The sequence below is a fragment of the Carassius gibelio genome, chromosome A21, assembly GCF_023724105.1.
Source record: "Carassius gibelio isolate Cgi1373 ecotype wild population from Czech Republic chromosome A21, carGib1.2-hapl.c, whole genome shotgun sequence".
NCBI lineage: Eukaryota > Metazoa > Chordata > Actinopteri > Cypriniformes > Cyprinidae > Carassius > Carassius gibelio.
This window is the reverse complement of record NC_068391.1, coordinates 18,160,094-18,304,272: the sequence shown is the minus strand read 5'-3', so window position 1 is coordinate 18,304,272 and position 144,179 is coordinate 18,160,094. Positions and strand designations below refer to the sequence as shown.

The 144,179-nt window shown below is 38.4% G+C and overlaps 2 protein-coding genes and 2 long non-coding RNA genes across 9 annotated transcripts; all 4 read right to left on the bottom strand.

The window, feature by feature from the left end:
• Nucleotides 1-2,377: 2,377 nt before the first annotated feature.
• LOC127942372 (uncharacterized) lies at nt 2,378-5,951 on the bottom strand. Its single transcript, XR_008149299.1, has 7 exons — nt 5,840-5,951; nt 4,982-5,081; nt 4,656-4,816; nt 3,867-3,982; nt 3,639-3,723; nt 3,012-3,139; nt 2,378-2,891 (listed from the first exon to the last, which is right to left on the bottom strand). It is a non-coding gene; the product is annotated as an uncharacterized LOC127942372 (long non-coding RNA).
• A 3,993-nt stretch (nt 5,952-9,944) lies between these two features.
• Nucleotides 9,945-23,088, bottom strand: LOC127942373 (uncharacterized). The gene is made up of 2 exons (XR_008149300.1): nt 22,996-23,088; nt 9,945-10,191 (listed from the first exon to the last, which is right to left on the bottom strand). It is a non-coding gene; the product is annotated as an uncharacterized LOC127942373 (long non-coding RNA).
• Nucleotides 23,089-61,969: 38,881 nt separating this feature from the next.
• LOC127942033 (neuronal vesicle trafficking-associated protein 2-like) lies at nt 61,970-98,312 on the bottom strand. The gene is made up of 5 exons (XM_052537560.1): nt 98,013-98,312; nt 97,420-97,578; nt 94,257-94,376; nt 65,962-66,072; nt 61,970-63,118 (listed from the first exon to the last, which is right to left on the bottom strand). Exons 2-5 carry the CDS (start codon nt 97,546-97,548, stop codon nt 62,927-62,929), a joined length of 552 nt encoding a protein of 183 aa, XP_052393520.1. The 5' UTR covers nt 97,549-97,578; nt 98,013-98,312; the 3' UTR covers nt 61,970-62,926.
• A 4,986-nt stretch (nt 98,313-103,298) lies between these two features.
• On the bottom strand, nt 103,299-130,200 carry LOC127942031 (cytoplasmic polyadenylation element-binding protein 4-like). 6 transcript variants are annotated; one of them, XR_008149248.1, is made up of 12 exons: nt 129,775-130,200; nt 127,951-129,117; nt 119,052-119,142; nt 114,140-114,190; nt 113,228-113,251; nt 110,911-111,081; nt 110,694-110,783; nt 109,887-110,005; nt 109,585-109,699; nt 109,144-109,325; nt 104,775-107,255; nt 103,299-104,693 (listed from the first exon to the last, which is right to left on the bottom strand). XR_008149248.1 is itself a non-coding variant. In XM_052537556.1 (12 exons), the coding sequence occupies exons 2-11, from the start codon at nt 129,061-129,063 to the stop codon at nt 107,028-107,030; spliced, it is 2,184 nt and encodes a 727-aa protein (XP_052393516.1). In that variant the 5' UTR covers nt 129,064-129,117; nt 129,775-130,200; the 3' UTR covers nt 103,299-104,928; nt 107,023-107,027. The 6 variants fall into 6 exon arrangements, 4 of the variants coding, with proteins under 4 accessions (XP_052393516.1, XP_052393515.1, XP_052393517.1 ...); XR_008149247.1 differs by having other exon boundaries at nt 103,299-104,928; nt 105,051-107,255; XM_052537556.1 differs by having other exon boundaries at nt 103,299-104,928; nt 107,023-107,255.
• Nucleotides 130,201-144,179: the final 13,979 nt, after the last annotated feature.

The following is a 144,179-nucleotide window of genomic DNA, read 5'->3' as shown; positions in this document are numbered from 1 at the left end:
GCTCCTCCTTCCATCTCCTTTTCTCTCGCCTCGTCTGTCCTACCCCCAGGTTCCCGCAGGTCCCCGTGAGCGGTCTCCCCCGGAAGGAGGGGGGGGGGGGGGGAGTAGAGCGCAGTCTCGGGAGTACCCCCCGGCCTGCGAGGGGCGATGGGGGTATGTGGCGAGTGGGACGGGGCCGAGAGGCGTGGGAACGAGGAGTGAGGCCAGGTGTAGTGATTGGAGATGAGCTACACCTGAGCCCCACCGCTAGTATCGAGTCCCACGTAGGAGATGGAAGGATATAAAACTGGAGTGACGACCGTGAAGGACGAGAGAGGACCAGGCCTGGGACATTATTTTATATTTTGGCTTTTATTTGTGCGCGTCAGTCGCCGTGAGGGGCTGACGCGCCGTTTGTGTTTATTTCTGATTATTAAAATTATGTTTTGATTGTGCGCTGGTTCCCGCCTCCTTCTTCCCGATGTATATGGAGTTTTAAATATCGTTACAGGCATGTTGTCTTTAAATGAGTTTGACATATAAATAAATAATGGAAGATCCTTACAAAAATATGCATGTTTATTATGCTTTATGTATTTATTTGTTCATTCATTCATTCATTTATAATTTCAGTTTTTATTCCTAGAGTTCAAATGGTAGAGAATGGTAAATCACAGAAACACAAATGTGAACAATTTTAACTTTAAAACACAATGTAATATACAATGTAAAGTTTAGAAGCACGTCATTTGATTAGTAAATATATTTGTCTTTGGTCAAAAAAAAAAAAAAATATATAAATCTTAAAAATGTGTCTTATATTTATTATAGAGGAATCTGTCTGTTGGATACAACTGCGACTGCTGGGCATGTGCACATCAATATTGCCCAATGTTTGTCAAGCTGAACAACGGAGGAAGGTGTAGACGTTAATAAAACCGAATCTAATAAGTAGCAAGCTTAATCTATTGTTAACCGAATCTATCCCTTCAGCCGAAAAACGAAAGACATCTGTCATACATGGATAAGGAAGTGTGTCGCTGCTGCTCAGCTTTGATGTCATTGGCTATGAATTTTCAGGACAGTCTGTGGTTGGACTATCTTTTAACCCATATTAAACAGCGCATCATGTAAAAATGTATGTTTTGCTGCTATCATCACATTAGTAATATATTAAGTCAACAATGAAGTGTTGCTATCTTGAGAAAAATGACATCTTTAGCGAGATCCTAATCCTAACCCTAAGCATAACTTCAATGAACTACAAAAAACAGCCCCCTAGTGTTGCCTTTGCATAGATAGAACGACGGAGGCTTGTGGGTAATGTAGTTTAAAACTTTTTATTAACGAAACGAAATAAATTATTTATTTTAAGGAAAACTGGATATCTAAATATGTTTATTGTGCAAACCTCTATGATATATTTGAGAGGCAGGCTGAAATGTGGTATTTTACAGTGAGCAATATTTAAAATGCCTTTATGTCAGCTTTCCATTTATTTCTGAAAACTGAGCTCAACATTATTTTATCAGCATAGCATAAGTAATAATCCTGCCCATTTTCTCTTTGATATGTTAATTGGACTCTGATTTACAGCCATTTGAAATGTACAGTTTTGGGCTCTTCCGGGGGGTGCTACAGGGCCCCTGGGGGTAGAAGGGCAGTAAAACCTACATATATGTATTCTACTCATCATGGACAACAAACTGAGCTGAGTCACATTTATATCTGACAGTTTTCACAGTCCTCTGTTTTCTAATTCTTACATCATTGCTATTATACCTTTTGACAGGACATTGTGAGGCCATCTGATGAAACATTGAAAAATTAGAAAGAAATGATTTAATAATGAAAATAATAGATTATTTATTTGATTTTTGAAGTATATGGCAAGAAATATAATGGATGAACCTGCAACAACTTGCCTTTATCTATTCCCCACCTGTAAAGCAGTAATCAAGGACAATGTATACACATTGTGATACTTCACTATTACACAAGGACAAATTCATGCAGTGCTAAGAATATTAATTTATATATATATATATATATATATATATATATATATATATATATATATATATATATATATATATAACTATTTAGCAAAAATCAGTGTAAAAATGTCCTCCTCACCCCCGTATCTTGCTCCTCAGGTGCTGGACATCATGTGTGTGCTCTTGGTTTTAATGCAGTACAAGATCCACGTTGATCATTCCTGCTACATTCTCAGTTATCCGTCAAGTGTTTGTAACAATAAAGCCCATGGCACCATCTTGTAATGCAGAATAGTTAATCTCGTAACTCCCTTTATTTCACTAAAAAATTTGCATATTTGTTACTAAAATATAAAAAAATTACTTTCTGGTGTACTGATGTCCCAGATGTTATTAATCCGATCAAAAATGTTTATGTCTTAAATAAAAAAATAATCCCAATAATTAATATGTAGTTTTTCCAAGTCTAAAATAAACACATATCAGCCTACCTAGTAAAATTATGTATTTAACAAGAATCTTCAGAACACAATATTCACCATTTTCATTTTATTGAAGCATAGACTATAAAGTTGATAAAGTAGCATCGAGACGAATAAGATTCAATGAAAATAATTATCATCAAAAATACATTAACCTCATATATAAATCAGTTCACACAGATGAGTGATGAAATGTCCTTAAAAGTCACACAGTCCCATCCAGTCAACTGTGATACAGATCATGTGATACATATAAGACATGAGATACTGTTCCAGAAAATAATGATTCCTTATCATCACATCTAAACTGGTTTCATCTCCCCATCGTGTTCTTCTTCTCTCGTGTCTGGAAACAGTTTGTGGTTGATATCCAGCACTGATGTGGTGTAGCTTGTCCTCAGCCAGAGGATCTCTCAGTCCTAAGATCCCAGACCTGGTCAAAATGAAACAAACAATCCAGATGAAGTTGTTTAATGGACAGAGAGCTCAGCTTATGTTCTGTGTGATTTTAGCAGTGTGAGCAACTATGACCCTTGTAGTACTGTACACTTACCATTCTTCAAGCTGTTTTGAGACCTTTTGAGAAGCTTTTTCTCTGAAGAGAATTTAGCACATCCTCTTCTTTCACTCCTTTCAAGAGCATCACTTGGTCAAAACCCCTCATTTGGCTGATGAGATCATCTGTACAAATTAAAATACTGCAATAAAAATTAAAGAATTAAGAAAAAGTTACAGAGGCAAAGGTCTTGCTCATGAGACATTAGCATGTGTAGTTCTCAGAGACTCTAGAATTCATCTATTGTTGCAGTAAATGTGTTTTCTTCCTCTAGAATCTTTCTCCAAAGTTCCTGACTTCTCTCACAAATGTGTTTTAGTCTGTGCAGTGTAAGGCCTGGCTTCAAACCAATCCACTATCAATTCACAATTTATAACATAACATTTACAAAACAATGAAATAATGTACATTGGTGTTTATATCAACTAAACCAATTTCATGATACTTGTCTACTTTTAAAACAGGTGGTGTGTTTTTAAAAACATATTAAAAATGTCCAGTCACACTTTGCTAACATGCTGTAATTGTAATAGTAAAAAAAGAAATCAAGGCTGACATGACCAGTTCTGTGAGAGATCATCATAAAATGTTGTATAACACAGCATTGCTTCAACACACACATACCAGAGGACTTCTGTTTGTTTGAGCTCAAGATGGCCGTCTTCATTTCTCATCCTGAGCAAATCATTTCCTTGGTCTTCCTTCTCTTCTGTGAAACAAGATAATCTCTACTTACTCTGTGAGCAATTAATATTGCTCATTAAACATAATTAAGTTAATTTAAAGTAAGATTCAGACCAGAGCATTTGAGGAGTAAATGTTGATAAAAAAAAATATTCTAAACAAATGTACCTGGGAAGAGCTGATCATGGCAAGATTCGCTGAGACTCAGTAATAGCTCTTTTAGTTTTTAGGAAGGTTTGTGAGGGTTGGCTCTTGAGTGAGCTGTTGAGCTTGATATTTTAGACCTGAAAAAGAAGAACAGCATTAGGATTATCTGCAAAAAATCCTGTAAGACAGAAAGAAGGAAATATTATTAATTACGTGCAACTTGTACATTACACCTCTGTAAAGATGCTGTATAATTAAAAGTTAAATGCATCCATTATTGAAAGCAAGTAATTAATAGCAAGCTATAGTCATATGAATTCTTTTGATAGTGTCAGATGAGGCTGTCCTGGGGCTTGTACAATATCATACAAGTTTTAAACTGGATTATTAAGACTGTGATGTGTTTAGGGATCATTTTTAAGACTTTGACCCTGTCCAGATACCCACACTTGCAGTCTTGGCCACTTGAGAGTGTGTGTACGTGACAGTGTGTGAACGAGACTGTCTTAATAATGCCAAAGCACAGCGTCCTTAACACACACTAAACCTCTCCAATACTGCTCCGGAGCGCTATACAAAGCTTAGTGTATCCCATCATGCATCATGTTTTGGAATAAATCGTCAGACTTTTTGCCGAGATCTCACAAGAGGTCATGGGAAGCTGTCCAATGTACAGTATGTGAAATATTGATAATTAGTTATTAAAAATCTCTGTAAACACATAAGTGTCCCATAAGGCAGTGGCTCCCAATCCTGGTCCTGGAGAACCCCAACACTGCACATTTGAGATGTCTCCCTGATCAAACACACCTGATTCAACTCATCAGCTCATCAGTGAAGACTCCAAGGCAGATAAGAGAGACACCAAAACCGTGCAGTGCTGGGGTTCTCCAGGATCAGGATTGGGAAACACAGTCATCAGGTCATGAAAAGTTCGACACACACTTGTGGTCATCATGCTCACTCGAACACTAGGCCAAATACAGGAAAGACTTCAAATAAGTAATCAAGTGGTCAAGTGCAAAGATGGCAAGTGTGGGTATTTGGACAGTGCAACAGTTTAAGAAACAACAAATGCTGTACAAATTTTAACAGCAGGAATGTTTGATAAAAGAGACAAACTATCACAGACTTACTGCTGCATATATCTGCCTCCGCAGCTTTCTGTCTTCTCCATTTCTGAAGGAATCCCTCTCCAGAAACACCACTGGGCTGACTGCCTTTATGTCTTTTCAGCTAAAAATGAAAATAAAAATAATAAAAAGGGGAGAGTAAATAAAATTGAATTATATACAGAATGTTAATAATGATCTGTGAGCAAAATATTTAGATATAATATATATATATATATATATATATATATATATATATATATATATATATATATATATATATATATATATATAAACTGATATGAAAGAACTGCAAGATGGAAAAATGCATGTTTTATTATTTATTTTTAATTGCATTTTTTTTTTTTTTTGGATTTACATTAAAAGGTATTAAAAGCATGGTACAGAACATATGATTACTGTGATATCTGTCATATAAAAGCACATAAAAACACTAACATTACAGTGATACAAACATAGCTGGTTTGCTGATTATTGTATTGATTATTAATATACCATAGTAAAACTACAGTTACAGTTACTAATGTCCTGTTTACTGTGTTTTAACTTCACATTTCATTTATTACTATTGTAAGTGTCGTGATTACCATGATTTTACTACAAATACAACTTACATCATTGATCCTGAAATTAATAATAATATAAAACGGATCGAAGGTCTATGGCACGTCACGTGACAGATAGAGTTTAATCAGACTAATTAGCAGCTGTGTTCATTTATTTAAACGCAATGAAACTCAAAGACAGCCGCGGATGACCGATATAATACAGCGATTAAACATATGGCACTAATTTGATTAATAAATAAGACAGAATACATTTTATAAAAGGCATTAAAAGAGCGTATATACGACTACTCACCCAAACTGTGGAACTGATAGCAAGTATCGCGATGTGTGCTGAATGAGACTTCTTGAACGTGATTTCATAGCGATAAACATCTCATGTCCTCGTGTCGAATTCTGACGCCAAAAGTTTCCCATTGAAAGCAATGAAAGTCGTAGTGCTTCGATATTCGACGCCGAGAGGCACATTTGGCGTCATAAAAGTGACGCTAGGGGCGCTTGACCATGCTTCGGTTTTTGACGCCTTTGGCGTGAGAATGGGTTGTAGTGCCACCCTGGCAACAACCAACATTGCCCTAGCATTGAAACGGCTTGTTTTAGCTTGTTGTAAAAATATAGTTTAATCAAAATAAGCACAGTAGACTGTTAGAAAAAGGTCTAGTGAATGAAATCCAAACAGAACTGAGCGGCCTTTCACCGCTGTAGTAAAGTTTAGCATCCCATCGAGCCAAACATACATTATTAATCGCAGCAAATATCTCTCAAGAAGCTAAGCGAGATGTTTCTGACAGACTCCTGAGAGTCCTCAGTCTGCTGTTTCCAGCCCCTTCTTCTCATCTCGCTTTAATGTTGAGAACCTCATAGTCTCTCCTCAACTCGAGGCTCTGTCACAAGTTCACACTAACCTTCCATTAAACTGACCTTAATTACAAGAATTCATTACACAGTAGCTTAACAAAATCTATATGAAGTCATGTGAGCATGCATTTTCATTTCCAAATATTTGTTTTTTATGTTTGTTTTTTCTTGCCTAAAGATTAAGAGTTTGCCAAAGACAGATGATTCATAATTTAGATAGTTGGGAGAGACAGCTTTTTTATGAGTAAGCTCACTCAATCATAAAAAAACTGATTACGTTTTCTCAGTAAACACGTCTCTCTAGAACAGTTTACTGGGAAAGCAAAATTATTAGTTTTGTGAGAGAGACGTCTTCAGATATAAATCTGCTGTAATCATCCACCGTGTTTTTGAGTTTTTGTGGGTTTCTTGTTGCAGTCTCAGGGTATTGTGGTAAAAAAACAAATGCATCACCTGACCTTTTAAACTAATTATTGACATGACATTATAAATGTGAAATATCATGAGGTCAATGAAAATATTTTTACAATTTCTGTTGACGTTTAAGATACTCTATTTTTGCATTTCTTAAAGGTAAAATGCATATATATAAATATATATATCTTTTTTTACGTGGTAAGACAACTATGTTAAAATGATAGTTCACCAAAAATGAATGTTCTGTCATCATTTACTTATGTTATTCTAACCATGTATGCTTTTTCATATTTATTTAATTTTTTTACAGACTGCATTAATACTGACTTTCTGGCTGTTTTTTACATTATAACCACCCTCTTTTCCTTGTTCTAAAATGCAGACTTAATAGACTTAATATTTATATACTTCAGGTCCTAATTAGATGGCAATCACACAACGCTTTGTGCTATGATGCTTATGTTATTCAACCGGTAAAAACACCTATTCCCATGCCCAAAACAAGACATTTTCAGATGAGAGTCCATAGCACTTCACAGATGATGAGTGGATAGATAGTTTTAGACTAACACAATGGTCATTATTATTATTACTACCTTATTGTTAGTCTCTGCTGTTCTACCAACTTCATTGATAATACACATTTGTACTGTAGTTCAGTTGATAGAGATGTATGTTCCCCAAATAATGAGGTCATATAATAAATCCACTATAGGATCGAGAAAAATCTGATTGGGAAATGAATAGCAGTATGGGCACAGTCTTCTCTAGTTCATTAAGAAAGGTTATAGAGAAAACTACTGCACCATGGTACAACACTAATATTCAGGCTCTCAAGAGACATACTCATAACCTGGAGCGCAATTGATAATACAGTATACTCATTTAGGTCTTTAGCATTGCATGGAAAGAAAGCATTTCCCCCTACAAAAAAGGTTCTTAAAGCAGCCAGGGCCGTGCATAGAAAATAACCAAAGCAATCCAAGGTATTTATTAATACTGTCACTAGACTAACCAATAAACAGACATCACCTGAACTGAATCACAGTTTAGTAGTAATGACTTTCTGAATTTATTCACAGAGAAAAATATCACATCAGAAATACAATTGTTATTGTACAACCTTTTGACTCCATTATTATCCAGCCTCTGTTACTGCCCCTAAAGAACAATTACAGGGCTTTACAACTATAGAACAAGAACTAAATAAACTAATCATTACATCTAAGTTAACAATATGTTTATTAGATCAAATTCCCACTAAATAATTGAAAGAGTTGTTATCTGTAGCATAAAAGTAGATCCAAATGAATAGGCAAAATACAGACCCATTTCAAATCGTATGTTTATTTCTAAAATATTAGAAAAGTTGTGTCCACTCAACAGTACTTGCTCTTGCTAAAAAATAAACAAATAAACAAATAAATAAAACACATCTATGGAAAATTTCAATCAGGATTAAGGCCTCATCATAGCATAGAAACTGTGCTCGTTAAAATTACAAATTACTTACTTCGAGCTTCTGACCAAGGATGTGTCTCAATGCTAGTTTTAATTTATCTTAGTGCTGGTTTCTAACCTTAGACCATGACATACTTTTAGTCCAGTCTGTGATAAAAGCACTTACTGACAGCATGTCAATCCAGTGCATCACACGCTGCAGAGTTGATCAAAAATTTGTATTCTCTGCCCGCCGGCTATGAGAGGAATTTTGTCAGCATTTATGAAAATAGATGAGCAGGTTGACCTTGATCTATGTTCTGCTCAGGGCTTTAATAACTATCCACCTATTCAGATGAGAGAAGTGACTGACATCTTTGCCAAGATCAGCATAGATTCCTCTTTTTACACTGTCTGGCTGTGCTCAAATAGGAGTGTGTGAATTTGCTGCATGCAAGAGAAGATAAGGACAGCAGCTTTCCATTTTTTAATGAAGAGATGCTTGCTGGATGTTACAGGTACACCAAATATTTACTCATTGCCATCACATTCTTTTAAAATGTTAAAGTAGTCTATGGTGGAATACAGCAGAATTTGACTGAAGATGTTCCTTAACCATTCAAATGTGCTAATTTATTGTATATGTTAAGTATGCTAAAAAAAAAAAAAACATGTAATTGTTACAATCTGCAAAAATGGTCACAATGCATTGAACAAATATAAAATGCATTACCATTTCTTTATTTGTGCTGGGTCTGAGTAAGAACTGAACACAAACCGGTTAGATGTTGTCATGGCAACCTGTGCCAAATGCAGAAGGATCAAAATGTTGGGGTGAGAACTCTGGACACTATAGCACAAAACGAATTTGTTATCAAGGGGAGCATACACTGAATTCAATGTTAGTGGAATGCATTTTTTTTTTTTTTATTAAATATTTTTTTTACGTTTAACAAAATGCAAACAATGATACAGAAACTATAAACAGTGCAACTGTAAACAGTAGACAGTGCAAATGTAAACAGATATATATATATATATATATATCTATATATCAAATGTGCAAAGTGGGAATAGTGCAAATGTAGCAGATGTGCAGTAGTGAGTGAAATATTAATAAATGCAAGAGAATTAAGGAATAAATATATGAGAACTGTGTATTGCACAGATACATCAGTAGCTGTGTGGGAAGTAAGTGTATAGTCCTTAGTATTCCACATCCTTTGAAGCTTATGATATAGTGCTATGTCTTCTATTAATTGGAGTTCAGTTGTAAGATGGCACATGGATAAAAACTGTTTCGGAGTCTGAAGAGTGCGTGTCTTGAGGGATCTGTAGCGTCTTCCAGAGGGCAACAGAGTGAAGAGGTGGTTGACAGGGTGGGAAGAGTCCTTACTTCTGGCCCATCGTATGCATCTGGTGCTGTAGATGTCAGCAAGTGAAGGCAGCTGTGCACCAGTGATTTTCTGTCCGGAGTTGATGACTCTCTGCAAAGCTTTTTTTTCTAAGCCATAGTGCAGCCAGCATACCACACCAGAATGTCATGGGAAAGTATGCTTCCTACTGAGCAGTGGTAAAAGGACACAAGCAGCTGTTGAGACAGGTTCATTTTCCTTAGCATCCTCGGACAGTACAGCCATTACTGTGCCTTCTTAACCAGGGACGTTGTGTTAACACTCCATGTAAGGTCTTGGGGGATGTGTGTGCCAAGAAATTTAAAACTGGTCACCCCAAACCATTTTTCCTCCAGTGTATATAGGGGATGTTTCTTCTTTCGGTTTCTGAAAAATTGATGTTAAGCTCCTTTGTTTTGGAGGTATTGAGTGCCATGTTGTTATTGATGCACCATTCTGAGAGTTCAGCCACCTTCTCCCTGCAGGCTCCCTGCAGACTCATCACCATTTGATATTAACCCGACCACAGTGGTGTCATCTGCAAATTTAATAATACCATCCATTAGGCAAAATATGCTAAACAGCTAATGGATAGATTTGCAAAATTAAGATAAACAAGCTTGTTGTTTATCTGTGAGAGGTTAGAGAGTCTGCAATTACTGAAAAAAAAGACTGCAGCACCATGGTTCAGTGATCAGATGCTAATAGCATGATTTTTCTGATTTGTACAATAGCATTGTTTATTTGCCAGTTTCATATGCAACATCGGACATCAAGTGGCAACCCAACACAGTACTAAACTTGTTTGACTTACAAAAAATTATTTTTTTTCCCATAAGAGCATATAGTAGGTCTGACAATATTCATTCAGCATAGGGTGAATAGGGAACTTGACACTTCTGCAAATGCCAATGCATGAACAACATGGAATAAACACTGGACTAAATACTGTATCATATTAGTATTAGCAATATTACGAAGTAACAGATTAACTGGCTCTAAAATAATAGTTGATGCATGGCCTTCAAAGGGGTCATGAACTGAGAAATCAAAATTCCATTTGACGTATAAGATGTCATTGTACTATAAAAACATCCTGTAAGTTTCAGAACTTAAAACTTTATGACGTAATAGTGTGGCTAAACTCCGCCTCCACAGAAGATCATCAACACCTGCTTCTACATCACTGCCTGTTTAACTCCGCCCAAAGATTCAAGCATGTAGTGCAAATAGTGATGGAGGCAAACGCAGGTCTATACAGAAACCAAACGATAAAGATGCAGTACAGTGCCAAGTTGTGGAAAAACACAGTCATTCCATCACCTTCCTAATGATCCCAACATTAGGAAAGAGTGGATGAACTTTATTTTTAATGAAGATTCATATTGCGTAGGTAAGAATTTTGTCCTTTGTTCACTCCATTTCACCATGGATTTCTTTACTAACAAGGTACAATTTGAGGATTTTCAGTTTTTTTAAAGAAAGATTGAAACTAAAAGACGATGTTGTGCCGAATATATTGAATCTGACAGTAATATTGCACCACACACATGTGAGTAACTTCCTTTATTATGTGGTCATTGTTGCCTTGTCTGTTATTACAGATTGTTTGAGATGTATTGAGTATTTATGCATTAACCCAAATCACAACAGTGTCAATCTATGAAGGATGTAGCTGTCAAACACAATTGTTAGCCGATAATGATAATAATTCCTTACATTTATATAGCACTTTTCTAAGCACTCAAAGCATTTTACATTGTCAGGGGGTATCTCCTCATCCACCACCGGTGTGCAGCATCCACCATAGTGTGCCAGAACGCTCACCACACACCAGCTTACTGATGGAAGACCACAGGGACCACAGGGTGAGCACCCCCTGCTGGCCTCACTAGCACATCTTTCAGCATCAATCTAGTTTTCCCAGGAGGTCTCCCATCCAGGTACTGAACAGGCTCAGCCCTGCTTAGCTTTAGTGGGTAACCAGTCTTGGGTTACAGGGTTACATGACTGCTGCTGCCACTATAGCAGAGTCTACTGTCCGCCATGATTTTTCAAACAAAGCTTTCCAATGAGGGTGAACAAAACAGAACAAAATGTTTATTTATTTTTTCTAAACAGTATGAGTGGACCTCAGAGAACAGTAAAAAAAAAAATGTATTTTTTTTTTAAGTCAATTAACTTTTTCTCTCCTCTAAATTATTTAGAAGGATTTTTTTCTTTCTTTTTTATTGCATTAGCATTGTTTTTATTTGTATGCTTTCTATGAATCTATCAGATCAAATCTGCAATGCATTTTTGGATTTCTAATTTAACCTTTGTGCTAGTAGTAATCATATTAATAATAAGCTAACTAATAAGCAACTAGTTAATAGAATTGGTTCATAAAATGATTGACCACTAAAGTGTTAACTTGCTGCAATATAATTTTGTATATATCAAAGCTGTACATGCTTTTGGATATCAGAATTACAATGTGATTGTATACAATTTATTTTTATTGGATGATCTTGTATGCTTATGTGTCTCTTCAACATGTCAGATATATTTTGGGATGTGAACAGGTTTTTTTAAGGAGAACTTAAGCGCATCTATACTGTCATGCTAGCTGGCAAGTGTTTGTTTAAAAAAAAACAGAGTGTAACTGTTCACAAGTCAGGAGTCGAGAGGTGTATGTGTGTGCCTTTCTGTATATGTGTGCATGTGCGAATGGCTTCTTTGTGGCATTGTGAATTTTACTCACCCGTGTTTACCACCTAGGGAGAAAGTGTCATTAGATGTAAAACTGTATAAGAAATGAACTAGTGCAGCAGCAAGGTAAAAGATGACACAGCATTAGTTAAATGTCAGACATCATAAGTCACCTATCTGCACACCCACCGCAAATTACTTTGGGGAATACATCGAACTTGAATCTCTTAAGCATGACAAGTGTAAATTAGGGGAATTGTAGTTGGTTGGCCTCCACTCTCAGTTGCCTAGCAGCGTACCCTGATGTAAATTCAAAGTCACTTTGTTTCCTATTGTTGAGAGGCACAGGGAGAAAAAAAAATCCCTTCTGCATCAAAGCTTTCCATGAATAGAAATGGAGGAGAGCAATACTCTGTCCTCATACACAAATTGGGCTTTTACATTTACATCACATTGTATTGTAATCACAAATGTTTTGTTGAAATGGAGCATACTATAAGTGGCATACCACACACACAGTTTATGTAATCACATTATGTCAGGCTTTTGCAGACTCCACATCTTAGAAACAGGTGCTTACTTATTTTGTATCTGTTAGAGTGCATTGTTTTGTCGTTTAGGCATCAAAAGGCATTAGTGAACATTATGACATGATTTCTCCCCTAATGTCTGTCCAACCGCCAGTGTTTCAATTCAAAGCATTTGCTTTAACATGCATTTTGTTTAAAAAAAAAAAAAAACTAAAATAAAAAAATGCATAAATGTCAATTTCACTGGTGCACTTTTATTATTAAAAGTGCAATAGGTGATTGTCTTCATAATCAGTTATGCTGGTTGAAAATCTCTTCACATCCTGATAGCAATCATTAAGTTGAGTGAACAAAATGTATTTATCTGTATTTACATATTCTGTGAAAAGCATAGGACCAAAAATGTTTGTCCAATCAAAACGCTCGGTCCGACCATTGTAATTGGCTTCCCTTTCTGCTTGGTAATTTAAAAAATGACTGCATTTTCAAATTTGAGTGAAATCCTTTTTTCTTTTTTTTTTTAAACATTGCATTTACAGGAACCTTCTGGACTTCTCTGTCTGTTTTGTGTCATCGGCACTTAAATAAAGGCTGAAATATTACAAAAGGTAAACAAGTATGATACTCTAAGCAAGAATATAAGCATTAACTTTCCACAAGCCATAAGGGAAGTCTGCATTTTGCTATGATGTTCTTTGGCAATCTCTCACTAAAGCTCAACAGCATTCTGTCTCCTCATTCCCACAAGCTCCATCTGTCCCAGCAGGGGCCTCAGATCTGTCAAAGTGATTGGAATCAGTGACAGCACTTATTCATGGTGGATTATGCCATGCTAATAATGATAGTCTCTGTTCTATCTCATTTCAAATCTGTAGTGCAATACATAATTGTCTTCCTCAGGATTGACAGGCTAATTACTTGAATAAGAAAGAGAAGGGTCAGCACAGAGCACATTACATTAATGTGAATTATGAGTTTGCTGAAGTGAAAGTATTTTCTGGTAAAGAAAGAAAATTACTTTGACAACTCTAAATGCATTATTTTTGAAGAGAAAGAACATTTAATATCACGTGTTGTTATTTTCTTCTATGTTCACTTTCTCCTCTGCTAAGATGCAAAAGTCTTGGTTTAATAATGTGGTATTAAATGGATCCAGAAGGATTCTTCTTACTTTGTATGTCTAGTTCCATTTTTCTTTTGCTTGGAAAATGGGGGATTTTGTAGGGGGCACAGAAATCTGAAACTAGATATAAACTTTGAAATTTAGACATGAATCAAGTGGAAGGGTGAGTATTATACTGTTTAAAATTGGTTTGAAAATATAATTCTCATACACAGCTAGTAGAAACCAAAACGTTATCATGTTAAATTAGCATACCGTTACCAATTAACTAGTTGTGTTAGCATACCACTAGCTGATTAGCCTCATATCATAATCCATATTCAAGCTACTACACTACAGTGTAAATATGTCAGTGTTAAATTTGGTTGTACCATAATAAACTAAATAATAATTAAAAAGTAACATTAGTTTAGAGACCAATTATCACTATTAATTAGCTGCTTATTAGTATGCATATTGACTGTTTATTAGTACTACTAAAGTGAATGTTAATTCCTTATTATGAAGAATCATATTCTTAACCCACCCCTTAAAACTTAACTTAACAAACTTGCTAACTATTAATAAAGTATCAAATTGTGAGTTTATTGAGGCAAACATTGTATTGTGTATATTGTATGTATATTGTATTTGTGTTCCTGTAGCTCAACTGGTAGAGCATTGAGTTAGCAAGCAAGCTTGGGGGTTCGATTCCCCGGGAACACATGATAGATAAAAATTGATAGCCTGAATGCACTGTAAGTCGCTTTGGATAAAAGTGTCTGCAAAATGCATAAATTTAATTTAATTTTTAATTTAATTTTAAATGTAATTTAATGAGGTCATTAGATGCTACATACACTTTTACAAGTTGTTTTGAACTGAAATGTGTGTTGGCAGTGTGTGTACACAACCACCCACAAATCTACTAAAATCTTTACCCCTTTCTCAAATCAAGCTGATCTCAGATGCCTGTCTTTGTGATGTCACACAGACAGGGCCCTCCCACTAAAGTTTGATTGACAGTAGCGTTTCAGCACAGACTGGACTTGTGTCTTACCTTAGACCCGCCCTGAGTGAGCTGTAATCAGTCCACCATTGTTTCACTGACAGTGCAGATGTAGACAAGAATGTCTCCTAAGCAATCGAGATGTTTTGTTGTTTGATGTAATAATGAACATAGCATTAATTTACTCCTGAAATCTGATGTGTTGAAGATGCAGTAGATTACATTTGTTTTTAAAGGGAATGCCCTCGATCTACAGATCTCAGTAAGTTAGAATGCTGTGGAAAAGTTCAGTTATTTTAGTAATTCAAGTACTAGTGTATTAAATAAATTCAATGCACAAAACTGAAGTATTTCAAGTCTTTGGTTCTTTTAATTGTGGTGATTTTGGCTCACATTTAACAAAAACCCACAAATTCATTATCTAAAAAAAATAGAATATGGTGACATGCCAATCATCTCATCAACTCAAAACACCTGCAAAGCTTTCATGAGCCTTCAAAATGGTCTCTCAGTTTGGTTCACTAGGCTACACAATCATGGGGAAGACTGCTGATCTGACAGTTGTCCAGAATACATAATTGACACCCTTTGCAGGGAATGTAAGCCACAAACATTCTTTGCCAAAGAAACTGGCTGTTCACAGAGTGCTGTATCCAAGCATGTTAACAGAAAGTTGATTGTAAAGAAAAAGTGTGGAAGAAAAAGATGCACAACCAACCAAAAGAACCACAGCCTTATGAGGATTGTCAAGCAAAATCAATTCAAGAATTTAGTGAACTTCACAAGGAATGAACTGAGGCTGGGGTCAAGGCATGCAGACACGTCAAGGAATTTGGCTACAGTTGTCGTATTCCTCTTGTTAAGCCACTCCTGAACCACAAATAATGTCAGAGGCATCTTACCTGGCCTAAGGAGAAGAAGAGCTGGACTGTTGCCCAGTGGTCCAAAGTCCTCTTTTCACATGAGAGCAAGTTTTGTATTTCATTTGGAAACCAAGATCCTAGAGTCTGGAGGAAGGGTGGAGAAGCTCATAGCCCAAGTTGCTTGAAGCAGTGTTAAGTTTCCACAGTCTGTGATGATTTGGGTTGCAATGTCATCTGCTGGAGTTGGTACATTGTGTTTTATGAAAACCAAAGTCACTGCACCCATTTACCAAGAAATTTTGGAATGTGTAAAAGGCAACATCAAAACAAAGTGAAACCCACGATTCATATCAGGTAAATTGAACAGGTAAAAAAAAAAAAAGAAAAAGAAAGGAAAATCAGTCTATTATATAAAAAAGTTAGTTTATATTATTTAGCTAGAACAAGCTATTTTTGTTGATGTAATACATTTTTGAATGTTGTAACCCCGGTTAAATTAAGTGTAATTGAAGGGAATTATTTAATTTATTCACAGTTTAGTAATAGCATATTTCTCTAATAAAAGTTGAAAAGAGGTGTAGAAGTTATTGAAGAACATTTAAAAAGTCAAATTATCCTATTTAAAAGATTAAGATTTTACTCGTTCACGACACCATTGTTGGTCACACAGCTGTGATAGAGAAGTGCCTGTGTAAGTGAAAAAAAAAAAAAAAACTATTGATACAGAGGCCAGTTTTTTTTTCTTTTTTTTCTTTATTATTTCTTCTTGATAGGATTCATGATCCTCCTGTAATTTTCTGTGACATCCTGTAAAACTTCACATTTGATGGCGAGCCACCCAAATCTGCTACAGATGAAAAAGGTTGACACATCATAAAGAAGAGGACAATATCCTTTCTTTCAATTATCAGCCTTGATTTATGTAAGCAAGACAATTCAAATCTAAATAATTAAATTGCGTCCCTTGAGGGAATTGACCAAAAAGAAAACTGATCAGTACTTTACAGAACATTGAACTATTGATTGTATATGGTTACCCATAAACCAATTGATTGACACTGAAGTCCTTATCAGGACAGCTGTGATATTTTGAGAAAAAAGTTATTCCTTGTAATCGTTTTTTTTTTTTTTTTTTTTTTTTTGATATTTGACCGGTCTGTGTATATTTTGGGGGTCAAAGAAGAGTGCTCTCAAGTGAAATTTCCATAGTTGATCTTTATTGTATATTGTTTGTATAACACTGTAATTCTACAATCTACTTTGTGACTGTCTGTTTTTTCTCTCCACAACCCGCGACCTCCTTTACGATCTCTAAATCTTCTGATCAGTTCAATTCTAACTGCACTAACAGCAATTAATTAATTAAATGATTGCCAATTCCTTAAACATGTGTTTAATATGCATTACAAACAGCTAGTAGCTCAGTTATATGAAATAATATTAACAGACACCATTTGATTTTAATAATGTATTAGGAATTGTTGGAACTAACATGAACTAATATTAATAAATGTTTATATATGTTTATATAAACGTATTTTACAAAGTTTCATTGTAAGTCCCTGTTAACTAAACTTAATAATGTTAACAAATGGAACCTTTTTTTTTTTTTTTAAGTGTCAGGGCATGTATAAACACTGTAAATTGCATATAGCTTAAATTTATGAATAGTATAAGTGCAGTGTTCAGTCAGTGGAACTGAAACTGTTGGGTGGGTGGTAGTTTCATGAATCACTGATAGAATTATGACAAAAAGAGTTGAAGGGGCCAACAGAAGTGTAATGAGTCTGGAAGATAAACTGACACCTGGAAAGTAGAGGTCAGTTTGTCTTTCTGCAGTGAAATGCTGGATGTCTTCTTATATCAAGCAGTCACCTAATATGTTGAAGATGAATGTTATATCCTTTCAGAGATCGGATAGATTTAATTTGACTCAAAATAAGGAAATCAGTGTCTATAGAAGTAGCATAATATAACAAATTCACTAAGTATGTGTATAATTTGATGTAGGCCTGCTAAACTATCATAAGAAATGGGAAATCATGAGAAAAACATTTTAATGGTAGTTGATAGAGCTGCCAGGGGTGAGTCTAGTGTTTTGGGGGTCCTCCGCAAGTGGTCCCTGGGGGGCCCCTCTAAGTAGAAATCATGATTGATTCCCCTCAGTAGAAATTGTGTGGGTTGCATGGTGCCTAAACATGCTACTGAGAGCTGCTAGACTGACTGTTAAAAAAAGTGGAAAGACTTGCATTGCACTTGTGTTAAAAGAACAGTTCACCCAAAATTTTAAATCTGCCATTACTCACTCACTCTTGTTCCAATCCTGCACCCCTGTTATCTCTCTTCAGTGGAACACTTGATAGATGTTTGGTCATGCATAGAGAAAGTGTCCCAGATTTTTGTTCAATGGGAATAAAAATAAAAAGCTTTAGTTCTGGGAAGACTCTAGCAAATAATTACAGAATTTAAAATTTTCAGATCTTCTTTTACATAAAGTGACAATCATTGTCTGGGATATGATTTTAATGCTTTGTCATCTCTAAACTAGTATTTTGATTTCTGAAGCTATTTGTTATATTTCCGTTATTTTCTTTGTCAGATACATTGGAATGTGTTGCTATAGCTTTTTTGATAAAAAAAAAATAAAAAAAAATAAAAACTGTTATGAAATATCAATGAAAAAATATAGCTTGCATGCTTTTCTATCTCCAGTGATCTGACAGTTATGGCTTTCCGATTCTAGGCTGCTGCGAAGTTGACAAATCATTCCTTCACAAATCTTTGTCTCAGAGGCTTATAAAGACTAAAACTAATACTGGGTTCAGCCAAAAAAAATAAAAAAAAATAAATGTATTCTGTCAGATTTGCTCAGCACCTTTCTATGTTTGTTGACGTTGCTAATTGGATTACAGAGTGAAAGAGCAGGCTCGACTATCAGCTCTGATGGCCAACTTCGAAGGCACAGTTCACAGTCATTGGAAATACCAAGCAAGACACTGTTTCAGCTGGTAACTTTTTTTTATTTTTTAATAAATCTTGTAGTTGATTTAATGATTTAAGTTTGCAAGCAACCACTTAGCAATGCCTTGGCAATTAGTTAAAGCATCCTAACAACACCCCAGTAATTTCCTGGAAATACCCTGGTAACCAGCCATGCAAATGTTTTATTTAGGTATTAAATAGTATATTTCATCTTGCAAGAAGACACAGAACAAGCTTGAAGCTTTAAAATTCCTTGCTACAGAACTAAAAGGAGAATTTTTCATTTGATTCTAATTTTCTCCCCATTCTCAGATGCCTGTCTGAGTTCCCTTATTAGATTCCATGGTTTTTGATTTATTGGTATCCATCCACACCTGTTCTTTTTCTCCCTGATTACGATCCCCATGTATTTAAGCCTTCAGTTTTCCTCAGCTCGATGTCTGCTGTTGTTTGAATGTATATATTTGTTGGAGTTTTTTTTTCCTTGTGGATTTATTTAACAGGACCTCTTAGATTCTATTCCTTTGTATTCTTTAATATAAAACTACCCATTACAGTCATGCCATTAAATCATTCTCAGGGTATCATTTTCCTTAACATTTTTATTCTTAACATCCCCCTTTTTAATAATCATTAGAAAATGGGAGTACCATAGACATTGAGAGACCAACATAGGAGCAGGAATATTAAAATTAATTGTGTATTCCTAAACCAATTGACTTACTAACATAGCCCTGAAGTGCTCTAATATGAAACTGAATCTGGATTATTGAAAAAGAAAAAAATGCAGAGTGTGAACTTGATTAAATTTTTTTATGGTTGGATGGAAACAGATTTGAAAGTAAGACTGCAATTGGCCTGTGGTTTAAGTAGACTAAATTACAAGTCTGGCAAACATTACCAGAGAGAATAATGAAATGCGTGGATTAATTTTTCCACAGTAAGAAGAATAACATGCATTAAAAAAATAGACTGGGTGAAAAGTATTGACTAAAATTATTTCTGTATGTCTCTGTCATCAATATGAGAAACAGAAAGAGGACACATTTATTTCCCAGGGGTTAATTTATTTGTTGATTCCACAGAAAAAAAAGATGCTGCCCTTAGTTTTTTTTAAAATGGGAATGAGGGACAGATAAAAGAGCCATGTCAGAAGATCTTAAAAGTCTGATAGATGACAGAGGTAAGCAGATCTTTGAGATAAGATGGAGCTTGATCGTTAAGAGCTTTAGAAACAAAATCTTAAAACTGAATTCTAAAATGGACCGGGAGCCAATGAAGCAAAATCAAAACTGTGGTGACTTGATCATATTTATTTGCCTTGGTCACCATGTGACCCCAGTTTTCGCCACATGAACATGAAAACGTTGGCCATGCCTTCATCATTTAATCTTGTTACAGTACTTTTCAAATAACTGTTATGTATAGGTTTCATTTACCTTTAAACTGTAAACTATAAAAATTCATCATAATAAGGTTTGAGTTTAATAATCCTTGCACTAATAAATAGTTGTTAACCACGGCTGCTGCAAAATTTCTCCTGACCATTTCAGGCTAAAATAGGTTAAATATTTTGACAGTTCAAATCAAGATATAGTTTTATTATCGCATTACAGTATTCATGTTTGCAGTTATCTGTTAGTTGAATATTAGTGTTTTAATAACATCAGCTCCAGAGCTTCACAGATTAAACATTTTTCATTGTGTTTAATTGGAAATGGCATCAAATGTCCTGGGCCAGATCTTTAGCTAACAAAACTGCTGCTAAAAGAACACCAAATTGGTTGGTGGTTTCCAGAGCCGAAATACACTTTTACATGGAGAGAGGATTACAGCTGAATTAGTGCAAACTAAATATATGTGCATTTTTCATTCTGGTGACATTTCTTCAACATCAGTCATATGCACTTAATTTCATTAGAGAGTGTGCTGGACAATACGTTTTCCTTCAAAGTGAGCATGGAACGTTTAAATTATCTCTTGGCCTGTTAATGAGTGAACCAATACCTATAATGCAATATTAACATACATCTAAATTATACTTTGAGAGGTCAGTGTATTCCAGAGGCAATCGATGAAAAAGTCAATAGGCTGCATTTCTAATAAGATAGATGTCAGTTGTTCTTTTCAATAATTTGTTGCTTTAAAAGCGTTTTTTTTTTTTTTTTTTTTTTTTTTTCGTCTGCTGAATGAAGGATGAAGACAGAAGATTTATGTGAGACAATCTATGTTGCTTGGGTCCACACATTTTATTTTATTCTATTTTGACCTAAAATAAGTAGATTTGTTTTGGATTTATGTCAGCTGGTTTTATGCATTATTTCCCATTATGAACAAATAATTGATGTATTAACTCATGAGCTTAGAAATCTGCAGAATTGTCCTAATGTGATCATTAAAATAGATAATAATGTTGTATTACAGTAATACTTTGCTGTATTATTAAAGCAATATGAATTAATATCTCTTTTCATGATGGATAATTAAATGAACAAAAATATTTTAATATTCAGTAAATTCTGGTTATACACAATATTTACAAATTTTTGTTTGAAACAAAGCCACCACTTAAGTGAGCTTTTGGGAGTCTCAAATCAGATCATGTTTCTTAGTGAATCAGTTGAATAAATGATTCAAAATGTTGCAACCTACAAGCATAACTATTTAATCAGTCAAAAAAAAAATCCCCACCTCCAACATTTCTGAAATACTGCTCCGTTTGAACGCAACTAACTGTTCAGTAAATAACATCATAAGTAATGAGAGATTGTGCCAAGCCAGGAAAAGTGCACTAGAGGCTCATAAGACACATTACTGGTATAGGTCAACAGATTGACCATGCAAGAAACCCCCTTCACTTATAACTGAAGCCCAATTAGCTACAGTATATTCAGCAAAAGGTTACATTCACAAATCTACAGAGTTTGAGAACATGAGGAATAAGGAGAGCTGTTCTATTAGTTCCACAGAGAGGCTTAATGCAAGCTTTATTAATCTAACCTATTATGAGAGACTTGCTGAGGCTCTGAGGTAATTATGGCCACCTCTCCTTCTTATTTTCACTTTGTCTTTCTCTCTGTCAGTAAATGGTATTGCAAGCACGTTTGCGCGTGTGCATGTCATTTACAGCTTTAAAAGCAGCTTCCTGCTGAAATCTCTTGCTGACCAGTCTTCCCGAGACAAACACACACACATAGATTCAATGCAGAGCATTATAATTCACATGCATCCTCTGCTAAACAATATTGCAGACACGATTTCCATTCAACATATCTCATAATCCATCCATCCAAATGTATGCCTGCATACTCTTTATTAAGAGAATCCAGAAGTAGGGAACGGTGACAGTCACATTGGTGACTGGTCTCTCGAAGAGAGTTCCCAATACGTCAATCTACTTTAACTGTAAACTAAACGAGCCAATGCACATTGACATGCAATTATTGCATCCAACTGTAGCTGATCACAACGTGAGCATAAAAAGGCAGCAGGTGCAATGCCTACCAGGTTTTCGCTGAGGCGCCGAGTCGGTGACCAGCCGCTCAGTGGTGGTACAGCAGCCGTGGCGACAAGACGTGACCGACGAATTGGGATCCTCTACCAAAGCGCCATGGATACTGCCCCTTCCAGTGCCCTGTTAGCAACCAGTGCCCCTTTTCGGTGCAGGTCACTCACCATTGTTGTAGCACTACCCACTCAGTGATAATGCATAACAGCCATTACACTTGGAACAGAGAAGCCCCATCCTTCCCGAAGGAGGTCTCGGGGGGGGGATGGGGGAGTCATGGATTAACCCTCTAGAGTCGATTAACACGTATATGCATTATGAGGCATTTTCTCTTGATAACCGAGAAAAGAACTTAAATTACACTTTCAGTTTTGATCGTACAGATAAGAGTAGCTTCCTGGCTCAAAAATGTTGAACTCTTTCACTGATGATTCATAATGAGCTTTATTAAAGATCCGTCACCATAGATTTGCAGTAATCACCGTTAAATGCCATAAGACATCACAAAATCACCGTAAGAGCTTTACATGAAAACAAACAAAACATTATATAAATAAACCATGAAACAAACATACATCAAATCACATACAAACTAATACCCATTATTACATTACATAAAACAAGAAATCCAAAACAATACAGATAAGTCAGTTTTACCTTATTCTCCACTTAAACCAGGAGCTAAATCCTTGAAGTTCTCTTTAACCGTATGCCTTTTGATGAATCCACCATGTGCGCCGTAGCTGTGCTCCTTACTACAATGCTTGTAGCACGCCACAATATATACGCTTAAGTGGATGAATTTCAAAATAAAAGACCTCATTATCACAAATATACAAACTAATAATAATAATAAAAAATCCAACGATTAAACAATACACATTCAAAATAGACAACATTATAAATCATTTAATTATGAAAAATTGAAAGTAAACTGTATAAAAGGATATAACCAAATCCTTAACAAAGAGCAATACATCAATCAAATCTGTTGGGGTCTACTTTTTTTAAACATAATAACAACAAAACTTGCATTTATAAAATAAAGATAACAAACAAGGTGTGCTATCTGCAGCCTTTGTCTACGGTGTTTTTAGACACTCGTCATTAAAATGAACTGTAACTCAGTGAATACTCAACAAAGAGACATGGAAGATATATCTATAGAAAGCTTGACATGTCTACTTTTAAACTAAATAAGTGCTGCCAAAAAAATATTCTGTGATAAAGTAATCAATATGACAACAACACAATGTCCGTTTTTCATGTCTTCCTTCATTATCTCTAATGTGACCATGCCAGGCACTGAACGCCTTTATTCAGATTCGAATGTTTCACTGAAGCCACCTTTTTGAATAAGCCCATACAACAGAAGACAACGCAGCGAGACTGTTCAAGTTTTTTTTATTTTATTTTACTATTTGCTTCGCAATGAGAAGAATAAGACATAATTCACCCCAAAAAGATGTGATGTGAGATTTGGATTTCCTCAGAACAAAAAAAAAAAGAATGAAGCACTTTACTCAGCAGAGATCATAAACATGAGTAAGTCTCTTTATATATATATATATATATATATATATATATATATATATATATATATATATTTTTTTTTTTTTTTTTTTTTTTTTTACTAGTTAGGCTTTTTCCAAACTATAATTCCTGACTAAATGTAGTGAAACATTATGAAGTTTCAATAACAAAATACACTACTATACCATTCAAAACCTTGACGTAAATATTATAACTGTAACTGTATAAAAAATGTAACAAACAATGCTGTTCTGTCAATTTACCCCCCCCCCCAAACTAAAAACAAAAACTGAAAAAAATATTCTCAGCTCTTTTCAACATTGATAATAATAATAACACTAATTTTATTCTAGAAAATCAGATTGTTAAAAGGATTTCTGAAGGATTATGTGTCTGGAGTAATGATACAAAAGTTCAGTGTGCAATATAACATGTGTTCATGTTTTCGCGTGTAAAAACACACAGTATTTTTAACACAATTCACCTATCTGTCTACCGCTGTTTTCACTGTCACAAAAACGGGCTGATGACTCTCTTGTTCTATAAAGTCCCTCCTTCAGAAACACATTACGAGTTCCGATTGGGCCAGCGGTTCCTGTGTTGTGATTCGACAGCAGCTTAGAGCAGGCTGACCTCCTGGTAACGCGATTGGACTAGTTTTGAGAAGCAAGTGTGCAGGAGCATGTGCTGGAGATGTACTTATAATCACAGGAGCATTTTTACTGACGAAATGCGCATGAAAATTGCATGCGTTTTTTGCACAGCCCTAACATCAAGTTAACAAAGTCAAACAGCGTTGCCCTTTGTGTAATAAGTTACAGAAACGGTTAAACGCACCAACTTAAAATAATAAAATACACTTACCGGTTGTGGTCCATAAACAACGCCTTCTCCAGACAAAGAGGGAACTGCTCCATCTTTCAAGAATAATCTTTTTGCGAATCCGGCATTAAACTGATTGAGATTGAGGAAGTTGTGCTCAGCAAGCTGTCCTCAGCAAAATGTGCTTTACATAGTTTTACATGCGGAATATAATTTTCGGGAGCCGAGTTAAACATAAATTATAACTAGGGGTGTAGTGGTAAAAAAAGAGGTGGGTAAACTATAAATTCTGGGTGACCACATCGTGGTTACGGTAAGGTGGACCACTGCCTACCGGTGTATGTGTATCCTGATGACATCGCTATAGGCTATCATTTGATATTACTATCAAGGGTATCACTGGTTGTTCCCTCATATAGGTCACACAATCACTATTCAATTCATAAATTAATCTAAGTTCTTGTTAAAGAGACTCAAGAAGGAATAATAAGGTTGAAATCTATAAAGTTTACTAAATGACAAAACAGAGAGAACATTTTTTTTTTTTAAAGAGGAATAGAGAGGGAGGCTGCAATGCACTTGTACATAATGATTAGGGATTTGGGATTATTTTCATAGTCGATTAATCTGTTGAATATTTTCTCAATTAATCGGTTAGTTGTCTGGTCTATAATATTTCAGAAAAATGTGGATCAGTGTTTCCCCAAAAGCCCAGGAATGGTCCTCAAATGTCTCGTTTTGTCCACAACTCAAAGATATTCAGTTTACTTTCACAGAGGAGAGAAGACACTAGAACATATTCACATTTAACAAGCTGGAATCAAATATTTTTTTACTTTTGTCTTTCATATATTTTATCAATGACACAGACTGCAATGACACAGACAGCTTCATTGCAGAATGACATCCTTTTGGTCACGTGGTTCACATGAGATGATTGACAGCTTTACAAACTAATGATATTACACTGATGTCATAGCTGACACAAATCAATAAGAGGAGAGTAATCGCTAGTTAGCTGTTTTAGTTCTTCAGATCGCATAAATCAGTGTAAAATGAATAGAAATGTTATTCTGTATGACGAAATATTTTACAAACCTGTCATAAGATTATTATCTCTTCAAATGTGCGTACCATTGGACTATAGCCCTGGCGGATTGTGGATATTGTATGTATATGAACACAAATAAACCGGAGATGATATGAATGGCTGCTGTATGAGTGATGATTTCTATTCAAAATAGCGAACGTTATTATTATTATTATTATTATTATTATTATTATTAATTGCCTGATATCCATTTTTTAATTTTGATGCAGTCTGTTTCGTGTTGTTCATTTTGAACGAATCGTTAATATGATTTAAGACTACCGAGTTGTCTCAGAGAGTGATTCGTTCATTTTGTGTTGACTGCACATGTGGATTACACAACACATGGGTTCTGAATCGACAGGTGAGGTCCAAGTCTTTTATTGTTCCTGTCAGTCCCATAGAGACGGGAAGATAAAAGATTAGTTCATTTTGCTGAACGAGACTCAAAGATCCGAGTCAGTAAAATGATCCGAACTTCCCACTACTACTGGCAACACCGCAAGCAACTGGTCAACACTGACAAGTTGCAGCGCAATATGAAAGACTTCATCTGTAACAACAAACAACCTATGAAGTCAAAAAAAAGGTTAGTCAAAAAACTGTTTTAGTGACGTCATTACTGCAGGAACTAGAGGGCTGTAGTCCAAAAGGAACGGTTTTTGTATGCGAATTCTGTTAAATGTAATATCTCGCTTGGCATTGAACTTTGAGCTTTAGAATTTTACAGATGTTATTTATACTCTAACAACAACATTACACACTAACTAAAGTTTAAAACATGGGTCACGTAGAAGGGGACCTTTAAATAATGTAGTGGGATAATGAAATGTATTCTAAATAAACTACAAACATACAATTATATACATTTATTTTGTCCTCACGTTCTTTCTTGTTACTCTTCCCCTCTCAGTCACAAACCTGACTGAAAGGCTCACTATGCAGCTCATTATGCGGGTCTTTGTCTTCTCAGGTGTAAATCACAATGATATCCATGATAGTTGATGCCTACTCGCATAGGACTTTTACCAACAAAAAGTTTCTTAGAAAATTTTAATCAACATATTGTTTTCTTTGAGTGAAACAAGATGATTTCCAAATAATTTAGAAAGAAAAATTCTAGGCTACAAGCTCCAGTTCTCAAAAGTCCCAGGAACCAATGTTCTTTATGTGTTTTATGGCCTTATTCAAGTGATTTAACATGACTTTAGCCATTTAGATATTTATAACAAACTCAAAAAAGCACAAATGTTAGGGAATGAAAAACTTCTCCAGGACCCAAAAAGTGCCCTTAGACCATTTGCTTAGTTTACAAGACATGTCAAGCTTTCTACAGATATCTCCCACGTCTCTTTGTTGAGTATTCACTGAGTTACAGTTCATTTTAATGACGCGTTTATAAATGAAGATCACCGCAGACCAAGGCTGCAGACAGCATACCTTGTTTGTTATCTTTATTTTATAAATGCACAAAGTTTTGTTGTTATTATGTATGCAAAAAAAGTAGACCCTTTAAAGATTTGATTGATGTGTTGCTCTTATTTGTACAATCAAAACTGAAAGTGTAATTTAAGTTCTTTTCGGGGTTATCAAAAGAAAATGGCTCATAACGCATATACAAGTTAATTAACTCCAAAGGGTTAAATGCAGGGCACAGATTCTGAATATGGGTCACCATATTTGGCTGTATGACAGGCCACTTTCATATGAACAATTGTAGTTGAAATCTTTCCTCTTGGAAATGGCAGAAATCTGGGCTCTCAGGCTACACCATGGACTTTACACATATGGGATCCACTTAGGTCTCACAACTAGAACCCAGCCTTCTGCCAGTTCTTAAGGATTCGAGTGAAGGCCTGGTGTAGCACTCACTCTCTGGTTAATAACTAGATTATTAAGTAATTTAAATGCCAATCTACTGTATGGACCAGCGTCTCAGTAGAAATAGATTTGCTGCTGAGAAACATTGAACAGACTCGAATGTTTGGTTGAAACACACATTGTGTATTAGTTTACATACTTCAATGGGTGCGATTTAAGTGTTGGGAAGGTAGGCCCTACCAGCTGCAGGTACTGGACTAAGTGGTTAAGGGCGCCCAGTCGGTAGGGCTCGAGCCAATGCTCAACGGGGCTCACAGCGTTGGAACGGTGAGTCCTACCGGCCGATGAGGAGGAGCAGCGTGGTTGTATAACCCGACCGGGAGGGCCCGAGTTGACTCGACTGGAATAGGTCACGGTGTTGGCGTACGGGCCCTACTAGCTGATAAGCCCCTGCTATTCAGAGGCCGAAGGGCAAATGGCTGACCGAGAGGGCCCATAAAGCCTCCGACTGGAGATTAAGACTCAGGACAATGGACGTCTGGGTCCTATCGGTTTGGCAGATAAAAAGGTTTTTGCGGGAGCAGACACTCCTGCCGCAGTGGAGAAATGTGGATAGAGGCTCCCGCAGGAGCAGACACTGCTGCGGCAGTGGAGAAATGTGGATAGAGGTTCCCGCGGGAGCAGACACTGCTGTGCCACAAGTCCCAAGCAAGGGCCCTGGAATAACATTCTGTGCCACAAGTCCCAAGCAAGATAATCAAGCAACAAACTCTTTTACAGAACAGCTTTCAACATTAACACCACTACAACAATTATTGACAATCTCAATTCGGAGAAGAGTCAAATTTGGGGCAAGTAATTGAGATGCAACACCGGACATCACATGCAAACCCATGAGAGTTATACACAAGATTCTTGGATTGACTTCACCCACCTAGCACAGCCAGACTGAAATTCCTAAGGGGGCCTTTGAACCTCTGGTCTCCACAGAAATCTTTGTCAAAGAATGACACAGAAACTGTCTTTTATAGATATAAATGAACCAAAATGACTTCTAAATGAATATCAGTCCATCGCTTAACTCCATATTCATTTATATGTAACCCACACATTTTACTATCATGTTTCTAATCACTTATTGTGTATGTCTTTTAATAACTATAGGATAGCTTAAGGATTCATAATCATGTTTGGTATGTTTGTGATTTAATCTGCTTGGTTGAAACAGTCCTGACCATCAGTTATTTGTCAAATGTATCATATTTTTGTTATAGGAATCATGTCCAAAATTACAGCCAATCAGCGACATTGGGAAACCTGCTTTCAACGTCAACTTTACACAGGAGACTCAAGTACTACCTCCAGACATTTGTACTGGTGCATCTAATATAATTTTAACCTCATTGAGGAACTCAATGCGAGGGTTAATTAAGTGATTGATGGCTGTTCATGTCTATGCAATTTCATGTATTGCTGTAAACTTGGGATTCCACATTTCCATTCTCTTAAACTCATATTTCCCTAACTTTCGATCTTCCTGCAACTTGTGTGAATGTGTGAGTGCATGCGTTTATGTGTTAGATTAGTTTATATGTCTTAAATTTATCTAATAAAGCCTTCTTCATATTGAAAGGAGAAGAATCTTGTGTTTTGTGCTTACAAGTTAATGTCTTAAAATGCCGATCTTGTTACAGTGCTAATTTATAGTGTTTTCACTATACTTTGGATATTAATATCCAGCGCAGATTTGATGTTAAACGGCTCGTTCAGTGAATCGCAGGGCGTTTCAGTGATTCTCAGCCGTGAAATCAGAATCAGAATCACTCAGACTGTTATGATAATAGAGATATATAAGCTCAAACATAAAAACAAAAATAAAAATATTAAAAACATATGTTTTAAATGTATTTAAAAAAAAATTGATGTAGGAAATGAGTTTGAAAACACAGTGTAGCTAAGGCCACAAGTCTTCCAAAACTTCATAAAAAATTGCATAATCGAATCTGTAAAACTGTGAATTTTATGAAATATTTTCTAAGGCCATGTCATGTGTGTTTTTAGAGAAGGCTAATCAGATTGATTTATGGCCCTTGTCATCCCTGTAAGATCTCACATGTAAACTCTCCTGTGTATTTTGTATGTGTTGGCTTTGCAAAACTGCCCGATTCATTGTTGTATTGTTCTCACCAAACGAGTCTTTCACACCTCCGCCGGGTACGACACATTATCCGCATTATTCTTTTATCATTATTCTTTTATCATATATATTTTTATTCCACCTTTATTAGCCTTGATTGTGGTTTTACAAAGCAACAAAGCAGCAATCTCACTTTAGTTTCTGTTTGCATTTAGCCCTTATTTATCAAAAGTCTTACTATAAAAATACAACAAAACATTTTCTTACGACCTTACGTGAATTATTGAGACAAAAATGCATTATGAAGAAGAAAAGCACCTGCTATTAGTAGCATTGGGGCTAACGTTAGCATCAAGCTACATCAGACAATTTATTAAATTATTAGTACACTTTTACTCAAAACTCACTTTAAACCCCGATCGAGTGTTTATAATAACGTCCTTTAGCGATCAGGGGTGGAATTTGGTCGTTTACTGTTGTAAAAATATGTTATTTGTAGCCTTTTTCATCGCTGCACAAGTTAGCATTTCCCATGTAGATTTTCAATTTTTTTTTTATAAAAACGCCCCAGATCTCAAGAAATTCTCATACCAAGCTTTACTATCATAATCGCGGGTTTATTATTCGGATATTTTGTGTGTACAGAGGTGTTTCAGTGTTGTTTTGGCCAGATAACTACTAGGAAGTGTGCAGGAAGCATGTGACAAGATGTGGCGGTGTCCAGATATGACACTCTAAGATTGACATTGGGAAGGCCCAATCGGAGTCTGAGTGACACACAGCACAAGCTGACAGCACCGTAAACACACACAAAGATCGCTGGGAGAGGCTGTTTATCATCAGATCGCGTAAATCCGTGGAAATGAATAGAAATGAGGATTCTGTCTGAAGAAATATGAAGTAAACATCAGTAAATATATATATATATATATATATATATATATATATATATATATATATATATATATTTCTGCAGATATGCATCTTTGGTCTATAAATCCTTATTGACGCTGTTCCGTGAGTCTATGTGAACACAAATAAACCGCTGCTGACGTGACTGAATATGAGTGAGTGGTGAATTTCTATTCAAAATGTGGCATAATACGGATTTATTATTTTGCACTCCTGACATAAATCACTAAATATCTGTCACTGCAACAATGTTTTATCAAAATATTGGTCAAATATCGAAGCTAAAGTCTTAAAATTTTCAATTGATTCACAGTTTGTCCAGATGAAGTAAGACAGTGATGTTTAATGTGCTGTGTAAGTGAAACAATAATAAACTGGGGCCGTCGGCGATGTTTGCACATAAAGGGGTTAAGGTGAGAAGACAGGAGGTCACCAGCTCCACACGAAGCCTATAGAGCTTAGCAAACATGTTGGGGTTCGCCCAGCCTGCAGCTGGACAAATATCTGTCAGCAAGTCGCTACAAGCCAGCACCCAGGATCATGCAACACTCCTAATAGTGAGCTCAAAAAATGCAGAGCACAACCTGTACCTGATGAGCCAGGACGATGGCATCCACAATCCAGTGGGCCATCCTCTGCTTAGAGATGGCCTTCCCCTTCCCAATCTCAGTTTTCTTGGGTACAATAAAGTAAGGGCTGTTAAACCCTATCCTCATCTCAGCTGGAGGGACCGGCTCTATCGCATCCTTCACCAGTAGGACTGCAATTTCTGCACACAAGACAGGAGCATCGGCTGCCTTCACTGTAGTGAAGCGGATGCCCATGAACTTGGGGGGACACTGGGTGAACTGAATCACATAGCCGAGGCAGATGGACCACAGAAGTCAGCGAGGTGGACTGGGTAGCGCTAGCCAGGCACCCAGAAACCATGCAAGCAGGACCAATGGAACCACTGCCGTACCCACAGTAGGGCAGCTAGGTGGAGTGCAGGGATCCAACACTGAATGGACCGGAGAGGGGTCTGAGTGTGCCATGCAATGCTTACCTGGTTCCACGGGTTGGAAGAGGGTGCGTGAGTAGATATGATTGAGACCAGGATGGGTGGGGTGGCCTAAGCTACGCTAAGCTTGCTGGAGGCTGCTGTGGATGCAGCGGGATTGGGTGACAAACAGGCTTGGGCGCTGTGGCCAACATAGGAGTGAAGGCAGCAGCATTGGGGTGGTTAGGGAGGAGGAACCATCAGGCTGGTTTCTGGCAGAAATTGTGCTGTCCACGACCTGAGCTCCTCATGCACTTCTGGGAAGAAAGTCAGACCGAGAAACCAATCATCCAAGGTCGAAGGTGGTGCAGCAGACATAATAATATTGAAAATAGTCCCCAGCTAACTTCCTACGGTAGCCTATTTTTAGGCACTGCGTAAGTATCATTGCACCTGCAGCACCCATAGTACGGCAGCAAAGTTCCTTGATTATTACACCGGAATGAGAGTATAGTTCCTAGCCATATCAGCCTAGAAAATTACAACTTTTAATTTTCCGCTGATCTTAGTACACAATGTAACTACAGAAGTGTCGAGTTTTAAATAGGAAAAATATTGAAACTCTTGGTCATTTATGATCTGGAGATCGTCTGAATGGATTTGAAAAAGGTAAAACACAATGGTTTAACTCTAGGGGAGTTGAAATATTAGCCTATTTTCAAAAATGGTGGAGTGTTCCTTTAAGTATAGTGTGGCGGGGGGGCGTGGTTTAGCGAAGTTTGCAGCGGGAGAGAGGATCAGGAGACGAGCGGTAAGTGAGTGGTTTGGGCAGAAATTATTATCACCTGTTTCTTGTTCTAGTAATTGGCGTGGAGCGGGTATAAAACGCCAGGAGAGACGGAAGCAAGTGAGAGAGAGCAGGACTGCAGACGGGAGTCGAAACCGGAAACCGGAAGCCGGAAAGCGAAAGCACCGAGTGAACGCAGCAAAATAGAAGTCACCATAGGGTGTTTGAAAACGTTTGTTTAATTTCAGTTGATAAATATACGTCAGCAGTCCAGCCGACCCCTTGCCCTCTTCCTTACCCATACGAACTCACAACATATAGTTACTAATTACATGGACTAAAATACTTTATACCACTTCCAGACTCACTGGAAAAACTTGCCTGTGGCAGCCTTTCTTTTCAAAATGTAAAATTACATTGCTTCTTGCAATTTTCACAAGGGAAATGTCCAGTGAGTGGTGTCAAAAGTGCATTTAGTTTTATCATTAAGGTTTTGAAGCAGTTCGAAAATTAAATGGCCAGTGAGTGGTGCTAAAAGTTTAATGCTGTATTGTGTTTGAAAATAGCAAACATACATTAATTGATCATATTTCACCCAGAAACCAGCACAAATGGTCATTGCGGGGACAAACCTGACATGTGTCTTCCCTTCCACACATGGATGGAGTTGAGGAGGAGAGCCCTGCCGGTTGGACTGGACCCACGCTTGAATGGACATGACTTCGGCTCAATGGTTTGCCTGTGATATGGACTAATTGGTAGGTGTTTTCAGTGTTGGAGGTTGGTAGGTGGAGGTAGCGGTAGAGGTTCCCCAAGATGAAGTTCCCGACTGAGTCGAGGAGGGCGGTAACTGGCGGTAAATGTGGGCAGCATAGTTGCCAAGTCCGCTTATAATATGTGACTTTGGGCTGACATTCGTCAAAACATTCCACTGAATCCGCCCCCTTATCCCCCTCATTGGAGTAAAATCACATTCAACGTGCAGGCGGCGCGCTCTATGATCTACAGAAATACACGTAATTTCAATTTCTACAAACAATGCGTCCAACGAAGTGGAGAATTTTATTTTATTAAGCTAAATATGTGTTACAGCTACCCTTAATGCTCTTGTCTTTCCCTTCTTGTCTTTTTGTCGTTTACCTTCTCTCCAATCCGATTCAGCTTCACAGGTGATCGGAGATGAGGAAAGTGCGTTCTCTCCGCTTTGTTGCAGTTCCCTGATTTTTATTTATTTTTATCCTTTTTTTCCTAATCAGTTTATCCTTTTCTAATAAAGCAGTGGTTTCAGTTTAATATGTTGCAGGCTCATTTATTGTTAATAAATGATAATGCGGAAAATAAGTTATCAAATAATATTGGGCTTGTTTTGGGCTTGTTTTGGGCTTGTTTTGAAGCTCCAGTTGCTTATTTGTCTCGCGAGAGTTGGCAACTGTGGTGGGCAGCAGTAAATTGGGCAGTAGTGGTAAGTGGATTCATCTTAATAGGGGTTGGTCTTAGGAAACTCACCACTGGTCAAGGAGGAGAAAATGGACAGGCTAGGATGTGATGCCACAGTAGAGGCATAAGACTTGGGTCATTCTCCTTCGACGTTCATTGGGTGTCAGATGGTTGGAATCGGTTTGCATGGGCTCTGGGTCAGTGTCATGAGGAATCTGGATATCGGCTCAGTTGTAGCGTGGTGTTAGGCTGGCTGGTGAGCATTCCTGGAAGCAAGATTGTAGGCGGTTTGAACACCTGGTGGCGTGCTGGATAAAATGTTCTAGGACTTGACATTCAACAAACGATGCCAGCTGGAGGTGGAATCTGGGTTCTAGACCTTGGCGGTGATCAGTGATGCCTCATTCCATCCGCTGGGTGCCGCAAGGGTTCTGAACTGCAGGGTATACTCATGCATAGTCATTTTGCCTTGTTTAAGAGGCGGTTAAGTTGCAGTAAAGACGACCGCACTTGAATATGCGACACGAGGTGGGGAACCGAAAGTGTAGTGTTGTGATCAAAGCCGCATTAACAATAGGGCTAGGCCGAGCAAGGAGGGGGCCCTTGATTGGCTGTGGATCAGATTGACTACTAGCCATCTGATTGCCTAAGCCGCAAATTAGCCGTTATTTAGTGTATATTCCATGCATTATCATGGAATCATTATCATTAATACTGCAAAGACCCGCCATGTTTAGTTACTGTGCACATGCACATCATGTTCTCACTCAGCAGTGAAAAATACATCGCGGGGCAAAGACTAATGTTACACTGAGTGATTACTCGCCGACATACAAGAGAGAGCTCAGAGGAGCTTACTGGGTTGCCAACCATTCCGAATAATACGGAATCGTCCCGTATTTGACACATAAAAGTCTTGTTCCTATTTTTTGAGAATCAATTCAGTGCAAATCCAAATCCAAAAATGACAGACACACACATAGCTTCTAATATATGTCAGACTATGAATGAAGACATTTGTAGGCTATGATAAGAAAAAAATCTTGTGGTAGATAGGCCTACTAATTTCTCCCCGTTTGTGTATGATCAGCGTAGTGTTTTTAACCTCCTGGAACATCAGAGAATGCCCTTTTAATTGGTCGTTTCAATCATTGTCAGTCACATATCGTAGCAATGATGACGACAAGTGACAACAGCAGAAAATGTAAAAATGACTACCTCCGAGTGGCCGGTCAAAAAAGAAAAGGGCACAAAAATATAGAATTGAATGGGAAAATGACTACTCTTGGCTGGAATGCGTGAGGGAAAATGAATACAAGACCAATTGTACCATATGCCGTCGTGTTCTTTCTGTTTGTCTGTTTGTTTTTTCTGTTATAGCATCCCGAAGAAAGCTCATTATGAGGGGGTGCCTCCCCACTGAATGGCCGTCTAGCAAGTCATGAAAAACGGCGATAGCGGCCACATAGACTGTAGATGGGGAACTGCCACCATCCAGATGTTCCTGTAGGAAGGTCAGAATAATGGAGATATCGCAACTCCTGGGGTCCTTATTTTTGTCAACACACCAGTTAGCAAATACTTTCCACTGCAGAGTGTATAAGCGCCTCGTCGAAGGTCTCTAGCCTCTGCTATTGTCTGCAGCACTCGCTGATATACTCCACGGATATATACTACCACGATCAACTCACGTCTCTCCTCCGTGATCTTTTGCAGCACCAGCGGCATTAACTTGACTGGGTGAAAACCATACTTCCGTCCCTTGGGCCAGCGGCTCGACAGCGCGTCTCCCCCCAGGAGGGATGCTGTCAGTGAGAAGTACAGAGGGCAGTGGGTGTTCTCTTGCGACACAAAGAGGTCGATCTCCGCTTTGCCAAACAGATTCCAAATCATATTTACCGTTTGAGGATGAAGACTCCATTCTCCATTTACAATGCCGTCCCTGGACAGCATGTCCACGCTGCAATTCAAACTCCCCGGTACGTGCACTGCTTGAATCAACAGAAATACCCTGTCCGTCCATAACAGCAGCTGTCTCGCTAATCACTGCAGGGATCACAAACACAAACCTCCCTGGCGATTGATGTATGCCACCACCGCCGTGTTGTCCGTTCTGATGAGAACATGATGGGGTTTCACAAATGGAAGGAAACTCTGCAGCGCCAGATGAACCGCTTCCAACTCCAAGCAGTTTATATGCCAGCACGTCTGGTCCCCTGTCCACATACCAAATGCTGGTCTGCCATCGCATAGGGCTCCCCAGCCTGATAGTGATGCATCCGTAGTGACCACTACACATCTGACCACTCTGCCCATAGCAGCACCCTGCTCAAATATGGTCGTGCCAAACCAAGGCGCCAGAGTCTCAAAACATGAACGCGTTATGATAAGGCGTTCCGTTCCCGCTCTCCACTGAAACCTCTGAAACGTTCTTAAGGGGATAGCTCTGCCTTGAACGAAGAGGGCTAGTGTATTGTGAATCGACAGGATTCTTGGCTCAACCAGTCGTTGAGATAGTTCAGTATGCACATTCCGCTGAGCTTCAGAGGAGCGAGCACTGTATTCATGCACATTGTAAATACACTGGGAGCCAAAGCGAGCCCAAACGGCGACACTTTGAACTGGTAAGCCACACCCTCGAATGCAAAACGCAGGAAGCGCCTGTGATGAGGAGCTATCTGGATGTGGAAGTATGCATCCTTTAGATCCACTGCAATGAAGTAATCGTCGGGCTTAATGTGTGCGAGGACCTGCTTCATAGTTATCATCTTGAACGTGCGTTTCGCGAGCACTTTGTTCAGTAATGTCAGGTCTAAGATGGGGTGCATACCTCCGTCCTTTTTTGGAACTAGAAAATAACGGCTGTAGAACCCGGAATTTCTCCATTCCCTGGGCACCATCTCTACTGCTTGTTTGTCCAGGAGAGAGGAGATTTCTGCCCATAGCAGCAGGGCGGTCTGTTCTGATACTTCTGTCATAATCACACCGCCGAAGCGGGGTGGTCAACGATCAAACTGGAGCGTATAGCCGTGTTTTATTGTGTTGAGCACCCAATAAGATGCCGCCGGGAGCATTGCCCACGCGCTTAGATGACTCAATATGATGACTCCTCGGGTTTCCCCGAGCTTCCACTTTGCAAAAGGAGAGGCTTCGATTATGTAGTGGGTAATAGTGGAGGGAGGAAGAAAGCTCTTTTGCTGAGGCAGGTAATGCATGTTTATTGAAACAGTACACAGCAGTTTCATTCTCACAACATTTACATTGTTGACGAACTCTGGGCGGGAACACGCCCTCTTCACCGCGGGTCCGACGAACATGTCCCGCGCTCTCTTCCCCCTGGCACGAGCATCAGGAACGCTGCTCCTTCTTGCCCACCGGGCGCCCTTGGCTGCAAGAGGCTGGTTTAGTACCAAAACGGGGCTTCCTGGGCTGCCTCAGGCAGAATGGTGGCTCTGGCTCACGACGCTCTACCACGCTCGGGAACGCACGCCTGGTATATCCCGCGAGCACTGCGCTTATGAAGATCTGGACCTCGTTGCGGGGGGCTTGAGACCGTTTCGGCAGGAGATGAGGCATGATCTTAGACTGCTTGATATGTACGCCTTCTCGGCGATGTGAGCAGTAGCTCGACATGACCTAGAAGGCAAAGAGGTGGTTTTCCAGCCGGGAGAAGACGCCAGGTGGGCCGTGATAGCATCCTCGACGGGAGGCGGTTGTGCGTATCCTAATTTCTCCGCCCCTTCCACTGTCGTCAACAGCTGGGTCCCCTTTGCATGGGCTGAGTAAGGGAAGCGCCATGACCGGGTGAGTTCCTCGTGGACCTCAGAGAAAAAGGGCGCGGGTCTCGCGCCAAGGAAGGAACAATCCATCCATCTCTTAGACAGCAGCTCCTTGGGGGCTGTCCACTCCAATTCCATATCTGCCACTGCCTCCATGAGGATCACCATAAGCTTCGGGCGGGGCCTCGGACCACGCTCCCGGGTCTGAGGCATTAGTAGACATGGCGTCGTCCTCGTCATATCCAAACGAGACCATTTCCCGTGCTTCTAATGGAGGGTGGTAACTGGCCTCAGAGTATGAGAGGGGATCTTCCACGTGAGGATGGCGTGGGCATTGGGCCGAAAGAATCTGTCGACGGAGCTCTCTGCAGTCTCCTGGTTCGCGGCTCGACAGCGGTGGACGGGGGAGAGGCAGGAGATACAGGGCCAGCCTTGCACGAAGGATCTTGATGAGAAGCTCCTCACAGGCATGACATCCCAATCCTTAGAATGCCGCCTCTGCGTGAGCCCGACCCAGGCACAGCACACACTGCTCGTGTGCGTCCGGGAAATCAATGGGCGGCAAAAGTGACATTTTAAGGGTAAAAATCACCAGAATGCTAGAGGGGATAATTTTCCACTCTGTATGCGTCAATCCACAGCGAAACCAGACTCAAGTGAAGAAAAAAGATTATGAGGTTGTTGGCACCCGCCGTTACCTATATTGATGGCTGTCAGCCAATCAGGTGAGGACGGGGGCGCCATTGGCTATTTGCAAGCAAAAGAGTTATTCAATCAGGCTTCATAATTTCAAGGAAATAGATTTCCCCATAAGTAATGTCGAGAGACCGTCTCGATAAGGTAACTGAAAAGTACAGATCACTTGATGGAGAGAGATCTCTGAAGTGCTCAGTCAGTGTTCAACCAGTGAAAATATGTCTTATAATAGCCTCAAACAAACACACTGGTGAGTAAAATCTAAGAATTTATTAGCCAATGGCTAACAATAGACATAATTTAGTTGCCCCGAGTAAAATTTAGTCGCATATGTGAGTGATTTAATTGCAATGTAGAGAGTTGTTTTGATGGGTCGCCGGGGTTACGGTTTAACTGGTTACCGTGTTATCTGGTGACCAACTTCCTGGTTTAGGTCTCCGCTGCAGATGTGATTGAATGACTGCAGCAGATTCGCCGATTCTGAAAGCACAAACTGACGTGATATTAAGTGTCTAATAAACGCAGACTTGTTCATTGCATGATTTTGATATTCTTGCAGAGATAACAAGTTATAGGTATGATCGCCCGTAGCGGCTGAAGTAAATAGGATAAACAAAAAAAATAAAAATAAAGTAAGTCTGTGTTGGCATGGGTTTCGAAAAGACGGCACACCATGAGACGACACTCACGAACCACCAAGCTATCAATCTACACCGAATAAGCTCCAGATCTCTGGATTCAACGTGGACTCTCTGCGTCACATTGTGCAACTGGCTGAATCAAGGAAATGTGACCGTGTTAACTTGTGACCTGTGTTTACCTATTATGAAAATAAACCATTGCAGAACACTGACTACATTTTATGGTTTATGATGTTAAAGAAAATTTCATGATGTCTCAGACAACTGTACATTTGTGACTTCTGTGGTTTAATTATAAACGCTATCTTTAACTCATATTTACCATAGTAAAAACATGGAAATGAAAACAATAAAATGCTTGTGAAGTGACTCAGAACAGTTCTGGTGATGTTGTTTATGTATTTATGTCCTCATTGAGTCACGCGCTTCAGTCTACATAGTAAACAAACCCGCACGTCTCTGCCATTCATTCATTCACACAGAGACACGCAGAACATGCAGGATTCATATTTCAACCAACTTTTGCGGCTTAACATTTACAGATACTGGTCCATATCGAGATTTGATTTGATTAATTTATGCTTAGATAAAATCTGTGGCTGTCCATATTAAAATGTAAGTTTCATTTTCATGACTAGATTTTGAGATTCCGTCTGCGTTTTCTGCTTCGCGGAAATCATAGTCCTGTATGCATCAAGAACCGGGTTGACCGGGTACTCGGTACCATCGGTACTTAAAGAAACCTGGTACCGTGACATTTTCATTTTTTTAGAACCGACTTGGTACCGAAGTACCGGGTCTTTTGACAACACTATTCTACTACAGACTAATTTGCTAAATTGCACAAGTAAAATTGACTGCGCTGAACGGGCCTGTTTGATGGATTGCAAAGGTGATATGACATGAAAAGTGCTAGTGCTCTGACTGCATCAACAATAGCCGTAATCCCCCACCATTTGCCATATCTGGAGGATTTGTTGAGCCTGACCTCAATATTGCAGCATAATACAGGGTGCAACTAAAGATTCATTGTAACTTCCAGGATTTATCTCTGTATTGTCATGTAGTTGAATCAGGTCAAATTTTGTGCAACTTGATTGATATTATATCCACTGCTTTTCGACCCACAACTATAAGGAAAATACTTAAATTGAATACATCTGTGTCCTTGACATTTCTACTTGTTCCAAGGCCTGGTTTTACTATTAGCACATTTAACTTGTCAGTCACCCCTCAAAATTGAACAGCTATCATTTCTAACATCCATTCATTCCCTAGTTGGCGAGTGAGCAAATGAGAGATCTCTCATGAACTCCTTGATTGTTCAGGTCAAGGATCTTCTGGCCTGCGGTAGTTACACAAGGCTGACATTTTGCCAAGGTCTTACTGCTGACCTTTTCATGGGGCGTGAGCTCTTACCATTTAATGTCCTCTATTTGATCTTGCTTGCATTGCAAAGAAAAAGAAAGAATTCTATCCACTTAACATAGATCAAACACTACCTGCCATAAATATAGAAAAGAGCAGCACCTTATTTAATATAACATATTAAGGGAATATAGGGTAAATAACTTAAATAATATAGGTTAAGGTCAGGCATTTACTACCAGTCTCATGAAAATGCATATTATCAGCACCATTTGCTGTTTCTATCTGGTATCAATACGCAGAAAATGACTTGCATATGATATGCATGTGTTTGGCATGCATATAATATGCAGTTTTTGCACCCCAAAGTCAATTTATGCTTGTAAATAGTATGCTAAATAGAAATAGAATCATGTGGTATTGATACACATTCATGAGATTGGGTTAGCATATAATATGCAGTTTTTGCACCCCAAAGTCAATTTATGCTTGTAAATAGTATGCTAAATAGAAATAGAATCATGTGGTATTGATACACATTCATGAGATTGGGTTAGCATGACATATTATAGCCCTGTGTGACACTGTTTAATTTTTTTTTTAATCCGCATTCGCCCACCTGCCCTTTCCTGCTGAATTTCTGACCAGAACGGCCTATTCCCGCAACATGTGTGTTCCACTCCTGCCCTCTCCTGCAGACTTTCTCTCAGAGCTTGCGACAAATGTACGCAAATGCTCAGAATAAATATTTGTTCAGGTTAACATCCAGAATAACAGACACTAAACATGATTGCGTTTAAATAAGATAAAGTAACGAATCACCACATGTGACAAAAACATTGGGTATTTTTTACTAGCTAAAAATAATAATAATAATTAACCATTAAAACAAAACCACAACAAGTGGCACTTAAATTTTTAAATATATACATGATGTGCACACACCAAACAATAAATTGTTAACAAAAACTTTAAGTAAAAAAACAAGGAACAATATGAAATAACTTTTAAGTTGTTAAATAAATAGACACATGTGCGTTGTCTGTCTGAACTAGCACATGATGGCCTCTCAGATCTGGGAGAAAATATTTCAGTGCTCAAAACACGGCCAGCATCTCCAGGCAATTTATGTGCCACACGAGATGGGGAACTTCCCACAGACCCTGGGTGGAGCAGCCATCCAGGAACCTTCCACATGTCTAAGGACCACAAACCTAGCCGCATGATCTTGATCATGCGAAACGAGTTGGCACTTGGGGAAAACCCTTTGGACCTGAGCCACCACTGTAAAGGTCTCATGTACAGCAGGCAAAAAGGTTCATCACAATGGATACAACTGTCATCAGATCCAACAGTTTCTGAAACTGTATGATAGTGAGTGACTGGCCTTCTCTCACTCTCTTGACTGCCGTAAGAATCAAATTGATCTGAGCAGGAGACAGACATGCCTGTCAAATCCCACACCACGCCTAAGTGGTCCTCTAAACTGGAGAAAGCACACTATTATTTGTGTTTAGTCTTAGTCAAGTCAAGTCACCTTTATTTATATAGCGCTTTAAACAAAACACATTGCGTCAAAGCAATTGAACAACATTCATTAGGAAAACAGTGTGTCAATAATCCAAAATAGGAAAAGGATCTGCCGGCCGCAGTTGATTTTGATATTCTAGGTATTATCAAATTGCCTGAGTTTTGAGAACGTAGCGGACGTAGAGGATTATAATGTAAAAGGAGCTCATTCAAATACTGAGGTGCTAAACCATTCAGGGCTTTATAAGTAATAAGCAATATTTTAAAATCTATACTGTGTTTGATAGGGAGCCAGTGCAGTGTTGACTGGACCGGGCTAATATGGTAATACTTCCTGGTTCTAGTAAGAACTCTTGCTGCTGCATTTTAAACTATTTAAACCATGCTAATGCACTTCCATTAATCCCAACAAATTGTTCAAGTCTATGCAAAAGAATGTTGTGGTCAATTGTGTCAAACACAGCACTAACATCCAATACAACTAATAGAGAGATACAACCACGATCAGATGATAAGAGCAGGTCATTTGTAACTCTAAGGAGAGTAGTCTCAGTACTATGATACGGTCTAAATTCTGACTGGAAATCCTCACATATACCATTTTTCTCTAAGAAGGAATATAATTGGATTTTTGGAGTTGTGGATTTTTGATGAGAGGCTTAATAACAACCAGTTTGAAGGTTTTGGGGAGATATCCTAATGACAATGAGGAATTAATAATAGTCCCAAACATTTCACCGAAAGCAAACCTCAGGAACTTCCTGTGTTGAGGAAAGATGGAAACATGAAAGTATGTGTCTTTCAGGTCTATCGTGACAAACTACACCTGGGACCTGATTTTAGACACAACCTGTTTGAGCGTGAGCATTTTGAACTTGAGTCGCATGACTGAGCGGTACAACAGATGCAGATTTAGAACCGGACGCAACCCTCCGTCCTTTTCATTGAATAAATGATTCAGTGACTAATTTACCTCAAAAGCTTCATTCCTGAATAAATCAGCCATTTGAATGAATCAGTTGACTGCCATCTGGCCGTTTTAATTTCACAATTTGTTAATATTTTAAATAATTTCAGATACCAGTATTAAACGTTTTATGTTTAAAACAAATCATTATTTATGCATTTGCAGTGTTGAGAAGGTTACTTTGGAAATGCTATAGGTTACAGATTACAAGTTACCCTATTTAAAATGTAATAAGTGGTTAAGTAGTATAATAATTTCTTTTACTATATTAAAGTAATGTAACTTATTACATTGAATTACTTTTTGATTACTTGTCTTAATTTCTAACGAATATTTTCAAATGTTAATCATTTTGGAACATTTAAAACAGGAGGTATTAACCTTACAGTGGTACTCAACACTCATTACTGTCAGACTTTTAGAATCCTTTATCACTTGAATTAAGATAAATTATAATTTAATTACAATACAGTTGCATTTATTTTGTAATTAAATTATGTAACTCCCTTACATGTTACTAGTTACTCCCAAACATTGTGCATTTGTAACTGCAGGCTTAATATATTCATGTCCCCTCTGAGCAACATTAAACTGTGTAAATACATCTAAATGCCACTTCAGAGGCAGATTCCAGAAATGTTTTCTCATGTTGGAATGAAAGAGACTAAGTACCGGATGAAGTGCCTATGCTATGCTAAGCCTAAGCTGTGTTAATGCTTACACAAATATACTAAATGAGAGAAAGAGTTGAAGCTCTTAAAGCTCAAAATATATAAACACACACCAATGTGTATGTATATATATATAAACAGTATCTTACTTGTAGTTTAAATTTCAATACTTCAGGATGTTTAATATATTAAAAAAAATACTTTTCATACCTAAAGACAATAAATATCATATACTTTAGAAATTTAACTCAAGTAATATATATTACAAAATTACTTTAACTTCTACAAAAGTCATTTTCTGGTAAGATATATTTACTTTTATTGAAGTGTGGCTTTCAGATACTTTATCCACCACTGCTACAAACTAAGACTCAGGGAATATATGACAGTGAACAATTACAGTATTTTCAATATTAACATATATATTTGGGATTAGTCAAGCATGGCCATTAAAAATAAACAACAGAACACATGGATAAAAATTAATCCTAACATCATTTGCACCAAACAGATGGCAAGGATTTAGAGGACATATTTTCCAGAGTTGTCTGACTTCTGTTCACCAGCAGCTGTGGGATATAAACATTTTTGCAGTGTGAGTGTGTGAAGTAGACATGGAGGTGAGATGCACTGCTGAGGACTGTTAGGTGTCGAGCAGAAGGTGACAACTTGTGATCAGGTTTTTCCACGAATAGCTGCAGATTTCACAGTATGCGCAAGTTTACATTTACATGTGGTTTTATTGTATTCTGCTTATTTAAGGTGGTAGAAGAATGCACACATCTGAACTAGATGAATCTGAGACTTTCAACAAACAGATCTGCAAAACCAATTAGATAGATTTTCCTTTAGAAAGCTTTCATATACTGAGTGCATCCTTTGAATGAACATGAGACTGTTGGAGATGAATTGGATGTAAATAGATATCTTTAAATCCAACTATGGCTGGATTTAACAGACTGGCAAAAATTTGATGCTTGCAGTCAGGCAAAATGAAAACAATAGACAAGAAGTTGGACACTTTGTGTTTCCCATAGCTTTCAATGTATTTATGTACTTTATCACAGTTGAAGTAGATCATATGTATAAACTGGAGGATTTAGATTACAGATTAAGAAATTTGTTGAAAAAAATAAAACAAAACAAACTGTTCACAAGTGAACATTCTGAATAAAATGACATACATAAATGTTATTTCTGTTCAGCTATTCAGCATAGTAAAGGCATAATGTATTTTGCACAACTAACTTTTTTCCACTGTTGTTTTAGCTCACTGAAAATAATGGATTTTTAAAGAAAGAAAGAAAGAAAGAAAGAAAGAAAGAAAGAAAGAAAGAAAGAATGAAAGAAAGAAAAGTTACAAACTCAACATAACAAGGGCTTGGGCAAGTAAAAGGCTGTTCATTTTAAATATTTTGAAGTGCCGGAGTTGTTACCATCTTTGAAAAGTCCATCCAATCGATCCCATTGATATGGGTTGAATTATGGACTTTGCAACTTTCCTTTATGCTTGTGTCAATAATGTTGTTTAGTTATGATTACAAGCTGTCAGAGGTATTCACACATCACAAATGCATTGCTATAGCTGGATCTTTTTCTGTTTATTTAGAGATATGATGTAATCTCACAGAAACAAATTTCGACCTGACACTTCAAATCAAATCTTTATTATTATCTAACTATTAATTGGGTAAGCCAAGGAGAAAATTTTGAACACTGATATATATTTGTGCATGCGTGTACAAATGCCCTTGCTCAATAATTGATGTCTAATAACAAATCATCCACAGAGCACCTTTAATCAGTACATATTTAATATAAAAAAATGTGTGAATTTAGTGAGTTTTGGCATTTTCCAGGCCTGGGACAATTTTGCACACTTACTTCATGTCGCGTACTTTAAGTGTCCAAGGCTTCAAGTGTGGCTATTAGGACAAGCCCTGTTTCTTAACACACTTAAGTAAACTTTTTTTTTTTTTTTAATCACATTGTAAAAATAACAAATTAAACATTTTACATGTATATATATTATTATTATTATAATTAAGTCCTACTTAAGTTCAATTAATTGCATTCGGTATAAAGGATAATACACTTTTATTTAATTAATGATAATTACATACTTTTTATAGATACTTTCTTATAGCTCCTCAAAGTGCTTTACAAAGGCATAACACAGCAAAAAGAACTGAGGCAGCACATAAATAAACAAATCAACCAGTACTCTAGTAAAAGCTATCCTGAAATAAAATGTAAAAGGTGCCATAGAATGCAAAAATTACTTTTATAAGATGTCTGAACACAGTTGTGGGACCACAGTGTGTGAAAACAACCACCCTATAATGGTAAAAAATCCACCCACTCATTGTTTAATAATCCTAATAAATCATAACCAGTCTCTCCACACTAGCAGTTCCAGAAGTCTCACTACTATGACATCATAAGGGCCTTTTGCACTGCAGGAACCTTTTCATAGTAGCAGACCTAATTGTGGAACTACCCACTTTAGGGCGTTTTCGCACAGTAGGAACTAGGTTTTAGTACCGGACTGCCTTTTTCAAGAACCAAATTAGCTCCTACTCTGGAGGAGGGTCTAACCAGCACAACTGGTACTAACTGGTGATGTATTAAAAATACAGTAAGTAGACATTGATTGGCCAGATGTGTTCGAAAACGCCCTCACCCACCATGATTTGTACCACTGCCAGTTGTTGTTGAAGATTTCTAATCCTTCTTTCCATTCTTTCAAACGTTTTTCGTATACGTCAACATTTCATCTCCATTATTGTGAAACCCACGAGACACAACAATAACACAGCGTCCTCCATCCTCCTTTTGTTAATGTTATTCTTCTTTGTTAATGTTGTTGAATGCAGAGCACAAATGACATTCCTGTCGACCGGCTTATGTTCTAGTACACATGGTTGATGCGAGTGCAACACATTAAATTGTTCTGGAAAAAAGTTTGCGCAAAATCATACCAGTACTTTAGTACTGTACATATATTTCTGGAACTAAAGCGGTGCGAAAGGCCCTAGCATATACAGTACACATCCCTGAGTGAGAAACAGCGGTCCGCCATTACTGTTTTCTTGCTGTAGCTTCTTAAGATTCAACGTCAGCACCAAGGAGCCATTAAAAGTGTTGTGTGTTGGGATGCACGGATGAACATGAGTCTCCAAAGACTACTGAAGACACAGTGGACAAATTTCATTTTTGAAGGAAATGTCTCAAAAAAAACTTTGAAAAGTCCTATACTTTTGTGCTAACATTTTATGCCAGACTGCCTCACAATGAAACGAGGGGTCAGTTCAGTGCTGGAGTTGTGCAAAGATTCCTTCTGAAAGAGGGTTTGATACCTACGCTTCGTGCACAAACATACCATAGACAGTAAAAGAAATGGACACAGCGACCCCATTGGATTCAAAGGAGACAAGTTAAGTCAGTTAGAAGAGCGCACTTCCTTGGGGTCGAGCATACTGCGCAGACTCAAACTGAGCTTGATGATGTAAATGTTACGTGAGCAACCTGTAAGTCTTCTAATCACTGTGCCAAGAGAAATCTCAATCTCCCACCGAATCTTGCAGACGTTGTTGAATAATTTTGTCCCGTTGTTTTTATGGACTTTCTATGGGCTTCTCCCTTGACTTTATGCCTCCACATGCCTCTTAGACAGCTTCTCCTCCTGCCCATACGGTAATTTCTCTACTGTGCGACAGAGAGTCGCAGGTTATGACGCAATCATTTGTTTATTTTTACAATAACTGCTTCTGTGGGGCCACATCGTAAGGTACAAGGTAATGGGGCCTTTTATACATTTTCGTGTTTCTTTAGAAATAATGAATGGACAAATTGAGTCTTTAAACGCCTAAGATGTAAAGTTATTCGCTGTCAAAGTGATGCCAAAATGAATGGGAGTCAATGGAATGCTAACAGCAGGTGGGGGTCCAGTAGCCAATGGCGGCGCCCGGGATGCTTAAAAAAAATATGAAACCCTGCCCCCCTGAAACATAGACTCCAGACTAGGGCTTTCAAAATGGCTGAAAAACTAAATCTGAATTTCCAATTAAATATTATCAAAATTTGAATTATATTTTAATTTAAAATGCATAATTTCAGTTAGGGTGAAGAAAAACTTTTGAGTCCACAAGAGGGTGCATTGGACAAAATATAAATAATACACGTTTACTCAAAGCATAAGAAAATATGACTGTGAAAAAAGTGCACAATATTTAAAATAATTTTAATAAACTAGTTAAAATTAAGTAGCTTAGAGAACTATAAACAAAACAGCATCATGTGTACATGCATAGTTTAATACAAAGGGGTGAAAGCCAATCACGCAGAGTACATTTTTTCATTTAAACATGAGATGCAGTGGGATGGGGAAAACCCACCATAAACTGAATCCATCTTAATTTTACATGGCTTCCTAAACATGCAGCTCTATTGTGTGAAACGCGAGTCCAAGGGTAATAGAAGATGTCCCTCTCTAGAAAATGGGTGAAATATGTGTTCTGTGTGAATAGCTTGGTTTCATTTTTTTACATAAACAAGATCTTCTCCACATTCTCTTTTTCCACAATATTTTAATTGAACATTGCAGCAGCGCTGCATCTATTAGCTTCAACTGTATATATGAACAAAAACATTCTAATGCAATGACACTTTAATATTGTCATCGCATCTCGTGCGCCATATAGTATAATTTGACCATTCGCATCGGCGCACCATCCGCATGATGTAATTTTCGTCATCAAGAGGGCTCGCGGACAGCCGCGCATCCGTCCACGCGGTCTCAAAAAGTGCCTGCATGTGGACGGGGTGCACGGCAGTCCACAGCGCATGCACGAGGTGAATGAAGACAGAAGTGGTACTGCTTGTCGAGCTCGTCCGCCTTTTGAAAGCTGTGATGACGAGGCTGCATGTGAGACGGAACAAAACGCGAAATTTGAAGTATACCCAGGGTGGGCCTTAAAGCAGCCGTCTATTATTATGAAAGTTGGATCTGAACTCTAGTCAACTTGGATAATAATTTTGACTGTTTGCCCATGGATTATAATAACGACTTCTCGTCCAGTGCCATGTCTGCTGACGTTAGCTTTACATATTTTCTATCATCTCAGTGCTCTCTGAGCTGAGACTGAGCAAAACGTTTAGATATAACAAAAATATGTTTTTTTAATAATATTATTATAAAAATTGGAGAAACTGCAAAGCACGGTATGGCAGAATAAGTCCCGCATTCTAAATATATTTTTTAAAGTCATTGCATTGTTTTTTTGTTGTTGTTTTCTACCTTATTTCAAATGACTGACTCACACTTTTCTCATCCTAACTTTACAAGTTGAAAGTTATTAAACAACACAGTGCTGGTTGATTCAAATAACTGCCGGGTGTTCTCTAAGTCCGATCGACTCTGGTATTACACACATTGTTAAACAGACCTGGGACCTGAAGTAATAGATTGGGACCCAACCCGGACCCAGCTGAACATTTAAAATATAGCCCTGAACCCGTGACAGTGACCGGCAAATTTGGATTTTGCTATGAGAGACCGATCTACTTCGAGTGTAAACTAAATGAGCCAATGCATATTGGCATGTGATTATTGCATCCAGCTGCAGCTGATCACAGCATAAGCATAAAAAGGTAGCAGGAGCAATGCATACCAGCTTTTCACTTTGGAGCTGAGCGATCACATTCTTCTCTTGACTTCTCTACTGAGAGAAGAAGTCTGAATGAATTTCTTTGAGAGCTCTTTGTGTTGGTGGTACGATGCTTCTGAGGTGATGGTTTCCCGTGTAGAGTGGGTCAGGCTACACTATCCCCTGTTTGTGTTGCAGGTGGCCATCTCCACGGTGCACTTCAGCATTTCAGCTTTTGCTCTAAAAGACTAAAAGAGCCTTTAAAGGTGCATCTCTTTAAAGACATCTTTATGGATGAATCATGTTCTCATTGTGGGAAGATGATCATCTTGTAGTCATGAGCCAAGCTCTGTTTACTCAAAGGGGCAGAGCTTCGTTGCCTCTGCCTCGATCTAGTTCTCGTCATGGTGACAGTTAGGTGGGGGCTACTTCAGGCAGTAGCATGGCTCGACAGATGTCTGCCAGAGAGGCGCCGTGCGTCAGCGCATAGGAGGAGTCCACACTCCGTGTGGAGTGGGCCCTCACCCCCGGGGGGCACGGCTCACCTTGGGAATGGTTCGCCAAGGCAATGGCATCCACTATCCAGTTGGCCAACCCCTGCTTGGAGACAACCTTCCCCTTCTGCTGACCTCCAAAGCAGACCAGGAGCTGCTCAGATCTTCTGAAGCTCTGGGTGCGGTACACGTATATGCAATGCGCTCTTACAGGACACAGCAACGCCAAGGCTGGATCTGCCTCCTCCAGGGGCAGCGCTTGCAGGTTCACCACCTGGTCTCGGAATGGAGTGGTGGGAACCTTGGGCATGTATCCCGGCCGGGGTCTCAGGACAACGTGAGAGTAGGCCGGCCCGAACACAAGGCACTCTTCACTTACCGAAAATGCTAGGAGGTCCCCGACCCTTTTGATGGAAGTGAGCACGACCATGAGCGCTGTCTTGAGACACAGGAACTTAAGCTCTACTGAATCCAGTGGCTGAAAGGGACCACTATGAAGTCGCGCCAGGACAATAGAGAGGTCCCAGGAGGGAATCAGGGGTGTCCTAGGAGGATGTAACCTTCTGGCACCCCTCAGGAACCTAACGATCAGGTCATGCCTCCCCAGTTACCGGCTGTCCACTGCATTGTGATGGGCTGCAATGGCAGCCACATACACTTTCAGGGTGGAGGGTGACAGCCCACGCTCCAACCTTTCTTGCAGGAAAGAAAGCATGACTCTGACAGGGCATCTCTGGGGGTCTTCTCAGTGAGAAGAACACAAATTCGTGAACAGACTCCACTTCAGAGCATAGGCCTGCGTCATAGAGGGGGCTCTAGCTCAAGTAATAGTGTCTACCACCACTGGGGACAGATCACCTAGGTCTGCCGTGTCCCGTCTAGAAGCCACACATGGAGGTTCCATAGATCTGGACGTGGGTGCCAAATGGTGCCAAGCCCCTGAGAGAGGAGGTCCCTCCTCAGGGGGATGCGACAGGGAGGGGCTGACACGAGAAGCTTGCACAGCATCTTTGCGAGCAGGCTCACTGGGGGAAATGCATACTTGTGTAGAGCCCGAGGCCAGCTGTGTGACAGTGCATCCATCCCCAGGGGGGCCAGGGACAGGGAATAGTACAACTGGCAGTGGGAGAACTCGTGGGAAGCAAACAGGTCTACCTGGGCTTCCCCGAATTGACTCCAGATCAGCTGGACCATATGGGGATGGAGTCGCCATTCCCCGTGAAAGGTGAGCTGTCATGAGAGCACGTCGGCTGCACGATTGCATGGGATGTGGATAGCGCGCAGCGACTTGAGCTGCGTCTGTCTCCAGAGGAGGAGATGGCAGGCGAGTTGAGACATGCGACGTGATCATAGACTGCCCTGTCAGTTGATGTTGACCAACACGTGCCTGTCTAGCAACAGCGGCGGAAACCAGTAACCATACCAGCAACTCCAGACAGTTGATGTGTTAAAGCAGTCGAGGTCCTGTCCAGGACCCTGAAGCTGCCTTCCTGTTGCATGTCGCGCCCCAGCCCATTATTGAGGCACCTAATGTGACAACAACATGCCGGGACACTTGTTCTAAGGGCACGCCGGCCCGTAGAAAGGCAAGGTCCGACCAGGGGCTGAATTGGCGGCGACACATCGGTGTGACTGCGGCTGCGGATGCCATATGCCCCAGAAGCCTCTGAAAGTGTTTCAGTGGTACCACTGTCCTGCCTCTGAAAGAGTTCAGGCAGTTCAGCACTGACTGGGCACGCTCGCTGGTGAGCAGTGTCGTCATACTCACTGAGTCTAACTCCATACCGAGATAAGAGATTCTCTACACAGGGGAGAGCTTGCTCTTTTCTCGGTTGACCTGAAACCCCATCTGACTGAGGTACCAGAGCACCAAGTCCCTGTGATCGCACAACTGCTCTCAGGACCGGGCCATAATGAGCCAGTCGTCGAGATAGTTGAGGATCCTGATGCCCACTTCCCAGAGTGGGGCAAGGGCGCCCTCCGTGACCTTTGTGGAGACATGGGGGGACAGGGAGAGCCCGAAAGGGGAGAACCTTGTACTGCCATGCCTGACCCTCAAATGCAAACCTCAGAAATGGTCTGTGGTGAGAGAGGAGCAACTACTCGGCTCTGAAGCAAAAATCTAATGAGTGGATGCACCTGCCGCCCTATTAATACCAATTGGCAAGGGGAGTGGCTCAGGTATGTTAAATCCACTAGCCAATTTTCATTGGCGTTTTCTCTTAAAATTAGAGATGATTGGCCTCCCAAGTGAGACCCCATATGTCGTTCGACATAACTCGTGGTGACCAACAGATAGGGAACCATGGTTCCCTGAGAATAGGAAATGAGACACTGCGTCCTCTAGAGGGTTCTAGGGGAACACCTCTAGCGTGTTTGCTGTCTGAAGCATGAATTAAAAAACGACAATGAACTTGATATTGTCAGGTGTAGCCCATGATGTAATCAATAACACGACTGTGTTATGCATAACCTGAGACATTCCCTTTTGAAAGGGAACTGCACGTTCCATTCTCTAGAGGTGCTAGGGCACCATGCTTAGGGATGAGTGCCCAAACATCTGGATTCACTCAAGACTTAAGTCAAGACTTAAAGGAACATCATCACTGTCCCAACAAATTCACTGTGGCCAGAGCACGAGGCGGAACCTCCTACAGGCAAGTTAAAAACTTGCAGACGTCATAGCCTAGGTCACCCACCAAAGTCTGGAGCTCTAGAGTGAAGGTCTAGCAAACGATTCTCAGAATAAGAGGAGACTTGGCTATACTCAACACTAAACAGTTAGTGAGGCTCAAAAGAAAAAAAAAATGACACCTTAATTCTGCCTACGCAGAGCTCTGGAGAGTGAAGGCTTCAGCAGAATAACCCTCTTGAATGAGAGGAAGCCTAACAACGCTCAGTCCTTGTAGCTGTTTATCAAGGTGGCCTTGAAAACACTTGAATACACTGTCTAACTAGAGCTCTGATGAGCAGAGGCCTCAGCAGAATTACTTTCTTAAGTGAGAGGAGGCCAAACCTACTTAACATAAAGACTGTCTATCAAGGCTAGACCTACTCAACATAAAGACTGTCTATCAAGGTCGCCCTCTAACATAACCTAACAATTCACTTAACCAATGTTAAGTATGTGGGGCAGGCAGGCTGAGAGGGTTCCAATGCTTAATTTTCTTCCTCATTCTTCATCAACCACATCCTGCTATTCTAGGCTTGCATTTACCAGAGCACTTTCTGCTGGATCAGATGATCCTAAAGAATATCCACATCCAGCAGATCATCCTCATCGTTGGCAGAAAAATGAGAAAGAGAAATACTTCATTCAAAATCCTCCGCCAGCTCAACCTGTAAGTCCCATGATCTCAGTCTCTGATGTGCCTCGGCTGGAGCACGTCCTGAACCACGGGGCGCTGACACCTGTCCTAATTCCCTCAAGAAAAGGGACAAGCATGAATAGAGCTTTGCAAGCTGCGCATTTTGCTCCCTCAAGAACAGAATGTGCATGATCCTCTCCAAGACAAAAAAATTTACATATCGTGTGAATCATCAGGTGTCACAAAACGTGGACATGGGGAACACACTTTCTAATGTTCCATATCACCTTTTACTCATGCTTCAAACAAACAGATCTCCTAAAGGCAAAGAAAAGGATGTTGTATTCCATAGGTGCCCTTTTATACCCACAGTCGCGTTATTGATTACATCATGGGCTACACCTGCCAATGTCTAGTTCATTGTCGTTTTTTAATTCACACTTCAGACAATGGACACGCTGGAGGCATTCCACTAGTGCCCTCTAGAGAATGCAACGTGGAGTTCCCTTTCGAAAGGGAAATGTTTATAAAAAATACCCATGTACGTGTGGACATGGCCAAAGTGTTCTTTAGTCTTTTGGTTTTTATTCATAGTATTCAGCTAACAAGGAAATATTTCGCAATAAAAGTTAGAATAAATGTGAATTATATCTAAGATTATTTTTATTACTATTATTATTATTATTATTATTATTATTACATAATTGGAATCAAAAATAGGAATTGACAAGAATTGGAATCGTAAAAATTCAAACGATACCAACCGTACCCATACACCACGTTCTTTTTCAATGGCACATTTCCATTCACACCATTTTAAACCCTTTCTGTTTTTTTTTTACTCTCACTTATACCCTTCTTTGGTCTTGCCCTTCTTAAAAACAACCAAATTATATTATATGTGTACTTTAAAAATTACAAATTATTACTAATCAAAATTAGTAATAAAACAGTTGCTTCTGGTAGTATGTTTGCTTAACATAGCATCAAACTTTACAATTTATGAGACTGATATCATGTTTTGCTCCAAATCACTTAATAACATCAGTCGTGTTTAAAACAGTTACTTTCTGTGGTTCCATGTTGCTTCTTATCACAGAGGGACAGAAAATATTATTTATAATAATCTTTACTGTGATACAAGTTATGTCAATTATCATGCATTTGTCCATAAGGGATTTCCTGGGTCTCACCTGTGAAACAGACATTAAAGTACATGGGTTTTAGGATTAGGGTTAACCCCTGCTCCATAATGCTTACATCGTCTAATTTTGGGTAGAAATAGAAAAATAATGCTAAATTACTTTGTAATGCAGTAACTTGAGTAGTTACTGCATTACAGTAGAAGCGTCACATCGCTTCGCTGATCTCCGCTGAACTGCTCGCCGTTGACACGCCTCGCACTGGAACGCGACTGCCGGTCCCCACCGCAGATTCATCGCTTCCCTGCGGCCATCCGGTGAGATATATTGAAAAGAGCAAATTTCTCTAAAAGAGCCTTTTTCTACGGCGTTGTTGCAAATGCCGTCTCGTCATTGCAGCTCGTGCAGAGCCCCTCTGCACGCTGATGACGGGCACAGCGAGTGTGTCGCGTGCTTGGGGAAACCCCACGCTGACACAGCACTCGCGGGGAATTCATGTTCTCATTGCGAGAACATGAATATCGCCTCTCTGCGCTCGCGAATCGCTTTCTTTTCTCTTTGTACAGCCAGACCAGTGTCCCTCTGCTGCCGCGAGTGATCTGGTTTTGTTTGGAGGGACTGAGGAGGAACTGCTAGAGGACAGCATGTCTCTAGCCGCTTCAGATGCTGAGGAGCTGTCGGGCTCGCCGGACCCCGCCCCCTCGATGTCATCTGAACCAAACCGCTCGAAACTCGGGATGGACGCCGAGCTTATCCGCGTTCTCTCCAGGGCAGTGGATGAGCTGGGTCTGGATTGGTCTCCTCCAGAGGAACCAGCCCGTAGCCGTCTGGATGAATGGTTTCTGCCGGGGCGCCAGCAAGCCCCTCGTCAGCGAACTGCTCCGTTCTTCCCGGAGGTCCACGACGAGCTCACTAAATCGTGGCGCGCCCCCTACTCAGCGCGCCTGCGTACTTCATCTTCATCCGCCCTCACCTCAATTGACGGTGCTGAGGATACGAACGGCTGCCGCCGCTGGACGAGTCTGTGGCCGTGCATCTCTGCCCGCCAGCAGCTATTGGATGGAAAGCCAAGGCCAACCATCCATCCAAACCCTGCCGTACGACGTCGGCGCTCGCCGGGCGTGCCTACTCATCGACAGGGCAAGCAGCCGCGGCGCTCCACTCTATGGCGGTGCTTCAAGTCTTCCAGGCCAAACTTCTCGCCGCCACTGACGAGTCTGGCCCAGATGTCGCCACGCTCAGGGAGCTGAGAAGTGCAACAGACTTGGCGCTGCGTGCTACCAAGAGCACCGCCCAGGCCATTGGGCGCTCGATGGCTAACCTGGTCGTCTTGGAGCGCCACTTATGGCTCAACCTTACGGAGATCAAGGATGCTGACAGAGCCCAGTTCCTAGACGCACCGATCTCCCCCAGCGGCCTCTTTGGCCCGGCGATAGAGGGATTCGCCGAGCGTTTCACAGAGGCGCAGAAGTCGTCCCAGGCAATGCGACACTTCCTGCCGAAGCGCGCTTCATCTGCTGCCAGTCGCCCCAAACAGGTGCCGATTCGTCAGCCTCCTAAGCAAGCGCCAGCTGCTACCACCGCAGCCCAGCCGGTGAAACCCGAGCCTCGACACCGTTCTCGCTCGGCCACCAGACGGTATCAGTATCCCAAGCGCATGGGACCCCGGCCCAAGATAGTGCTGGACCCTGCGCCGCCGCCGTCATCCTGATCAACAGGAAAGAAAGAGGAGGGGGCTAAGTCTCGCCACAGCCGGACCACCCCCCAAACTGCCCCGTGTGTTCTGCCGTCCATCTACAGATGTCGACGAAGTTGTTCCTGCTGCAAACAATGGGCCCTTGTTAGCGCCCAGACAGCAAAGCGCTGTTATAGTGCAAAAAATAAAAAACACACTCCTTCACAAAAAGAGCAGTTTTCCTCACACAACACTCACGAGTGCTATGTCCCCCCACGGCGGTCAATCACTCGAGTTAATACAACCTCTGTCCATCCGGGCCTCACAATGGCAAGCCATTCCCGGGGTATCAGATTGGGTCATGGGAGTAATAAAACACGGCTATTCCCTTCAGTTCGCACGACGGCCACCACGCTTTCACGGGGTGGTCACCACTTCAGTGCACAACGAGAACGCTCACGTTCTTCGTGCCGAAGTGAAAAATCTGCTGGTGAAGGGAGCTATAGAAATCGTTCCCCCAGCACACCGCGACTCAGGGTTTTACAGCCGTTACTTCCTGGTTCCCATGAAGGATGGTGGGCTGCGCCCCATCCTCGATTTAAGACATCTGAACCGTGCCCTCATGAGACGGCGCTTCAGAATGATCACATTGAAACAAATCCTCTCGCAAATACGCTCAGGGGATTGGTTCTTTTCGCTGGATCTGAAAGACGCTTACTTTCACATCCAGATAGCCCCCCGTCACAGGCCGTTTTTGAGATTTGCCTTCGAGGGCGTGGCTTACCAATACAAGGTCCTCCCCTTTGGGCTGTCTCTGGCGCCTCGCACGTTCACAAAGTGCATGGATGCGGCTCTCTCCCCTCTCAGGCAGAAGGGCATCCGCATTCTCAATTACCTCGACGACTGGCTAGTTCTAGCTCAGTCAGAGGGGGAGGCATTGGGTTACAGAACTGTGCTCCTCAGCCATCTGGAATGCCTGGGGCTCAGGGTGAACTTTGTCAAGAGCTCACTGTCCCCCAGCCGACAGATATCGTTTCTGGGAACAGTGTTAGACTCAGTGACGATGAGGGCAACAATGGTGAAGGAGCGCGCTGCGGCTCTACAGCGACTTGCGGCCTCTTTCAAAATAGGTGCTTCTCGACCCCTAAAGACATTCCAGAAGCTGCTGGGTCTTATGGCGGCGGCATCGCCGGTGCTGGAGCTCGGGCTGCTTCGTATGCGCCCCCTCCAATATTGGCTGAAACCACGTGTTCCACCTCATGCATGGCGTCACGGACGCTTGAATATCAAGGTGAGTCAGGACTGTATTTCGGCCCTGACCCCTTGGAGGGACATGCAATGGATGGAACGGGGTGCTCCACTTGGTATGGTTTGCAGAAGGAAAGTGATCTCCACAGACGCGTCCAACAAGGGTTGGGGCGCGCTGTGCGAAGGGAAACCCGCTTTCGGCCAATGGTCGAAAGAGGAGAGCAGGCTTCACATCAACTGCCTCGAGATGATTGCAGTTCAACGAGCCTGCCAGAGCTTCCTGTCAGACCTAAAGAGTCACCACGTGCTGGTCAGATCGGACAGCATGACGGTGGTCTCTTATATAAATCACCAAGGTGGGCTGTCATCGACGCGTCTCTTCAGACTGACGTCGCGACTGCTGGAATGGGCCCAAAGCAATTTGGGGTCCCTGAGAGCAGTGCATCTTCCGGGCAAGCTGAACAAGGGCGCGGATATGCTGTCAAGAAGCGGAGTCTCCTCAGAAGAGTGGAGACTCCACCCGCAGACGGTTCAGAAGATATGGGAGGTCTTTGGCAGAGCGGAAATAGACCATTAGAACAATTGTAAATTGTGTGGACAATTTATAAATCGAAGGAACGAAATAGTAAATTGTGTACACGATTTAGCTTACTTTTTTCCTACATGCCTCCGTACATTTGAAATAATGAAGCTGCAATTTAGTTATAGTATATCAACTTCAAATATAATCAAATAACACACTAGTTCATATTATTATCAACTGCTTTATATGTGCTATGATATGTTAGCCAAAACATCAAAATAAGTGTACTTCTTTAAAGAATAACAAAAAGATTATATAAAAAAAAAAGTTATGATTGAAAACTTAATGTGTCATTACTTTTTTTTCTTCTTTTTTTTTAAATATACACAAGGGAAGTGTCACTGTAAATATGTTATTTTATGTAGACTTTAGTATGTACGTGAAATGGCAGTAGCATTTGTCAAGTTCTGACTATGTAAAATGAAACAGCTTGTGCTACGTTTGAGCACCAAACTACGCTCTCGCCTAAAATGAGGTGACAGATGTCACAATCAGAAATCTGTTGGGACCCTGTTAGAGGGCGTCAGCATCAGCACAGCGAGAGAGCTTCCTGTTGAGATGAGTCATAAAACAAAACGAGGTGTTGTGGACCTTCACTTCCATTAAATTTGTGGTGTTCTGTGATTTTGTTTTAACCTTGCTTGCTTTACTTAGTCATGGCGGGTGGCCTGCCACCCCCTCCTTGTGGCCAGGCAACAGCTTTTGGGTGACAAGAGCACAGCAGGACACACACACTAACACACACACACACACACACACACACAGATAGAAATTTTCTGTAACCTCTTGAGGGAGCAAATCCATTCTTAAGCCATAGGCTCTGCAGTCCTATGTCAGATTCATCTTCTTAAACTGATGAAAGAGACTTTTATCATGACAAGCTTGTTTGCAAGGCTCAATCTGACTAAAAAAAGATTTAATAAGTCCAACTGGATCTGTCGTAGTACTTATGTATTCATGAAAACCAAAGGGGCAGCAATGGTCTTTCTTTTTGTAAATTACAAGCACCAATGAGAAATGATATTTACGCACGCATCTTGGGCTTTTTGTGGAAGCCAGAGAATCTCTGATAAAGACATATCTCAGTTCTATAATGCTATTACTGTGATGCCATTAGACTGATTACACTGATGTACTTAAATATATTTTGCTTCATCACTCAGTGTTCAAATAAATACTTATAAACACGGATGTGCTGTTTTCCACTGTGCTTTTCAGCACATACGTCACGAGTGCATTGCCACAGGTTGTGGTGAGACACAAAAGCTTGATGCTTTAGCTGCCTCCATAGTGACAGTGAAACATCACAGTTTGCTAAACCTTAATTTAACTGGTCTTGTTTCTCCCAGGCACTTCCATGCTCTCGTGTTTTCCGTGAATGTGATTATTTTGTTTAAGTGTCTGGAAATGCAGTAGTGTGCATATTTTTATAAGTTTGTTATATTTTCATTAGTTATCTGCTAAAACATAATTATTTAGGTTGTCCTTTGTGAAAAAGAAGTGCACTCAATTGTACTGAATGTGCACTTGTATTGTACTCAAATCTTAAAAGTTTATTTAAAAGGACTGTAATTGCAGATCATATAATATTAATGAAGTAAAACTTTTTAAGAATACTTTTAAAAAGTGCACTTTGATACCATAAGTTTGTATGTTTTCTTAAGAAGTACTTATGACTTCATGTACTAAAGCATGTAAAGTAAGTAACTTTAAATTTTAATTTACATGTATTATTCAATATTACATTTAAAATAAATATATTTAGATTTCATCACATGCACAACTTCATTACAAATCTGTAATTATAAATATATTTAAATAAATGACATACAAGTTTCAATAACATCAATGTATATTTAGTTTACCAAAAATGCTGGTCAATAGAATTGGCAATGTGATTAGTGCAAATTGTCACATGACCAGAGCAGTTTACTTCCTGTTTGCACCTAGAGAAGATGATGGCTGCATCTAGTAAAGTGTCTTAACATAAATATGTGACAAAGATGTTTCGTACACGTGATCTTTAGGGTGTCTAGTATAAATATATGCATTCACATATATTTAGTTTTGTTGAGTGTGGACATAGAATGAGTAAACATGCTGATGGTCCACAATAGTGACCAGTGGGATAACAGTGAACTTAGATATACAATATAAATCTAATTGCAGTCACTAGTGAAAATGACAATAAAATGTTTCAGTGACAAAATATTGCACTAAATAAAAAATCCAAATGTTATAAAAAATTTACAATAATGATGTTGTAATACTCTAAGCATTAATATAAAAATATATATATTTTACAAAAAAAGTAAACATTTTAATTTAATTTTATTTATTTTTTTTCATATCAGTGTTTCTATCAATGTTGCATAAGCTTTTTATGCATAATAGTTACCCTAGAATGTGATCAAACAGTTTAAAATAGCTGGGTTAAGATATCTAACCATTTTTATGACTGCAGAAATGTGTTATTTCAGTACACACATTATTCCACCGGTCAAAATTGTGACCGAACTTAAAACACATTTTTTCACACACTTTTCCAAAATAATTAAAAAATAATAATTATTGATTATTTCAAATGGTTACTAATGTCACATGTCAGTTTCATGTCTGGGAAAAATTTGGGATTAAATGGGTTAACTGTCTTTTTCCACCAGCCCAGATATGGTTTAATCTAATTTATACTCTGAGAAAATTCTCTTAAATCTAAAACCTCAGAAGGATTTGAAAATGTCCTTAAGTGTCGGATTCAATCAATGATAAAACAATTTCAAAGGATCTTTAACAACATTCTCACAGATCTTGTTCTTGTCAAATACTGGTTCACTGTAGGCTTTTGAATTAATACTCCGTAAGGTTGATCCCAGAAAATGTTATTGCTCATATGTTGCTCTTTCATTGCTCAGATGTAGAGCTCTCACATACAGTATGTTTGAACTTCTATCTAATTTGATTCTCTCTCTATCTCTCTCTGAAAACACCTTTAGGGGAACTGATGTAAAGATTCAAGGTCTCTTTTTTTCTTTCTGTTTTCTTTTTTTATTAATTTTTTATTGGATCAACAGCCACCCTGCATTCTTATTAATCTATTTTTTTTATTTTTTTTTATTGAATATCATGTTTGACCCAGAACTGCATTTCACAAAGGAATTTAATTTATTTCATGTTTAATTTATGCAGAAGTATTCAATTGCTCGTTTTAATATCGTTGCTGTCTAGGAGGTACAAAAAAAAAAAAAATCTAATTTTATACTCATTTAGTATCTATAGTCAATTAATAACAGATTGGGTGCATCTTTGGCATCTGTTTTTCGATCTTTATCTTGACATTCAGGATGTGGCTCAGTCTTCTCAGCACGACAGAATGTGAGGTGAAGGAGAGCTATGAACAGACAAGATGAACAGGGCTGCTAATTAGCCAAGCAGAAATAAACCAGCTGTCAGTCTAATGTGCGACTGCTGTGCTTCCCTCATATGAGACTCCAACCCACCCAGGAGAGAAATTGTTAGGATCTTGAGTCAGTGGAATAACTTCTGATAGATTTGTCAAGTCACATTGTTTTCAGCAGTTAAATGTCGTATTCTGATACGTAGTTTACAGGGCTATTGCTGTATTGCTATTATGATTAATGAATTACTAAGGTATCAGTTAGAGAAAAATTATATTGCTCTTTTAAAGCTCAGACGAGTTAAAGACGTTGTTTTGAAACCTTACAATTTATTTATTTATTTATATTTTTTGTCTGTGCGACACAAAAGGAGATAATTAGCTAAATATCCATGTTGTTCCTTTATATACAGTAAAACTGAACAGAATATAGGACTATCTCAGAAAAAACAAATAGCATAACAGTAGTGCACTTTTGGAGCGCTGTAGTATGTGATGTGTGAAATCAAACAGACCATACCAAATAAAGTCATTATGACAGCAAACTATAGTCTTTTATTATTTGTTATAAGATGTCTGTGTTTTTCTTTAAATTTATTTGATGACTTGTCCTAGTGAAAAAAGTACTCTATACTAACTGATTTTGGACACAAAATGTTAATTAAATGCAACTAAATAAAATGTTTTACAGTTTAATGTATTTTAAATAAAGTTTGCTTAATGTTTGTGTGTTTTTTAACCTACTTAATTTATTTAAATGGTATTGTTTTATGATGTAGGATTATAGAAATAGAATGGTTGTTAATGTCGTGTGTGTATGTTGCAGCAGTTCTCTTATACAAAACTAATTTCTCCTAAGGAAGACAATAAATACTACATTGAACCTTGATTTTATTATATACACACACAGTGCTAATCTACTATTCAAAAAGAACCAAAAGATGCAATAAGAGCCAAACGATTCAACAATTGGACACCGTGAATATCTTTATTAGTTTGAACCTAAAGGATACACAATCAAAAATACTCAAGGCTTTGCTACATCTCAACTAACAACAGCACAAGATTTCAAAAATCTTTTTTTTTTTTTTTTTTCTGACAACAAATATAAAAATGGAAAAAGAGCACACTTGTGGCCAAACATAGCAGAAAATCAAGCTTTGGCAGAAATTCAGATGAGACATTTCACCAATCATCTCAGGCGTCCAAGGTTTCGCCTCTGGTTAAATGCAAGCATAGACACCATCTAAAGCAAGTCGCAAAGCTCTAAACACCTCCATCCATTGAGAAACCGTGAGATTATTACAATGTGTCTGACGAACATACACATCATGGGTAATTGCTCTCAGGAGTTATTTACATCGAGGTTCAAAGTAGGAACCATAACATTCTGTACAGTACAATTTGTTCTTTTGCCATTTTATTGATGGCCTATATCAATATTTCATTAACATGTTGTAATAGGTTGTACATAAAAATGAGTCTAACAAGTAGGGTGTCTGTTTTCATAATCTAATGTGAGCATGTATGTATATTTTCTGCCATTTCAGAAATAAAAGCACAAAACTCCCTGTTTTATCATGCCTTTCAAAATTGCTGTTACCTAACTACATAAGGGGCTTATGGGTATTCTGTTTTCAAAATGGATCATTGACACTTACAGACATTGTGGTAAAACTGCTCGACAACATTCCAGAGTCATGCCTTTGTACAAACAATAGTTAAGTATTAAAAACAAAAAAATTTACAACAAAATTAAATAATAATAAATACAAATTAATGAATATAAGACTGAAACTATGCAGTTAAAAATTAAACACAGGTCATAAAAGAAACAAATGAGCTGGTGGAAATATTGGGTAATTAGGGAATTGCATGATGCAGGTGAACATAATAACAACTCTTTAAAAAGCAGTGTGGGGAATCTCATTGGCTGTCTGTGTTGGGAGGCTTGACATCATGCTGGGAACTTCCAGCGGGAAGCCATGGAGAAACGGAGCGGGAGGTGGTCTGCTTGGCCATGCTGTAGTGGCTGATGATGGTGTAAAAGCGGCCACGGCTGTTGGTGTCCTGGGCAGTGTAGTAGGCCTCCAGTGAGGCAGGGATGCAGCGCTTGTGCTGTAGGAAAAGTCGGGAATATGTAATATTAGAGCTATGAATGTTACTCAAAATTTGATGTCAGCATATGAACAGTATTATTAATTCAGTTGCATTATTTCAATGCTTCAACGTGGCAAATGTGCATCACACACATCTCTATTATTCTTTATACATTAATGTAGTAATTATTTAAGCAGATATACAAAATATCTTTATATGTAATCTCATAATTACTTCAGATGTGTTTGAAATATGGTTAAAATGCACTATATTTATGGTAAACTAAAATATACGTAAGAGTTTTTTCTACTGAAACTGTACTGTAATTATACATCTGTAATGAGGAAGTTACAATTTAGTACATTTGAAAATATTAACTATAAAAGCAACATCAAGTAACGTACTACATTTAAAACTATGTTCAAGAATGATGATTAATGAAAAATTATTTTAAATTGACTTAAAAGTAAAAATTTTAATTTGACAATGCACACTTTTAAAAAGTGTACTATAGTCAAGTCAAGTCACCTTTATTTATATAGCGCATTAAACAAAATACATTGCGTCAAAGCAACTGAACAACATTCATTAGGAAAACAGTGTGTCAATAATGCTAAATGACAGTTGAATGACACTCTGTGTACCTGTAGTCATGAAAGTGTACATTGTGGCCTTAAATTTGGACTTTTTGGCCTTTAATTTAGTCTGAAAACAAAGTAAGCATTTGTACTACAGTTTTTGTAACAATTATATGAATTTATCATCAGTGTATGTATGCAGTATTTATCTATAAATAAATAAATATTCAAATATTTGTTTATTAAAATTAAGTTTAATGAGACAGACGTTATTTTTCAGAAACATTTATTGTTTCCGTCATTTTGAACAAGCTTACACACAATAAGCTTGGACATTACACATTGTGTTTTGTAGCTAAAAACCTTTAACAATGCGTGCAAACAAACAAAATTACAGATTAAAAAAAAAATAATAATAATAAAAAAAAAAAAAAATATATATATATATATATTATATATATATATATATATATATATATATATATATAAAATGAACAAAGAAAAAACATAAAGCAGCCTGCAGCAATTAGGCTATTGTAGAATGTAGCCTACACTTAACTTTTAAACTTTTAAACTGTGATCAAATCTTTTTTTTTATTGTTTTACATGTTCTTGTTAAGAAATATGTGCATGTAAACATGATCGGGAAAGTCGGCTCCTTAGTCTGTTAATAATAATAATAATAATAATAATAAGGTCACGGAGAAAACGCGATCTGAAGGCACAGACGTTGGCGGGACTCACAAATAACGGTGTGCTAAGCGAATAAGTTTTGTGAATCGCTTCGTGTTTTCGTTTCACCACTGGATGGGATCCTCATCTGGTGGAATACATGGCTCCAGCAAGAACTGTTCCCACGCTCTGTAATCATCGCTGAAGAACTGGCTCAGCCTTTTCCGACGAGTGGGCATTGTATCCTCTTCATCGTGCATCCGCACCACTAGCATCAAGGAAAATGTTCTGATAATGTTCAAAAAAGTTTTTTTTTTCTTACTTCTCTCATGTTTTTAATCAAGAAACCTGAGATGCTTGTACCAAGGGTCTAGGGCAGACGCGAGAAGAGGAGTTTTCACTGCATTCTCCAAGTTAGCGGTGTTTATTCGTTGCTTGAGAGATGCCGCAACAATGTTCTTGAATTCGGTCACTTTCTGTGATTCTCCACGGCATATTTGAAGTACTGTAGAAGACTGCAGTTCTTAGGGGCCGTTCACATATTGCATCTTTTGCGTGCTCAAGTTCGTTATTTCCAATGTAAGTGCGCGGTATGCGCGTCCATAATGGAAGCGACGCGGTGCGACCACTGATCTATATATCAGTGGGTACGACATGCCCGTTTTTTCCAGGCACGTCCGCACCGCATCGAGTTAAAAACATTTCAACTTTTCAGAATTCCGCAAGCGCACCGCAGGTCATGTCACAAGAACTAAACATTCAGCTTCATCCTTTCCCGTTACAACGTTGAAAGCTCAGCCAAGATGAAGGAACAGCTGATCATAGCTGTATATGGATTGCCATTTTGAAATAAATTTAGTAGCAGAGCTACTGCAAGCGATTTTTAGTGCTGCAAATCCATTTATCCTTTGCTGAAATTTCGGCGTCTTCATGGAGAGAGCACGTCATTATTGCTTAGCAACGGCAGACGCCTCAAGAGCACATCTGCCCCAGCGCTTTGGAAAGAATGAGAAAGCGGCGCGCCTAGCGTTTTCCGCGCGTTTTTAGGAACGATATGTGAACGGCCCCATATTCATTCATTAGTTATATTTTCCTTGCATACAACTTCAAATATGCCGTGGAGAATTACAGAAAGTGACCAAATTAGGTTTTATTGTGAACTTGCACTGCACACCCCTATTACAATTAAATCCTTATCTTATCATGACAAAGTATATATCGTTGGAAAGGTCTACGAATCTTTTTTTTCTGTTACAAATTATGCAGGGAAAGTAATAGATTAATTTATGTCAAGAGTGCACCTCAAAAACCTACATCATAACAGGAGTTCTGACCTATGTCAAAAAAAAGTCTTTGTTGCCTTTTTCTCTATCACACTTTAGAAATCAGAAATTATATATCACTTGAAAACTTAAAATCTCAAAATTCATCCTTTGAAACCCATTTTAAAATCAAACACTGCATTAACATGTAAATGGTACATCAAAGTCATGTTACAATATGTTTTAAGTCATGAATTATAAAGAAATAGGTTTGGATCATGGACTTTTAAACATCTGAGTGACAGTTAACAGGTTAATAAATGAAGAAACGTTGTGTTCATCTACTCACCTTATACACAAAGCCATCAGGGCAGGTGTGGTCATAGGTAAAGGCTTTGTACACTACCAGAAACACTATACAGGCCAGGAAGGCCAGGGCCAGTATGATGAGGATGCTCACCTGTATATGTATAAAAAAAAGACAAAGTTCATTACTGTGCCCTTCTAGCAAATAGTCAAGATTATATATATATATATATATATATATATATATATATATATATATATATATATATATATATATATATATATATATATATATAATTCCATTAGCTTTCCATTCGTTCCTTGACCAGGACCAGGACCACACCCCTAAATGCACTGAAGCAACTGCAGTGTGATTAGTTGATTAGATAATTGCATTAATGAGAAATTGAACAGGCGTTCCTAATAATCCTTTAGGTGAGTGTATATGTGTTATATATTTGTTTTGTCACATTATTAGATTTTCATGTTGTTAGCTTATCATCATGCTAATGTCAAACCCTATGGAAATCAACTGTACATGCACTTCACAGGGTGGCTATAAGAGCATTTCAGATCTGTTACTTGTGAGGATCTATTTTCTATCTCTTTTTAGGATATGGAAGCACACAGTTAAGCAGATCACTAGTTAAGAACAACATTACTAGAGATGACTGATGGAAACGAAAAGTGAGGTAAAATGCAAAATATCACAATATCAACTAGATTAATTTTAGAATCATACAACTGTTATCTGTTTTTCTCTCTCTCCATTTATTAATTCTCTTATCACAGATTAAACAAGTGTACAGTCTGATGTCCTTGGCCAAAATTGGCCCCATTTGTAGCATGTTGCTAAGCGGTGGGACAAGAGCCAAAATGGCTGGGTGCCTTTCACGCTCTGAGTAGCATCTAGATTTGAACCACTTTAGTGTTTTAAGCCATGCCCCAATGGGACATTTTCAAGGTTTTTTATTTATTTTATTTTTCATGAAATTTGGCTATGGTTTCATGTGAAAAGTATTTAAATATAACTCATTTTATTTCATTTCACTCTGAGCACCTGCTGTTGTTTGCAGGACAAATAAAATAATAATTATTCATTAATAATTTTTAATACTGTCATTAATTTTATTATTAATCTGTCTCCATTAAAATAGTCTGTAATAAATAAATAAAAATAAAAAAAAATTCATCCCAATCCACAATAAAAGAAAGCCCAGAGGACAAAATTGAAATAAAATTAGGTTCTTTTCATACTCCAATGTCAATGTTTTTGTGTCACACAAGACATACCACCAGCTGTTTTCCTGTTTGTCACCTCCACAAAGTTTTTCTAGGTCCCCAGTGTTGCTTTTTTTGTGGTCAGATTAATCTATGTTCAGAAAACCATAATCCCCAGGGTGGATTTATTCAATAGGCTCATCTTCTTTGGAGTGCTTGGAGTATTAATGCTGTATGCTGATTCTGCATGTATAGAGACTATAGACGTTTATTATAAATAAAATCATAGCATCCAAAGATGTAGAGATGGATGTACAGATGGAAAAAAAATATTACACCAATAGATTCAGAACTGTATCAGGTTAATATTATATAATGGATGAAATAATTCCAGGTTTCACCAGAGTTTACCTGGTCAAATTAATTAAAATACATTCTATGCTTTGTGTAAAGCACTTAAAATACCAAGTTAGACATTCACAAGCAAAAGTCTATATTCCACTTTGTTTTCTATAAAAATTAAGACTGAGTAAAAGTCTGTATTTATTACTGCTGCATGGACAAAAATTCTGATAACATTGTCTAGACTTATCTTTCATTATTCTTCAGTGTTTTCTGTACAATCATTCACAAGAACAAATGTGATATTATGTAAATACATTTCATCAGAAAAAAAAGCCATTAGTTAAATAAAATAATGTAATAATTAATAAAATAGTGTAATGAAATAATACAAATTATGTAAAAATGGGTCTTGACCTGAATAAGCTAAATGTTAGTCAAATGTATCTTAATATCTAGAAATATCTATAAGAAACAACAACAAGATGACACAATGACATTGGTATTTAACCAGTTATTTGAGTTTGACAATTAATAGCAGACAGAGAGTTTTAGGGAGACAATTTCCAAGAAGAAGCATGCTTAAAAGCAATAGCGGGTGACCAGGCATGATGCCGACCGACGTGAATATCAAATGCGGAAATCCATGGCCAAGCGGGCCGCTTACTATGTGCAGTTATACAAAACGTTGGACACCTCTGGAGGCACCAACAATATCTATCGTCTGCATACACACACCACCGAGCCACCCAAGATATCGGCCAGGTCATCCAAATCAGGGATGCCAACCATCAGGTCCTCTGCGATCCACTCGCCATGCTCTATCACTGGAGCGCGTACTTTAGCGATATCAGCAATGTCGAATTTCCGCACCCACCCATACCAAGCGTGGAACCATTGCACAGCCCCATTGCCGATGGTGAGAGCGATTGAGAAAATGAAGAACAGAAATGCATCAGGCCCCGATGATATTCCAGTTGAGGCGTGGAACTGCTTGCTGACTTGTTCAAAAGTGGCATCGTGACGGTGCCATTCCCAAAGGCTGGAGGACAAGCACCACAGTGCCCATCTGGAAAGGCAAGGGCGACGTCGCTGAGTGCACCAACTAACAGCCAATTTGCCTCCTCGGCAACGCAATGAAGATGAGCGTGTCATCGATCAGCGCCTGCGAGACATTATCACAATCTGCGATGGACACCATCTATGCACCGCATCTTCTCATGAAGCAACATTGTGAAAAGAACAAGACTGTCCACCTTGCCTTCCTTGATCTGGAGAAGGCATTCGATCGTATCCCACACGACCTGATCTGCCACTCACTGTCTCATGGTTTCCCCAAGGCCTACATCGACTGGGTGATTCGATATCTCCGTCGGCATCCACCAGGGATCTGCCCTCTCACCCCTGCTATTCATCATGTATGGACACAGTGACTGCAGGCCTGATCCAACAACCACACCCTTGGACATAGTTGTTCGCTAACTTCACAGATTGCGACTCACTGCCTGATGCACGAGCACGGGTGAATGCTGTGTGGCTCAAACGGCGGCGAGTGATGGGTTTGCTTTGAGAAAGGAAGATGCCGATCCACCTGAAGTCGAAGATATACAAAATGGTCATGTGCCCCATTGCATGCTGGCCTGCTACAGCAAAGCACGAAAACACTATGCACGCCATGGCGATGGGCGTTCGGCTTGACCCTGCTCGACCATGTGCAGAACGAGGAATTCAGACAGGCCATTGGCATCGCCCCAATTACAGAGCACCTGTGATGGTACAGCCATGTCATGTGGATGACTCGGTGGCCAAGACTGCTTCCTGCCTCAGCCCGCCAGGCAAGCGACCGCAAGGAAGGCCCAAAAAGAAATGGATGAAGCACATTCGGAATGACATGCAAACATGCGGACCTGCGGCATTGTCCCCGACGATGCCTCAGACTAAACCAAGTGGCGAATATTGTGCCAATTGCCAGAACCTGCACTGCGGGACTAACGCCCGGAAAAAGAGAGAGTTTCAGGGAGGAAAAAATTGCTTACTTAATTTACCTTAGTTCATACTATAATGACACAGAAACCACACACTTTAAAAATACCATGTTGGTTGATGTTCCTATGGTATACACTATAATCCAATTAACTTTGAAGCATGCTGCGATAGCACCATGTTACATGCCCCAAAAACCTGATATCATGCACCATGTCAAAAAAAAAAAAAAAAACAGAAAAAAAGAGATTTCTTTCTTCTCTCCAGACATCAATAACACTACACAGATGTGCTGCTGCATTTTAATTTTTTTTTTTTTTTTTCAGTTGAGTCTGTCCACTTTCATACTCCTGTTTCTCCACTCTATTGTTTTCTCATCATGCTTATATAACATTCCCCATGCCTCTCCACTGATTTTTTATAAATACTGCATGGCTTTCTCCCACCTGAATGTTCTGCAGTTCAGGTCACCATGTGCCATCTTCTTTGACTCCATGTTTGAAAGTGTCTCTCCTAGTTAGAACCTTGGTAACGCTTTTGATTGTTCCCCAAAGATGCATTTATAATAACCATAATTTAATTTAATTTACTTCTTGTCTATCAGGCACTGTATTCCGATACGCAGGACCAGGACAGATTTTTTTCTTTTTTTCAGATTATAATATGTCTGGTACTGGTTTCCCAGCTTTGCTAACTAAATAAAGCATGGCTGTATATAAAGAGATTAAATAAATAATGTCATAAAAGACATGTTTATTGCAGAGCTGAAAGAGTTCAGATGAACTCAAGTGAACTCCTACTATATATATGTGTGTGTGTGTGTGTGTGTGTGTGTGTGTGTGTGTGTATACCCCCAGTATACCCAGGCTTTTAAACTCCTGCTCAACTTTCCTAGTTAAAAATTCATTTTATTTTATTTATATGGAAGAGACAGATCTGGAACATGTTTTTTAATGCAACCACATTATGCTGAATGAACAAATTGGTCTCCTCTTGGATACCACAAATTTTACTTTTTTCTCAAGTGAACCTTACTACCAGGTACTTCCGGTCATTGAGGTCCACCATATCAAGGTCCACCACACTGGGTGAACTATCCCTTCAAGTAACCTATTTATTTAATGAATATTATATCATTTCCAAGTACAGTTATGTTTCGAGGGAGTTGTGATACTGTGTATGGATGATGCACACGATCTGTGACAAGTTTGCAGTGAAGAATCTCCATTCCCACTTGGCCCTCTTCTTGAGAGACAGTGGTCAAACATCTGCACCCCACATATTCAGACTGTGTGTCCACAGAGGCAACATGGCTGCTTCGATCATGGGAATTACATGGTGATGGCTGCGTCTAGCTCTGAAGAGCTGTGTTGTGCTCTGAAGATCTATATCTATTGGGAGGGTGTGACATGAAAATATGAAAATATCAATTTGCTTCCTTGGTCAGCCATGCATACGAGGAGGTTATGAATTGTGCCAAATCCACACTGAGTTTAGCTTGGTCATGTGAGAAACCGCAAGTTCGCTTAGGGAACACTCAATGGACGAATCATCATGGGTCATAACACCCCTCCAGTGAGTCATTCCGCTCTTCCCAAATCTTTACATCAAGGTGTCAAGGTAATAGAGGAACCTGTATTCAGCTCACATAATGACTCCATAACGTTCAAATTATTTAAAACACGGGCTGACAGCGCTTGTCATGCGGAGCCATGATGACTCGGTAGCCAAGACTGCCTCCCGCCTCAGCCCACCTGGCAAGCGACCGCAAGAAAGGCTCAAAAATAAATGGATTGAGCGCAATGTACATTCAAATACATGTCCTGGAGAGCCACAGTCCTGTAGCTTTCTAGGAATCCTTAGACCTTGATTAGCTTGTTCATGTGCATTTTATTGAGTTGGAGCTGAACTCTGTGGCTTTCCAGGACCTATGTTGGCCTCCCGTGACTCATTCCCATCTCAAGGAACCGGATTATTTACATAACCCTAAGACTTTTTTTAAAAATATACTTTTAAAACATTTTGCGTACACTACACTTATTAAATACAATTAAGGACACCTATTTTAGGGGATATAACCTATGAATCCTTTAAATTAAATTCACCTTTTCTAACCATATAGTGACAATAAATCTCAGTTCTTTGGAAATATGTGCCTGGGGCTATGTTTCTGCAACACTAATATTGCCTAATATCTTACTGCGCAAATCACGGCAGTTTCAAACTAAAATGTCCAGTGAGTGGCGTTAAAAGGCACTTTCAATATGTGACCAAGGTCAAAATCTAAAGACTATAAGACTTGAGCTGGACAATGCCACTTTTTCCCCAATGTCGATGCAGTTTAGTATAAATAAAATTCTCAATTGTCTTTTTTTTTTGCATAAAAACAAAACAACATAAAAGGAATCTATCTTAGCATCCCTGTGCTTTCATTATGAGTATTCTGTAATACTGTGGTCCAATGAGACTGCTGTGTTCCTAGCATTGTCCTGCTGCCTCCGCAACTGCAACAATTGGCTACAAACACAGCCAGACCACTTTCCACTCTATATGTGTGAGCAGCCCATCCGTCACAGTTTCCTCAGGGGTTCTGAGATTCTCAGTTTCATCTACTCTTGCTGCATAACAATGGTTCTCACAAAGCAGTGTGATGTCAGTCAATAAGTAAATCAATGCATCCCTGAGCTTCAGATGGCGGAAGACTCATTTTCTCAGAGCAACTTTGTTATGAGATGAGTGACAAGACTAACCACAGACCATTAAGAAAAGATATCTAGCTTTTATTTTTAATAGATAAATAATATCTCAGACATCTGTTTTCTAAATGACCCTCTCCTCCCGCCCAGAATTTCAGAGTGTCTAAGATTAACTGAAAAAACCTTGTGGGATTTGTAATCTTAAGCTTCATCTGTTCCTAAGCACTTACTACAGACACACTTACTACAGACATACAGTGGTGAAACACTAAGGAGAGGCTGAGGGAAATCACAGTAACACATTAGACAAAGGAACAGAAAAGACTAGGGTGTTTATTTAGTATTTGTTAAGTGTCAATGCCAGTCTGTTCCCTCATAAGAAAATATGGCCTCACTCTGTTCATTTCCTAAGGCAGCATCTTAAGGACATACCTGAATGTGAATGTCGTTCCATAAGCTAGACAGCAGATAGCTTGTTTTAGAAATGTAAAGGAAAAATCACATGTCCTTCACAGAGAAGGCAAGCCAGAATGCCAGTGCATAAATTAAATACAAGATGGCGGACAGGTAAAAAGTATACTGTATATATTCAATTCTGAAAGTTAACAATAAAAACTGATCTATGTAATTAAAAATCTATCTATCTATCTATCTATCTATCTATCTATCTATCTATCTATCTATCTATCTGTCGCTCTCTCTCTCTCACTATCAGTGTTTGGAGTAATGCATTGCAAAAGTAACCACATTACAGTAGTATATTACTTTTTCCTTTAACGCAGTAATATAACACATTACTAATACAAATTGGGGAATATAATACTCGTTACAATCTCAATAACGCACTTTACAACAACATTTTAAATCAAAATTAATAGGTGAATTTACCAAACAGCACCAGAGAAAAAAATCCCTGAGTAAAATAGTTTGTCTATTTCCTGCTGCTGGAATTCCATGGTTGATATTGTCGTGTGGAAAGAGGACCAGAGAGAGCAATTCGCGGAGCAAATATTGTCTTTAATGATCAAACACAGGAGCTTGAGAATAATAGGGAATGCAAACAGAAAAAATCCCAAAGGGAAAAAACTGGAACCAAAACTCGTCCTTGTTCAAAAGGAGAAAGCAAAAGCCACCGGCCGCCCCGGCGGATTGAGTACGGTGGACAGCTCCGCAACCTCACAGTAGGTTGCAGTAGAGAGAGAGAGATCGGCAGGTCATGAGACGAGCAGCGGCTAAACTTCCAGGCTCACACTCACAGCACCCCGAACAAACAGGACTAAGACTGGGACAAACGACAGGGGATAAGACATACCAGTTAAGCGTATTTTAGGGGAATAATCTGGCAAGGCAGGTAGGGAGGAAAGGGAAAGAAGTAGGAGTGTTAATCAAAGGAGAAGAGGAAACAGGTGCGGGAAGCCAAACGCAAAGAGTAGCGCAATGAGGAGCAGCTGAAGGAGATTAACGAGAGAAGAAAGATTAGTGCAAAGTAGGAGAAGAGAAGAAAAAGCATCAGAGAGGGGAGGGGAAAAGGGGAAAGGGAACCAGGATCATGACAGATATAACTGCACAGACATATTTTACATCAGTGACATGGACACAATCCTGTTATTTTCAATTCAGCAGAGAAAATGACAAGAAGGCATGGTCAAGTGTAATCTTTGTGTGACACTGAACTCTCAACATCAAGAAATAGCAGAAAAACACCGGGACTGGTGCCATAAACACTAACCGCGGGAGCTTCAAGGTCAGAGGAGAGAACGAATGTGGCATACAAATGCGGACAAGCAACAGAAATGAAGTTTAACTAAAATTAAGAAAAGCTGTTTGTTTTTTTATTAAATTATAGTCAGTCGATATATAAAAAAAATGAATACGCAAAATATATTTAACTTAATTAAAAGAGGGAAAGACTGAGTATATGCTATCGAGTTGGTTTAATTTATGTGTGGTGCAGGGCTCTACAAATATTTCACAGAAACGAAACCAAGATGACAAATGCTCATTCTAAAATAAGTCAACACACTTCAGTTTCAAATGATCTGTATCATGAAAAATTACGAAGGTGCCTCACGCACCTATCAGAATAATATAGAGTCAGTCAAACAAACAACGTTAAATAAAACATGTATGGCATCATGTGGGTGAGCGGTTTGCTGATGTCAGTGTTGTGGATCGAGTGGCCCGTGGTGGCAGTGGGGTAATAGTATGGCAAGGCGTTTGTTATGGACAACGAACACAGGTGCATTTTATTGATTTTAAATGTACAGAGATACCGTGATGAAATCCTGAGACCCATTGTTGTGCCTTTCATCCACGACCATCACCTCATGTTGCAGCATGATAATGCACAGCCCCATGTTGCAAAGACCTGTACACAATTCCTAGAAGCTGAACAGTTCTTGCATGGCCAGCATTCTAACCAGACATGTCACCCATTGAGCATGTTTGGGATGCTCTGGATCAGTGTATACGACAGCGTGTTCCAGTTCCTGACAATATCCAGCAACTTTGCACAGCCATTGAAGAGGAGTGGACAAACAATCCACAGGCCACAATTGACAACCTGATCAACTCTAAATGAAGGAGATGTGTTGCACTGCGTGAGGCAAATGGTGGTCCGACCTAATACTGTCTGGTTTTCGGACCCCCCCAGAACCCAAAAATTGGTGGATGGTGGATGGATTATCTCGCAAAGGAGAATTGCTTACGAACACAGATTTAGACAGATTTGTGAACAATATTTCAGAGAAAATGACTTTTCGTGTAAATAGAAAAAGTCTTAGATCTTAGATCAACTCAAACAAAAAAGTGTTGCATTTATAATTTTGTTCATATTAACTTTAAATGTAATATTCCCTTTTTTTTTTTTTTTTTTTTTTTTTTTTTTTTTGGACAACCTTGTGATGGATTTTACTTCAAAATGTGAGTTCCATTCAGGTTTCATGCAATTGGCACTTTATTCGAAGGATTGTTTACAATTTCACAGCAAAAGCTATAAAGCTGTTTCCCATGTATAAGCTGTGTGTTTACAGAAAAAAAAATGCAATTTACTTCAGTTTTATTCTGTTTTATTCTTATTCTTCGTGAAAATATGTTCTGAAAGATTCCTTAATAAGCTTTGTTCGGGATGTTAAACTTCTTTAAGAGCCCTAAAGACTGCCATGGTGAAAACATTATTTGAAATCTCCTTGTGAAATTTGCTAGAGTACGTATGGGTCAGTGTTTTGATTGCAGAAGAGTTCGACAAAGGATTACTAACACATAATAAAATACAACTCCAGGTAAGCTTTTGATGAGGATATGAAATCTCCAAAAAGTCTCTGTTGAATGATAAAGACCCTTTGTTAATAATTTACTTGGAGAAAAAAATGGGCAAAACTAAAATATAAGTACAGAAGCTGATTAATCGTAAAAAGAATCGACCGATTAATCGATTATTAAAATAATCGTTAGTTGCAGCCCTACAATGAACCAACACCAGCAGATAACATTGCACCCAAAATCATCACAGACTGTGGGAAATTAACACTGGACTTCAAGCAACTTGGGCTTCTCCGAAAAACATATGAATCCTGTAAAACACATTCACCATTTCTGACGTTATAATGATGCTAGCTCTACAGTGGCTGACCAAATTTATGCAATTATTTCTCACTTACTAGAATATAATTAAAAATATTGTGCCTTGACCAATAAGTAGGAGCAAAGGGGCGGGGCAAGTGTTGTAAAACTGTTTACAAGTGGTTGACCAATATATTTATGCAGATTAATTCACATATTAAAATAATTTATTAAATGATAAAATATTGTCATATTTCCTACTTTTTTTTCCCCAAATCAAAACTCTGCTTCGGTGCATGAAGCTAATTGTTCAATCTAATTATAGTCTGATTTACCTGAATAATTAATATTCATAACAAATGTTCTTGAAAATGGCAAAAAAAAATCGACAACTATTAACACAGAAACACTGTTTGGCAATGTGGCTCTCTAGACGGCTAGAAATCTCTTTCCATTTCATTAAAGGAGAAGTGACACAAATTAAATAATTCTCCTCGGGGTAGGACAGAAATGCCATGTTCAGCTCCAATTACTGTATCTTACTATGTGCCAATTAGGCTGGGTCTCTTCGGAGATACCCAAATTGAAGGGGACAAAGAACAATCTAAAAGACAAACACTATTTAATCGGAGAAGCCATCAGAATGTTTAAGGCAAAAGAAAAAAGAGCTGCTGAGAGAAGAAAAAAAAAAAACTATTTTGAAGTACTCTTTTATTTTAGAATTCTAAAGATATTTTTGGTTTAACTGAAACAGAGGAAACAGCTCTACCAAAAAACTACAAAACGTATTTGGTCTTTCAAAGCTCTTTTCAGATCACTGATTTTCATTTTGAATCCTGAACCAGCTTCACTAGGTTTTCAACTCGTAGCAAGACATACAAATCTATTTATGATTAGGGGTTTAGCAAATGACTGATCGATATGTGCCTCAGTTTTAAAGTCATGGTTCAATTTGCAGAGAGAACACAAAATCAAAAAAGTATGCCCTATGCATCTTTTTTTAACAGGTAAGTTGTATTTGTCAGTAGTACTGAAGTGTTAATCTAAATCTTCCTCTCAAGTGTAGTCTACTTGCGATGTGCTAACTGCTTCTCAGATCTACCATAGTGCTAGAAGGCTTCTGTAGGGGGTAATCAACAATATGGCAGAATAACAAGACTGCCTCTCTAGGGCCATGTATCTCACACCAGTGAGCCTGTGGGCATTTTGGCCATTAGCCCTGCTAACAGTGTGAGCTGAAAGACAGAGAAAGAGAGAGGAAATTTGCAGTAGGGAGAGCTGTGCCACACTACTAATTGCTCCCTAAGCACCCTATAGGTGCATAGGTAAGAGGCTTTTGCTCAAGAGAGGCAGCAGTGTCATAGAATAACGTGAACTCATTTTGCTATGTAGTCATATACAGTGTTGGCAAATTTTCTGGACATGTCCTGTAAATTTGTATCATAACAGAAAATAAATGAAGGCAAAATGTATAATGTATATGGCTTCAGAGAATATAGTCTTTTTTTTTTTTTTTTATCAAAACTTCCTTTTGATTTTAGAGTGAAATTTGACAAGGACATTTTCTTGACTGTTTAGGCAAGATTCACTCTCCCGTCTATTAATTAACTAAGCTGAAAAAAGCTGAACTTGCTCATCTAGTGAGTAAAACTCTGAAAACTCTGTTGCTGAAGTGTGTGTGCGTGCTTGTGTGTGTGCGTGCGTGTGTGTGTGTGCTGAAGTGTGTGTGTGTGTGTGTGTGTGTGTAATTCTACTCTACAGTTCATCTTGAATATATCCCTGTTGTCTTGATATGAACAAAAGATTTTCATAATGTGAAGACCATTTGCCATTGCAAAAAGTGGTGGTACATTTCATAATTTTCATGTCTACAACAACAACTTATATTATAACAAAACAGATGTCACTGAAATTATTAAGTAATAAAAAAATATATAATATTAAAAATATAATATTTAACTTATAACTTATAATATAAGTTGATATATATATATATATATATATATATATATATATATATATATATATATATATATATATATATATATATATATATATATAATTTTTTTTTTTTTTTACATTGACAGGCATGAAGACACTGGAACTGCTTACTAATTTTATAATTCAATTTTACTAAATTCCTATTGGGCGGAGCATCTTACCCAACCTTAACCACAACTCAGACACCAGGCACCATGGGCCAAAAAAAACATTTCTTACAGCTCTCATGCAAAACAACACACTGCCGACTGCCAAATACATATTATTCTAAAAACCTGAAAAATGCTTTGCAAAACTGAGTCAAGATATAAAAGATTTTTCCACAGTTTACATCCCAACATGCACACACTGAAAAATCCATCAGCACCCAGAAAAAGATCTTTATATGCAGAGAAAAGTCATGGTAATGGACAAAACTCTAGGTGTTCCAAACAGTGTACACATTTATAACCTTATAGTCTGTAACCATTAAAATTTGTGAAAAAGACACATGTGGACTTGCACAATGCTGAGTTATTAGGCCAAGCATGTAAACATGCCAACTGTCTACGCCAATAAGTGGGTGATATTTCTATCTGCAAAGCTATAGAAAAAAATAAGAGATGAATGTGATTCTACAGCAGTGCTGGAAGGTGAGATTAATCAGAGTTCAAACAGAGGAAAAGCCATCTGGTGTCATAAATCATCTCTGCCGTTGTGAACAGAGAACAGTGCATCCCGCAGGAGTTCAAATACACTGTCACATTTTAACATGAAAAATGACTCCATAAAGCTTTTAATTCAATGCTAACGACGTTTCTGACTTCACAGAATATGACAACAGCAGATACAAGGTATGTGTGATGTAATAGTGGCTATTTTATGACATTAACTGGTTGATGCAGAGAATTCTAGAGAAAGTGTCCAAAATCAATATGTTTAATATCAATTATTTTTTTTATTTTTTTTTATTTTTTTTTTAAGGCCATACTTGGTAAACTGCCTCCTTACTTATGTTCTCTTCTGACTCCAAAAGTCACTACCAGGAAGTGTAATCTTAGATCATATGGCCAAATCATGTATGATATCCCACCAACGCGAACTGTCTTAGGTGAAAGTGCTTTTAAAGTTTTTGCACCTTTTTCTTGGTATAAATTGCAGAATAAGCTAAAATTGGACTATTTACCAACAATGACACATTTTAAAATGAGGATAAAGAACTATTTGAGTACCAAATGCACATGTGCTGTTACTGAGTGCTGCTGGTGAATATGTTGAGATGATGTTTAAATTGCCAAAATGTATTTTTCTGATAAATGTTTGTATATGTATTTTTAAAATGAAACTATTATTCTGCCGTCTTGGCCAGGATTCCCTTGAAAAAGAGATTCTGAATCTCAATGGGATTATTTCCTGGTAAAATAAAGGTAAATAAAAAAAAAATATGACAAAAAAAAATCATAATTTTGGATTATTCCCTTGAAATTGTAACTGCGATTACTAATTACGATTATCACAATTTACAGTGAATGATGTTTATACAATTGTTTGATGCAACTGCATGCCATATTTTTAGGAAAATAAACAAGCTGAAAACAACCTTTAGTGCTTTTCTATAGTATTAAAAGTTTAGTTCACCCAAGAAGGAAAATTATGTCATTAATGACTCACCCTCATGTCGTTCCAACGGGACTTTATTCAGCATTGTCTTCTCTTCCGGGTCTGTTGTGAGCACATTCACAGCACTGCATATCCAGTTCGCGAATGAATCATTTGATTTAAAGAGCCAGTAAGATGAAAATTCTAAGCTTCCTATCACTGTTTATAAGTCCTGTACATTAGGTTTAAATCCATCCAAGGTTAAAAAACATTGTAATTTTGTCAAAATATCATTTTAAAATTACCTCAATTCTAAGAGATCCCCAAACGGTCCGCGCGAAGCTGTTCAAAAGATTCAGTTTCCTTAAACCCCACCTTTCGGTAGCATACTGTGTTCTGATTGGTCAACTAACATAACCAGTTTGGATTGGTTGTTCCACACACACCTCCACGGTAAACTATGCGTTAGCATCTGTTTGGGGTGAATTATGTCTTATTCCTCTCATCGCGAAGCAAACAGTAAAATACAAAACTTAAACAGCCTCGCTGCTTTTTCTTCTGTGTGGGTGTATTCAAGCCGCGTGCTTCAGTTTGAATCTGAATAGCGTTCAGCGCGGGGGCGTGGTCACATTAGAAGGGAGACATGAAAAACAGACATCGCGTTGTTTTCATATGGATTACTTTATCACAGAATATCTGTTAGCAGCACTTGTTCAGTTTTAAAGCAGACATGTCAAGCTTTCTATAGATATCTCTCTTATGTCTCTTCGTTGAGTATTCACGGAGTTACACTTCATTTTAATGACGTGTTTGTACATGACGATCAGCACAAACAAAGGCTGCAGACAGCACACATATTGATAAGACGCTGGGGAGAAAACAGACACATAACTTCATAATCATACTTCGCGTTGTGATTCGGAGATGCTCGTTGTTCTAAATAAAGTTTGTAATGAACCCTCTTTTATGGCCAAACGCTTTGAAAATCCCGCTGTACTCACCGAGATTAGAAAAGCAGTCATCAGTGAAATGTTGTGAACACAACAAAAGGGATTTGTTGTACTGCTCTGGTATTGTGGTGAAAATGAATTTTAGCCATTGGTTCTTCTGATCTTCATTCTTTGGCATTGAAAATAAAACAAACGGTCTCCTCGACATGATGCTCTCACACCAAACAGAGCGTCTGTGTGGGGGGTGGGGCAGGTCAGAGTTCCGTTTCTCCCAACACAGTAGGCGGAGATTATTATGCAAAGTTCTCCTAGTGACGTACATAGAGATGGGCAAAAGATTTGAAATCTATAACGACTCGTTTCAGCGATTCAGAGTCGACTCCTTACTTTAGAAGCCAATAACTTTATAAATTGTGTACTTTTTGGTTTACTTATTTGCACATTGTTTACACAGATGGACAGCTACATCATACACTGTAATACAGGTAATTTTTGATTTCACATCTGTGTGGCTCTTTAACCGGTTCTTCTTGAACCAGTTCACCAAATTGATCTGAATCGTTTGAAACATTTTACGTCTCCAATAAGCATTAATCCACAAATGACTTAAGCTTTTAACTTTTGTAATTCATTTACTCAAACAGTACACTGACTGAACTGCTGTGAAGAGAGAACTGAAGATGAACACCGAGCTGAGCCAGATAACGAACAAAAGATTGACTCGTTCTCGAGTCAAGAACTGGTTGCAGTGGTTTTCGGAATCACCCGATCACCGGATCTTTTCCGCGAACCGGTTCTTTCGGACAGTTCGATTAAATAAACTGGTTGAAGGAAATGGTTCACCGGTTCTTTTGTTCTCAACATAATGACATCATTGGCGATGATTGCCCTTGATTCAAGCCTTCGGTCATAACATTAGCACAGAATCAGTTCAGAATCAATAACCAAAAGAACCAGATTGGTTCAGACGCTCTGTGTTTCACGGGGCGGTCACACTGCACTTTTATCTCCATTGACTTCCATTCATACGCATGCGAACGCAAGTTCACGCAAAAAATTTTGCATTTCGCTATGTTCCAAAGTTCAAGTTTGGTGAACTCTGACCTGCAAATTCTGTGGGACCAGTAGAAGAAGAAACAGTCGAGCAACATAGAAGGACAGCAGCTTGTGAGTGTTTTGTCTTGTTTTCTCATCAGACTAGTGTGTGATCATCATTGCTAGAAAAGTTTTTGGTTTAAATTGTGTGTGTCTTACCCTGGTTAAATACGTGCTGAAAGTGGTGCTTGGTTTTGCGTTTGCCTATCGCGGGACTGCCTGGTTTCGATCTGCTAAATAGCGAGGCGTGGCCAAAGCCAGTGAAAGTACTTTAATTAGCTGTTTGTAAAACACTTGTCAGAAGAAACAGTCGAGCAACATAGAAGGACAGCAGCTTGTGAGTGTTTTGTCTTGTTTTCTCATCAGACTAGTGTGTGATCATCATTGCTAGAAAAGTTTTTGGTTTAAATTGTGTGTGTCTTACCCTGGTTAAATACGTGCTGAAAGTGGTGCTTGGTTTTGCGTTTGCCTATCGCGGGACTGCCTGGTTTCGATCTGCTAAATAGCGAGGCGTGGCCAAAGCCAGTGAAAGTACTTTAATTAGCTGTTTGTAAAACACTTGTCAGAAGAAACAGTCGAGCAACATAGAAGGACAGCACCTTGTGAGTGTTTTGTCTTGTTTTCTCATCAGACTAGTGTGTGATCATCATTGCTAGAAAAGTTTTTGGTTTAAATTGTGTGTGTCTTACCCTGGTTAAATACGTGCTGAAAGTGGTGCTTGGTTTTGCGTTTGCCTATCGCGGGACTGCCTGGTTTCGATCTGCTAAATAGCGAGGCGTGGCCATAGCCAGTGAAAGTACTTTAATTAGCTGTTTGTAAAACACTTGTCAGAAGAAACAGTCGAGCAACATAGAAGGACAGCAGCTTGTGAGTGTTTTGTCTTGTTTTCTCATCAGACTAGTGTGTGATCATCATTGCTAGAAAAGTTTTTGGTTTAAATTGTGTGTGTCTTACCCTGGTTAAATACGTGCTGAAAGTGGTGCTTGGTTTTGCGTTTGCCTATCGCGGGACTGCCTGGTTTCGATCTGCTAAATAGCGAGGCGTGGCCAAAGCCAGTGAAAGTACTTTAATTAGCTGTTTGTAAAACACTTGTCAGAAGAAACAGTCGAGCAACATAGAAGGACAGCAGCTTGTGAGTGTTTTGTCTTGTTTTCTCATCAGACTAGTGTGTGATCATCATTGCTAGAAAAGTTTTTGGTTTAAATTGTGTGTGTCTTACCCTGGTTAAATACGTGCTGAAAGTGGTGCTTGGTTTTGCGTTTGCCTATCGCGGGACTGCCTGGTTTCGATCTGCTAAATAGCGAGGCGTGGCCAAAGCCAGTGAAAGTACTTTAATTAGCTGTTTGTAAAACACTTGTCAGAAGAAACAGTCGAGCAACATAGAAGGACAGCAGCTTGTGAGTGTTTTGTCTTGTTTTCTCATCAGACTAGTGTGTGATCATCATTGCTAGAAAAGTTTTTGGTTTAAATTGTGTGTGTCTTACCCTGGTTAAATACGTGCTGAAAGTGGTGCTTGGTTTTGCGTTTGCCTATCGCGGGACTGCCTGGTTTCGATCTGCTAAATAGCGAGGCGTGGCCAAAGCCAGTGAAAGTACTTTAATTAGCTGTTTGTAAAACACTTGTCAGAAGAAACAGTCGAGCAACATAGAAGGACAGCAGCTTGTGAGTGTTTTGTCTTGTTTTCTCATCAGACTAGTGTGTGATCATCATTGCTAGAAAAGTTTTTGGTTTAAATTGTGTGTGTCTTACCCTGGTTAAATACGTGCTGAAAGTGGTGCTTGGTTTTGCGTTTGCCTATCGCGGGACTGCCTGGTTTCGATCTGCTAAATAGCGAGGCGTGTCCAGCTGACTTCAATTACAGGTAATCAGGCTTATACAAAGCACTAGGTTTCACCGCGGCAGCGGTCGCGGCAACCTTCGTGTGAACCCTCCTCGTGTGAAGACCGACGAGTGTAAAGACAATCGACTCTACCTGCGCGACTCCACCGAGCAAGGACACCGACTGGGCACTTGAGTATTGCTTTTCTCTTTATTTACTTTTTTGTATAGCCTCTCAAATATATCTTACACTTGTAGTCACTATGTGCTTTCAGATCTCTACTATCACTACTAACACTCGGAGAGCACGCTATGTATGTCGCAGGAAGGCCTGTCTGACAAACCTACGCCATGTCCCTCTGACCTCTACTACTATGCTCTCTATTCCAGTTGGTCTCTGGAACTGCCAGTCTGCAGTTAACAAAGCAGACTTCATTTCTTCTATTGCTACTCATTCCGGTCTCAACCTCATGGCACTGACAGAGACTTGGATCAAACCTGAAGATACTGCCACCCCTGCAGCCCTCTCCACTAATTTCACTTGTTCCCACACTCCTCGCACCACTGGGAGGGGTGGAGGTACGGGTCTCCTTATATCCAAAGAATGGAAATTTGATCTTCAGCCATCACCTACAGGTACTGGTTCATTTGAATCACATGCCATTACTGTAACCCACCCTGTTAAAATCCACTTTGTGGTCATTTATCGTCCCCCAGGTCAACTGGGAAACTTCTTGGAGGAGTTGGATGTGCTGCTATCAAACTTTCCTGAAGATGGTACTCCTCTGGTACTGCTTGGTGACTTCAACATCCACCTAGATAAACCCCAGGCTGCTGACTTCAAAACTCTGCTCACCTCATTTGATCTCAAGCTAGTGTCTACTACAGCAACTCACAAATCAGGCAACCAACTGGACCTCATCTACACGCGCTGTTGCTCTGTGGACACCTCTTCAGTTGCTCCACTGCACACCTCTGATCACTTCCTCATTACTGCTAACCTAGCACTTACTCCTGAAGTGGCACACACTCCAACGCAGGTCACCTTTCGACGGAACCTAGGCTCACTCTCTCCATCTCGCCTATCTGCTGTGGTTTCATCCTCTCTTCCACCATTCTCTCAGTTTTCTGCTCTGGACACGAACAGTGCTACGGACACTCTTTGCTCCACTTTAACATCTTGCTTGGACAACTTTTGCCCACTGTTGTCTAGACCAGCACGCACTGCCCCATCTGCCCCCTGGCTGTCTGAGGTTCTCCGTGAACATCGCTCTAAACTAAGGGCTGCAGAGAGGAAATGGCAGAAATCAAAAAACTCTACGGACCTCAGTGTGTATCAATCTCTCCTCTCTTCCTTCTCTGCAAATGTCTTCACAGCTAAAACATCCTACTACCACAACAAAATTAACAGCTGCAGTGATGCTCGGACACTATTCAAGACTTTCTCTTCTCTTCTTAATCCGCCGCCTCCGCCTCCTCCATCGACTCTTACAGCGGACGACTTTGCAGCTTTCTTCACAAATAAGACAAGATCCATCAGTGACCAATTCTCCACACCGCAGACCGAGGACAACGTCACAATGACGGATGCACACACTTTATCCTCCTTCGCCCCACTCTCAGAGATGGACGTCTCCAAAATTCTCCTGTCCAATCATCCTACTACTTGTCCACTTGATCCAATCCCCACTCACCTCCTTCAAGCGATCTCTTCTTCAGTCATACCTTCACTTACTCACATTATCAACTCCTCTCTTCACTCTGGAACATTTCCCTTAGCATTCAAGCAGGCTCGGGTAAGCCCACTGCTCAAGAAACCATCTCTAAATCCAGCGCTTCTTGAAAACTACAGACCGGTATCCCTTCTTCCATTCATTGCAAAGACACTTGAGCGAGCTGTGTTCAACCAGCTTTCTATGTTCCTTGGACAGAACAACCTCCTGGACAGCAACCAATCTGGCTTCAAAAGTGGCCACTCAACTGAGACTGCTCTGCTCTCGGTTACTGAAGCCCTGCGACTAGCAAGAGCAGCTTCAAAATCCTCGGTACTCATCTTGCTGGACCTGTCTGCTGCTTTTGACACTGTTAATCACCAGATTCTCTTGTCCACCCTCAGAAAGATGGGCATCTCTGGAACTGCTCTCCTGTGGGTTAAGTCCTACCTCTCTGACAGATCCTTCAGTGTGTCTTGGAGGGGTGATGTTTCAAAGTCACACCACCTTGCTACTGGGGTTCCTCAAGGCTCAGTACTTGGACCACTTCTCTTCTCCATCTACATGACATCTTTAGGATCTGTCATTCAGAAGCATGGCTTTTCTTATCACTGCTATGCTGATGACACCCAACTCTACTTCTCATTCCAGCCAGATGACCCGACAGTAGCTGCTCGCATTTCAGCCTGTCTGAGTGACATTTCTAGCTGGATGAATGACCATCACCTTCAGCTTAACCTTACAAAGACTGAACTCCTGGTGATTCCAGCTAACCCATTGATTCATCACAACTTCTCTATACAGCTGGGCCCGTCCACCATAACTCCTTCGAGGACAGCCAGAAACCTAGGTGTTGTGATGGATCATCAATTAAGCTTCACTGACCACATTGCTACAACGACCCGGTCCTGCAGGTTTGCCTTATACAACATTAGGAAGATTAGACCCTTCCTGTCAGAGCAAGCAACCCAACTTCTTGTCCAAGCTCTTGTTCTCTCCAGACTGGACTATTGTAATGCTCTCCTGGCGGGCCTTCCTACATGTACTGTCAAGCCTCTGCAAATGATCCAGAATGCAGCAGCGAGGGTTGTCTTCAATGAGCCAAAAAAAGCTCATGTTACTCCTCTCCTCATCAGGTTACACTGGCTACCAGTAGCCGCTCGCATCAAATTCAAGGTACTGATGCTTGCCTACAAGACGACCACTGGCACGGCACCAACTTACCTAAACTCACTGGTTAAATCCTATGTGCCCTCCAGAAGTTTGCGCTCTGCAAGTGAACAACGCCTTGTGGTGCCATCCCAAAGAAATTCAAAATCACTCTCACGGACCTTTTCCTGGACTGTGCCCAGCTGGTGGAATGACCTCCCAATCCCAATTCGTACAGCTGAGTCTTTACTAATTTTCAAGAAACGTCTGAAGACTCATCTTTTTCGCCTGCACTTAACCTACTAACACCAGTACTTTTCATTTTCTTGTCTTTGTTCATTTAATTAAAAAAAAAAAAAAAATCCTGGCTATGCGTTCTATACTAGACTAACTGAGACTTGTCATGGCACTTGTATACTGTTGTTGTTCTCTCCTGTTGACCTGACTGCTTCTATTGTTCTCATTTGTAAGTCGCTTTGGATAAAAGCGTCTGCTAAATGATTAAATGTAAATGTAAGATCGATACGTCACTGAGTGGCCTCACTGTACAGAAATGAAGGCGTCCTTTTTTATGTAATACATATTTAAAAGATTATATAAATAAAATAAAAAAAGAAGCTGCATGGTTTGCAGTGTCAGTGGAAACAGGAACAGATGGTACATTTGAATGAGGACGTTTTATAATTTTTTATTGCTTAGGGCGTATATATTTATATAGAGAGAGATACAGAAAGTGCAATATAATAAGTAGCTTCCGACGCCGTCGCAAAAGACACAGTACAAGCACATATTAATCCATGTTGTGATAACTGAGGAGAGACCGTTTTATCTTGCTCCCACCCATATTCGCATCGGCGCCCGAAATAATTTTGCACGTTTAAAGTCTAGTGTGACCGCCCCTTCAGTCTGCTTCATGCTGAATCACAAATGCGCAGTATTATCAGCTCTCGGCTCTCGAATCAGATACGTCCGTAAGAAACGGTTCTTGACTCAAGAACGAGTCAATCTTTTGTTCGTTATCTGGCTTGGCTCGGTGTTCATCTTCAGTACTCTCTTCACAGCAGTTCAGTCAGTGTACTGTTTGAGTAAATTAATTACTCCAGGATATTGGTTTGTTTTAACTCAGAGGGAGTGTCAGCCACATTAAAAAGTTAACAGCTAAAGTCATTTTTGGATTAATTCTTATTTGAGATGCGGACCGTTTCAAACGATTCAGTTCAATTTGGTGAACTGGTTCAAGAAGATCCAGTTACATCGAATGATTAATTCGCGAACCGGATATCATAAACTGCTTTGTTTTGAACTCTCTCACAACAGACGCGCAAGAGAAGCCAATGCTGAATAAAGTTATTGTTTTTGCTATTTTTGGACCAAAATGTATTTTCGATGCTTCAAAAAATTCGAACTGACCCTCTGATGTCACATGGACTACTTTGATGATGTTTTTATTATCTATCTGGACATGGACAGTATACCGTACATAGATTTTAAATGGAGGGACAGAAAGCACTCGGACTAAATCTAAAATATCTTAAACTGTGTTTTCCGAAGATGAACAGAGGTCTTAAGGGTTTGGAACGACATGAGGGTGAGTTATTAATGACATAATTTTCGATTTTGGGTGAACTAACCCTTTAAGCCTCAAATGTCAACTATACATCGGATTGTTTTTTTTTTCTTTATATTATAAAAAAGTAGAAATATGAATGGTATTATAATGTTATACTAAAACTAAATGTAAAATAATAGGAAAAACCCTTAAGATAACATGTAGAAAGAAATAAAATGCATCTTAAGCATGCAGAATAACATAAATGGACTTTGAACGATTAATTGCCAATTTGAATGATTACATAATTGTGGTATTCATAATTGTAATTCATAATTGGGTTTAGTGTTTCCAGCTTGCCTTTGTAGACTACAATCACCATCACTCCACATGATCAATCACTTTGACAGTGACTGCCCTCTGCATTACCCTGGGTCGCTGCTTGACAACATATGGTTTTGCCCAAGCAAACTATTTGTCAAATTCAATGAATGGCCATCATCTGTAGGGGGACAATACAAGCAATTCAGCATAACTGAGCATAGCATGGTCTCCTGAATTCAGGGTGGGTGTCGATCGTCTATGTCTCCTGGCACTCTCACATTATTGGGTACTTTGTTATCGAGCGAATGGCCAGTGACAAATTACTGCATGACTAGGGAGAATGGATTGGCAGCGTTATACAAAAGTGGACTGTGTGCCCTCAAATGCATCTCTCTGCATGGCAGTCTCCTTTCTGTCAATGACAAGATGAGTTTCGCTGCACCAACAAAGGCATTCCAGCTTGAACACTTATAGAATTTCACATTAAAAAAAAAAAGTTATTTAAAGGGACAGAATACATTTGCTACATGTTCTTTAATGAAAGCACTGAACTGAATAAATATTCCAGTAAATATTACCTTGTTGTAAATGTACCACCATGGCGTTATTGGAGTACAATGGTACATAAATATGGCAATCAATTGGCTTCACACTAACCAAAAGGTAACAAAAAGTACCATGTTATTACCATGGACTTTTGGGTATGTATTATGGTAACAGTAGTATTATTTGAATTATCTTGGAGTTCCATGCGAATTTCATGGATATGAAAATGGCAAGCAATTGTCTTCCCACCATGTTTTTTGGACATTGCATCATGGTATTGCCATGTAAATCCTACTAGCTGCCTCCAGTGAAGCAGTCTTTATCACCCTCTTTTTTATTTCTTGTTCCCTCACCATTTTCTCTCTGGAGATGGTAAAATGGTAGGCTAAACAACAGCCAAAGGGTCTAGGCAGTGCAGTGGTGTAGGTATGCCAGGATGTGAGTGGTCCTTCAAGCTAACATGTCTCCCGCTCACCCAACCCCTCTCCTTCATTCTTATTCTGCTTCTCACCCAGAGATGCCAAGACTGACAGGGCAGCACTTCAGCTCAATGTCCTCTATTTTTTTCTATCCTCTCTTCCTGTCCCTCATGTCTGTTATCGGATTGACATCTATTCAGCTATCGGATGTGTGTCTGAACTGAGGATTGTGCAGCCATGTCTAAGGATAAGCTGGATATCTGTTTTGCACTGTGCTTGAGAATTTGTCTTTGTGTGTGCAGACACTCTCCAAGAAGCGTTATTATTTTCAGACAGATTATTAATTGGTTTGCAACACTGTCTGACTGTTCGGCAGGGTTGTGTTCCTGGAGTTAAAATTTAAATGTAAAACTGAATGTTAAAGCTAATATAATACTAACCAGTAAGATTTTTGTTGCTATGTTGTTGCTAGCTTGTGTCTGTTGTTGTTAGCATGTTGCAATTCAGTTGTTAGGAGCCTAGGTGGTTGCCTATTGCCCTAAGCCAAAAGAGCCAAGTAAATTCACAAAAAGAAAGTATAGTGTGAGTCAGTATAGCTGTATAGTGAATATAATGGCTCTATGGTATTTTTGGCAGTTTTGCTGTGTTAAAGTGCCATTATGCTTTTTCACTTTTTCAACTTTAGTTAGTCTGTAATGTTGCTGTTTGAGGATAAAAAAATCTGCAAAGTTACAAAGCTCAAAGTCCACTTCAAAAGGAGATATTTTTATCTAACAGAAATCACTTTTCAAAAAATACAACGAACGACTCGTTAGGACTACAACGCATATTTTCTGGGATTTGTGATATCACAACGATTGACGAATGAGACTAGACCTGGTTGAGCTACACTAGAAAAGGCAATGAGTGTTATCACTATGCCAGAGACACGCTAGCTTTCCCAAGGCAGCCAAAAAAGATGTGTTACAATCATCTAAATCGTGCTCAAATTTCTTTGATTTTGACAATATTTACAATGAAGATCGCAGCAGGCCACTATGCAACTTTACAACCTGCTGCCGAGTGGAGCCAATCACACTCGAATCTCCCTTTTCTGTCCAAGATACTAGAAAAGGTAGTAACCTCACAATTATATTCCTTCTTAGAGAACAATGGTATATGTGAGGATTTCCAGTCAGGATTTAGACCGTATCATAGTACTGAGACTGTTCTCCTTAAGAGTTACAAATGACCTGCTCTTATCATCTGATCATGGTTGTATCTCTCTATTAGTTATATTGGATCTTAGTGCTGCATTCAACACTATTGACCACAACATTCTTTTCCATAGACACGAACACTTTGTTGGTATTAATGGAAGTGCATTAGCATGGCTTAAATCATACTTATATGACTGCCATCAATTCGTAGCAGTGAATGAAGAGGTATCATATCGATCACAAGTGCAATATGGAGTACGCCAAGGCTCAGTACTAGGGACGTTACTCTTCACACTTTACATGTTACTCTTGGGAGATATCATCAGGAAACACAGTGTTAGCTTTCACTGTTATGCTGATGATACTCAGCTCTATATTTCTCCACAGCCCGGTGAAACACACCAATTTGAAAAACTAATGGAATGCATAGTCAATATAAAAAACTGGATGACGAGTTATTTCTTGCTGCTAAATTCTGAAAAAAAACTGAGGTGTTAATTATAGGACCTAAAAACTCTGCATGTAATAACCTAGAAATTGTGACTTTATGTCTGCTCTGTCAATTCTTTGTCATCAGTTAGAAACCTAGGTGTGCTATTTGATAGCAATCTTTCCTTATAAAGCCACGTTTCTAGCACTTGTAAAACTGCATTTTTCCATCTCAAACATACATCTAAACTACAGCCTATGCTCTCAACATTAAGTGCAGAAATGGTAATACATTTATGACCACGAGGTTAGATTATTGTAATGTTTTATTGGGTGGTTGTTCTGCACGGTTGGTAAACAAACTCCAGTTAGAGTTCTTATTAGAACCATGAAGTATGACCATGTTAGCCCGGTTCTGTCAACACTAGTGTTGTCACGGTACCACAATTTCAGTATTCGGTAACCAATACCACTGAAAATCCACGGTTCTTGGTACCAGTTTCGTTATCAAAACAAAACACAATAATATACTAATAAAGAAATAAAAATAAATCTTATCACTAAAAATAAAACCAATTCCATTCTTTATTCTTATTAACATTTGTGTTTAAAGTGTTTCTACAAGTAATATAATTGTGAAAAACAGTAAACAAGTTCCACCCAAATTGAATTTGTCTTTTAATTAATAAAATTTAAACACATTTTATTTTTTGTAAATAAAGGGGATTTGCTATTAAAATTAAAACGGAAGAAATATTGTGTGATTAATTTCTTTAAAAAATAAAGTTTTATAATTTTTTTCAAAATTAGTAGCAGTATCACATACATTCTACTAAATAATAGTAATAGAATTACAGGTGCGCTGTGCGTCCATTGACATTAACTGAAAAGTACAGATCGCCTGATGGAGAGAGAACTCTGAAGTGCGCAGTCAGTGTTCAGCAAGTGAAAATGTGCTAATCTTATAATAGCCTCGAACACATACACTGGCGAGTAAAAAAAAAAAAAAAAATTATATATATATATATATATATATATATATATATATGTATATGTGTGTGTGTGTGTGTGTGTCAGTGTGTGTCTTTGTGTGTGATTTCTGTCGCCCTCACTTCTGAAAAGATGGCTACGCCCCTGCCTGAATGGTTTAGCACCTCAGTATTTGAACAAGCTCTTGTTACATTATAATCCTCCACGTCCGCTGCATTCACAAAACTCAGGCAATTTGCTAATACCTAGAATATCAAAATCAACGGGTGGCAGATCCTTTTCCTGTTTAGCACCTAAACTCTGGAATATAACTTACCTAATATTGTTTGGGAGGCAGACACACTCTTGCAGTTTAAATCTAGATTAAAGACCCATCTCTTTAACCTGGCTTACACATAACACACTTATACACTTCTAATATCCAAAACCATTGAAGGATTTTTAGGCTGCATTAATAAGGTAAACCGAAAACACTTCCCATAACACGCAATGTACTTGCTACATCATTAGAAGAATGGCATCTACGGTAATATTAGTCTGTTTCTCCCAAGATAGAGATCCCCTCTAAAGACCTTGTCTCAGAGGACCACCAGGACAAGACCACAGGAAACAGATTATTCTTCTGCACAATCTGACTTTGCTGCAGCCTGGAATTTAACTGCTGGTTTCGTCTGGCCAGAGGAAAACTGGCCCCCTGACTGAGCCTGGTTTCTCCCAAGGTTTTTTCTCCATTCTGTCACCGATGGAGTTTTGGTTCCTTGCTGCAGTCGCCTCTGGCTTGCTTAGTTGGGGACACTTCATTTACAGCAATATCATTGACTTGATAGCAAATTATTTCACAGATACTATTTAAACTGAACTGAGATGATGACATCACTGAATTCAATGATGAACTGCCTTTAACTGTCATTTTGCATTATTGACAAACTGTTTTCCTAATTAATGTTGTTCAGTTGCTTTGACGCAATCTTTTTTGTTTAAAGCACTAAATAAATAATGGTGACTTGACTTGACTTGACAACACACACTGGCCCAGCTAACCAATCACAGCACATTTTGTATTTCAGAAAGTGGGCTTTCATTTGACACAGGAACTATTTGAGTTGTTCATGTCAGACTGGGAAAAGATGTGTAATAATGTAAAATATGTGAAAAATAATATGTTTTTTTTTTTTTAACAACCTCGTATGAGAGCCTGTTTTAGTACACTCCCAAAACAAAATCAAGACTTTGTAAAAGAGCATAAGAGGACCCCTTTAAAATGTTAAACTCCACTGAAATCCTAAATTTTTTCCCCCACTGAATACTTATTTTTGCTATGCACCACAAATATAATGTAAAACTAACAGTATAACAAAACTAAGATTAGTAGTTATGTTAATATTTTAATAACAATAAAAAAACATATTAATGTATTTAGTAAATATGTGTGACACTTCGTATAGTTGGGAGATCAGAGCCAAACTCATAATTTTCCCCACATTTTCACTGCCAAACTTCCCAGTCAACTCCACTAATATCAATGAGAAATCATAATACCTCCTCTTTTCATAACTAAGTTGTCTTAATAGCACATTTATTTTCATATGTTCCACTTGGCTGCATAAGCCACCAAGAGACCACAACTCTCTTTTGTTTTAAACATTTAATAATGGGGAACATTCCTTCTTTACTAGCTGGTGGAGTGCAGCAGGGGAATAGGATAAAAATCCAACTGCAAGTCTTCACACAGCAGAGATAACCCTGCACTTAGCTTTCTGTACTCCGAATGACTTGTTCTAGACAACAACCTCAAAAAGAGTTTCCTACAACAAGCTCTTACAAGAATGCTCCGGTATGTTTCCTTAGGTAGCTTAAAAATAACAAGCAAAAAGTTGAAGGATGATCTCAGACTAGAACATCTTGATTGTGTGTGTGGAAAATATTCAGTGTATGTCAAAGTTATTGTTTTCATAGTGCCTTGTGGTTCTGAGGCAGCTGACAGGTTCATTCAGTTTCATTTTAGAAGCAAGTCAATCTTTATACCAATGTTTGCTGTCTTCTTCACCTGCCTCTCCAATGACCTTCAATGACTGCTATGCTAAAATGTCGATCCAGATTCTCCAACTCTGCATTAATGAAAACAGTTCACGCTGCCATCAATGCTATCAACTGAACTGTCTCTAGTACTGCTTCCAGGATTCAATCCAAGTAGCAGAAGCAAAGAGTGTTGAAACAAAGGCTACATGTTTATTTGTGTGTATGTGTGTGTGTATGTGTGTGTGTGTGTGTGTGTGTGTGTGTGTGTGTGTGTGTGTGTGTGTGAGGGAGAGAGAGAGAGAGAGAGAGAGAGAGACAGAGAGAGAGAGAGAGCGCTAGTGCCACTTGAAAAGAATAGATTTAGAACATTATTGTGTTATCATCCCCTTCTAGTTCTGGAAAAAAAAATAAAAAATATGGAATACAACCTGGAAAAAATTCTTAGACCAGCAAGAATATCCATGATTTTACAAGCTGTTTTTTGGACCGGTTTTTTTTTTTTTTTTTTTTTTTTTTTTTTTTACAGGTTCACCAGTCTTACTGGTGAATCCGGTTTTTCAATATATCCCATTCTGGAGACTGGCACCATAACATTTGCAGACCAGCCATGATGTTTCTTCTACAAGTGAATGGAGAGCAAAGCCACCAAAGCCAATTTAAATATTGACAGAGCTGATGGCAACCATATCATTGCACACCGATTGTTCAACATTCAATTTCTTTTTCTGAATTCACACCAAAGGAAGTCCAGCCATACCTTCAGTCTCTCAGAAACTCCATCAGTCACACTTATGGTGAACTCCTCCACCTTTGGAACCTTCATCTTGGCCTTGTTCTTTTGATCTGTCTGATACTCAGTTCGTGTCTTCACCACCACCTGCAAAGAGAGAGTTTCTCCATCAAAATAATAGTTTGGCTTAATATAAACAGTGATAACTCTACTATAATGCCAGTAACTTCCGATCGATAATGACCATAATGCCACTTCATGCTGGTTCTTAAATTGCTCAAAACCACTGAACTCACAGACACTCTGAGATAGCCAGGACTTCCTGTAACGTTGTCATAATTGGCCTTACCAAAATCATAGCGTAGTCCCACAAAAGCATTCAGTCATGAAAAATCAGACTGGGTAAATCAAACTACGTGCCAAATGTAAAAAATAAAATAAAATAAAAAAACACCAATACTAACTGATCAACAAAAATCTCATGAGAATGTGGTTTAGATTAAAAAAAAAAAAAAAAGATTTTCAAGAGTTTGAATTGCCATTTAGTGAATTCCTTATCCTGTCATTCAATTAAATATTAAATGATCTTATAGGGAGCAAATGTGAATTATTCCCAACACTCGCTGAAGGTGAGATGTGTGTTGACAGATGGAGGGATGACACCTCTAGATGATTACATCTCAGTGTTGACCTTGGTTCTTGCTTCCTTGATTTCTACAAACCCTGAGATTGATCAGTTCTAGTGCCCTGTAGACCACTGGATGAAGCTCAACCACTTCAAGTCATGAACTCTGCAATTACTGCTTATCTGTCTCCTTCCTAAACTCTCTGACATTTCATTTTCCCCCTGAATAACCATCTTGTCTGCTTCCATTTCTCTCTCCTTCTAAAAGAGGCACTCTGGTATCCCTGGGATTTTTATTCAGTTTTTGCACTCACCCAGAATGCAACCTCTGCCTCCAGGCAAGGTTGAGCATTGTCTTTTTTGCTGCTGATTCAAGCCATCGTGTCAACACCAGGGACTACTGTGGATTGGACTGGATTGATTCTATACAATATAAGTGTTGTACTGATATGCTAATATCACAACGTATTTGAGTGTAAAATGCTCTGAATAATGATGAGATTGTCATGAGATGCAGCTTGTTATTTTCATGCAATTAGCATATGATGAATTTGGTAGTCTGATGATAATGGAATGGTTTCGAGATTCTGGAAAACAACAAGACAATTTTGCCAAATGTTTCCCTAAGCAAGTCCCCTTGGGAAACTGTTTTAAAAGCTGAAAAAAAGAGCATCTGTGGTGGTCCCAAAACTAAACGCATCCTTGCAACAATATATCTCAAATATTAAAAATGTTCTTCAGTTATGGTGTCAAAATAACTGACAAAAATTAATTATTCTATCCATTTAATGAATTTACACACCTCATTACAGTAAATTAACGGTGTTCTTTGTTCTTAAGTTGGCTTGTGTAAAATAAATAATGCTAAGACAGCTTTCAAATAATTCACAGTCATTACTGCCTGATTGCTATCTGCAGACCTCTAGAGAAAGATAATGATTTCCCCCAGGGCCGATCCTTGTCCTGCTTAAAAATTTCAGTGTCAGCATAAGTTGGTCGAGGTGGCAGAACTGCATCAAGTGCATGCATTACAGCAACCTCAGATGCTAAAAATAACTTCTTTTTTTTTTTTACTTTTGATTCTTAAATCTCAAAAGCATTACATTCGTCATTTAAAAACCACTGGCTTCAGCATTAGTAATTAGTTATATATATATATATATATATATATATATATATATATATATATATATATATATATATATATATATATATATATCATTAGATTTATCAACAGCCTTTGCATCTGTATACTACTGAACTACTGACTTTTTACAGAAGCTATGATTAGTGATCTTCTTTTCAAAATATAATTGGGCACATTAGATTGAACAAAATGGACAAATTTCGGTCATCTTTTCAACTGAGGCTCAGGACTATTATTCTGTTAAATTACTCGTGTCTTTCATCTGATTTATAAGAAAATTTCACAATTACCATATAATTTTTGTTAATTATATAAGAATTATATTAAAGTATTACATTGAGTAAGCAGGGCATGATCATTGTCCTGCAAGGCCCTATAGAGATCTGGAAATAAACATTAAGTGACCTTATCCAAGATCTCTTCCACAGCCTTTAAATATATTGGCGTTTAGGGAAAAATAATAATAATAATAATTCAAACCAGTATTTTTTTGCTTTAATCCTCTTCATATAGTAATTATTGCCTACCACTCACAATTGAAGCTAAAAAACAAAACAGTGAGATAATATAAATATTATATTTACAACATGTTCACTGCACATTACATTTTTTTGACCACAACAGTGATCATATATACATAAAACCACTAATATTATTTATTATTGCCTGTTTATTAATGTATAGTCTCTGAGAGCCACTAGCTTTCTCACAAGAAGAAAAAAGGCTCACCAGGTGATATAGACATGTTAATAATCCAACACATCCTCTTCACCTTTGAGCTGGCATTAAACAGAGCATGAAGCCTCCATATGACATCTGAGATAAAAGATAAAATTTATTTTTCTCTTTGTCATGCAGGCCAATAAAAGCCTCAGAGTCCCAAAGTACCGGGGGAGGGTTTGTGTGCTCCTTAAAATATGACGCTGTTCGCATTAGTGGCTGGCTTGTTCACAGGTTTGGGCAGAGTAACACACCACTTCAGTTAGCAGGTGCAAAGAATGATTGCACCTCCCTCAGCAGAATCCCAAATGAGGGCTGAAGCACCACTCACAGAAAGTGTCACAGCTTGCACCCTTGCACTCTGGTTGGCAACCCAGCCTTAAAAGCCGAGGAATGTACCGGCATATGTTTGGAGAAAACTATGAAATCTTATTATAATAAATATAACAAGCACTTATACATAAAATTGTTGTATATTTATTTACATGCTAAAGATATAAAATCAAAGGATAATGCAATAAAAAAAAACAGCCTAACAATTTAAACACACAGGGTCAATCCATCATTGTGCTTTCTAGGCATAAGTACTGTTCGAAATTTTGCTATGTGACAATAGATGAAGGTTATATTTTTTTCTGACCTGACAAGTGGCATGGTAATGTCCTGTTATATAATATCGAAATAAAAATGTTCCTTACCTTGTCTGGGGCTTGGTGCTGAAGATTAGTAACATCCAAGGGCGTGATGAGAGGGACGTTCTGAAAGCCATCCTCTATGCTCACAGCTTTTGCTCCTTTGTCTTGTAGATTACTCCCCAGTTTAACCATCTTTAAAGGATTATTTCACTTTTCACCAGCCTATAAATGTACAGGATTTTATAAATAGTTAAAAAATATTCCAGCCTGGCTCCAAGTCAAATATTGATCACATTTAATAATAAAACAAAAATCTATACACATCTGACACATCAATAAACCATGCAAAGCCACTTCACACCTTATAAATCAAACGCGTGTCTGTGTGATGTCAACCCGAACACGAATGCTTTGAAAGATACAAACGCTGCGCTTGTAAATAAAAGTAAAAGATTATGCATTGATCTTTAAGATGAAAGAGGAAAACACGCTGCACCATTTAACTATATTGTGTAAAATCCAGGTGCTGAAACATCAGTCACAGAGCATAAAGCATCCGCGCCCCTTTTATGGCTGGATTACCAGTCACAACAATTTATCTCCCACCCAAACACAAAACGCCAAAGACGAAACGATGTTTTTAAACACCTGCTTACCGAACGCGGTCAATTTTCACGCTTTAAACGGCCTCAACGACAGTTTAAATTCGGCTTGTTGATGAGGGCAGGTGGAGCGTCGAGATGGAGATGCTGTATGTGTGCGTGTGTGTGTGTGTGCAAGTGAGTGAGTGTGTATGTATGCGTGGCGCTGCTGCGAGAAATGCAGACACTGGCGGCCTCATGCAGCATCCAAACCCTCACCTACACTCAAGCCACTGGGGGGATCTAAAAGAAACCCTACATTTGTTTTGCCCGACCTTTACCAACCCTGAAACGCAATATACCACTAGCGCTAGCTGACTTGTTTGCCATCTAGTGAAAAACTGAGAGAAGTGCAGTAGCATTGTCCTTTAGGGTATATCAAAATTGTCAAATAAAATATTATGACTTGAACAGTCTAGTCTAATTAGCAAAGAACCTTGTTAATTCGCCACAAACAGCTTAGAGGATAATATAGGCTTTTTTTTTTTTTTTGGCGAATTGATTACCATTTGTATAACCACAGTTTTGCTACAAATAGCATGGTTAAACTATGGTTGTATTTTCCATAAATGTAGAGCTAACATTTGACCTCATAGCCTTGTATTATAACCTCCAAAAGCACAAACACGTGTGATTTTTTTTGGCTCTCTCTCCATCACAGGGTGAGTAAAATGCTTTAATCTTTAGATATGTGTGGTCATGTCACCAATTTTGTTAAAGGTTGTCTAGAAATCCCCACAGGCTCAAATCACCCCACTCTTGTATTTGTATACAGGTGCTTCTCAATAAATTAGAATGTCAAGGAAAAGTTCATTTATTTCAGTAATTCAAAACTCAAATTGTGAAACTCGTGTAATAAATAGATTCAATGCACACAGACTGAAGTAGCTGAAGTATTAGGTTCTTTTAATTGTGATGATTTTGGCTCACATTTAACAAAAACCCACCAATTCATCTCAACATATAAGAATACTTCATAAAACCAATAAAAAAAATTAAAATAAAAAAAATTAATTTTAGTGAATTGTTGGTCTTCTGGAAAGTATGTTCATTTGCTGTACATGTACTCAATACTTGGTAGGGGCTCATTTTGCCTTAATTACTGCCTCAATTCAGCGTGGCATGGAGGTGATCAGTTTGTGGCTCTGCTGAGGTGGTATGGAAGCCCAGGTTTCTTTGACAGTGGCCTTCAGCTCATCTGCATTTTTTTGGTCTCTTGTTTGTTATTTTCTTCTTGACAATAGCCCATAGATTCTCTATAGCCCCTTTCACACTGCACGTCGGACCCGCAATATTCCCGTAACATTGCCTGGTCGCCTTCTGTGTGAAAGCAACCACGTCCCGGAATTGATTACCGAATCGAACCCGGGTCGGGGACATAGTAACATTGCGGTAATCGATCCGGAACGAGCGCTGTGTGAACAAAAGCCAGGTCTAATTCCGTATCGAAGTGATGACGCGCGTTATCGCGCGACTCTTTTACCGGCTGTTTTGAAGGAAGATCAACATTCGCGACGAAAACATATGTGCAAACTGTAATGAAGCAGAGATCAGTTAGTTCCTCACTTTCCGCGCTGACTCAGAGATCGTTTGCTTGCTTCAGTTAAAGTATAACGTGCCAAGCGTTGTCGACTCGTGCATTACACGTCACGCGCTGATGTCACGTGTCGTTACGGGATCTTCAAGGGTTGTGTGTGAAAGCACGCACATATACCGGGTCATCACTGGCAGTGTGAAAGTGCCAAATCTAGCGACCAGGGAACAATTACAGCAACACTTTACCCCTGTATTTGCCGGAATGGCAGTGTGAAAGGGGCTTTAGGGGTTCAGGTCTGGTGAGTTAGCTGGCAGTTAACCACACCAACACAGTGTGGGTAGGTGCCAAATCCTGCTGGAAAATGAAATCAGCATCTTCAAAAAGCTGGTCAGCAGAAGGAAGCATGAAGTGCTCCAAGATTTCTTGGTAAATGGGTGCAGTGACTTTGGTTTTCAAAAAACACAATGGACCAACACCAGCAGATGACATTGCACCCCTAATCATCAAAGACTGTGGAAACTTAACACTGGACTTCAAGCAACTTGGGCTATGAGCTTCTCCACCCTTCTTCCAGACTCTAGGTTATTGGTTTCCAAATGAAATACAGAACTTGCTCTCATCTGAAAAAAGGATTTTGGTCCACTGGGCAACTGTCCAGTCATTCTTCTCCTTAACCCACGTAAAATGCCACTGATGTTTTCTGTGGCTTAACAAAAGGAATACAACAACTGTAGCCAAATTCCTTGACACGTCTGTGTGTGGTGGCTCTTTATGCCTTGACCCCAGCCTCAGTGCATTCCTTTTGAAGTTCATTCAAATTCTTGAATCGATTTCGCTTGACAATCCTCATAAGGCTGCGGTTCTCTTGGTTGGTTGTGCATCTTTTTCTTCCACACTTTTTCCTTCCACTCAACTTTCTGTTAACATGCTTGGATACAGCACTATGTGAACAGCCAGCTTCTTTGGCAATAAATTTTTTGTGTCTTACGCTCCTTGTGAAGGGAGTGAATGATTGTCAGAGACTAGCTGATAGGCATGTCATCATATTCTAATTCGTTGAGATCATGAATTGGTGGGTTTCTGTTAAATGTGAGCCAAAATCATCACAATTAAAAGAACGAAAGACTTAGACTACTTCAGTCTGTATGCACTGAATGTATTTAATAAATGAGTTTCACAATTTGAGTTGAATTACTGAAATAAATGAACTTTTCCTTGACATTCTAATTTATTGAGAAGCGCCTGTATATGAAATGTTTGGAAAAAAAATTCAACAATATACTTTTAAATATGAAAGAAATCCGCCAGTAGGTGGCAGCAAGTTGTCTTTATGAATGGCTCATTGAATCTCATTTTATTTTGAATATATTCTTTATCCTCATCTATTTTACCTCTTTATTCTCTATAATTATTATTATTATTATTATTATTATTATTATTATGTAATGTATTGTTTACATTACAGTAAAAGACACCAATGCTAGTTAAACAATTGCATGTCTTAACAATAATAAATGAATCTATCAAGTAATATAGCCTAGTTAGCCTATAAGTTTTTTGCTGTTGCCAGGCAAAAATGGTGTGTTAATACAAAATTAAATTGATGTGTTCCTGTGGCTCTGTTTTAGAGCATTGTGTTAGCAGTGCAAAAGGTTGTGGGTTCAATTCCCAGGAAACACACATACACACAAATGTATAGCCTGAATGCGCTGTAAGTCGCTTTTATCCAAAGCCTCAGCTAAATGTGTAAATGTAATCATACAAACCAGACAGAAACATAACTGTTAGAATAGCATCTGCTCACAATATATGTGGTGCAAGCCCACCAATTAAAACTTATTTATAGTTATAGCATAAACAATTACATATTTATAGTTATAACAGTGCACCAACAAAGCAACATTACCGTTTTTGGAATAGTGATGGATAGCTTACTACAGGGGTTTCAGCACTTCTTTAAGTAATTTGCATATATACCCTGTCAATTTCATCTCCAGCCACGAGAGGGCGTGAACATCCATCTCGATTTAAGGATGATGGGGTCTAGGCTAATACACCAGCATTCATTTTACACACACGTTTTTATGAACTATACAAACACACAATCCCTTGTGAAAAATAAAAAATTGCTATTGCACTTAACTATTGAATGATCTTGTTTAAATCGTATGCACTTAAGTGTATTACAAATGAAGTATGCATATATATCACATTTAACATTTTTATATGTAAATAGCTACTGCATTACAAATGTGTAATTACAAATATATTGAAGTGCATGAAGTTCAAGTTTCAACTGACATGATATATTTTTTAGTTTACCATAAATACTTAACAGTACGTTAACCATATTCCAAAGACAAAATACTGACATTATGTACATATAAAGAAGTGGGTTGAAAAAAATATTAATAATAAGTTCAGCTAATTGCATTCAAATGCAAATAACATGCAATAAAGTGTCCAAAACCATTAAATTCAGAAGATATCTTCATCAAAATATTTCATTTCCATACCAATACATTCTCTTTTTTTAAAAGCATGCTGATATGTGCTTCTTTGGGATGCCAGCAAAAATATGCATGCCTCGTGAAATTCCTGCTGAAGGGTGTGGCATTGATGTCACATGTCATGCACAGCTTCAGCTGATAATCAATCTGTGACTGAAACCTCTCACCATTGAACCACAGTGATCTACATTTCCTGTCCCACAGCCTCATGGGAAATAAATAATTAGTCTGTGACCTGACTATACACAGTACTCAACCTTTGTTTCCACAGTCAGAGATGAGGATGATCTCATCCCACTCTTCTATTATTCTACAGATCCTGTAGCTGGAGAGAGATATAAGGGAACAACTGAGGCATGTTCACTGTTATATTAGGGTGGATCATCTTCATTACCTCAGCAAGATGACATCGACCACTGTGAAATCTAGACAAAGAGGTTTCACTGAAACGGTGCCACACTGATCTATTACGGTTCATAAAAACTGTAAAAGTATAAAGCAAAGAAATTGCACCTGTGGAAGAAACTAAGAACTGAATAAGTGGTTAATGATAAAATCAGGTTTGCTGGCAGCAGAGTTTGTGAATTGAAAGATTGTGCTATCAAGCATTTATATTTCCCCAATCTGACATCTGCTTTTTGATTTAACCATCTATTTTGTTTTTTGCCTTTTCTCATTTAGATGACGCTCCGTTTTGAGAATATTGACAACTGAAGACAGTGAGTAAGCAAGCCACTGAAAATGGCAAATCTACTCGAGTGTTAAACATGGTTTATGTGAATATGAACAGAAGTGTTAAGAAAATGGACTTTGACAAAGATATTTAAACTATCGGACAGATAAAATGCTTACAAGATTAAGTAACAAAGAACTAAATTTCCAATAGAACCATTCAGAGACAGCAGATGGTGCCACTGAGAACAATAAATTAGAACATAAAACCTAATGATAGAAAAACAAAAGCAATAGCTTCTGATGCATTTAGAACTACACTCAGTTTTCTAAAGCAAGGTTCATTTATAAAAGGTTTATTTTTTAAAAATCAAAATACATTTGAGTGGTCATTCTGCTTCATTCTGCTTCATTTGAGACATAAAATTTATAATTATCTTTTCTTTTCTTTTTTTTTTAAATCAAGTGAATTCAGAGTAGCTCTGCCAGAATTTACAAGTGATCTAGAGAACTAGACTGAGTATTTCAATCACTAATAATGCATTTCTAAAACATAATGCAAGAAATATAAGAGAGGCAGTATCTTGTCACAGTTAAGTTTTATTCATTCAACATTTCACATTACAAATATTTAAAAATTATGCATATTGTTATAAATAGTTGGCTGCAAACAATTAAATAGCATTAGATTTTTCTTTTTGTTTCACTAGCACTTACAGACCAACTCCTAGAATATGGACATTTCGTATAACATAACTTAATTAGAAAGAAAAAAATACAAAAATAGGAACTTATAAAGTGAAATGACAATAAAAATTAAGGTGATATCTTAAGTAAAAAAAATGCTATTAATAAATACAACAACCTTCCCATACACAGTTAAAAACTATTGAAATTTTGCCATTAAGTAACATCGTTAACAGACAGATATTTAAATATTTATTTTCCTTCAGAAAATGTGAACCATATATTGTGGAGCACAATATAGCAATTAGTAAAAACTAGACACTTTAACATATTAAAAGCTTCACCTCAAAAATATAACAAAAATCTGATCAAAATTATAAAAATTAATTATACATTCCAATCAAAAATATACCAATAAACAGCTAAATACATTGTTGACCTAATAATTACAATGCAATCAATCACAGTAGCTTGAAATAAACAAAATAAGCAAATGAGCACAAAACCTTTAATGTTTTAAAAATAACTTCAATTATTTATATTAGTACAAATAGTTTGATTTCTTTTCTTTTTTACAAACACCAGCATGAAAAGGATTACAATAACAGTAGAAAATGACTGTGAAAAACATATTAACATCTTCTTTAAATGTCGGCAATTAAAAATGGCATTAAAGAATTACATTGCAAAGAGTCTTTATCTGGAAAAAGTTAAAAAAACAAAAACAAAACAAAAAAAAGTATTGCACATAACAACTCGAAGTTAACTTGCAACATTTACCACATTCAAGTCTTAAGTTCCCCTTTCTCCAAACGGGTTTTGATTTACTTCAAACAGACAGTGGGGATAAAGTTCTCAAGTCTTTTTAACAGCGTACTAAAGAAGATGCTTTCGTCCTGCACTGCTAATTCATCCAATGACATTTAGAGTTATCTTTTTTTACGCGTGTGTGTGTATATATATTTTTTTCCTCTGTGCATCCTATTGATACTGGATTATGGGGAAGGTTTCGAGAATAACATGGGAAGGGTGCAGGGTGTGTGGTGGCCTTAAACGAAAGGTTTAGAAACATCTGGTGCACAACCACAACAATTATTAGCTAATTCATGTACGTTTTTTTTTTTCCTTTCTCGTCATGCATGCTAAGGATTACAATAGGAACTAGTTGGCAGTTCAAGAATATATATTTTCAAATGTTAAAATACCTAAACATCAAACATCCATTGTGATACGAGGATCAGCCTAAACATGAACCAGATTTAGCATTCTCCTTATAAGTTTATATTCCAGCTATGGAGAGGAAACCAAAGAGACAAGGTTATCTTTTAGCCATTTTGCGCAATATTAACATGAACGACAACGTGTTCTTACCATGCTGCTGTCAGATCATTTCTGAATCTAGGGCTGCCATTAAAATCTAGTGTACAAGAGCCAAGAACTTAAGCGATACACTTTGATCTCTCCTCTGCAGATTTGTCGCGTCAACACAAGCAAGTGCGTCCTTAGTTGTAAAGAGTCCTCAGCACTGAAATGTATAAAAAGCATAATTGAAAATAATATATTCTAAATTCACTCAACTTTTTTTTTCTCTTAAAATGAAAATTTCCATATATGCAGATCTCTCAGTAACAAAAGTACAAAAGCTACCTTTCACAATGTGAAAAATTGAGGTATTGCAAAAAGGAGTTTTTCCATTTCGTGAAAAATGTGCCTAAAATGACTGTTGAAAAAAAAAAGTATTTAGAAAAGTAGTGCATAATAAATGTTTATATGTGCATGACAAAATAATTTAGCTAGAAAACACTGTACCAAAAATCAGCAGGCCGTGTATAAAATAAACTTTTTTTTCTTTTTTTTTTTGCCATCTCATTAACGGCAAATTCTTCAAAAAGTGTTTAACTTCAAAAACGTTCAACCACCAGCTCAAGTGACGACGAGAACACCGTCAAGCCGACACGAGGATAAATAAAAGTCTTAATTGATCACTAACTCCCTGACTTTTGCGCTAGTCGATTTGAATGCCGACAAATCTACCGAATTGGATTTCCTGATGCCTGGCGTAAACTCCTCAACAATACCCGACCGCCGAACTACATGCATCTCTTTCGGTTGACCTTTGGAAAGAGGGTAGACTTGCGAAAAAAGGTTCAGTGGTTTTCACTAATAACTGCATGCTGATCAATTCAAAGCCAATCTTTGGTTTGCTGGAGCCCATCTGGTCTTTATATTGAATGGGATGAGGACAGGATTGGGTTTGGGGCAGAAATAATCAGCCAAAATGAAATCTGCAGGGTAAAAGAAAGGAAACGTTCATGGATTCGCTAGACACTACACAGCCATCTTTGGTTCCCTAATGTCTGAAAGTAAAACCTCTTAAGTTTCAGGTGAGCATTGGGGGAAGGGCCGAGCGAGTGGAGAGATGCATGGACTAACTTCAGTTATGCTTCACACTCAGGCTGCTACAGGACAGGAGGTACATTGTTCGATCATTCTTCCTCCCTTCTAAGTTGCTTTCACTGCGGTTCTGCTTGTACGTACACTTCTGGGTTTTGGGCTTGGGGTGGGGGGGTGCTGGGGAAAGGCTTAGGAGACACATATCGCAAGTTAAAAATGAAAACGAAGGCTTGCCGCTAACAGCCTGAGAGATCGACGGCTGCTTCTTGCTAAGCTGGACCAGAAACGAAATCAAGTTCCTTGCATTTGAACCAGCTTGCAGGCCGACTACTGCAACATTAACAACATACATTCCCCACTAGGATGCTGAATCTCCAATTCAAATCAGGAAGTGACAGAGCAGATTTTCTCAATGTGCTGTATGCTGATGTCATTTCCTTTTTCTATGGTCCTGGGGGAAAGGGTGAGACCAGGTTTTTTTTTTTTTGTAATATATATATATGTTCGACTTAAACTAGCAGCTAAGCTTGAGGTATTAGTTTTCTTGCATGTCACAATGTAGATCAAATCCAGACAGCTGTTGTGGAATCAGTTGTTGTCATCAAGAAACATTGAAGATTAGCATGGTCTTAAAGTATATATATAAAAAAAAAAAAAAAGAAAAGAAAAAAAAAAAAACAGTGTTGAGAGAATTCACTTCTGTTCTCAAATCCCAAGCTTTGGTTAACAACTGAGATCTTAGACCACACATCTGCACTCTGGGTAGCAAAGAAACAAATGCACTCTTCCCACACCTTTTCTTTTCACATTTGCTCCTTTGCCTTTTAAATTAAATTAAAATAGGACTTAATACTTCCAATCGCAACGTTAAGAAAAAGCCAATTCTAAAAGTCATGCAGATACTTACTGACAAATTATACTAATACTCAATATATTCACATCTCTGTGCACTTGAAAATGAAATATAATGGAGTTATAAAAAAATAGAGAGATGGATTAGACATTTTCTTTTTCTTCCTGAATCTTTTTTTGGATTCACATCCATGTTTTTAATATTATATTAAATGACAAATTAAAATCATATTTTTTGTCTGTCTTTTTAAAATTAAACTAAAAAGGAACCAGCAACAGAAAAGTGCATTTATTTAGATGATGATTTTGCGACTCCTCCTAGCCTACTCTCCCCCTCTCCTCTCTCTCTCTCTCGGTCTTCTCCTGTTCCTACCAGCTTTAGTTCCAGCGGAAGGAGATGTGGCGAGGTCTGTCGCCACCTTCCTTGACCAGAGGCTTGTGGAACTCGCGGCCGGCGCGTGAGTGGATGGCCGCCCAGCAGTATTCACAGTAATACTGGAGACACGTCACGTTAGCGCAGAAGAAAGGAGCAAACTTCCCTCCACAGCGAGTCCCCTGACATTCATCACACAGCTGGTCATCCAAGACGTATGGCTTCACTTCCACCTGGACCGAGAAAGATCAGCAGATTATTACGTGTGTGTTTTTGCATGGTGACATTATTTTTTTCTACTTAAAGGGGTCATATGACGTTGCTAAAAAGAACATTATTTTGTGTATTTGGTGTAATGCAATGTTTTTATTCGGTTTAAAGGTGCTGTAGGGAACTTTTGTAAAAAAATATTTTTTACATATTTATTATTACATAAACCTGTCATTATGTCCTGACAGTAGAATATGAGACAGATAATCTGTGAAAAAATCAAGCTCCTCTGGCTCCTCCCAGTGCTCCTATTGCCATTTGCAGAAACTCCATCGCTCCCGGTAAAAAATAACCAATCAGAGCTGCGGTCCGTAACTTTGTTTGTGTTCAAAATGTAGAAAAATTTATATAATTAGCGAGTACACCATGAATCCATTTTCCAAACCATGTTTTTGGCTTGTCCTGAATCACTAGGGTGCACCTATAATAAGTGTTTATATTCGGACTATTTTAGATTGCTTCGGGGATACCGCAGCGGAGTAACCCAGTACCTTTGTGATTCTTCATAGACATAAACAGAGAAGTAGTTCCGGCTACGATGTTCTTCCGCAAGACGCAAGCAGTTCTGTTTATTAACCGCTAGAGCGTCAAAAGTTCCCTACCGCAGCTTTAATGTTCAAAAAACACATTTTCCACATAATGTACATTGCTGTTGCTCCTCTCTGCCCTGCCTTTCTGAAACATTTCATTTTTTACAAAGCTCATCTTTCTGAAAAGCAAAGTGTGCTCTTGATTGGCCAGTTATCTATCGCATTGTGATTGACTGAATGCCTCAAGCATGTGACGGAAAGTTTACGCCCCTCACTGTACAGTGATCTCGTCTTCATTCACAGAAGCATTGTAGGCTACTGGTTCAGGAAACAGTCCCTGTCTCTGTAAAATGCGTTGCACACATCTGAATATTTGGGTTGAACTGTTTTGGAACAGTGTTGTAAATACTTCTTTTGGAAGACCAAACAATGTAGTTTCGCTTTCACAACAAAACATATAATGTCTTCACAATATGACACCGTCGGAAACAGCAAGAATAAAAGTTATGCCTTCTTTATTTGCATGAACAATTGGGCGGTGTTATGCAAATCTTTCCACAGCGAGAATCTAGCCTTGTGGGGGCGTGTTAGAATGAGCTTTTTTAGAAGGGTGTGGTTTACTAAACTTTTATAAAGAATATCTCTTTGGATTTGAGACTTTAGTCTTTGCAGCTTTACAGATGCACTAAGAGCTTGTAACACTCCAAAGAGAAATCGCATCATATGACCCCTTTTTTTTAAAATATAAGCGAATCCATTTTGCCCCAATTGTCACTTTATGTCCTATTTTATATGTTCTTTGCTCTGTAATGTTTAAGTAAATCTTTTCTTCGATCATTTTTTTTTGTCATTTATTTTGTTTTGTGATATCAGAGAAAACAAAAACAAAGATATTGCTTAAAAAAAAATAGTAGCAAATACTACCACAATGTATAAATACTTCACCATAAACAAATAGTATTGAGAATTAGTGCAAAACATTGCCATGAAAATAATACTAAAATGCAAAATAGATTTTTGTGTCAATGTGTAATGTTTTTGGCAGGTTTAATGGGATTTTACCATAACCTGAATATGTTGGCCTCCAAAACCCCATCTTTCTTATTTTTTATAAGTCCTGCCTTAAAAAAAGCATTTCAATTGTAACCTAGGCTGTGTAAAACATGCATTTGTTCAACAAAAAAAAACATGTTGTAATGTCACAACTAGGGTTAGAGCATAGTCCAAAACACTACTTTGAGTGTTTTTGAGGCTTGCTGGATCGATGCCATTGCATGGAAGGGAATTGTGCTTATGCATTTTTTTGGAAGTCAGCACTGACCCGTTTATCGATTTCTCCATGCTGCAGTTGTACAAAACGAGCACTGATAGCAGCAATGTAGCTCTGCTGATTAGAGAAGGCGACCCGCCCTGCTCCCTTGGGGTACTTCAGCTCTGGGTCTGTGTCGATGCCTGCATAGCACACGCCACCATACAGCCTGTCCATGATCATCGCCAGCTCCACTGTCAGAAAGACAACATATTTAATGCTTAAAAGTAAAAAAAAAAACATACAAATTAAACTGCATAATTATTTTTACCTCTTTCATACTAAAATAAAAAGGCAACTCCCAATATATTTTAGAAGTTTTGCCTTGAGAAACTACTTTGAAAATAGTTTGTCAAGCTACAAACTATTAGAAAGCTACACTTTTACTACTCTTCTGATAAAGAAGCTATACTACAAGCTGTTAACAAAAAAAAAAAAAAAAAAACTCTATACCTGCACGAAGTGGGCGTGGCACTCCTCCCACAAATATGGTCTTCCTCGGGTCCAGGGGCTGTGATCCATCCATCACAAAATCACTATCATTAAGATTCCAAGGGCGAATCTGGACCTGTTACAAAACCACACATCAACAAAATAAATGAAAAAGTTTTCAAACCCACTGACAAATAAAGCAATAGCAGGACTTCACAGATCAAATAAGGACAAAATAATGCTTGATTTGACAATGCAGCTATTTAAGAGAAAAAATAAATTCACTATAAAAACGGAAGTGCGGTAGTGTTATTCATCCTTACAGGTTTGTCTTTAATGGTTGGGCTGGAAACACATAAATAGAGCTTTCCGTCCTCCTCGATGCAGGCATCGATAAGGGCTTGAACAGAGCTCTCATCTTGAAACAAGAGGAAAGCGTAACCTTCAGAAGAGAGAATTTGAGAGTTCGTAAGCAGTGGGAATGGCAGAAGTCGTAATTTTTACATTAAAATTATAAATAAGAAATGCACACCAATAACAAAACAACTCCTGTGTTTAAACCAAATGGGATAGTTTTCCCAAAAATGTTTTTTTTCCTCACCCTTAAAGTCATTCTAAACCCACAACACTTCCATTTGAAACTAAAATATAAATATATTTAATGAAACATAAGAGATTTCTGTCCCATTGAAAGTCCATTCCACCAAAAGCCTCAAAAACTAATCCATATGAAGCGAGTAGTTCAATCCAAGTGTACTGAAGAGACAGAGATTGTTTTATATTAGGCTTTTATTCACATCTAATTCATTCGCTTTGCAAGCATAACCCATATAAAGTGATGGTGTCCCATCAGATTTCATCGCTCGATACATATGGATTACTTTTGCAAGAAGAACGGACTTCCAAAGGAGTGAAGAATCTCTCAACAAAAGTCTTGTGGGTTTGGACTGATATGAGGGTGAGTAAATAATGGCAGAATTGTCCTTTTTGGATGAACTATCCCTTTAATTGAGTACTCTAAGGCTATCATGGTTATCATGTCAGCCACAACTAACATATTAGTATGTGCCTGTTATGAAGATTATGGTTGACGAATGGCATTCAACTAATACTTTAATATCTTAGCTCACCTTTCGGGGGGAAGTATGACTTGCTCTCTGCTTTGTGAGGCCAGTCCACAAACAGGTGCCCGAAGCGGCGAAAACTAGCGGTTATCTCATCTAGGCAAGATAGTATTGCAGATAAGTGTAAGCGGCTTTCGTGGAAACAGTTCCAAAACCAACAATGAACCTTGACACTTGTTATTAGGAACAGCAGTGCAGAGGTCACCCTTAACGCGTGTAATACCTTCGTCAATATCAGGGGGGAGGCCACCCACAAAGACTTTGCGAGAATAGCGCTCCACCCTCTCTCCGTTCTGGTGAGGGAAGCAGTGGGAGGAACCAAGGCCAGGCAGGCTCTGATCGCCTCTCTCCTCGTCTGGGAAGCCATCTTCCATCGGGAACAGGGATGAGTGTCCTGAGGAATGGGGAGAAGGCAGGAATTATTATCGGTGCCTTTCTCTGTTTAAGCTATATTCCTGCACCACAGAGTAAAATCAATTACACTGATGGATTATTCAGAGCCCAAGAAATACTACAACAGACAATTGCATCATCTTGGTTGTGCAATTTTGAAAGCATAGGGATTTCTGAATTATGACTTCTGTGGTATAAAACAAATTATAGCCCACAGTTTTGGTCCAATGATAAAGCAGTTAATTTTATATTCTCTACAGAGTTGTGTTAAAGCATGGATGTGTACACTACCACTCAAATGATCGCGTTTTTGAAAAAGATCTCTTATGCTCACCAAGGATGCATGTATTTGATGTGAAGAATGACTACAATTTGAAGTAACTTTTCTATTTTAATACTCTTCATGTTTTAATGTTATGAACAGTAGTTTATATTTACTTTAGGGGTGCACCGATAGGAATTGTTTTGGGGCCGATTTTAACAAACACTTACGGCCGATTCCTTTACGGATATTTGATCATGTGTTAAATCAGCAAAGTTCAAAAACACCTGCATTACATTATACTAGCAGTTTTATTCCTGCTTCATCAAATTATTTCTAATGAATATGGATTGGATCCATTTAACATTCAGCAGGCCTACATAAAAACAACAAAACAAAGATACATATTAAATAAACAGTGCTTTTTAGATAGGTTTACAGTTATTTAGGTACAGAAATGAAGTCAACAAAATTAATGTAAAATAACACTTCACTGTATACATTAAATACATATTCATCATTTTGTATTGTAACAGACTTTTTTATGATCAATCTTCTAATTAGTTTTTGTATACATTTTTTTTAATAAATTGATAATTGATAATACTAAATATGTATGAGAGGCGGGACTCTTATTTGGACTGGTTTTCTGGTCTACGGAGCTATATGGACGCATTTATGGAAGCATGTAGTTCTTCGGATTGAAAGTTTTTCAGTTTATTTAGGCATCCCCCAAAAAGTTTACGATTAGTTGCAATAAGTGTTTTGTGTAATTGTAATAATGATGATAATGCAAATGAGAGAGAAAGTTAAATGTGCACTTCTCTTGCTTTGTTTGGAATTTTTTGGGAGTGAAAAAGAACGCAATAAACTTAAAACATCAGTAAAGTTTTGGTCTTCATTCAGATGAGGTCTGCCACAATTATGAAAATTACAAAAGTTATTTAGTCAAGAAAAGTCATTTGTATTTTGTTATTTGATTAGCATTCAAGTGCAAACAGCATGGCTAGGATTATGCAACAGGCATTATACAGCACAGTGCCTTCACTCAGTTAATAAATAAACCATTGGTTTGTTATCTTGGCCTTTCCCCTTATATAACCGTAATGTCGGTTGCTGTAAAGTGAGGAAAAATCAGCTGATAAATATCGGCCGCCGATACATCGGTGCATCCCTAATTTACTTCATAACTCCATTGTTGTGAAATACACAAAATCACATTAGATTAAATATTCAGACTATATTTTTTTAGTCCTAAACTAAAAACTCTTACCATCTTTATAATTTGTGTGAATGTATGATGGAATGTTTGATGGCCAAATTTATACTAAAGCGATAAGCTGTGGGTTGCAGAATTTAATGGGGTTTTATGCACTCTCCTTTGCATCTGTGCCTATAAAACTAACTTCTACAATTAGGTTATATAAGAGAATATTTGGTCAAAATGGCCATTAATGTCATAAGGTCATGTAGCTCTGCACTAAAGCTTCAGTAATAATATTAGTTCTTTAGCTCAAGCCACTCCAGCAAATTTCCTCCTGACGTGACAGAATACAGGCCTGAGCTGCTTTACAAGACTTTATGTAAGGGAGTTAGTCACTCACAACCGTGGCCTGGATATGTTTGCGTATGGTTGCCTCAACCACAGAAAAGCCCCAATCAAATTCACTCTTCACCAAAAATTACAAAACACAAATCTCTGGAGTACAGCAGGAAAGAGGCACACAATCGATACACAAATGGAAATGAAGGCTCCTTGTGTACATGCAAACAATTAACAATGCCCCAAAATATATCATGCAGATGCTGGATTATTCTACCCATCATTATGATAGTTTAAAGCCTTTCATTTTTCTCATTTGGATTTGTTAGAAGTTTTCATTACCTCGTCGCCTCCCATAATTCCTTGCTGCATGTAAAATAAGACGATCACATAGTAAAGTAACACATCCCCAATGAAAATTTGAATTCTCTTACTAAACTTTATAAATGAATAGTGGAACTAAGCTTTTTATGCCAAACCTGACTGCAATTGTACATTTTAAACAAATGTGCTGTAAGTGTGTGGCATTTCAGAGCCATATGATTATAATTAAAATCTTGCAAGTAGCCAATTATCTGGGTTTGTTGGTCAAGTGCTCAAACAATTTCAAGGCTCAAACTAAACTGTGCAACTAAACTGAGTTTCTTGGCTCAAAGACCTAGATGGCCACATGTTTTAATTCTGAGCACATTCATTAACAACCATTGCCGATTATCAAATGTCTACTCACTGGAAACATGATACCTCGCAAACTAAAATACATTTTTAAAGATATATTTTCCATTGCTATAATGATAAAAAGTAGTCATTATCATGTGTAATAGCATTTCTGATTTACCCAGGAGGAGGAATTTTTTTTGCTAAATTTGGCGAATGAGACCATTCAAGCTATCGGATTAAACAAAACTCAGTGTGGCATTTTATGTTTTTGTAGAAATAGCCTATATTGTGCTAGATAGTGCTGTTTATTACTATATGATATATACATAGTGTCTCCTATACATAGATTTTTCCAAAAGGCTTTGACTTAATTGAATAAACGGAGCACTGCTTTTCATTGCCTTCAAAAGTTTATAGATTTATATATCTTTGCTTTACCTCATGTTTCAAATCCATTCAAACAGAATATAACAGCTAAGAGAGCCAGTGAGACAAATTGCCCTAAACGTTCATCTTACTGACTACTTCAACACACAGCTCGTTCTTTCTGCTTGAGCCACTAGCACATTAAACCAATAAAATGCATGTGCATACCATTTATGGGCAAGGGGCTGTCTCCTCCTGTATGGGTGAATCCGAGGCGACCTTTGAGAGAGGATGGTATAAATCAGCTGGATGGTTAGAACGACATACAGCACATTTGTATCCACATGTGGTTTGTGTTAATACACATTAGAGTAACAGGTCTCTGGTTTTCAAGATTATGCAGCCTCTTAAATGTACACTGTAGGTTCAGTTTTCTAGATGAAAAATTACAGAATCGCTCAAAGAAGCCAAAAGTGTCAACATCTGTCATGTACTAACAAACAGATGGATGCAAGTCTACAATCCTCATCACAGTTCCTGGATCATTTCAAAAACACCACAGGGTTCAGCGAGGGAGTCAGTTGTGAACTCAGTAACGACTCACTGATGGAGACAGTCTGATTCAAATCTTTAACTCATGAGCAGGTTTGAGGTTGTTTGATATCGGCTGGTTCACAATAATGATTTGTTCATGGACATAGCCATCAGACTTGTGCCATGTTCGCTGTTGTGTGTACTTAAAAATGCCATGCTACTCTTTCAAGGACTGGCTGATGACAAATCAGTCATTAGAAATTTGTGTTTATAGGGCTTTGGGTTTTAAAGGTCCCTTTTTTCTTTTTTTATAAATCAAGATTTGATTGTGTTTACAGTGTGCAATATAACGTGTTCATGTTTCGTATGTAAAAAAACACAGTATTTTTTACACAATTCACTTATCTGTATACCGCTGTTTTCACCGTCATAAAAAAAGGGGTTATGTCTTCCTTGTTCTATAAAGTCCCTCCTTCAGAAATACATTACGAGTTCTGATTGTGCCCGAGGTTCCGGTGTTGTGATTTGTGAAACGTGATTGGACTAGTTTTGAGAAGCAAGTGGGCAGGATTTGTTTTGAAAACCTGGCAATCCTGATCTGAACGCACGTGCTGGAGATGTACATATAAAATCACAGAATGCCTTTACTAACAATATGCGCATGAAAATCGCATTCGATTTTTTTGCACAGCCCTACTATCTAGTTAACAAAGCTAAACAGCGTTGCCCTTTGTGTAATAAGTTACAGAAACTGTTAAACGCACCAACTTAAATAATAAATACACTTACTTGAGGTCCATAAACAACACCTTCTCCAAACAAAGAGGCAACTGCTCCATCTTTCAGGAATAATCTTTGTGCGAATCCGTCATTAAATTAATTGAGATTGAGGAAGCTGTCCTCAGCAAAATGTGCTGCACATAGTTTTACATGTGGATTATAATTTTCGGGAACCGAGTTAAACAAATTGTAACCATTGATCTCTAAGTACAGCGTCCCTGGGAAGCCCAAACAAAGGTGATTGGACTCCGAAACACTTATTTTCATCTCGACAACATACGTCGAAAAACGCAGCTCTTCTCCATTGGAGCACAACAAGACCACGCCCCCTTTTTTGTGTACTCATGTAGGCGGAGGTTAGTCAAAAAACTGTTTTAGTGACGTCATTACTGCAGGAACTAGAGGGATGTAGTCCAAACGGGTCATTCGTTGTAGGCGAATTCTGTTAAATAAAATATCTCGCTTGGCATTGAACTTTGAGCTTTAGAATTTTACAGATATTATTTATACTCTAACAACAACAACAACAACAACATTACACACTAACTAATGTTTAAAACAAGGGATCATGAAGAACGGGACCTTTAAACATCTGTTTTTTGATGACCACTCATGTACTCTCCCGGAAACAGATCACTTTCAGTCTCATGCTCAACTCAGCCTATTTCTGCATCTAGTAGAAGAATGAGAGGAAACCTCAAGTACATCCAGCACGCCTGGTATGGATTGTTTCTCGTGTAGTGTTAACATGGCTCTGGCAGCCCCCTCCTTCTACTGTTCACTCGGAGAGCAGTCTGGGGGCCAGGGCCAGCACACCATTTTGTTGCTTTAGCAAGAACAGAGAGGTCTTTTACAGGCAAAGGACAATGCTGGAAGCTATTCAAAGCATCACTGGATAACTTCTCTTCCCCAGTCGCTTGTTTGGTCATCTCTGCCACACTGGGCTGGTGTCTGCCCTGCAAGGCTGCCCTTCTGGTTCTGCTGCTTAAGTTTTTCTCTGCTAGAGAGAAGCTGACTGAGGGTTGATCTAATTTGGTTCTTAAACGATTTTAATGTATATGGGGATGAACAGCTTTGATTCAAGAAACCACCCAACAGAGATTTCATTGTGTGCCTTATTAAAAATCAACATTAAGTTGACTGCATTTTGGGGTTGCATTAATCAGGTGCAAATGTGTGGAAATCTAAAACATGAAAATTGATCGATGCTTCTGTTAAAAGTAAAAATCAAATAAATTAATATGTAGTGCTCTGGGGAAAAAAAAAAATATTTTACCCAAGCTGTGAGTTTACATCCTGAAATTAATGTGAAAATTTTAAAAATGGCAAGAAAACAAGTGAACCGAGTTATCTTGCAGAGAGAACAGTACAATCTGATTCCCAAAACAAATGAATTTTATGAGCCAGTTTTATGGGGAAATCATCCAAAAGCACCCACAAACTCATGAGTTACTGGTTTAAATCAGACAAACTGTTCATTGAATGAACTCACTGAATCGGTCAAAGCAGTTACTGAATACACATCTGACTCACATCTGAACTGTCAGTGCTGTCCATCTCAAAATGTAAGGTTTCAAGGTTTGTGAAACTTAAATCAGTACTGACTGTTCATATGACAATGTGAAGTTAAAGATAAGATAAATCATTGATAATAAAACCAGGAATGTTAAAGGGTTTCTCCAACACAAAATAAAAATTTGTCATTAATCACTTACCATCATGTTGTTCTTAACCTGTAAAAGCTTTGTTCATCTTCAGAACACAATTTAAGATATTTTGGATGAAAACCGTGAGGCTTGTGACTGTCCCATAAACTGTCAAGTAAGTTATACTATCAGGGTCCAGAACAGTATGACAGACATCCTCAGAATAGTCCATCTACCATCAGTGATTCAACTGTAACATTATGAAACAATGAGAATAATTTTTGTACACGAAGTGGGTGGCTGACCCAGAAGAGCGTACGCTGCCTGCGTTCAGCTCATATTCTCCAAAATGGTGCTACGCTGATGTGGAGAGAAACAGAGGAGACTGATTGTTGTATGAAGTCGGTATTTTTATTTTCTTCTCATACAAAAAGTATTCTCGTCGCTTCATGACGTTACGGTTGAATCACTGATGGTAGATGGACTATTCTGATAACTCTTTTAATACTTTTCTGGACCTTGACAGTGTAATTTACTTGACAGTTTATGGGACAGTCACAAGCCTCCCGGTTTTCATCCAAAATATCTTCAGTTGTGTTCTGAATACAAACAAAGCTTTTATGAGTTTGGAACAACATGGTGGTAAAAGATTAATGACAAAATTTTCATTTTGGGGTGGAGAAACCCTTTAATTAAGAAAGAAAACAGGGTCAATTTTGATTTAATGTTTCAAGTCGCAGGAGTTCTTATTACCATTTATAAAAAAAAAATAAAAAAAAAAGCAAATAAATAATAATAATAATATACCACAATGGAACCTTTTTTTCTTTTTCTGAAACATATGTGACCCTGGACCACAAAACCAGTTTTAAGTCGCTGGGGTATATTTTTAGCAATAGCCAAAAAAACATTTTATGGGTCAAAATAACTTATTTTTCTTTTTTTGCCAAATATCATTAGGATATTAGAGATCATGTTCCATTAGGGTATTTTGTAAAATTCCTACTGTAAAATATATCAAAACTTAATTTTTGATTAGTAATATGCATTGCTTAGAATTCATTTGGACAATTTTAAAGGGGATTTTCTCAATATTTAGATTTTTTTGCACCCTCAGATTCCAGATTTTCAAATAGTTGTATCTCAGACAAATATTGTCCGAACCTAATAAGCCATATATCAATGGAAAGCTTATTTATTCGAACAATTTACACTTAAGACTGATTTTGTGGTCCTGGGTCACATATTAATATAAGCCACAGATTACAAATTTGAGAGAGCTCACATAATGAAAGTCAACAATCTCACAAAACCAGGCTGATGCATTTGTAAAGTCTAGTGTAGCTTCAGAGTTACTGCTGTGGAAGTAGATCTGGTAAGCTCTGCTGCACAGACACAACTATTTGTAGGTCAACACAGAGCTTTTTCTCTCTTCTTGCTCTTTGTGTGTGTGTGTGTGTGTGTGTGTTCAATGATTCAGCACTAATGAGCAGCATTTTACAGCTGCTCACTCTCACACCAAAAATGTAACACCATATCTGATGTTCAAGAAATCTACCGAAACATTCAAGGGAAAAACATGATGTATAATGCCACTGGAGAGCACAAAGACAAAAAATGTTTTAATGCCTGATCACATTTTTAAATATATAATTCTGTTCTGAGAAATAACAGGCGGCTGTGGCCAGCAGCAGCGACCATAAAAAAAAGATTAGATCTACTGTCTGCTCCAGAACATGCTCTAATAAATGCACGGAATAATGTCACGGGCTCATTCATCGTCATTTGCATGCATTTACAACTGCTATCAAAGTTGAGGCCTCCAGGACTGTGCCTTGTCAGCTGCCGTAAAAGAGGCATATGAAAGTGATGCAATAACCATCCACCTTTCAAAGAAAGTTAATTAATTAATTAATGGGACACTGGTGAAAAAAAAGGAGCTCCATTGTTTACATAAAATACCCATTCAAAAGCAGTGCAGTAGAATGAAAAAGCATGTTCTGTGTGAATAACCCCTTACTAGAGTACAAACCAGCTACAGCTTTCATTTGATTACAGAAAGAGCAATGCAACTTAAAGCATGTGAGCGACCGCATGAATCTAACTGCTGACAGGGCAAAGGTTTTTGGCCATCAATATGTTACTTTGACACAATCTACTTTCGTGGACTGTTATCTTACCTTTCAGAGTGTCTTGCTCGGCCCTCATGATGTCAATCAGAGAGTTCTCCAGAGAATGCATGTTGAAGCCATCAAATGAACGAGGACGATCCTGTGGTGAAAGAAAAGGAGAATAGGTATCAAGAAAAAAACAACTGTTATGGCATTTCTCACATCCCTCGACTTTGCGGGAGTATCCCTTTCATCTACAATAGAGTTCAAGCTGTTGTGCTTTTGTTCCTCAAAAAATATATCCTGTTGAAAGGAAGCCACAAATGAAAGGCTCAACAGAGGCTCTAGACCAAAATATAAATGTTATTTTGGTGCTCGCTACTGACTTGACCTTTGGATCATGAAGCTAATGTGTAATGTGACAGGTCTAATGATTGACATAACTTATAAACATGAAGGCTAAAAAACTGGCAGAGAAAGCACAAAGGCTTGCAATGCAGATTCAACTTGACAATTACAAACCCAGAGATAACAATGACCTACAAATAACATTAACTCAAACCATGTGCAACAATGAAGGGTGTCTGTCAGTTTTTTTTTTTTTTTTTTTTTTTTTTTTTACAAAGAGATAATGCCTGAATTGAAATGTATTTAATGTGATACCCGCAAATGTAATTCATGGTTTTGGCAAGCCATGCTGCACCAGACAATCTATTATTGGATTACTTGAAAAAAAAATAAAAAAAAAATAAAAAAATAATAATAATAATTAAATAAAAAAAAAAATAATAATAATAATAAATAAAAAAATTATATATATATATATATATATATATATATATATATATATATATATATATATATATATATATATATATATATATATATATATATATATATATATATATATAAAGACTGCAACAGATAACAGTTGAATGAACAAGGCATGGATTAGGACATTCCCCTTTTACCTGATGATTCAGCACAATCATGTGTTTAAACTGTATTAAAGGTCATCTGAACTCAAACCTGAGACTTGCATTAAACGCACACCTAAGGCTCAAGACTCTTCATTCGATTGTCCAACAAAAGCAAACAATAATAGAATCTAGGTCTTCCTGTTTTTTGAAGGTCAGAAACACGTTCTATGCAAGTAGGCGTCAACACAGACGCAAATGCCTGACCAAAGCATTACAAGAGTGCAATCCTATCGAACATACTTGGTGTATGCTCTTGCGTTACCATAATGGTAACAAACCTCAGCAACTTAACGGGGTGACAGAGTTACCGTCAAATGTCTGCGCCAATAAAGGGATAGTTCACTACAAAACAAAGATCCTCTTCCTTGTGTTGTTCTAATTCTGTGTGACTCATTTCCTTCTGTGAAACTAAAAAGATATTGAAGAACATTTGCAAAAAGTATTCTTTGAAGAACAGATTTTGTCATTTAAATCAAAGTCAGTTGGGTGTAATTGGGTCCAAACATGTCAATGATAACAGAAACTTCATTTTTGTGTGAACTATCACTTTAAATGAGAAGTGTTCACATAGAATGTAAGAGGCAGGGCAGTGGAATGGAAAAACCGCACGGTCTTGAGTCATTAGAATGCTGTTAGGGCACAACAATCAAGCATGTCCATCCAGTACATGTTTATGTAGAAAAACATTCCACTTCCAGTACAGCAGTCCTTTTAACACCGCTGAGAATGTGTTATGCATTGCATTCGTACACATTTCATGCCAGAATTGTGTGTGAATTTTAATGCCAATTCAGTTAGCCCAGTCGATCTTAATTTAGACCGATCAGGTTTTTCAAAACTACTGTTGGCATTAACACCAAATATGAATGTTTTAAACAAAAGGTCTCCCAATAGAATAACACACCCACAAAGTTAAGCCACTTTCACACTTCCATTCCGGCAAATATACAGGTAAAGTGTTCCTGCAAATGTTCCCGGGTCGCTAGATTTTGCACTTTCACACTGCTAGTGATGACCCGGTATATGTGCATGCTTTCACACACAACCCTTGAAGATCCCGTAACGACACGTGACATCAGTGCGTGACGTGTAATGTACGAGTCGAAAACGCTAAGTACGTTATACTTTCACTGAAGCAAGCATTCTCGATCTCAGTGTCAGCGCGGAAAGTGAGGAACTAACTGATATCTGCTTCATTACAGTTTGTACATAGGTTTTCGTCGCGAATGTTGATCTTCCTTCAAAACAGCCGGTAAAAGAGTCGCGCGAAAACGCGCGTCATCACTTCGACACGGAATTAGATCTGGCTTTTGTTCACACAGCGCTCCTTCCGGATCGATTACCGCAATGTTACTAGGTGCCCGACCCGGGTTCAATTCGGTAATCAATCCCGGGACGTGGTTGCTTTCACACAGAAGGCGACCCGGCAATGTTCCGGAAATATTGCGGGTCCGACGTGCAGTGTGAAAGGGGCTTTAGAGAAGCAACCTGCTCACTGCTACATACATGACGCAGCCGGGTGCAACTGGCTATTTATATACCTAACTAACGTGGTTTACCTGAGCTCCAACATAACACAGCTTCCCTCTGAAGTGGATGGTGCCATGATTAACGGTACAATCTGCTCGTGCTCCATCACGATCTGGCATCTGCTCTTCAGAGCACCACTCATCCCCCTCAGCTTAGAGAGGCCATGTGCTCATGCAGGGCACTTATGCCACAGCACAGGGCTGGCTCGCTGAATCAGAACACGAAAGCAGGCCAAAGGCCGTCTTCAGAATTACTGCACAGTACACTCCACTGAGAGCCCTTTGATTAAGGACCAACTCCATAAGGAACTGAAGCCATCATTGACAAAAACCCAACAAGATGCATTCTATACACAAGTCTTGTTAAAAAAGTGTTAATAAGCATTTCCCGCTCCTTAACGTGAGAACAATAATTGGCCTGTGCGCAGGGCTTGCTGACTGAAAGGCCTTTATCCACCAGGGGCATGTTTTCAGGTCATCATAGTTCAAGCGATATGGAAAAAGTCTGCTGTGAGCTATCAAAAAAGGACCTTGATGGAACACCCTGATGTGAGTGATTAAGTGTGGCATGTTACGGGCGTTTCAGGAACGACATTAATCTGAAATGTCATGGTTAAACTAATGAAAAGAGGGACGGGGGGGAGAATGGGAGGCAGAGGCTTGACATTGTGTTTTTTGTCGCAACACAAGGTATTTCAAAGCCTTCCACATCAAATCACTCTAAAGCCTGTTAATCTGGCCTTTCCACACGGTTGGAGAGGCAGGGGGTATGGAAACTTTCCACAGGGGAGCGCAACTGACTCTGCTGATGAAGTAATTAATGTGTAGAAAGAGCTCTCAGCCAGACAGATGGCATAAAATAACCATCACCATCTTGGTCATGCCTCTATCATAGACCTTTTCTTATCGAAGAACCATGCGTTTATGACAAAATTACACTGGAAAGGTACATGGTTTCCAACTGACAACTGAAGGGCATTGAAGGGTCTACTTATCTCCAGACAGCACCGAATCAAGATACCTGAGCTAAGTGTACTATTTGAAACAGAGTCCAAAATAAAATGTAATAAGCAAATGGCTGGAAGGCAGATAGAGTATTTCTTTGCACGTTATTATTATAACCCATATGACTACAAAGAATAAATGTCATGATGGTCAATGGTCACATACAGCGACCAGAGAATATAGCTCAATATGCATTTATAGATTTTCTTTTACAATTCTAAGATTCATAGTGTCCATCCCAATTTATTTTTTTATGAAAAACAAGCAACTTGTATACATCTCCTTTTGTAAAATCATCTCCTCTGCAAAAGATACCAAATTCAACCCCAATGGTCAAAGGCATCCACACTGTGCAAGGCTACATAAAAAAATCAAAGGAAAAGCAACACAGTGAAATGAAAAACACATTCTACACGAATGGCCTCTAAAAGATGACGGAGTTATCATTTTCATATTCTAGAGTCTAACACCAATTTATTTTTTATCAAACCACAAAGATCCCCAACAATAGAGGCAGTGTAATGCACTGTGCGGTGAATGTCTGCGCTGAGAAAGCCTGAAGTCCACGCAATCACAGGAGACTTTAAAGAAGATTACAGAAGGTTAAGATGATGGCTAGAATTTACAAAGCAAAAGACCTGGCTGACCGAGAGCATACGCATTACAATAACAAAAGTGCGTATCTTATATTACAGCGTGAATCTAGAAAGGAATCAACCAGAATAAAAAAAAAAGGAGTGAGAGTGAGAATGCACAGTGCTTTGGCTAACCCTCTGTTCTTTACGATAAATCCGAGCAACAGATGACTATTTGCCATGGGCACCTGCACCCTGTGACGACAGCCAAACAAAAGCTGGATTTGAAAATAAACAAACAGCTTTAAATCGTCTCCAGCTTGATTGCTAATTGAGCCTTGGGCATATAACAGACCAATTGGGTATAAAAAAATTAATAAAAAAAAAAACACTTCCCAAAAGCCATATTTGTTTTTCTGTTTTCTTTACAGTGTCTCCAATCATCTAACCTTGTAACGAGAACCCTCTTCACCATCATGAATTGCGTGTCCCATTTCTCACTTTCTCTCTGAGCAAACTGCTTAATTACACATCTCGGAAGTGCCTGTTCATGTGAGAGTCTGTCAATGTGTGTGTGTGTGTATACGTGTGTGTCCTGTCCCCCCCCTCCGGAGACAGCCTTTGCTTTCACACCAAACATCAGATATTCTTGGCTGAGAGTACACAGAGCCTGTGGAAACTTCCAGCGACATTATGCAGTGCTGGGAATCACATCACGTATTCAACCAGCTGGAGCGAATAGCTGCGAATAAGAGCTGCCTGTTCTCAGTGGTGGAAGCCACAGGTTCCAAGTGCTATCAAATACCTTTAGTTTGTTGGTTTTACAAGGAACAGAACACATCTAGATCACAAAACTACAAGTTCCGATACCAGATGATGACCTCTGTGCGCAAACGGCTTGATAAGAGGATCTGGAAAGCACCTGTTCCCTGGAATCAAGCTGAAAGAGAGATACACTGACACAAATGAGGGCTGATGGCCCACAGAATTGACACTGCTTTCTGTAACGCCAAATTTAAAGCTAACAGAGCAATTCAATTCCAGAAAGTACCAACAAATATTTGTTTCTTGTAAAAAACAAAGAGGACGAAAATAGCAGTATTAACTCACCATGTACGAAATGAGGATTGTGACAAAACCTTGAGAGGAAATGGTGCGTTCAACCCATGTCAGAAAGAATGCATGTATGAAACCACAAAGCAGGGAATGCAGGATTATGTGAACTTTCTGAGTTGGTCAATTAAAAAACGAAATGGAAGACACAAAGATGCAGTTTCTTCACTGGCGGTAGATGTTAAAATGTAATTATTATTATTAGATTTACAATAAACCTAGGCAAATTACATCATATGCAATACAATAGTTTTATATTATGAAGATATAACAATTGAATTTACAGCACCTTCATAAACTTAATAAAACCATAAAAAAAGAAAAAGCACATCTGATGCTCATTCTTTATTCATTAAGGTAGAGTTAAAAATCTTGCTGCTTTTTTCAATAGATAATGGTCTTTGGCCTTTCTCAGCTTAAATACAGAATCCTGGTGCAAAAATCCTAAATATAGTAACAGATACAGTTACACTAAACACCTGTTCACCAAAATAAAATTATCTGTATTATCTAAATTACAGTTAAAAAAAAAAAGGCAGCTGCAGTTCCCACTTCCCAGAATGTGTACTATATAATATACAGTAGCAATATTTTAGTTTTATAGGACTGAGCTCAAATTGATGGATGTGTTCATCACAAGTTTCCATGATGTGTGCCTATGTATGCATGCATGCGTGTGTGGGAAAGTTTCTAGAGATGCTCCGGTCGACCAGCTATAAACTGGCACTGCTTTTTCAGTTTAATTTTGGACGAATTTTAAATTTCCAAAATGTAATTTGTGTGGAATTTGTATGAAGTCTGTAAAGATGAGAAAATACTGTACCAGGCAAATCAAGCTCAATGTTCGTGACGCTCAAAATAAATGAAGACAAATACGTGGAGGTTTATATAAATTTATCTCTGAGAGGAACTGACCATCTTTAGAAATGTTTCGATGGCATTTTCTTTTCTGCTTATCTCCTAAATTTCATATTAAAGTGGTGTTTATAAGCACAGCTGTTTTGTTTACAGTGGTAACCGAGGAAACTATATATCACTGTTGTTCCACAAGCGCCACCTGCTGTCAGAGAATAAATGTGCATTTTCATTCAGTCCGTCTGCTGTTTTTGCTTTGTGCAGGTTTCTTATGTAGCATCATTTCACAAATCGAAATTCAGATAATTCTGTTTGCCCTTTAAATCTTGAAATTATACAAATCAAAAACAACTGCTCATGTTACATGTATGTAGCACTACTGTCTGTTGAAAATAAACAAAAAAGTACATTTCCTGTTGTACCTTAGTCATTTCAAAACATGACCCCCAAAATCAAGGTACTGATACACCCCTAATATATATTTATAGGGTGCACAAAAATGACTCATAAATAGTTCAATAAATATTAAAGAACATAAGATAACAGAGAACAAAAATCTAATATGAAACAACTTTAAACAAAATGCCATACGAAATTATGAAAATATTATTATTTTTTTCTTATTTTACATTATATTAAATATTATGAGGACTTTTTTTTTACTTCCAAAATTTGTAAATTTAACAGATTGATTACAGTATCCATGTATATGTATGTGTTATTAAACCATAACCATATTTTGGCAGTAAGCATATCATAGTATTAAAGTATTAAATTACATTAAAAATAAAAAATAAATTTAAGTACACATAGCACTTTTTTACATAGCAAAAGTGACAAGAAAAGAGGTGAACATGGTCTCTGACAGGGTCTATATTTTTGGGGGGAATGATGGCACTCAGTTAATCTGCTTGATAAAATTATGTTTTTGAAAAAGAAAAATTGCATTTATACATCATGTGCTTAATAATTTAATTTTGTTGTTACCTTTTACATTCACTATATAGCATGGGCCCATCCCTTATTAGTGAAGTACAATATATTTTTATTATAGAAATAAACACTTCATATATAGAAAATAACACCTAATATATTGACAAATTCTCCAGGACTCTATGCCCTATCTTTTCACCATCATCACTCCACCCCTCCGTCACATGTACACAGACTGCAAACAAACAAGCAGTTCTAGTACAGCTAATAAACACTTAAGACCATTTCATACTACTGCTGCTGCAGCATAAATTAATTGAATTTTATATTTATGTATTGTAGACCACAGATCTAAAGAACCCATTAATTCATCTAGCTCCAGTTATGACAAGGCCAAAAGTATACTACCAGAAATAAAACAGGTTGGCCGACATTTTAAAACCTGTGCTACCATGATTAATGCATGGCTTATGTGAATGTCATGAAATGGGTCAAAAAGACAATGTCGACATTACAATTATTCGCTTTGTAAGATTAGCATCAAACCGTCCCAGACAGCGTCATGGTAGGCAACTGTCAGCTCCTAAAATCTCACTGAGCTGTTTGGAAAACAAAACAGGCAGGGCCGAGTTAGTCATCCAAGCCTCTGGAGTCTGGCACATGTTGCTTTGGGCCCAACTCAAGATGAATTTGTCAGAATGTGCAAACACAGGCAAATTAAAGCTGTGCAAATGCACAAAACAATGATCCACATGTTACGGGGTTCACACGACAGCAACTGCAGCATAGAAGCAACCGGGAATCATTCATTTAAATGTAAACTGCCAGTTTCTGATCACAGTAGCCTTAAAGATACTGTTAACGATGTGATAGCGGGGGGACCAGTGCATTATCTAGTTATATGCATAGCTGTAATTAAGCTGATATAATTAAAGGAAGCCCAAAAAAAGTCTTCCACTGCTGAATTTTCTTTAGATTAAACTCTTACCGTCACCATGTTATTCATATTCTTTAACTAACTAAGATTAAAAATTTTATTTTATAAAGCCTTTAGTAGATTTTGGAACAGCTAAAGCCTGTTCAGACCAAGAACGATATGAACATAATGATAACAATATTAACAATCGATAATGCTCTGTTTATTATTAGCACCGCAGTTCTGTCGTCTGCTGCTTTAAATGCTCAAGCTCTTTAAAGACGGGTGGATTCTGACTGGTTTGTTCATAAATTGTTAGCTTTCTTAAAGTGATTCCAAATACATTGTTCCTCATTACCGTTACAGTTGTAGTGTGGATTTTGTGTGTGAAATCCAGTCATTGAGAAGAAAGAAAGGTTGGCATAGCTCCAAAAATGCATGATAAAATGTTTGTCATTTTGTGTGGCAACCTTTCTTTCTTTCTTATTATTTTTGGTTACAATAGCTGGGCACCCTTATTGAGTTTTTAATTTTCCTCTATTTTTTTTTTTTTTGCTAAATCCAGTCATTCCAATAGGAATTAGCAGAAATGTATCGCACGGGGGGGAAAGATTTCCCCACACAGATTTTGCTCATAGCCTGCTTTCACACAAAATTTAGCTGAAATTTGTATAAATTAATGATGTGTAGTCTTACATGTTGCCTGAACAAAGATTTCACCATTACACAGCTCCAAGGATTTTGTGAGAACAACATATCATACTCACGCATTATTGTATCCTCAGTCCCAAAAAGATTGGGCACAGTGCATTATGTGTGTTGAGGTTTTCCTACCTTTTTGGCAAAAGAATAGCATAGCCCTTTTTCTCTAATCATGTACCCCCGAAAAAAAAAAAAAAGATATTTCTACTGCACGACCGGCCAAGTTGTATTAAAAGCTCATCGCTCACTCGCCAGTTATCGTCTTTGGTGTGAATGGGCCTTTATTGGCCAAAACTGGTCAAACACTGGTTATTGTTACCTATTTTTGAAGCAGGTCATTGTGTCAGTAAATATACACACCTGGAAAGGGAAGATGTTCTCGCTCCTGCTGTCATCCATCCAGGACTTCGGGTTGAAGCCGGGGCTTGCTCGGGAATACTTCTGCTGGGGCATGTGGTTGTTGGGGAAGGTCTTCTTTAGTGGGGAAATGGAGTTGAGAGGAGTCATGCCGCCATTCAAACCACGGCGGTACTCACGGCCCTGGGAGCCACCCCAACCGCCGTAACCCCCACCTGGGCTCCACGAAGTGGAAGAAGGAGAGGGCGAGGGGCTCTGGTAGCTGCCCCAGGGTGAGGGAGGCTTGCTCAGGTTGTTGGAGAGGTGCGGCAGCTGGCCGAAGGGGGCGCTGCGGTGAGGGAACGGTGGCGGATGGGGACTGGCTGGAGAACGACGATGCTGCTGGTGCTGACTGTGGGGGTGCTGGAAGTGGGGGTGAGGTGGGTGGTGTTGGGAAATGGGACCGATCTGAGGGGAGAAGTTACCCCCGAAGCCTGGGCTGACGTGGTGAGAGAAATTCTGGAACAGCAGAGGGGCGTTGTTGGCCGAGGCGGCCGGGTTGAAGAAGCTGATGTCCTCGTTGATGATGGTGGAGGGGGTAGCGGGGATAGCAGCCGACCAGTTGTTGAAGCTGGTCAGGGAGGAGGAGGTGCTGGACTGGGCAACTGAGCCCAGTCCCGAGGGCTCCTGATAGTCAAAGGGCGTCAGCACGGGGGACTCCAAACGCAGTTTCTCCTTGCCACTGGTCCCGTCGGATGACCCGGTCTCCACTTTACTCTCTTCTGCACGAGCCTTTTCCAGCTCAGAGATGATGGCACTCTCCTGGTGTCCGGGGGAGAGCTGCTGTTGCTGCTGCTTCTCTTGGGTCTCTTGCAGCTCCTGCTGCTGGGCTTTGGGCTTTTCTGAGCCTAGAATTTCATCTTGCATGTTGCTGTGAGCGCCGGCCGCCGGGAACAGCCAGGTCGAACCACTGCTGCCGCCATTTCCAGCCGGGGTGCTGTTTATGAAAGCGGCGGGGCTGGCGGTCGCACTCTGGTGGTGGTGTGGCGCTTGCAGGTGAGGGTGGATTCGTACTGGGAAAGCAGACTTGTTGCCAGTGTTGTTCTGCACTAAGACTCCAAACCCGTAATCCCCCATTTATGTTCTCCAGTTCAACCTGGCTCCGACACAGTTGTTCTTGCTTTCTTAACCCTGAAAAAGAATGCAAATCCACGGTTAAAATACTCCATGACGCAGTCGCACAACATAATTCATGACACACTGGAAACACTGAGGACACCCTTTGGTGAGAGACTATGTGGCACTACGCCACCAGACGTCACAAATACTGACAGGAGAGATAAATGGCATCGACTTTGCCAGGACATGTATGATATGACATGTTTGTGTTGTCAAGTATTATACCATATTGGCAATAATAACACAAGTTATAAAGGACATTCAGGCACTAATTATAGATTCGTGACGTCTCTTCAGCTAGCAGCTAACAGGCTACCGGCTTATTCAACAGGAACTGCTAAAAGGCTTCATATCAGCTTAAAGGCCGACTCGACCGTGTTTTATCTGACGCAGGAATAATACAATCAGATTGCTAACACGATAAAGTTTATAATTTAGATATCATCCAAAGTAAAAAAAATAAATTAAATAAAATAAAATCCTTAGTATCCCCTTTCCTTTTCAACAAACGATTGCTCGAGCTGAAAAAATGATGACGTATTCTGCTCTTGCGCTACAATATTCACAATAACGCATTATTTAACACACATAAACGCACAATACACATCTAATATTGTGGATTTTTCATAAATACGTTCGCAAAAATCAATAAATAAATGTACTTTTCACCTTAGAGGCTGATCCAAGCGATGACTGAGAGGACAGACACTCGTTCCAGATATTATCACAATGCAAACTAACGCAGAAGCTCCAATAAACTGGTGATCTGACACTATAAAGTGGGGATCTTTAATCCGACGGGAGTGTCTATTTTTTCTCCCTTCCTCGTCTTGACGTGTCCTGCCTTCTCAATGACACAGCCCTGTCTCGCTTTAGCCAGCTGCTAACCTTTAAATCACTTGCTTAGACGATTTTACGTCATTGACTTCAATATAAAAAGACTAACGTTAGTGAACTGCAATGCGTTCATGCGTCCATTTCATTGTTAGATTTTCTTTTTTGTTCTTTTTCTTTTTTTTTCTTGTTTTCACCAGCGCACTGCTGCTCCCTTCACTACACTCTCCACGGCACAATCTACTGAAGGCAAATGACAAGGAGACCCAGTCCACACACACTTCCGGCTAAAGCTCCGCCTCCGCCGCGTCAGACCACGCCCACGGGAACCTCACTAGGCATCTGTTCCTCCCACGCTGGTTGAGGACACGGGCTTTAATTGGTCAGAGAGCAGGGTGTTCCCGCCCGCTTTTTCCTAATTTGGATGCGATTCTTATTTATATGTGTCTGCCCTTTAAGGTCATTTGAGTAACGAGCTTCCGCATTTTCCCTTTAAGTCTTGAAATCTCCTCCTTGTAAGGTCAAGTCTTCAAAATATTTAGTAGTTTTTTTAGTATAACAATAATTGTAAAAAAAAAAGCATAATGTTTGAAGTTTATTTAAATATGAAATGTAATATATATAAATAAAGATTTAATAAATAGCTAAATTATTTATAAATGATTTTATTTAAATTAATTTAATTTAATTTAAATTACATTATATATATATATATATATATATATATATATATATATATATATATATATATATATATATATATATATATATATATACTAAGCAGGGGTTGGTTTTTCTCAGTTGCAATGACACTTGCTTGTGCCCTTCTCCCCTGTTTTAAGCGACCCAGATCAGTCTCATTAACAGTGTTCCTGCAAACGAATGGGTCAGAGCGCAGGGAGGAGAGTGGCTCTGAATATGACAGCTGTGCCACTACACAGAGGTCTCATTAAGGCCTGCTGCTGACATTACTGCTGCTTTCACTCCATAATGGAGCTCCTCCACTATCATCATTTGGACTTCTCATAGCACTAGGTCTACCACAATAAAGCCAGATTGCAGAAATCAGCTCCTACGGGTGGCATTTTAGGTACAAGACAACATGTTTTATATACAGTATGATCATAACACAACTACAAATACATCAAAAATAAGCATAAAATATTGTTGTATGAACTAAAATTATTTTATTAAGGTATATGTAAAAGAGACAATGGAGTAGAAAAGAAAGGAAAGCAGTCATTATACAAAAATATTTTACCAATCAGTCTGAATTATCCAGAGAATATAGTAATAGAGGTGACTGCCAGTAAATAGCAAAAGTTACTGAAGTACTTGACGACAATCATAACAAAGTAACATGTTTTTTGCCTTTACCAGCTATCACAGGAAATTAGCAAATGTACAGTGTGTTGAGCCACACTAGCCCCCGCCCACACTAAAATCGAACTAGTTCAAAATCCAGCTGCACAACAGTATGTGTCTCCGTCTGAAATCACATACTTCCCTATTATATAATACGTGAAAAACAGTGTGTGGTAAAATAAGTATGTCTGAATTCACAGTACTCATGAAAGTAGGCAAAAAGTACCCAGATGACCTGTACTCCTTTTTTAGTTTGATTCTAAAGTGTGCATACGATGGACACATTATCATCTCAAGAGGCCATGGAAGAGGATTTATGAATGGCAATGATGCAACGCCACTGACGCTGGAAAGTCACATGATAATGACATCATGGCGAATACAGGACATCAAGATTACATTCATTCATTACATTCTACTCTTTATGTGGTTGTGAAGTACTTATTATTTATTATAAAAAAAGTAAGAGAGTATCCAATTTCAAACACAGCCTGTAGGCTTTTTCCAATATGATCTGACTCGGGAAGTATTTTTCCCATTAATATTTCCCTTTAGGGATTTTAAAAAGAGGTATCAGCCACCAGTGTTGGGTAGTAACTAGTTGTTACTGTAATAATATTACTAGTAGTGTAACTAACTACTAATAAGATGTCAGTAATAGCTTAATGTTACAGTTACCATCCATAAAACAGCTAGTTACTTAGATATGTTTGATGTCCCCTACTGATTTGAAATCCAACAATCCTGTAATTCCCTAGAATGTTTTTTTTTATTTTTTTTATTCTTTTTTTCACAACTCGCTCAAGCAGATGAAGTCATCAGGGCATCAGGAAAGCTTGGAATATGGAAAAGCTTAAAATCAGGGGATGGAAATATTGCCATCACACTGATTTTGTCAGGAGAAAAGGTGATCTGTACACGTGTTGTGGCATTACCCACATCCTTCTGATCCAAATTTAAATTATATTACTATTAATAAAAATCTTTGGAACTTATGGCAAACGTACTTACAGGCTGTTGAACAGCCGGCATTGTAGTCTTCTCTCCCAGGATCAAATGCACTGCACACACACAAATATTTGGGTTGAACAGTGTTGTAAATACAATTTAACCACTGATTTCTAGTTGTGTCCTTTTTTTGGAAGATCAAACAAAGTATTTTCACTATCATAATGAAACAGCGTCTCCACAACATGGCGCCAGCTGCATCAGCAAGAATCAAAGCTTTCTTTCTTTATGTAAACATTTGGATGGTGTCATGCAAATCTTCCCACATAGTGACGTAGAGATGTAGGGGCGTGTTAGAACGAATCGCTTTAGGATGGTGTTGACGATTCTTTATAACTTTTATAAAGAATATCTCTTTGAGTTTGAGACATTGCAACTTTACAGACCTTCTTTATGCACCAAGAGCTTGTAACTCTCCAAAGAGAAAGGAAAACTTGAAATTGCATCACATGACCCTTTTAAGTTTCAGAATTCATACAAGTTGTGTTCATTTGTGAAGATTATTGTGATAAACAAAACCTGAATTATAAACTTTTGTTGGTTACAGTCAGATCTTATTTTCTGCGATAATCCAAGACAATGAAAAAAATTCATATTGGGTTTTTGACTAGGGAACCAGGGTGATGCTAACTTTAGGGTTGGCCTCTACAAAATGACCTCAATCACTGCACCACTGACTACTGTAAATCTATTTATAGTATTTGCTTTGCCAGTCTGTTTTTTTTTTTTTTTAAATAAAAGACATAAACCTTTAGATTATTTCTTCCAGATCGTTTCTTCACCTCATATTTACCTAGGTCAAACAGCAACCAAAGTACTTGGATTGGCATCTAATCAAATACCAGTAGCCAATTCTCTTCATTAAACTCCTTTATTAAAACTCATTTAACATTAATTAGGAAAGTTTAATAGCAACCCCAATGAAACTGGCTATTAAAGTTGTCACTGTATGCCTAACCACTCAATCACCGATGTTCAGTGTAGTTTAGTCTGACGACTGTTTGACATTTACAATTCTCTCTGAAAATTGAAAATTGGTGCCACACTGTTGGTAAAGGGATTTTAAAAAGCAAAGACAAAACATTTCAGACTGGCTTTAATGGCAACACACCTTTGCAGCACAGCTCAAATAACCTCCATGCAAAATTATTCGGTCAGTCAACCACATTTACATGCATTAAGGCAATTTGAATGAGGTTGGTGCGTTTGAACAAGCAGATGTGCACTTGCGTCTCGCTGGAAAGATTCAGCCACTGCAGAGGCGACCCTGGTTCAGTCTCCGGTTTCATTTGCCAAAGAGCCAGCAAGACTATGAATAAAACATTGAATCCACTGAAAAATTAATCACCCCTACCTGAGGCATAATTATGGCACAATACTTTCCTCAAAAGAAGAGGATGAAATTGTAATGAAGATGCATTGTGTTGTGTAATAACTGCTTATTTTGTGTGCAATTAAATATTCAGCTAGTGTACACTCAACGGGGATCGTATTATCAGTCGCAGCAGCAAGCAATTGGATCATTCTTGGTTTGCAGTATATTTTCATAGTCCCATCATGTGCCTTAAACATACAAGATGGAAGTCATATTGTATTTTCCTTTTTTTTTTTTTTTTTTTTTACAAATATCACAATTTATGAAACAATTTTTCATTATTGTAAAATGCTAAATAATTTGCCGTATCCTATACTGTACTATAATGTACACTATACATCTGAAATGGGAAAAAAAACAAGTAATTTATTAAAAATAATTATATTTATTGATTTATTTAAATATTTTAAATGATTAAAAGAAAAATATGTTGTGGGTATATCATATATTATATATCATCAACTTATAGTTTATTTTTCCCCTTGTTCTCAATATCACTTTGCATTCTATTATTAATTTGTAATATCCTTTTAATAAACAGAAGTCATTTCCTAAATTAAATCATCCTGCAGAAAGTCAAATATTTTGGTGAGAAAGTATTATCCATAGAGTTGGAGATTCTGATGATGTTCTATATTGTATCAGTTTGTCTCACTTTAACTTTATGTTTTAAGTGCTTGAGCATGTTTCTGAAAAAGACTGATATACTGCACAACAGAAATGATACAACTGCATTTAAACCGACAGAAAGGATGGGCCAAAATGGCTGCACTGCATAGAATGCTTGACATTCATATACTCAAGCAATTTGTACAGTCATTTTGTATAGTCACTTCATTCAATCACCCACACCTGGATGTAGTTTAGACATTATATATTCTCTTGATACCCTGCTATAAGAGCTCAGCATGCAAATGTTACAAGATTTATCAGTCTGCAGTAGCGTTCTTTGCATTGGGCCAAAGCCTGTGCATACTGGTCACCGTCTATTTGTTCTTGCTGGGATCCCTGAGGGATCAAATCCTAATTAAGCTGAAGGGACCGAGCAGTCAGTAGCACATCTGCCCTGCTTGTGGGAAGGAATTTGACTAGGCGGCCTTTCACGTCAGAAAGGCATTTCAATTTCATTAGTCCTCTGGGTCCTGAGAGGTGTAAATTATAGACAAGCAGCTCAGCAGAATGTTTGCCTATTTGTGTCTGCATATGTATGAGAAAGAGACAGAAACTGTGCATTGACTGACAGTTTGCATGTATGCATTGTCATGCAATTATAATGTTATCTAAATCAAACAAAAATGAGAAAAGCTGACTTCACAACCAGCTAAAATAAAATAAGTTTAAGGTTTTTAAATATATTTCATTTCATGTTAATTTTGTTTCAAGTAATTCATAATTTTTTTATCATTTTAGTTAATGCTAATATTTATGAAGGCTCATTTGCCAAGGGCAGCTAAGGCAGTTGACATATTTCAGCTGGTATCGTACGGCTTCTTAGATACTACATATAATACTTTTATGATGCTTTTGAGTCCTGTCCGGACTTAAAAATCCCCATTCTCTTTCTGTATAATGGAAAAGAGTGACCAGTACAATCTTCGAAATGTTTCCATGTGATCTAATACTTTAATAAGAGCGTTCAACATCAAAATTATATCAGCACGCATATGTTTGTGAATCAAAACACGATCACAATTATAGGTGCTGGCCTCCAAACTGAAATAACTCATTCTTTCTCTCTCTCCGAATTGCTCCCAAACCCATGAAACGCTGACACGGCTGATCATTCTGAGTGGCGGATGAAAAAACGCTGAGTCAGCTGGGCTGCACCATCCTCCTCCACAGCAGAGATGCTCGGAATGTGGCCTCATCAATAATGAAACGTTCCCTCAGCCTGCCGAGAGCCGTAGCCAGGGTTCAGGTCTCTGCTTCTGAGTCGTGAAGCTTCTAAAGAGCATCTCATCACCTACTGCAGTAGCTTCAGTATCAGTCAGGTGTCAGCGAGGGGTGAAATAATTATAACAGAAGGCTGGTGCACAATGTGCTGTTGGTAACTGGGATAGCCCTGGGCATTTGTGGATTGGAGTAATAAAAACTGTTATTCAGTTTCAAAATATGCATGAGAAACTCCTACCATGTAAATGAATATTGTTCTAGATGTTCCCATCCTTCATAAGCTGCTCGAATTTTCTGTACAAAAAGCTGCAAAACAGGATGGTTTCCCTGGGCTTCATACAGCCTAATTTTCTTCACGTTTGTTGCTGCTCTAAAACATGGGTCTTCCTAACTCTGTCTGCTCTGAATGAAATAAAAGTGTTAAATTTCAAAAAGATGGTGAGAAGTTCACATACAAAACATTTTTTAAATGTTAGCACCCACCGGTGGCAGCCTGTGACCTCAGAAAGAAGTCATTATCTACAGTATAACCGTTATAGACATGGAAAGGGATGTTTACTTAGTCAACTATTGTGTTTTTTTAAAGGTCAGATTTTATCCATCCCCTACCTGTATTGTGTAATCATCTTTTATGAAATATAAATGTGTAAATATGTGCAGTATATATATATACTGCACATATTTACACATTTATATTTCAAAAGAAGTATATTAATTATGCTCACCAAGGCTCCATTTATTTGCTCAAAAATACAATAAAACAGTAACTGTACTGTGTGTGTGTGGGTGTGTGTGTGTGTGTGTGTGTGTGTGTGTGTGTGTGTGTGTGTGTGTGTGTGTGTGTGTGTGTGTGCGTGTGTTTGTGTGTGTGTGTAAAAGTAAAAGTTAATTAATAAAACAAATTTATTTCACAAATGAAAATAAAATCTAACTGACCCCAAACTCACAGTCCATGCTGTTATAACATAACAATTCTTAATTCTGCATAATGTATTTTTCATATCCCAGTTCCAATTTATTGATTATAGAGTGTGACCTTTTCATTGTTATCAGGGCTGGGATAAAGAGATTGATTTTCGACCCAGCTACGTTCATTGGCCTCAGTTCACAGGGCTCAGAATAAGGATGCCCTGTGGTTAACTGGATTGGCTAAGATATGGGACATAGGTCATGAATCAGCTTTATTAGTGCATTCAGTGACATAATATTTCTTTTAGACAAAAATGCACAAAGAACTCTTCCCATTTTTCTTGCTCCACTTTTTGAAAGGACTTATTTTGCTGAAGAACGTATAACACTAAAGTCAGCTGAGACAGAGTTTTCCACCCAATCACTTGGTTGATCACTTGTGATCAGAGACAGATGATGTGACGCCATATATCAGAGCAGCAATCTGCACTGCCATCAAACATTTACACATTTCACCTCCCTTTCTGCAGAACACACACGCACACACACACTATCCTAGTGAAGTGCACCGTCTATTCCAGTCCTCTTCTCACTTAGCTCTGGATTTATGTGGATTTTCCCTTCCCCCAGCTTTCATGCCCACTCTGTGCTCCTGAAAAAGCTCCCAGGAAGCTCAGTGGTGCAGTGTTTCAAGACTCCCCCATGTGGGAGCTGTCCTGAATGGGTCATTCAGAGGCCATCTAGCAATAGACCGACACATGGTCCAATCAAATTAATACATATAGCCACATGTCAATAGATTGGCTGTCAATACCGAATCAATACCGTTGGGCTGTGCTTGTCAAGGTTTTTCTAATGCTAAGAGAAACAAAAAAGCTCCATTTGGTGTCATTTATTGAAATCAACTGACCCAATAATCCTCTGTTCTGATTGTTGAATAGGCTGCATAATCTTGCACTGTATTTTTTTAATAATCAGTTGTATTTAAGTATTTGAAAAAAATCTTTCTTTATAATAATAATAAAAATAATAATAATAAGTCTGAAAATTATTAATTATTTGGACACACATATAAATTACATATTAGATTCATACATTTATTTATACATTTATTATATATATTTTGTATTATATATATGCAATTAGTATATATTGCTATTATATACTATTGATGTTTAATAACACTTGGAATTAGCTTTTCTTTTCTTTTTAATTTACATGTTAATTTTAGTTTACATTTTTCTAATGCTGTTTTTTTATTTTTCTATTTAATTTATTTCAATTTATTTTTCATTAAGTGGCCATGGCATCTAATATTTAAAATATATTTTATTTACATTTTCAAGTAAGCTCTCAGTAATCTCAAATTTTCCAAATATCAGCCAATACATAAAGATTCATTATTTGCTTTCAAAGGTAGTAAAACCATCTGCACCCTGCTTTCATGTTTTAAACATTAATTAGCGGAATACATTACAACCCACAGTACAGCACCAGAGTAAAGCAGTGACATTTCCATATTACAATGGCCATACACTGCCGTATAAAGAATTCTTTCATTAGTATGCCTAAAATGTAGCTTCTCTATCGTTTTTATTAATATGCAAGTGCATTCCATTCATAATAAGAGAATGACTATCTAGAGACAAATTGCTGTGTTGGTTAAGCATGCTGTCTCCTGGGCTGCAGTGGGAGTGAGGAGTGGGATGCAGTGATGCACGGTGTTAAGGTCCGCTGTCCCTGTGTGGGGCGGCATGCGGCGGCTGCCGGGGCTACGTGGGCAGCGTTCACTCGAACAGAGCGAGAGCATCACAGTTAGAGGCATTGATGCATTCAGCGGGGCAGCCACAGAACCAACACACAGCCTCATCCCCTGGGCCATCTACAGACAGACATGACGCTGATCCAAAATAAGGGCCGCTGGACTGGTTGTGGATGATTGATTCAGTGACTCAATGTGATCTAGATAATTATGGCATATGCACATTTGTAGAAAAGAGTATTTTTGCCACTGCTATGTCATATAGAGTATGTTCCATGTATCCATTTCCACTCTGCACCTTTAGATTTAAACCTAATCAATTCTATATTTTCAGTACATTAAGAAATAATTGACGACAGGGCATTGAATTATTAGAAAATAATGCACAGCTGCTTCTTGTCGTGGCCTCATCACCACCTCAGGTGTGCATTATTTTCTAATAATTCAACAGCCGTGTTATTCTGTTTATAAAACAGTTACAGCCTCAAGACATTTTTCAGATGTATTATTTCAAGACGTTTGTCAGTACTGTATGTGTATATAAAATAGTCTTGTGTAATAGGAATCATTTAGTACGCATCTCATCTCAAGCCTCAGTTGCTAATTCCAAACCGTACCAATAGCAGACTAATGCAGTTATTATGGCGCTTTTCTACTGAATGATACGTCACAGTACGATTCACTTTTGGGGGGTTTTCCACTTGGTACAGTACTTGGTACCTACTTTTTTCGTACGACCTAGCTTGGTCCAAGTGAACAGTATTGTACCCAGAACAGTACTATGCATCAGTACATTGGTAAAAATGCTGTCTTCTGAGGATATATTCCAAGGAAGGCATCAAGGCACATTCAAAATCCAATGTCAGCTTTAATTCATTTCTCCTAGACTAGATAGACAGGAATTTAAAAAGGCATGCGTCTGCTTTTGCCTTTGATATTCCACAATCCTGTGCATTCCATTCTGTGACAGCTGAGCTAAAATAAACAAAGATAGAATCTGAAAGTTGCATTTGGTGGACAGTTTGTGTGTAAATATATGTTTCTGAAGCAATTTTGATGTTCCTTGTAGTGAGAAATCAGTATTATAGTAATTAAATATTTGCTAAGTTTTCACCAAAGCTCGCTCTGTTTTGTTGTAAATCATTAAACTGCTACACTACCTCAGGAACCTTTCCGAAATCATTTTCATGAGGTGCTTTCATGCACAAACACTTCCTGCAAAGTCATTGCCTGATAACGCAGCAAGGCAACAAGTCAACAGCCAAAGCTTTCGTACTCAACCTAAAATCATTTGGCGAAGTGATATGAAGCTGTAAAGTGGTCAAGACCTGTCTGGAGCTACTTTAACTGTGCTTTTCCCTGAAAATTGTTACACACTTTAGAACATTCATTAACCAATCAGATTCATGCATTCAATAGCCATGTAGTATAAAATAATAATTATAATACAAAATCAAAATCCAATATATGAGTAACTAACAGCAATGGGATTTATGAAGTCTGTGATGTTTTGTGTTGTCAGTTGGTTTGTCTGACTCTAAATCTGCAATTTGGATCAATTCCATCAATCAGTGTGATAATATAAAAATTTCAATGGATTAAAAAATACCTATTTAACTCGATAACCTTTAACTCTTATTCCATCTGAGCAAAGGCTAACAAATCTTTAGATTTCCACCCATTGTGTAAATAAAAATGTGGAAGACAATGTGGAAAATGTGGAAGAATATTTCTAAAAAGTCTTGTGTAGATATTATAGAAATGCTTTTTTTTTTAATTACAAGTAAGTTATAAAAGTCACTGCAAAACAAGAATGACCCAGTTGTGTTCTGTGAATTAAATTATAATGTTACACCAAACACCTGATTACAATGAAGTTAAGGCAGGATGTGAAGAGCTGAATCATTTTCAGGTACATCCTGAAATATGTTATTTAAACATAATCTATATCCTGTGACCTTTTATCCATTATATAATGATCCTCACTGACATCACAGAGGAGAAATGTGAGATACAGGGATCCATTTCTGTGACACAAGGCTTGCGTTACCAAGGGTTACTGGATCTTTCCAAGTTCGGCTCTTATCATGTCAAACGGGTGCCCGGCAAATGCACCGTAATCAAATTCCTGACAGAGGGTAATTAGTTCTGCTCCTGTGCTCAAAGCAGCGGCCGACGGCACACTGCCTGTCCAGCTATGGTGAAATAAGGCCTCCACATTGTTCCCCTATGTTATGGTAACATGGCTAATGCCGCTCAATGCCACATCTACAAAAACATGTTGTGTTCAGCTCTGATATGCTACCTTGAAATAGCACTGCCCATTTTAATGTTAATTATACCATTAAGGTCATTTCATAATATCACATCCGTTCACTGCATGATAGCGACACTGAATATGGTCAAACAAATCTTCTGTTAAGTGTGTCATTGGTACTAAAATGTTTGGCTAAAGGACTTGCCGAAGTCATTTATGTTCTCAGAAGATGCTTTTTAACCAAAGCGGCTTCACACATATTGTGTAAGTGGCAATTACCAGAACAGGTATCTAAAAATACAAGCGAAGTGCTAAGTGGTGCTTCAGTGCCAAGAAGAACTACAAAAACAATGGGAAACAGAGCCAAAGCTAAGCAAGAGCTATATCAGGTCATGAAAGAGTTTCTAAAGAGTCGACTACTGTTATAATCACAGTGCAGTGTGACTGCAGAGGCATTTAGCAGGCAAGAGGAGTGTTATTTATGCTATATCCTTCTGATTTTAAGAGGAGAAAATAAACACAGCTTAAATCAGTCTAAGGATTTGCTAGTCTGCCGGCCATTTGGTTTCCCATCCTAACTAGCTGAAATGTTCTCAAAACCCCTCGTCAATCATCTAAATCCAAATGATCAAAGACCAGCTATCCATCATTAAAATATAGGTTTTGCTCTTGTATTCATGTTGTCATGTAGTAACACCAAGCTATGTTGAATGCATCCGGAAAAACCTGCTTAAACCAGCCTAAGATGGTTTTCCTGACTTGGCTCATCTCCCAACATGGCCATTCTGGCGTTCAATGCCCAAAACCCAACTGAAACCCTCAAAACAGACCAAGCCAATCCACTTTTTGGATCAGCAAAACCAGCAAACCACTTTAAAATGGTTTAAGATGCATTTAATTCTATCACGAAAACAAATTCCTCTTATGTGTAAACATACCTGGCAATGAAGCTCATTCTGATTCTGATTCTTATATTATTAAAGAGGGAATATCAGTGTACTGAGCTTGTCAACTCAGCATTAGAAAAACTTGATAAAGTTTATCACTGTTCACATAACCAGTGCCTGAATATTCCTACTTGGACAAGTATAATGTCTAGTGTCTTAGTATTTGAATAACCTATAGTACTACTTCTGGCAGGATTCTGAAGTGCACATCCGATGGATACTTCACTACCCCTTAAGGCCACAGTGAGGATTCGTGAATATCAGTGAGGTGAGGCAGCTGACACTGACAGTAGCAAAATGGAGAAGGTAGCATGTGTGAATTTCTTTCATAATACTAATATTTATACTATACAGAACAGTAGCAAAGTAAGTTTCCAGCCCTGTACTAGACAGTATGCAATTTTGGATGCAACTATAATGGTGCTAGCATTGCATGCTAAATGTAAGCTCAATGCTAGTATATCAAAGATGTCAAAGAGTGTTTTATGGAATAGAACAGTTTTTTTCTTACTCTTACTGTGATATTGGCCATGTTGAGGATTTTCAATTGTTCCATACTTCTGGAAATTTGCCCTAGCACTCTATTACAGTCAATACTTTTGCAATCACTGGCGTCTCAGACAAGAATTGTGAATGTATGTTCTTTGAAAATGGACTGCTTCTGCCACACCAGGGGAAAGTCATCACCCAAGATGCACTATGGGGGCCTGCCCTAAATAGCCATCCAGCAGGAACAGTGTTAAGTCCCTATAGCCACTTCTTGGAAAAGAAATCATCCTTAAAACCCTGTCCCCAATTCTGTCCTAGAAACCCTGAGAAATCTTCACATTTTATAAATTCATAGCATCTCTTTCCTGAACGGTATGTTTCAAATGTTTAGATCCCAACAGGCCCTGAACACGTGTCTTAATATAACAGAACTACAAAATTCAGACACCTGTAAACTCAACCCTTATGAAACCCAGTTTGCAAACAGTCAACCTCAACACCAGTCCAATTTTGTCTTTAGCAACCATCCCTGCTGGGGTAATATGTCAAGATTATGGGAACATTACCCTTCAACGAGGATAGGATTTTTTTTTACCTCTTAAAAGTCCTCTACCTTAGCATTAGCAGCTCAACTTGTTGGCTATTTCATAATGAAGAAATAAGCCAATTAAAATTCTTCGCCAAATCACAGTTGGTGCAACCAACATTCAGATGTAAAAAAAAAAAAAAATTAATAATAATAATAATATAAAAAAAAAACGTTAACAGGAAATGTTATCTACTGAATGACATGACAAGATTATTTCAGACCGTATGTGGTGTGACTATTCAAAAAATCTAATAAAAATCTAGAATTTAACAATGTACTATATGATATTTAAAATAATAATAATAATAATAGACATTTACCTTGAGAAATAAATTGTAATAATAATAGTAATGGTTTAGCTTTTATACCACATGCCATTATTTGAGTCTTTTTTTCTTTCTTTTTTTTATGTTTCTAGTCACATGAAACCAACATGAACACATTTCTAGGAACTTATCACTTGTGTTTTAAACTAGATTGTAAAAGATTTTTCCTTTTCCTTTTTTAAAACACACTTGTACACCATTGACCCATTGATCATCCTTCCTTCATTCTGATGCATCAATAATGCATTAGCTGTGCTTAAGGTAACTACTAAAGCAATAATTACAATGACAACCTGGTGGGAGAGGGTGTATTTATGGCGATGACCTCGATGTGATTCATCATCCATTGGCGTCACATTCAAAAACATTGTCCCACAGCTGGATGCTCGCTCACAAGGTCAGATCATTGGGAGTGTGCTCGAGTGTCATCCTCATTTGCTTGCCATGGCAACAGTGAACAGTGCCATGGCAGCCAGCATACAAGCTTCACGGGAAGGCGAGATGTAAGCACAGAGACGAAACATCAATAAGCTTCTTATGTGACATTCCCTTTAAAACTACAGCTGAGGGCTGTTATATCTTCTACCAAGATTTTAGTAGTACTGAATGCCATTTGTTATTTAATGCAATCGAAAATGTCCTTTGTTAGGTTCAGCCAACACATACTGAAAATAAAGAGTTGTTCTATATTAAAAATTTTGGAAAATGTATTTTTAAAGTTTGTCGGCTGCACCAAGTTCCGGTCAGATTAAATGGTAAAGCTTGGCGCTGATAACACGGGTCACAGGTTCAGTTCCCAGAATGTTTAGCTTGAATGCACAGTACTGTAAGTCATTTAAACACATCTGCCAAAATGTAAATTAATTATCAACATCAAGGTACTTCCTATATTCCTTTGAAAAAATTTTATGACAGCTCTGACTAAGTTTGGAACAACTAACAGTTTGATCCATGATGGTCACTAAAGGCCACATTAATAACTACAGCACCAAATGTACAGTTGTTAATACGAGAACATTTGTACAAATACATATAAATGCTATATTTCATTTAAGAGTAAAATGAGCCTTGTGGTTTGCATTACAACAGTTGACTATAATGATGTCCGATTTCTCAAGCATGTAAACACAACTTTGAGTTGTGGTAGCTATAGTTCTCAAGTGACACTTCTTTAAGTATAACCAAAAACTTGACTTACGTTACTTAATTTCCATTTCCACAGCATGTCCTTGTTTCAAGTGAGCAATTAAATAGAACTTGTGTTAGCGTAAACTGGCTTTTAAGCTGTTCTGTTTTAAACAACTTTTTATTACAATCTTC

What these genes read in the sequence shown, in the direction of transcription:
- LOC127942031 (XM_052537555.1), bottom strand. Translation starts at nt 129,063, where the DNA reads ATGGGGGATTACGGGTTTGGAGTCTTAGTGCAGAACAACACTGGCAAC. An exon ending in AGAACATCTTCCCTTTCCAG is followed by an intron (nt 119,143 to 127,950) that starts GTGTGTATATTT and finishes CTTTCACCACAG; the next exon opens with GATCGTCCTCGTTCATTTGA. An exon ending in GAATTATGGGAGGCGACGAG is followed by an intron (nt 111,082 to 113,227) that starts GTAATGAAAACT and finishes CCCATTCCTCAG; the next exon opens with GACACTCATCCCTGTTCCCG.
- LOC127942033 (XM_052537560.1), bottom strand. Translation starts at nt 97,548, where the DNA reads ATGGTTAAACTGGGGAGTAATCTACAAGACAAAGGAGCAAAAGCTGTG. An exon ending in AGCACCAAGCCCCAGACAAG is followed by an intron (nt 94,377 to 97,419) that starts GTAAGGAACATT and finishes CTCTCTTTGCAG; the next exon opens with GTGGTGGTGAAGACACGAAC. An exon ending in CTGATGGCTTTGTGTATAAG is followed by an intron (nt 63,119 to 65,961) that starts GTGAGTAGATGA and finishes CTTTTCCTACAG; the next exon opens with CACAAGCGCTGCATCCCTGC.